This window comes from Gigantopelta aegis, chromosome 13 (assembly GCF_016097555.1).
Source record: "Gigantopelta aegis isolate Gae_Host chromosome 13, Gae_host_genome, whole genome shotgun sequence".
NCBI classification, from domain to species: Eukaryota; Metazoa; Mollusca; class Gastropoda; order Neomphalida; family Peltospiridae; genus Gigantopelta; species Gigantopelta aegis.
This window is the reverse complement of record NC_054711.1, coordinates 11,093,037-11,237,215: the sequence shown is the minus strand read 5'-3', so window position 1 is coordinate 11,237,215 and position 144,179 is coordinate 11,093,037. Positions and strand designations below refer to the sequence as shown.

At 38.4% G+C, this 144,179-nt stretch overlaps 3 protein-coding genes and 2 non-coding genes across 5 annotated transcripts; 4 read left to right on the top strand and 1 right to left on the bottom strand.

Moving 5' to 3' along the window:
* The first annotated feature begins 15,864 nt into the window (after positions 1-15,864).
* Trnai-uau lies at positions 15,865-15,974 on the top strand. Its single transcript has 2 exons — positions 15,865-15,902; positions 15,939-15,974. It is a non-coding gene; the product is annotated as a tRNA-Ile (tRNA).
* A 2,881-nt stretch (positions 15,975-18,855) lies between these two features.
* On the top strand, positions 18,856-18,965 carry Trnai-uau. Its single transcript has 2 exons — positions 18,856-18,893; positions 18,930-18,965. It is a non-coding gene; the product is annotated as a tRNA-Ile (tRNA).
* An 8,237-nt stretch (positions 18,966-27,202) lies between these two features.
* On the top strand, positions 27,203-83,717 carry LOC121387412 (Krueppel-like factor 6). Its single transcript, XM_041518520.1, has 3 exons — positions 27,203-27,463; positions 78,898-79,693; positions 80,708-83,717. The coding sequence occupies exons 1-3, from the start codon at positions 27,302-27,304 to the stop codon at positions 80,893-80,895; spliced, it is 1,146 nt and encodes a 381-aa protein (XP_041374454.1). The 5' UTR covers positions 27,203-27,301; the 3' UTR covers positions 80,896-83,717.
* Positions 83,718-96,535: 12,818 nt separating this feature from the next.
* LOC121387049 (protein zwilch homolog) lies at positions 96,536-112,083 on the top strand. Its single transcript, XM_041518061.1, has 2 exons — positions 96,536-97,463; positions 110,953-112,083. The coding sequence occupies exons 1-2, from the start codon at positions 96,545-96,547 to the stop codon at positions 111,939-111,941; spliced, it is 1,908 nt and encodes a 635-aa protein (XP_041373995.1). The 5' UTR covers positions 96,536-96,544; the 3' UTR covers positions 111,942-112,083.
* A 6,471-nt stretch (positions 112,084-118,554) lies between these two features.
* Positions 118,555-131,277, bottom strand: LOC121387123. The gene is made up of 4 exons (XM_041518148.1): positions 131,099-131,277; positions 128,327-128,476; positions 125,698-125,872; positions 118,555-121,233 (listed from the first exon to the last, which is right to left on the bottom strand). The coding sequence occupies exons 1-4, from the start codon at positions 131,275-131,277 to the stop codon at positions 121,123-121,125; spliced, it is 615 nt and encodes a 204-aa protein (XP_041374082.1). The 3' UTR covers positions 118,555-121,122.
* Positions 131,278-144,179: the final 12,902 nt, after the last annotated feature.

The window sequence follows — 144,179 nt, the reverse complement described above, 5'->3', positions numbered from 1 at the left end:
ATTAAATTTAATATACGTCATGATGTACGATTTGTTACCTGTGTTTATTCCACTGTAAAATATGTGCATGTTTTCTGTACTATAAATTTAATATTTATCAATATGGAACGAGCGTAGAATATTTCAAATTCTTAGTCCCCTTATAACGAGTAAGGCCGTACCTAATCTAAAATAGCCAAGTATGTGTTTGGGGGAGGGGGGAGGGGTGAAAAGAAAAAACACAACACAGTAATACAGGAACCAACTAGACCTCTTTCTACTCCCCTCCCCTCAAAAAATAAATTAAAATAAAATAAAAATAAATTTAAAAAAGTATGAGAGAGCTAAAACCCATCAAACCGGACACCCTTAACATAGAAAGGGCGCTTTTTTTCGGTGGTTGGATAATTGTCTCCCCAGCCACCCCTAACCCCCATCCCCACCTAAACCACACCGCCGGTAGATTCAGGCCTGGGGCCTAATTCACCAAACTCTCGCAACTTTGTGATCTCGCAGTACAGTGCTAAAAGACTTGCAAAGAGGATGCTTTGTTGTCTCACAAAGCCTAAGAGACTTTTGTGAATTAAGCCTGATAAAAGTAATTACTATTCTCTCCGTTTTCTAACAACAGCTCGTATTAAACGACGCTACGGTATAACCACCTTGTGTATTAATATCTAGCTCTGTGTACGAATCAGGTGGACAAAATGAAGAAGAGTTATATACACCTGGTCAGAAATTAATTAAGCGACACCTAATCCTGACCATAAGACTTATAGTGACGTCCAAAAAAACAACAACTGACGTCCAAAGGAAGGACATGTTTTATTTAACGACGCATTCAACGCATTTTATTTACCGTTATATGGCGTCGGACATATGGTTAAGGACGACACAGATATTGAGAGAGAAAACCACTGTATGGGCTATTCTCTTAGCAGCAAGGCATCTTTTATATGCACCATCCCACAGACAGGATAGTACATACCACGGTCTTTGTTACACCAGCTGTGGAGCACTGGCTGGAACGAGAAATAGCCCAATGGACCCACCGACGGGAATCGCGTATCAGGCGAGCGCTGTACCACTGAAAAAAACAAACAAAAACAACTGACGTCCAGGATTGATTTAATTTCCTTTATAACTTGGATAATGGTAATAAAATGGTGGTTAAATATCTTTCTCTTTTTATGGAATAAAGGGCGGGACGTAGCCCAGTGGTAAAGCGCTCGCTTGATGGGCTGACAGTCTGGGATCGATCCCCGTCTGTGGGCCCATTGGGCTATTTCTCGTTCCAGCCAGTGCACTACAACTGGTATATCAAAGGCCGTGGTATGTGCTGTCCTGTCTGTGGGATGGTACATATAAACGATCCCTTGCTACTAATGGACACATGTAGCCGGTTTCCTCCCTAAGACTATATATATATATATATTAGGGCCCTGCGAATCTCAATTTTCCGGTCGAATCGAAAATGTTCGAATCGAATCGAATTTCAATCCCGAATACCTTGGAGAATAATCAAGTGTATCAGATGCAGTTCACGAAGGAATATTCAGCTCAGTGAAGGACATTAGAAAAACAATATAAATACCCACTGCATTGGGTGTACGTACGGTGATTAACAGGATTACACACGGTTGAAGTTTAAATAATAAAGTGCCCCAAATGGAAAACCAGTACTAATGTGTACATAGGTTGAACTGTTGAACTAACACGAGATAATATCTTGGAAGTGATCATTTATTGCCTTTTAAAAAAAAAAAAAGTAAAGTTTGTTTTATTTAACGACGCCACTAGAGCACATTGATTTTTTTTATCTTATCATCGGCTATTGGACGTCAAACATATGGTCATTCTGACACTGTTTTTAGAGGAAACCCGCTGTCGCCACATAGGCTACTCTTTTTACGACAGGCAGCAAGGGATCTTTTATTTGCGCTTCCCACAAACCATGGCCTTTGTTGAACCAGTTATGGATCACTGGTCGGTGCAAGTGGTTTACACCTACCCATTCAGCCTTGCGGAGCACTCACTCAGGGTTTGGAGTCGGTATCTGGATTAAAAATCCCATGCCTCGACTGGGATCCGAACCCAGTACCTACTAGCCTGTAGACCGATGGCCTGCCACGACGCCACCGAGGCTGGTTTATTGCCTTTTAATTAGATCACAAAATAATTCAAGTAAACATGTGAAAATTAACACTCATCACCAATCGGAGATTAAAACTAAATCCAAGTTGATATTCTTCGCACATAGAACAGGCCCGTACGCAGAAATTTATATTAAGGAGTGCGTAATCGACGACCAAAAGGGCCGGAGTTGCTGGGGTGGGGTGGGGCGGGGGGTCTGGGGGCAGGCCCCTCCGAATTTTTTTTAATCTAGAATGCAGGAAGTGGATTTTCCTGCATTCTGGGAAGTAAATTTGAAAGGTTTCTTTGCCTGAAAATATGTCAAATATATATTTTTACACATCCACGGACGGACCTCGGCAGACTATGGATACGGGCCTGTACAAAGACAGAATCCTAAAAAAATTAAAAAAGAAATATACTCGTTAAGTCCAGCAATGTTTATTGACCGACTTCATTATCGATTCAGTGTGTCATGATGCATATAACATTATAATCACATCACCTTCTCTGTTTGAAGTCTGACATGGATAGCATGATATTAGCGTTTTTATATCCCCATGTGTGTGTGTGTGTGTGTGTGTGTGTGTGTGTGTGTGTGTACATACATTTTTATATAAAAAAGGTTCATTTAAATAGTCTGTTAATAACGTATCTTTTTGACCGTCAGTATACTTCGCTGGTCATTGTGACCAGATTGTGTTGGTCATTATGACCAGATTGTGAATACAAAACACAGAAATTAATATTTCTGTATACAGAGGGTATTGAAAAAGATTGCCAGCAAGTAAGACTGTCGTTACATTAACAAAAACCGTAAATATGTATGAAAATATATTCAAGGGCGGACCCAGGAAACATTTTAGGGAGGGGACGAAAGGCAAAACGGCACATGGGAAAAGGGAACTTCAATGAAAATTGTAAACAAATTCAATTTGAAATTGTGAAAAAAGGGGCAGTTTAATTTTTAGGGGGGTGAGGTAAAGGTCCCTCTAGACCCCTCCCTTAGATCGGCCCTTGGGATTAACTAAAATCACACCGATGTGCGTCTCAGAAGTAATTTATTCACGCCATTTTGGTAAATATCCAGTAGGTACCACTGGCGTAGGATGCTGAGGTGGGGGGGGGGGGGGGGGGGTAGGTGATTGGGGTGGCATGTACCCCCCACTTTTTAGCAGTGATGTCTTTTTTAAAATATATATATATGTGTGTGTGTGTGTGTATGTGTGTGTATGTGTGTGTATGTGTGCGTGCGTGTGTGTGCGTGCGTGTGCGTGTGTACGTGCGTGTGTGTGTGCGTGTGTGTGTGTGTGCCAACGTGCGTGTGTGTGTGTGTTTTTTTGCGTGTGTGTGCGTGTGTGCGCGCGCGCGCGCGTGTGTGTGTGTGTGTGTGTGTGTGTGTGTGTGTGTGTGTCTCCCATTTTTGGCACCTTCCTACGCCGGTGCATACATTTGTTTTTCTTCACTTAAAGTGCAGAAGTGCTCATTTGTGTTGCTTTTAACACCACCATTTTTATAATCTGCAGATATGATCTCTGCACACTGGAAGGAAGGAACTGTTTTATTTAACGACGTACTCAACACATCTTCATCACTATCATCATCATCATCATCATCATCATCATCAACAACATCATCGTCGTCATCGTCATCATCATCATCATCTTCAACATCTTCTTCTGCTTCTTATTCTTCTTTTCCTTCTTGTTCTTGTTCTTCTTGTTCTTCTTGTTCTTCTTCTTATTTTCTTCTTCTTCGCCATTTCGTGTGTGTGTATGTGTGAGTGTGTCTGTGTGAGTGTGTGTGTGTACATACATTTTTATATAAAAAAGGTTGATTTAAATAGTCAGTTAATAAAGTAATATTCAGCTCGTACTTAAAAAAAAGAAAAAGAAAACTTCATTCAATTAGCCTTGTAGCAGTGTGGTACTGTAGGCAACGAGTCTACGTCCTTGCAGCAGTGTGGTACTGTAGGCAACGAGTCTACGTCATTCAATTAGCCTTGTAGCAGTGTGGTACTGTAGGCAACGAGTCTACGTCATTCAATTAGCCCTGTAGCAGTGTGGTACTGCATGCAAGGAGTCTACGTCATTCAATTAGCCCTGTAGCAGTGTGGTACTGCATGCAAGTAGTCTACGTCATTCAATTAGCCCTGTAGCAGTGTGGTACTGCATGCAAGTAGTCTACGTCATTCAATTAGCCCTGTAGCAGTGTGGTACTGTAGGCAACGAGTCTACGTCATTCAATTAGCCCTGTAGCAGTGTGGTACTGCATGCAAGTAGTCTACGTCATTCAATTAGCCCTGTAGCAGTGTGGTACTGCATGCAAGTAGTCTACGTCATTCAATTAGCCCTGTAGCAGTGTGGTACTGTAGGCAACGAGTCTACGTCATTCAATTAGCCCTGTAGCAGTGTGGTACTGCATGCAAGTAGTCTACGTCATTCAATTAGCCCTGTAGCAGTGTGGTACTGCATGCAAGGAGTCTACGTCATTCAATTAGCCCTGTAGCAGTGTGGTACTGCATGCAAGTAGTCTACGTCATTCAATTAGCCCTGTAGCAGTGTGGTACTGCATGCAAGGAGTCTACGTCATTCAATTAGCCCTGTAGCAGTGTGGTACTGCATGCAAGTAGTCTACGTCATTCAATTAGCCCTGTAGCAGTGTGGTACTGTAGCAGTGTGGTACTGCATGCAAGGAGTCTACGTCATTCAGTTAGTCCTGTAGCAGTGTGGTACTGCAAGCAAGGAGTCTACGTCATTCAGTTAGCCCTGTAGCAGTGTGGTACTGCATGCAAGGAGTCTACGTCATTCAGTTAGCCCTGTAGCAGTGTGGTACTGCATGCAAGGAGTGTACGTCATTCAATTAGCCCTGTAGCAGTGTGGTACTGCATGCAAGGAGTGTACGTCATTCAATTAGCCCTGTAGCAGTGTGGTACTGCATGCAAGGAGTGTACGTCATTCAATTAGCCCTGTAGCAGTGTGGTACTGCATGCAAGGAGTCTACGTCATTCAATTAGCCCTGTAGCAGTGTGGTACTGCATGCAAGGAGTCTACGTCATTCAATTAGCCCTGTAGCAGTGTGGTACTGCATGCAAGGAGTGTACGTCATTCAATTAGCCCTGTAGCAGTGTGGTACTGCATGCAAGGAGTCTACGTCATTCAATTAGCCCTGTAGCAGTGTGGTACTGCATGCAAGGAGTGTACGTCATTCAATTAGCCCTGTAGCAGTGTGGTACTGCATGCAAGTAGTCTACGTCATTCAATTAGCCCTGTAGCAGTGTGGTACTGCATGCAAGGAGTGTACGTCATTCAATTAGCCCTGTAGCAGTGTGGTACTGCATGCAAGGAGTCTACGTCATTCAATTAGCCCTGTAGCAGTGTGGTACTGCATGCAAGGAGTGTACGTCATTCAATTAGCCCTGTAGCAGTGTGGTACTGCATGCAAGGAGTGTACGTCATTCAATTAGCCCTGTAGCAGTGTGGTACTGCATGCAAGGAGTGTACGTCATTCAATTAGCCCTGTAGCAGTGTAGTACTGCATGCAAGGAGTCTACGTCATTCAATTAGCCCTGTAGCAGTGTAGTACTGCATGCAAGGAGTCTACGTTTTGGGCTAATGGGCAACTAATCGGCAAACTAAAAATACGTATGATAAGAGTGTTATTTGGTTAATAGGTTACTTATACGAATTTCATTTTTTCCTGCTTTGTCTTCCACATTGGTTATTCTTTATTAATGTTAACGGTTGGCCATATAGTTTGTCCCTCTTTTTCCAATTGTCCGTACACTGCAATATTCAAAATTCCGAATACACAAAAATCGAATCGAATCGAATCGAAGCTTCGCGACGATTTCGAATCGAGTTGAATATACGAAGCTTCGCAGGGGCCTAATACTAGTATATATATATATGTTTTAAATATGCAACATATTTTGTTTTTTCTTCAGTAGTCTCTCAGAATATTGGTACAGTTTCTTTTTGACGTCAGTATACTTCGCTGGTCATTGTGACCAGATTGTGCTGGTCATTATGACCAGATTGTGAATACAAAACACTGAAATTAATATTTCTGTATAGGGAGGGTATTGAAAAAGATTGCCAGCAAGTAAGACTGTCGTTACATCAATGTTTACTCGGGAACTAAAAAAAACCGTAAATATGTATGAAAATATATTCAACGGCGGACCCAGGAATAATTTTAGGGAGGGGACCGAAAGGCAAAAGAGCACATGGGAAAAGTGAACTTCAATGAAAATTATAAACAAATTCAATTTGAAATTGTGAAAAAAGGAGCAGTTTAATATTTAGGGAGAGGTAAAGGTCCCTCTAGACCCCTCCCTTAGATCGGCCCTTGGGATTAAGTAAAATCACATCGATGTGCGTCTCAGATGTAATTTATTCACGCCATTTCGGTAAATATCCAGTAGATACCACTGGCGTAGGATGCTCGGGTGGGGGTGGGGGGTGGGGTGGGGTAGGTGATGAGGGTGGCATGTACCCCCCCACACACACACGTTTTACCAGCGATGTATATATATATATATATGTGTGTGTGCGTGTGTGTGTGTGTGTGTGTGCGTGTGTGTGTGTGTGTGTGTGTGTGTGTGCCTCCCATTTTTGGCACCTTCCTACGCCGGTGCATAGATTTGTTTTTCTTCACTTTTAGTGCAGAAGTGCTTATTTTTGTTGCTTTTAACACCACCATTTTTATAATCTGCAGATATGATCTCTGCAGACTGGAATGAAGGAAATGTTTTATTTAACGACGCACTCAACACATTTTGTTTACTGTTATATGGCGTCGTACACATGATTAAGGACCACACAGATATTGAGAGAGGAATCCCGCTGTCGCCACTTTATGGGCTACTCTTTTCGATTAGCAGCAAGGGATCTTTTATATGCACAATCCCACAGACAGGATAGCACATACCACAACCTTTGACATGCCCTTCGTGGTGCACTGGATGGAGCGAGAAATAGTCCGGTGGGCCCACCACAGGGGATCGATCTCAGATCGACCGCGCATCGAGCGAGCGCTTTACCACTGGGCTACGTCCCGCCCCTCTGCACACTGAAGACGATCATTCACTGTGGTCTGGAGTTGTTAGAAATTGTTAAGGTGTTATTGAACCTTAGTTTACTCGACTACACCCTGGGCAAATTCTCGTCTTCAAATTCTTATGTTTTTCGTCGCTGTTCTTTCAGCTTCAGTACCTTCACTAGTGAGGGGGCGAGACGTAGTCCAGTGGTAAAGCGTTCGCTCGATGCGCGGTCGGTCTGGGATCGATCCCCGTCGGTGGACACACTGGGCTATTTCTCGTTACAGCCAGTGCTCCACAACTGGTGTAACAAAGGCCGTGGTATGTACTATCCTGTCTGTGGGATGGTGCATATAAAAGATCCCTTGATGCTAATCGAAAAAAGGTAGCCCATGAATTGGCGACAGCGGGTTTCCTCTCTCAATATCTGTGTGGTCCTTAACCATATGTCTGACGCCATATAATTGTAAATAAAATGTTTTGAGTGCGTCGTTAAATAAAACATTTCCCTCCTTCGCTAGCGAGGCATTGCTCCTGCAACAATTTCGTGCTACAGGGTCGTCTGGACGGGGTGGGGGGGGGGGGGGGGTAGGGGACTAGGGGATGTAGATAGGAGAGCAAGCCCCCATTTAACCCAAGTATTCTGCTGTTCGAGAGCTAGACGGAAATTTGGACGGTTTTCATTCATTTCAACTTATTTTCGTGCTTGTATACAATTACGGTTCAAGCACGCTGTTCTGCGCACACACTTCAGCAATCTGAGCTGTCTGTCCAGGACAGTGAGTTAGTTGTTAGTTGGTTAGTGGTTAGTGAGAGAGTAGAGAGTGTAGTGGTCTTACACCTACCCATTGAGTCGTTAAAACTCGCTCTGGGCGGGAGCCGGTAGGCCTACCGGACTGCGAACCTACCAGCCTTATATCCGATGGCTTTAAGGGACATTCCTGAGTTTGCTGCAATTTTTAAGATGCTATCGACTAACAGAGACTTTTTAACGATTGCAATTACATATCATTTACATATCAATTACAGCCCATTTTTAGAAAACAGTTTTTTAAGTCTGAAAAAAAATTAGTGTCATTTCGGAAATACACCAAAATGCTCATATCCATCAACTGATGATTAATAAATCAATTTGATCTAGTAGTGTCGTTAAACAAAAGCATACTTTTCAACACACACACACACTCTCTCTCTCTCTCTCTCTCTCTCTCTCTCTCTCTCTCTCTCTCTCTCTCTCTCTCTCTCTCTCTCTCTCTCTCTCTCTCTCTCTCTCTCTCTCTCTCTTCTCTTTTCTCCCTGATGGATCGCGATCTCCCTTTCTCTGTCTTTCTGTTTGTCATTTCACCCAGTCTTTTGAATTCGTATAGCCAGCCTTCTGCAGATTCTAGCTAGTCTTTAGCTGCTTCTTCGTCATCTTCTTTACCATCGTCATCATCATCGTCGTCATCATCATCATCATCATCATCATCGTCGTCATCATCATCATCATCTTCACCACTATTATCATCAACATCATCATCTTCATCACTATCATCATCATCATCATCAACAACATCATCGTCGTCGTCATCATCATTATCATCATCTTCACCATCTTCTTCTTCGTCATCATCATCATCATCCTATTCTTCTTCTTATTATTATTCTTCTTTTCCTTCTTGTTCTTGTTCTTCTTGTTCTTCTTCTTGTTCTTCTTCTTATTATTTTCTTCTTCTTCGCAGTTTCGGAGTTGTTGGAAATTGTTACGGTGTTATTGAACCTTAGTTTACTCGACTACACCCTGGGCAAATTCTCGTCATCAAACTCTAATGTTGTTCGCCGCTGTCCTTTCAGCTTGAGTACCTACACTATGGATAGCATGATATCAGCGTTTTTATATCCCCATGGTATAACAAAGACCGTGGTATGTACTATCCTGTCTGTGGGATGGTGCATATAAAAGATATAAATATGCAACATATTTAGTTTTTTCTTCAGTAGTCTCTCAGAATATTGGTACAGTTTCTTTTTGACGTCAGTATACTTCGCTGGTCATTGTGACCAGATTGTGCTGGTCATTATGACCAGATTGTGACTACAAAACACTGAAATTAATATTTCTATATACAAAGGGTATTGAAAAAGATTGCCAGCAAGTAAGACTGTCGTTACTCAATGTTTACTCGGGGACAAACAAAAACCGGGCGGACCCAGGAAACATTTTAGGGAGGGGACCGAAAGGCAAAAGGGCACATGGGAAAAGGGAACTTCAATGAAAATTATAAACAAATTCAATTTGAAATTGTGAAAGAAAGGGGTAGTTTAATTTTTAGGGGGGAGGTAAAGGTCCCTCTAGACCCCTCCCTTAGATCGGCCCTTGGAATTAACTAAAATCACACCGATGTGCGTCTCAGAAGTAATGTGTGTGTGTGTGTGTGTGTGTGTGTATGTGTGTGTGTGTGTATATGTGTGTGTGTGTGTGTGTATATGTGTGTGTGTGCGTGTGTGTGTGTTTGTGTTGTGTGTGCGTGTGTGTGCTGTGTGTGTGTGTGTGTCTGTGTGTCTATGTGTGTGTCTATGTGTGTGTGTATGTGTGTGTGCGTGTGTGTGTGTATGTGGGTGTATGTATGTGTGTATGTGCGCGCGTGTGCGTGTGTGCGTGTGTGTGTGTGCGCATGTGTGTGTGTGCGTGTGTATGTGTGTGTGCGTGCGTGTGCGTGTGCGCGCGTGTATGTGTGTGCGCGTGCGTGTGCGTGTGCGTGCGTGTGTGTGCGCGTGCGTGTGTGCGTGCGTATGTGTGTGTGTGTGTGCCTCCCATTTTTGGCACCTTCCTACGCCGGTGCATACATTTGTTTTTCTTCACTTTTAGTACAGAAGTGCTCATTTGTGTTGCTTTTAACACCATTTTTATAATCTGCAGATATAATCTCTGCCCAATGGAAGGAAGGAAATGTTTTATTTAACGACGCACGCACTCAACACATTTTATGTACTGTTATATGGCGTCGTACACACGATTATGGACCACACAGATATTGAGAAAGGAATCCCGCTGTCGCCACTTTATTATGGGATACTCTTTTCGATTAGCAGCAAGGGATCTTTTATATGCAAAATCCCACAGACAGGATAGCACATACCACAGCCTTTGATATGCCCTCCGTGGTGCACTGGATGGAGCGAGAAATAGTCCAGTGGTCCCACCAACGGGGATCGATCTCAGATCGACTGCGCATTAAGCGAGAGCTTTACCACTGGGCTACGTCCCGCCCCTCTGCACATTGAAGACGATCATTCACCATGGTCTGGAGTTGTTGGAAATTGTTAAGGTGTTATTGAACCATAGTTTACTCGACTACACCCTGGGCCAATTCTCGTCATCAAATTCTTTTGTTGTTCGTCGCTGTCCTTTCAGTTTGAGTACATTCATTAGCGAGGGGGCGAGACGTAGCTTAGTTGTAAAGCGTTCCCTCGATGCGCCGTCGGTCTGGGATTGATCCCCGCCGGTGGACCCATTGGGCTATTTCTCGTTCCAGCCAGTGTTCCACAACTGGTATAACAAAGGCCGTGGTATGTACTATCCTGTCTGTGGGATGATGCATATAAAAGATTCCTTGCTGCTAATCGAAAAAAGGTAGCCCATGAAGTGGCGACAGCGGGTTTCCTCTCTCAATATCTGTGTTGTCCTTAACTATATGCCTGACGCCATATAACCGTATATAAAATGTGATGAGTGCGTCGTTAAATAAAACATGTCCTTCCTTCACTAGCGAGGCATTGCAACCGCAACATTTTCGGGCTACAGAGTCGTCTGGACGGGGTGGGTGGGGGACTGGTGGGTGTATATAGGAGGGCAAGCCCCCCCCCCCCCCCCCCCCCCCCCCACACACACACTTAAACCGAGTACTCTGCTGTTCGAGAGCTAGACGGAAATTTGAACGGTTTTCATTCATTTAAACTTATGTTCGTGCTTGTATACAATTAAGGTTCAAGCACGCTGTTCTGCGCACACACACCTCAGCTATATGGGCTGTCTATCCAGGACAGTGAGTTAGTTGTTGGTTGTTTAGTGAGAGAGAGGAGGGTGTAGTGATCTTACGCTTACCCATTGAGTCGTTAAAACTCGCTCTGTGTGGGAAGTAGAAGGAACTAATTCTCTTTTTTGGTTTACATGTTCTGTATTGCAGTGTGAGCCGTGTTTTCTTTACCAACGAAATGAGAAGCGTTTATAGTCTAGCATTACTGTTCGGGGTAGCAAATGAGCAGGCGCTTGTATGTGTTTTCTTTACCAACGAAATGAGAAGCGTTTATATTCTAGCATTACTGTTCGGGGTAGCAAATGAGCAGGCGCTTGTATGTGTTTTCTTTACCAACGAAATGAGAAGCGTTTATATTCTAGCATTACTGTTCGGGGTAGCAAATGAGCAGGCGCTTGTATGTGTTTTCTTTTCTGTTATTGTTATTTCTTCTTTTTCTCCTCAGTTTTGTTTTATTTTGCTTGTATTGGCCTAATTTTAACCCGTGGAAATTAACACTAAGTTTAGTTAATCTACAAACCTGTAACACATTTGGATAAAGTTGCAACTGAGTGAAACATGAGTCTGTGACTTTGAAATGATGAAATACCCTCTAAAAATAGACCAAAACTCGACTCCATAACTGTTACTTCTCAAAGGCACGTGCGTTTTTAAAAATATGAGAAATGCATTTTGTGACAGCAAGATGACCAAAACCATTTCGAATGTATGGAAATGGATAATCTAAACAATACAATCTAAGTAAAGTATGATTTCAGTTATCAAAAACGGCTCTAATAGTAAAACATATTCCTTAGTGTTTAAAAACTAGTGTATGATCCTTTACTGCCTGGGTAATATTTTTATGTGTGTTTGATTGAGCAGGCGCTTGCGCATTGTAGGGGTTTTTTCCTGTTTAATCCATATAAAGTCTTGCATCGAAATAGGAATTTGAGATTTCCTCCCACCCAGGAATTGGCCACTGGCAAAGTAAGAGACTAAGTCCAGGGTGGGCGTGCCTGAATCCTTGTGGATATGGGCACGTAAATCGACTTCCCGTTTCCGCTTTGAGATTTAAAATAATGGCAGCTGAACAGGTTCGAGTGACATATAATGACACAATACGAGGCGGCAGTTATCTGTATTATAACGAGCATACATTTCGCGTAAAGAAAAATAAATGAGAGAGAACATATTGGAAATGTATTAACTCGCAATGCAGAGCCTACGTCGTGACTGTGGACAACATGTTGCAGACGGCAGAACAGATGCAGAACAACAACCATTCATGCCATTCATTAAGCCGTAGACGCATTCAAGGCAAAACTCATTGACCGGACTAAGACGGAAACTACGCCAATTCCGAAGATTTAAGGCGATGAAATCTCACATCTGAGGACAGACACACTGCGAGAATCAACGGAAAATGTTTTGCGTTCAAAATTAATCATGGAACTGAATAATGAAAACAATGAATGTGTTACTGAAGTTTGGATAAAAATGTTATGCTACTTTAAAATTGGATAGTTTGTTGTATTAGCATATAAAAATTAACAAACAGACATAGATACAGAGAGACAGACACACAGACAGACGACGGACGGACAGACAAATTTACACCAAAGCCGGCAAAACGTAGGTTGGAGCCGATATTATTGTATATCATTTTAAAAATGTATTTTTTTGTAATACCCATAACATAACCAGTGAAACGAATTCTTAGTGCACTGTGATATAGGATTAGTTCGTTGTTACCTTTTGACTGTACACACCGTCAACCAGGTAAAAGGGCAATTAACGAGTACCGGGACGTAGATATATCCTAATTAGTACACATCAACAAGTCCCGCGACGTAGAACTCATTTTAGGACCATTTATACAAGTTTATCTACAATTCCAACCGATTTTTAAAACTACCAACCAGTGCCCAATAAAAGGTAAGTTACACCAAAGGACGTGGTATGTACTGTCCTGTCAGTTTGGCGCCTAGTCATGCCTGCATTAATTACACATGCACACACACGCATGCACGCACACACAAACATTAATTATAATGCAGGTATGACTGCGCGCCCCGGTGGCACAAAGTATATATTAATGGATGAAATCAGTATAAATGAAAGAAAGAAAGAAGTGTTTTATTTAACGACGCACTCAACACATTTTATTTACGGTTATATGGCGTCAGACATATGGTTAAGGACCACACAGATTTTGAGAGGAAACCCGCTGTCGCCACTACATGGGCTACTCTTCCGATTGGCAGCAAGGGATCTTTTATTTGCGCTTCCCACAGGCAGGATAGCACAAACCATGGCCTTTGTTGAACCAGTTATGGATCACTGGTCGGTGCAAGTGGTTTACACCTACCCATTGAGCCTTGCGGAGCACTCACTCAGGGTTTGGAGTCGGTATCTGGATTAAAAATCCCATGCCTCGACTGGGATCCGAACCCAGTACCTACCAGCCTGTAGACCGATGGCCTGCCACGACGCCACCGAGGCCGGTACCAGAATAAATGAGCGCGAGAGGTCAGAGTAGTTCAGTGAATGGTTCTTGTGTGTGCGTGTTTATTGCTTTAATATATTTTTATTTATTGAATGTGCATTGTTGAATTTGTAAAGAAAAAGATTTTTAAAAAGAAGCGCGCCGTACTTATAGACAGTACTTTCCCTGTGTGCAACTCAGGAAAAGATATGCGGAGGTTGTGAGTTCGAGCCTCACCTGGGGCAGCCTATTTTTAGAAAACAGTTTTGTCTATACCTCAGTTGTTCAAAATATTTTTGGAAATTACACAGAAATTATCACAATTCTGATATCCAATAGCCGATGATTAATAAATCAATGTGTTTTAAAAAAAAAAAAACCCACACACACTCACACACACACACACACACAGAGAGAGAGAGAGAGAGAGAGAGAGAGAGAGAGAGAGAGAGAGAGAGAGAGAGAGATTGTCTCTATCTTTCTCTTCTTTTCTCTTCTCTTCCTGGTCGATCGCGATCTCCCTTTCTCTGTCTTTCTGTTTGTTATTTCACCCAGTCTTTTGATCTCATCATTATCATCATCATCTTCTTCTTCTTCTTCATCATCATCATCATCATCATTTTCTTCTTCTTCGTCATCATCATCATCATCATCTTCTTCTTCTTCTTCATTTTCATCATCATCATCATCATCATCATCATCTTATTATTATTATTATTATTCATCATCATCAAGCGTTTTATAATCTGCATATATGTTCCGTGCACACCGAACACGATCATTCACCATGGTCTGGACTTGTTGGAAATTGTGAAGGTGTTATTGAACCTTAGTTTACTCGACTACACCCTGGGCAAATTCTCGTCATCGAATGCTTATATACGTTGCCTGTCCTTTCAGCTTGATATTAGTGTCATGATGACGTTCTCGTTCTCTGCGTATACAGGCCTTAATGAAGCCTGAGTATGAGCGTAGCGCCGCCATCTTTCCAAACAATCAAAATATCCAACATGTTCATAGCCTTGGCGCTGTTACTTTGAATAAATGCCACTTTTCACAAAATCTTTGGGGGTTGCTGGCGAGGGGTAAACCCGACCTAAAATTGCTGTCATTGGTTATTATGTAGTCATGGGACCTCACTGAAGACAGGGATAATCTGTTTAGCCTTTTTCGCTGTTACTTTGAATAAATGCCACTTATCGTCAATTTGAAATTGTCATGGGGGGGGGGGGGGGGGGTGTGTGTGTGTCAAAGCCAATACCCGGGCCGGCAGCAATTGCTTTTTGGGTTGTCCAGAGAAGACTACATCAGTCAGTCAGGTCAAACCTTGTGGCCCTTTTAACATGAATAACTGGTGTGGGCTGCAGGTCTATGAGTACCTTCACTAGCGAGGCATTGCTCCTGCACAAATTTCGGGCTACAGTGTCGTCTGGACTGACGGTGGGGTGGGGGGCTGGTGGGTGTAGATAGGAGGGCAAACCCCCACTTAACCCGAGTACTCGGCTGTTCGAAAGCCACAAGGACATTTTTACGTTTATGATCGCTCTCTCAACCAAAGATAATTTGAGGCTATAGTGTCTTCTGGACGGGGCGTGGAAGGGAAGGGGGGCTGGTGGGTGTGGATATGAGTTTTAGCCCTCACTTAAACCATTTCAGTTTGAAAATATAAGTCGCGTGCCTCAGGCGTTGTGGGTTTTAGAATTGGTCGCACTTAATGCCCAGATTTTTCACCCGTTCCAACCAGAGTAGTGATGTTTCAATGGTCGATTATAATCGAAAATTGATCGGTTGGATCTACCGATGTAATGATCGATTATTATTTTTTTAAATCAATAATCGATTGTATGATAAATTGGTTCTCCAGTTTAGATGATGGAATATTGGTGTACGTAAATATGTTTGGATTGGTGTTTGTTTTCATGTATACATAAAGAAAAAAAATAGTTAATAAAAGAAAAAATAGCTCTTTATATGGACTATTCCAGTGAACATGAGACTGGGTGCATGGTCGTTATAATTCAAATCCATCTTATGTTCATATAATTCTAACCGACTGTGTAACCGAAATATGGTGGGATAGTGCCACCCGATTATAACTGATGATCGATGGTGAAATTACAACCGATTCCCAAACTACCAACCAGTGTCCAGTAAATGGTTGGCTACACCAAAGGACGTCGTATGTATTGTCCTGGCTGTTTGACTAATTAATGAATCAATGACAGTGCGCCCCAGTGGCACAATCGGTTAGCGCGCCGTACTTATAGACAGTACCTTCCCTGTGTCCAACACAGGAAGAGTTATGCGGAGGTTGTGAGTTCGAGCCTCACCTGGGGCAGCCTATATTTTGGAAAACAGTTTTGTCTATACGTCAACTAAAAAAAAGGTGTCTTTCCAGAAATATACCGAAATTACAAAAATTCTCACATCCAAAAAACACATCAATAATACATCTATGTGCACTGGTGGTGTTGTTAAACAATTGTTTTTATTATTAACCCTCCTTCTCTCTGTCTTTCTGTGTCTTCTCCCTTTGTATATTTCTCACCGCCTCTCTTTCTTTGTATCTCTACCCCCCCCCCCCCCACGTCTATCTCTGTCTATCTCTATCTATCTCTGTCTCTGTATGTCTCTCTCTCTCTCTCTCTCTCTCTCTCTCTCTCTCTCTCTCTCTCTCTCTCTCTCTCTCTCTCTCTCTCTCTCTCTCTCTCTCTCTCTCTCTCTCTCTCTCTCTCTCTCTCTCTCTGTCTCTCTCTCTCTCGTTCTTGTTCTTCTTCATCTTCTTATTTTACTTGTACCACTTTATCTTCTTGTTGTTACACTTTTAGTGTAGAAGTGTTCGTTTTTGTTGCTTTTATCACGAACATGTTTATAACCTGCAGCAGGTATGAGGACGATCATTCACCAGGGTATGAGATTGTTTATAACCTGCAGCAGGTATGAGGACGATCATTCACCAGGGTATGGGATTGTTGGAAGTTATGAAGGTGTTATTGAACCCTATTTACTTAAGTGTACAACTACCGCATAAATGTACTTTTAAAGGTGATCTTAGCGCTAAGATCGTTTCGTGGAACGGGGCCCTGAGCAAATACTCGTCATCCAATTCTGATGTTGTTCGCCGTTGTCGTTTTAGCGAGTACCTTCACTAGCGAGGCAATGCTCCTGCGACAATTTCAGGCTACAGTGTGGCCTGGACGGGGCGGGGGTGTGGGTAAGAGAATAAGCCCTCACTTAACCCGAGTACTCAGCCGTTTGAGAGCTAGACGGACATTTTGACGTTTATGATCACTCTCTCAGCAAAAGTTTGTTTTTGTTTAACGACACCACTGGAGCACATTGATTTATTAATCATCGGCTACTGGATGTGAAACATATGGTCATTTTGACATAGTCATAGAGAGGAAACCTGCTACATTTTTCCATTAGTAGCAAGGGGTCTTTTATATGCACCATCCCACAGACAGGATAGTTTGTACCACTGCCTTTGATATACCAGTCGTGGTGCACTGGCTGGAATGAGAAATAGCCCAATGCACCAACCGACGGGGATTGATCCTAAACCGACCGCGCGTCAGGCGTTCGCTTTACCACTGGGCTACGTCTAAGCCAAAGATAATTTCGGGCTACAGTTTCGTCTGGAATGGTGGTGAAGGAGGTGTGTGTGGGGGGGGGGGGGGGGGGGGGCGCTGGTGGATGTGGATAGGAGGGCAAGACCCCACGTAAACCATCTCAGTGTGAAAATATAAGTCGCTTGCCTCAGGTGCAATGGATTTTCAGAATTTATCGCACTTCATGCCCAGGGGTTTTTTTCTTTCTTGTTTCGTCCAGAGTAATGATGTCCCAGTGATCGATTATAATGGAAAATTGATCGGTTTGGCTCCATCGATGTAATGAGAGATTATAATAATCCATAATCGATTGTGTGAAAAAAAGTTAATTGCAATTGTTTCTTCAATTTAGATGATGGAATACTGATGTAAATATGTTGGGCTGTTTGTTTCCATGTGTACAAAAAAGAAGAAGAAGAAGAAAATATTAAAGAGATATTAAAGGTAAAAATAGCCATTTATAGGGTCGAGGTTCCAATGAACACGCATGGTCCTTGTAATTCAAATCATTCTTATATTTATATAATTGTAGCCGATTGTGTAACCGAAAAATGGTCGGATAGTGTCAAGAGATTATAACCGATGATTGATGATGAAATTACAACCGATTCCCAAAACTACCAACCAGAGGGCCCCGTTCCACGAAACGATCTTAGCACTAAGATCACCTTAGTGCATAAGTTAGCTATGCACTTAAGGTGATCTTAGGGTTAAGATCGCTTTGTGGAACGGTGCCCTGTACACAAAATGCCGTATAAAAAGTCCGTTTGCGTAATTTGGCATTAAAAACAAAATTCAGGTTAAATAAAAAAAGTTTCTTTACAAATTATTATCAATTTGCATAGGTTAAATCTTATTTTTTTACACACCTGTTGGTGAGAACATCATGCGTTATTTGTTTTATAATACATAGGTTGTTTACAGACGTACGTGTGTTAAACAAATTTAAGACTGGCTGCTTGCTCCTAGGTGATGACCAGGTCACCAATGCCATGCATCCAATGAAAAACGATGAAAACACGATGAAAATCGATTACATTGTGACGTATAGTTAACCTGACAATCATGGGTCTGTGACGCGTAAGTTAGCTACAAGTGCAACGGCTGTAAGTAACTTTTAGTAGGAAAAGATGTTAACATTTTCTTAAAACCTTGTCTTTGAGGATATTCAAGAAATAGAATAATACATTCGTGTCCGTTAGATACCATTTATCTCACAACTCGTTGTTTAAAAACGTATCAAACTCGCTTTCGCTCGTTAGATACATTTTAGAAATAAATGGTATCTAACGGCCACTCATGTATTATTCTCTATGTATCTTCATTTGTGTATTAAAATGAGATTAATCTACATAATTTGTTGGTAATTTGTTTTTAAAAAACCTTTTTTATTTATATAGACATTTTCAGTAAAAGAAAATGTTTTTTGAGTTGGTATGTCTTCAAAACTCAATAGGCTAATATCTTTTAATACAAATTTCATATTCATTATATAATTACATGCTATTTGAGTTACTATGGGTTTAAAACGTAATATTATGAAACGCACTATAAACATAGAATGTACTGACCTGGCTATTTGACTAATCAATACAGTTGTGACTGTGCGCCCCAGTGGCACAATCGGTTAGCGCGCCGTACTTATAGACAGTACCTTCCCTGTGTTAATCACAGGAAGAGATATGCGGAGGTTGTGAGTTCGAGCCTCACCTGGGGCAGCCTATTTTTGAAAAACATTTGATATATACCTGAAGTAACCTCTATTCTTTTTTTTCTTTTTTTACTACCTTCAACCTTATGATTACTATTATGTATATACTATTCTTAATATAATTATAATACTAATAATACTAATAATAATAATAATAATAACAATAATAACAACAACAACAATAGCAATAATACACTGAATAACAATTAGGTTGCAGGCGCGTGTGCTTGGGGTAGGGGTGGGAGGTCTAGCCATCCCTGCTTTAAGAAACCTTTTTTCTTTTTTTTGCAATGCATTTTTCAGGAGAGTATGGTCCTGTTATTGTTTTCTAGGCTTTAATGAAAACAATTTTATACAGTTCATTAAAATATCGTTTGCTCAAATAGGAGAGATCTAATCCTTAGGACTATGCTTAGGTAAATGCATTTCCATTATGTAAAAAGAAAAAAAATCAGCAGTTCATTTCATTTTAACTGATTTTCGTGCTTATATCCAATTAAGGTTCAAGCACGCTGTCCTGGGCACACACGTCATCTATCTTGTCGGTCTGTCCAGGACAGTTGGTTAGTTGTTAGTTGTTAATGGTTAGTGAAGGGGGTGTAGTGATCTTACACCTACCCATTGAGTCGTTAAAATTCGCTCTGGGTGGGAGCCGGTACCGGGCTGCGAACCCTGTACCTACTAAACATATGTCCTATGGCTTAACCACGACACCATCGAGGCCGGTATCAGCATTTCAAACAGACTTCGTGGTCAGGTCAGGTAAGAGAATTTAACGTGCACATTCAGAGCAAGTTGTTGAAGCGCACGCCTGTCCTGGGCGCAGGTATCGGTCTCAACCGGCTCCTCCGCCCAGGACAGGAAATGGTGGGATGCGTGAAGAAGGGACCGCCTGCACTGGCAGGTGCAAAGGGAGCACCAGCAGTCCGACCGGAATCGGTAACAGGCGGAGGATGAGACTTTGTGGGGAGATCACCGGCCTCGGTGGCGTCGTGGTTAGGCCATCGGTCAACAGGCTGATAGGTACTGGGTTCGGATCCCAGTCGAGGCATGGAATTTTTAATCCAGATACCGACTCCAAACCCTGAGTGAGTGCTCCGCAAGGCTCAATGGGTAGGTGTAAACCACTTGCACCGACCAGTGATCCATAACTGGTTCAACAAAGACCATGGTTTGTGCTATCCTGCCTGTGGGAAGCGCAAATAAAGATCCCTTGCTGCTAATCGGAAAGAGTAGCCCATGAAGTGGCGACAGCGGGTTTCCTCTCAAAATCTGTGTGGTGCTTAACCATATGTCTGACGCCATATAACCATAAATAAAATGTGTTGAGTTCGTCGTTAAATAAAACATTTCTTCTTTTCTTTGTGGGGAGATCAAACCTTTTTAAAGACATCAGATTGGCTGTTACATAATGATGATCCAGATGTCAAAGCTAAACCGTCCACTGAATTAACACTTCCACTGAAATTAACACTAACAAAATCGATTTTTACCTATGATGTTTTAATTTACTATAGTATATAAGCGCAAACTGCCGTTAAAATAAGTTTTTGTTGAAACAATTTTTGTGTCTGTCTGTCTGTCTGTCTGTCTCCCCTCTCTTCCTCGCTCCCTTCCTCTCCATCAGTGCCTGTCAATTTAAAAATAACAAAAACAAAACAAAAACAAAACAAACCAAACAAATAAACAGATCAAAACAAAAAAACACACACACACAAACCACCACCACCTCTCTCTCTCTCTCTCTCTCTCTCTCTCTCTCTCTCTCTCTCTCTCTCTCTCTCTCTCTCTCTCTCTCTCTCTCTCTCTCTCTCTCTCTCTCTCTCTCTCTCTCTCTCTCCGTGTGTCTCATCTCTCCCTGATCGATCGCGATCTCCCTTTCTCTATGTTTCTGTCTGTTTGTCTGTCTGTCTGTCTGTCTTTCTGTTTGTCAATCCACTGTTTTTTGAACCCGCATAGCAAGTCTTCTGCAGATTCTAGCTAGTCCCTATGGAACAATGAAATACTTCTATTCTATATACCGGCCTCGGTGACATCGTGGTTAGGCCATCGGTCTACAGGCTGGTAGGTACTGGGTTCGGATCCCAGTCGAGGCATGCCATTTTTAATCCATATACCGACTCCAAACCCTGGTTCAACAAAGGCCATGTTTTGTGCTATCCTGCCTGTGGGAAGCGCAAATAAAAGATCCCTCGGAAAGAGTAGTGGCGACAGAGGGTTTCCTCTCAAAATCTGTGTGGTCCTTAACCATATATCTGACGCCATATAACCGTAAATAAAATGCGTTGAGTGCGTCGTTAAATATAACATTTCTTTCTATTCTATATCGCGTTTGATACAAATGTCGTGGCAAGTAACTTTTATTCTCTCTATTTTTTGCTCTCCATCATCATCTTCATCTTCTTCTTCATCATCATCATCCTCTCCTGCTTCTTCTTCTTTCTTCTTTTCCTCCTTGTTTCTTCTTTTCCTCCTTCTTCTGCTTCTTTATTTTAGCTGATTTTGCTCTTCTTTTTCTGTTTCTTCTTCTGCTGCTTATTTTTTCCCTCTCTTTTTCTTCTTCTTCTTCTTCTTCTTCTTCATCTTCTTCTTCACCACAACCATCATAAACCAAAAATAAAAAGGCAACAACAACAAAACAACATGGAATTTTTTTAATAACCATTATATCCAAGTGTAATTAAGACTAAAACTATTTTACTATCCATTAAAAAATGAAGACGAACATGTGTTGATGTGCGTATCGATAATCGGTACCTTTATGGCCAACCTTCGCGTTGTCATGGTTTGTTTGTGCTTTCTCCCCTAGCTTTTTAATCCTTCCTCTATTGATTAACGAAAACAAAATGGACCATTTTAATGGCAGCCGTGACATTGATGTAGCTGTAAAAATTGTTGTTATTGAAAAATTCTGAAAGCTTTAAGTAATTAAAAAACAATAATTAAGGAAGTTGTAAAATCATTAATGTGTTTAATTTATGGAGAATTTAAAAAAAGAAAAAATAGTTGTTTTTTGTAAAAAAAGTTAAAAAAAGAAGAAAAGCCGAGAATGAATGTACCTTAGCACTTACTAAAATATGGATCTATAGTATCCCTCTCTATCTGTACTATGTCTGTCCTGTCTGGTCTGTCCGGTCTGTTTCTACTCCTCTAGTCTGTCTAGGATATGTCTATGTCTGGTTGTGTCCTATATAGATCCTCTATATATCTCTTATAATATATATATTGGTGTTATCTATATCTCTCGCTCTCTCCTAATCTCGTCTATTCTCTCCTGGTCTGTCTGTCATATATTTCTCTTTGTTTATTTCTCTCTCTCTCTCTAATATATACTCTACATACTATCTCTCTATGATATTACTCCTCCGAGCATATATCTATCTCGTTGTGTATGTATTGTAAAAATTTTTTATGTCTGTTTGTATATCTATATATATGGGTTTATATATTCTATTCTATACGATATATCTCTCTATATATATTATATAGGGCCTATATCTATCTATATGTCTGTATGTATATGGTATGTTTTGCTCTCCTCTCCTCTCTATCTCTATATATTATCTCTCCTTCTATAATCAGCTATATATAGATTATCTCTCTCGGCCTCTATCTCTCTCGAAATTGTGATTTATATCCTAAATAAAACCTTTGCGTTTTATTCTTCTTGGGTGGTCTCTATCTCTATATACTCTCTCTGTGTTTCATCTCTATGTCTATGTTCTGTCTCTGTCGGCTATGTCTCTATCTCTGTCTATCTCTCTCTTCTTGTCTCTCTACATATGTCTGTCTGCGCTCTCTCTCTCTATCTCTCTCTCTCCTCTCTCTCCTCTCTATCTAATCTCTCTATCTCTCTCTCTCTCTCTCTCTCTACTCTCTTCCTTCTCTCCCCCTCCCTCAATATTTTAATTATATATTTTAAAGTTTATTAATAGCGCTGGCTCCCATTTTTGTAGAGGTGGGCGTTGGGAACACTGATTTTTAACTCAATTTAAAACGGAAATGCCCGAATCTGGATAACAACGTTTGCATTACTGCTTTACCGGGTGTTCCCAAATAATTGGAAACCCAATTATCATAGCCGTAGGTTAAACGATGGGTGCTTTGTCAAACACTCGGTCCCGAAAACTAAAGGAACAGGGTTATTAACATTTACTCCAAAACAAGGTGTGTGTGAGTGTGTGTGTGCGTGTGTGTGTGTGGGCGTGCGTGTGTGTGTGTATTTGTGTGCGTGCGTGTGTGGTATATATTTGTGTTGTGTGTGCGGTGTTGGGGGTGGGGTGGGTGGTACGTGTTTTGGCTCGTATATGAGGAAACAAAAGAAAAGAAGATATATACCAATGTTTGGTGTGGTGTGTGTTTGTGTATATTTGTGTGTGTGGTTGGGATGGGGGTGGTACCGTTTATGGCGTCGTATATGATTGTAAAACAGAAGGAAAAAAATAAGATTATTTATACCAATGTATGTGTGTGTATCTGTGTGTGTGTGTGTGTGGTGGTATGTGTGTGTGTGTGTATTTGTGTGTGATGTGTATGTGTATATGTGGTGTGTGTTGGGGCTTGGGGTGGGGGTGGTACCGTTCTGGCGCGTATATGATGTTAAAAACAAAAAGAAAAGAAGCTATATGCCAAGGTGTGGTGTGTATGTGTGTATCTGTGTGTGGTGTGTGTATGTGTTTGTCCGCTGTGCTGGGTGTGTATGGTGTGTAGCTGTGTGGTTGGGTGTGTGTGTATGTGTGTATAGGTTGTGTGTGTGTGGGTTGTGTGTGCGGGTGTGGTGGTGTGTGTGTGTGTGCATGTGGTTTGGGTGGGGTTGGTACCGTTATGGCGCGTTTAAGATATGATGTAAAAACAAAAAAGAAGCTATAATCCAATGAAACGGTTAGTTTTTGTCAAATTTGTGTTTAGCGATAAAAAAAAAAAAAAAAAAAAAAAAAAAAACACTACACGCACATTGATTTATTTAATCATCGGGCCTATTGGATTGTCTAACAATTTTTGTAATTCTTAGAGAGGAAACCCGCTAAATTTTTGCTGTTAGTAGCAAGGGATCTTTTATATGCACCATTCCAGAAGACGGCACCGTATTTGATCATACCAGTCCTGTGGTGGTCCTGGCTGGAACGAGAAATAAGCCCAATGGGCACACCGACGGGATCGATTCTAAACACCGATCGCGCATCCGGCAAGGTTTTCTCTCTAAAGACTTATGGTTTTATGGCCCGAGCGGACATTTATAGGGGCTTGAGACATTCTCCCGCGGTTGGTGGCGGGGGGGGGTGGTGGATCTCCGAACAACCCACCCCCTGCACACGCGCCTGAAGAGGTGTGGCAGTGGAATAAAAGAATCATGGGACTAGAACAGAAAAGAAGTATTTTTTCTAAAAAAAACAAATTGGGGGGGGGGGGTTGCATTTCCCCCAACCTTCACTCCCACCCGCTACGTAGCCTACGACCCTGAATTGTAGATCAAGGGAGGGCCACTAGCCCATTGGTTAAAGCGTTCGCTTGATGCGCGGTCGGCCTAGGGATCGATCCCCGTCGCTGGACCCATTGGGCTATTTCTCCGTTCGAGCCAGGCTCCCACGGCTGGTACATCAAACGGATGTGAAATATGTTGCATGTCCTGGCAAATGAGATGGTGTCACTAGAACAGGATCTCTTGCTGCTACTCGACAAAAGAGTAGGGCCCATGAAGTTGGTTGACAGCGGGTTTCCTCCCTCCAGGTCAAAAACTTAATGTGTGGTACTTAACCATATGTCCGACGCCATTACAACCGTAAATAAAAATGTGATGAGTGCGTCGTTAAAATAAAAACATTTCCTGTCCTTGTACATCAAAAATACAAAAGGACTACACAATTCTTGTCTTGTTTTCTTTTTGTTCTTTTTCTTTCTTTTTCTTTTGCTTTTTTTTTAAAATGAACCCTTGCGAAGGGTGAAGGCGAGAAATAGGGATTTAGGGGGTTGGAAAAAGTTCTAGAAAGGGGGGGGGGACGCTTGGGAGGGAGGGGAAGGGGGGAGTGGAAAAAAAAAGGGAAAAAAAAGGGAAAGGGAGGAAGGGGAAAAACGGAAAAGACCCTTGGTGTCACGAGAAGAAAGAGAAAACCAACAGTGAGAAGAGGAGAGGGGAGAAGGAGGGGGAGGAGGGGGGGGGAAAAATGAAAAGAAGATTAAGAGTTGGATAGGGGGCGGGGGAGGACTGGAGGAGGAGTTTGGGTGGGGAAGGGAGGAAATGAAAATGAAGAGGAAGAGGTGGAGGAAGAGGATGCGAGGAGGAGTGGAGGAATTGAGGAAAATGTAGAGATGATATATGAGAGAGGGGGTATCGGTAATAAATTGGGGAGCGGGAAGAAGGGGAGGGAAAGGGGGAGAAGAGATAAAGAGGGTAAATGGACGGAGAGAAAGAAAGAAAAGCAAGGAAAGGGAGAGAGAAAAAAGGTAAAAGAGAGAAGAGAAGAAAAAAAAAAACGATGAAGGAGGGGAGAAAGGAGTTGAGGGGCGGGGATGGAAGGAAGGGAATGGGAAGGAAGGAGAGGGGGGGGAAGAGAAGGGAAAGGGGACCAGAGGGGGGGGGACAGATCAGCACAGGGCAAGAGAAAGAGGAGCAAAAAAAATAAAAAAAAAGAAAGGGAGGAAGGGATACGAAGGAGAAGGGGAGGGGAAAGGGGGGGGGGGAGAGGGGGGGGAGGAAGGGAACAAAAGAGAAGAATGAAAGGAAAGGGGACGAAAGCTGAGAAATGAAAAGAGGAGAGGGGGGGAAAAGAGAGAGGGGGGAAAAGGAGAGAAAAAGCGTAACAGAGAAAGAAAGAAAAGACAGAGTAGGGGAGAGAGGGGGAAAGAGAAAGAGAGGGGGAGAAAAAGGGGAAAGGAGGAAGGGAAAGAAAAAAGGGGGGAAGGGGAGGTCCAAACGGGAAAAAAAGAAAAAAGAGAATGAAAAAGGGAGGGAAAAAAAAGGGGGGGGGGGGGGAGAGAAAAGAGAATAAGAGTTTAAGGGAGAAAAATTCAGAGAGCAAGCTGTTATACACGACTGTCCTGAGCACAGGTGGCCGAACCTCGGTGCAAATGTGGGAACACCAGTAGTAGTCCGACCGAGGCTAAACCTAAACAAAATAACCCAACAACAACAAACCTACATTTTAGTCCTCAAGGGATCTTTTATATGCACTATACTAGTCGTGGTGTACTGATTGGAACGAGAAATAGCCCAACGGGTATCGATCCTAGACCGACCGCGCATCAGGCGTGCGCTTTACCACTGGGCTACGTCAGGCACCGTTTTGTTTAACGTTAAAGTTTGTGTTGCATACCAGTCGTGGTGCACTGGCTGCAACGAGAAATAGCTAGCCCAATAGGCCCACCGACGGGGATCGATCCTAAACCGACCGATAATCAGGTGAGCTCTTCACCACTGGGCTACGTCCCGTCCCCTTGTTTTGTTTAACGTTTCGTTTAACGTCACGTCACCACGCACCGATTAATTAACTACAACGCATTGGTTAATTAATTATCCGCTACTGGGTGTCAAACGTCTTGCATTGGTAATTATAACCAATATTCTTAGAAGACAAAAACAAGCCGCCTTTTTTCATTAACAGCAAGGAATCTCATATATATGGCGTAGCCAGCATGAGGCAGACGAGGCGCTTGCCTCATTTGGAATTTCACCAGATTTATTTTATTTTTCCCTTGACATTGATATTCATTTTACAGGTCTGGGTTTTCCTCGACGTTTTTTCTCTCTGGCTACGCCCCAGATATGCACTTGCCCACAGACAGGACAGCACATACCACGATCTTTGATATATACCAATCGTGGGGCACTGGAGACAAATGTAATCGATTAATGGGTCCACCAAGGGGGATCGTTCCTGTCCCCAAAGCACCTCAGGACAGCGCTCTACCAACTGGGCTAGACTAATATATCAATTGCGTCTGAGTCTTAATCTCAGGCAGTGCTAAGACGCGAACCCGTCTCATATCAGTCTGAAAACGCGATAGCGTAATACCGACTTGGCACGGCACTAGTCTACTATCTATTTATTAATAAACATAATGACCCCTGTAGGGAAATATAATAAACATTCAGTCTCCAATCAAAACTTGCGACAACTCATGCCACAAAATGTTTGTAAAATGAACTGCCATTGGCCGACACACATTCCGCACATTCTTTCGCGTCTGTAAGGAAATTTACGATTGGTCGACTGCTCCTGTTCTCACAGTGTAGTACACGGTGTTACAGTGTATCGATGGATGTGTAATGCAATGGTGGAAACGGAAGCTTTCGGCTGATGGAAATGGACGCTTTTTGACCGAAACCGTACGAGTAAGAGCGAGAAAATGTCGTGCGGAAGAGCAGGCGAGATGGGCTCGTGCTCGGGCCACGGACAGACGGCGGCGATGGACGTTCTGCCCAGCGGAAACATCTTTCGAGAATTACAAGTCGTGCATGAAACCGGCTACTTTTCGGCCCAGCCGTCGTTAGAAGATCGCTGGCAACAGGTACGAACTAGCGATCTCTTTTGCTACAACTACTTTTTAAACTCTCTCAGTCTCTGGTTGATATTCTAGTCCCATTTTCTATTATTATTACTATTACTATATTTAAAAATAGAAGCAGTAACTTTAAGCGCCGGTGGGGTTTTCGGTATGAACATCGGCGGTTGACAGGACGTCAGAAACAGAATAGCCGTAGCGCTAACTACTTGTGATCTCTTTCAATACATCTACCCTTTAAACTTCCTCGTTGGTACTCTCAGCAACTCTGACATCTTTTTTAAATTATTAATAATATATTTTAAAATAACAGCAGTAACTTTTAGCGCCGGTGGGGTTTTCGGTACGCCGTCGAAGCCTGACGCAGGGTGACAGGATGTCAGGAAGAGAATGGCCGTAGCGCTAATAGTTCTAGTTAGGCTGAAGGATTTTTCTTTTTTCAGGATGTTAAAACTGTCGTCTGCTGAGTAACGCGGAGCTGTCACTCGCGCGCTGTCAGAACTGTCAAAAGTTGGGAGAATAATTCTGTGACATTAAACAGCAGACTCAGTAGTTGTATGACTATGAGTGTTAAAAAAATATTACTTCTTTAGACTTTACCAAGATCATGTTCTGATGTAGGCCTATTAGGATGTCCCATTGGCGTAGCCAGATAAAGGTGGGGTGAGGGAGGGTAGCGTGAGAATCAAAGCCTCCATCACATCTCTGTCATTAAACAGCAGACCCAGTAATTGTTGTACGAGTGTTTAAAAATATTACTTCTTTAAACTTTACCCAGATCATGTTCTGATGTAGGCCTATTAGGATGTCCCACTGGCATAGCCAGATAAAGGTGGGGTAGGGTGGGGTGAGAACCAAAGCTCCCCTTCACACCTCTGTCATTAAACAGCAGACGACCCAGTAATAGCTGTATGAGTGTTTAAAAATATTACTTCTTTAAACTTTACCCAGATCATGTTCTGATGTAGGCATATTAGGATGTCCCACTGGCGTAGCCAGATGAAGGTGGAGTGGGGTGGGGGTGGGTGTGTGTGTGGGGTGAGAACCAAAGCTCCCCTTCATTCTTCTGTCCTTAAACAGCAGACCCAGTAATAGCTGTATGAGTGTCTAAAAATATTACTTCTTTACACTTTACCCAGATCATGTTCTGGTGTATGCCTATTAGGATGCCCCACTGGTGAGAACCAAAGCTCCCCTTCACACCTCTGTCATTAAATAGCAGACCCAGTAATAGCTGTACGAGTGTCTAAAAATAATGCTTCTTTAAACTTTACTCAGATCATGTTCTGTAGTCCTATTAGATTGTCCTACTGGTGTACCCAGATGAAGGTGTGGGGGGGGGGGGGGGGAGGAGCCAAAACAAGGGTGTGAAAAGTGACTGTCATCAACCTTAGTAACAGTGTGGTTTACCCTACCCTTTTGTGGGTGCCCCCATATAACATTGTTTATACTCAATTTGTGCATGCTTATTTCAGGTACGATGTTTATCACCTTGACTTTGGTGTAATCAAAAAGCCCCATCTATATAAACTTGTATATATCTGAATCTTGACCAAAAATAAATGGATCTTGACCAAAAATAATTGAATGCCTTAAAAAAGTATCCACAATGTGGTTAGATATATATGTATTACTATGGAGTGTTTTGCTGTAAGATCCAGCATTGAAACACAGATGTATGCACACCCACACACACACAGTCAAAACAATCTGCACACTACAATATTTTTTTATTTATGTATTTTTACAACTTTAGCATCCATGTGATGTCTAGATTAGGTGTAGCTTATGTTTGAGACATAACATAACAACCACTGAATATACAGTTTACTGGGGTGTTGTTAAAAAATATTCTTTCCAGATAATGTATTCAGACTCCTGGAAAAATGTAAAAAAAAAGTCCTGGAAAATGAGCCAAAATGGAGCTTAAAAGTCCTGAAAAATTGAAATGTTTAAAGTGTATGAACCCTGCCCAATATAGAATCGTGGCTATGCCAGTGGCTTGACCTGAGTGGGCTGCCATTGGACATGTTTCTGACTAATAGACCCTTTGATTTAATGATGTCACTGGAGCACATTGATTAATTAATTATTAATCATCGGCTGTTGGGTGTCAAACATTTGGTCATGGTCTTCAGAGGACCGGCAACATTTTTCCATTAGCAAGAGATATTTAAAACAACATGCATTATTTCCTGGTGAGCATGGGCAGGACGTAGCCCAGTGGTAAAGCATTCACTTGATGTGTGATCGATCTAGGATCGATTCCCGACGGTGGACCCGTTGGGCTATTTCTCGTTCAAGCCAGTGCTCCACAACTGGTGTAACAAAGGCCGTTGTATGTACTCTCCAGTCTGTGGGATGGTGCATATAAAAGATCCCTTGCTGCTAATTGAAAATAAAACATTTCCTTCCTTCCTCTCAGCGATATCACTAGAGCACATTGATTAATTAATCGTTGGGTGTCAAACATTTGGTCATCCTGGCACTATGTCTTCAGAGGACCAGCAACATTTTTCCATTAGCAAGAGATGTTTAAAACAACATGCATTATTTCCTGGTGAACATGACAATATGTGCATATAGTCCTAATAAGTAGATTCAAATCTTTTCTTAAATTTATGTAATTCTGATTATATAGCTGAACAGGGATGCAGAAATGAAAAATATATAACTAGTCCACCAGACCAGAAACAACTAAATTTTACTAGCCTGCTAGAATTGCTACTAGTCCACCAGTCTATAGAACAATTGTGCTAAATATGAAAGCTGGAAATGCCTCATTTGAAAACCTGAATTTCAAAATTTTCTCCATTTGAACCTACAAATTTCCATTCCCCAGGCCATCACACGGACGGTGCCTTCCACCCCTTTTCAGATTCACTTCATTGGACCTGATATGAGCCAAGATACAGTAATTTGCAGTGGTCAAGAAAAGCTAACATACCCCTTTAGGTGTGTGTACAGAAAATTACACAAGGGAGTTATAGAATCTGGCAACAAAATTTCTAGGCTGGGAGATGCTAGATCATACTCTACCAGAAAATATATTTTTTTAAAAAGAAGAAAATTTGCTTTGAGCAGTGGGGAGGTTCCGATTCTTGAAACCTCCTCTGTACCACACACACACATACACCTGTCCTTGCACCTTTAATAACTGTAATCTGAGTTATTCATTAGCACCGAATTGGAGCTGTGTCCACGGCGAAGGTATATATGTTTGTGTTCATAACACCTGGATATCCATTAGCAGAGTTAATGAATTAAATCACAGGAAATGTCACGACCAACAGGTCTTTATTGTGCATCGCTGTCACAGTGGTATACACACCGAGACTGCACGGGGCTCAAAATTATCAGTGTCCGATGCAGTAATAATGAATCAGGACATTCAACAGGTAGACAGGTCTCAGCCAGGTAGAATGCAATTTTACCTGTGATCTTTCAAGGTAACAGTAATCTTTTGGTTACTGTGGAGTTTGATTTACAGGCATTGGTCCATTCTGACACACGACACTTCCATACAATTTTTCATGTCGCTCTGTGTGTAAGAGGGCAATAGTTTTGTATGCGACGTATTGGTTTGCATTTAGCATGTTGTGATGGGCAGGTGTGTAAAATGATTTTTGTTTACGACCTGTCATAACATCTACTGAGACGCAGATACCTTGAAAAACTGCATATATCAGCTTTCAATTACCGGTAGTAATAGTACTAGTGTTCTTATTACACGAACGATATATCATGTATGTTTTTTGACACCCCAGCACATTGTTTAAATTGAAGATGTGCAAAGGTCTGTGGGTAGAATTTAGTGGTGTGTGAGTGGAGGTGTATACAGGTGTGTAAAATGCTTTTTGTTTATAATCTGTCATAACATCTATTGAGGCACAGATACCTTGAAAAACTGCATATATCTGCTTTCAATTAGCACAGTTTTATCACATGAAAGGTATATATATATATATATATATATATATATATATATATATATATATATATATATAAATATAATATAATATAATATAATATAATATATATATATATAAATATAATATAATATAATATAATATAATATAATATAATATAATATAATATAATATAATATAATATAATATATGTGTGTGTGTGTTATGTTGACAGCCCAGTACATTGACTAATTTTAAGACATTCAAAGGTATGTGGGTAGAATGTACAGGTGCGAGGGTGTGGCATATATAGGTATCTCCATTTCAGTCTTCTGGATTCCACGGAAATGGTTATCTCCAGTCGTGAGTTGGCAAAAAAAGAGTTCCATTGCCCATTAACATCTGCCGTGATTATATACCACCTAGAGTGAGTTTAATGATGCAATACTGACCTCGGTGGTGTCATGGTTGTGCCATCGGATATGAGGTACAGGGTTCGCAGCCCGGTACCGGCCCCCACCCAGAGCAAGTTTTAATGACTCAATGGGTAGGTGTAAGGCCACTACACCCTCTTCTTTCTCACTAACCACTAACAATTAACAACTAATTCACTGTCCTGGACAGACAGCTCAGATAGCTGAGGTGTGTGCCCATGACAGCGTGCTTGAACCTTAATTGGATATAAGCACAAAAATAAGTTGACGTGAAATGAATGAATGAAGCAATGGGTAGGTGTAACAACTAACAACTAACCCACTGTCCTGGACAGACAACCCAGATACATGTACACATAGGTGAGGGGTGTACCCAGGACAGCATGCTTGAACCTTAATTGAATATATATATATATATATAAAAAAGCACAAATATGAATTAAAATGAACAAAGTGAATAAGCTGTTATTTTGAGTCTTGACAAACACATTATTTACGTATCAGAAATGTAAGACGACTCATTGTGACATATATGGAGAAACAAATAGCCACGGGGTGTGGGTTATTACACACATATTTACTACACTGTGTTCGGTGATGCGTGAACGGTGACTGGGATGTATGATCATACCAACTGACCACCGTGTGCTCGGTGGAGCGTGACTGATGTAGTAATAACCAGACTGTGGATCAAATACACATGCTGTCTTCGCCGCGATAGTTGAATTAAGAATAACTGACGGATAGTGACAAACAGTAATACAAGGGTGAAGGGCAGGATGTAGCCCAGTGGTAAAGCACTCGCTTGATGTGCGATCGGTCTAGGATCAATCCCTGTCAGTGGGCCCATTAGGTTATTTCTTGTTCCAGCCAGTGCACCATGACTGGTATATCAAATGCTGTGGTATGTGCCATCCATGAGTACCTTAGTTGTGTCTCACCACTGATCCAATATATGTAGTTGAACCGTATGTGAGTACTCTTCCACTAAACTACGCAAGGCTTAATGGGTAAGTGTAAACCACTTGCACCGACCAGTGATCCATAACTGGTTCAACAAAGGCCATGGTTTGTGCTATCCTGCCTGTGGGAAGCGCAAATAAAAGATCCCTTGCTGCTAATTGGAAAGAGTAGCCCATGTATAGTGGCGACAGTGGGTTTCCTCTCAAAATCTGTGTGGTCCTTAACCACATATCTGATGCCATAAAATGTGTTGAGTGCATCGTTAAATAAAACATTTCTTTCTTTTTCCAATAAACTATATCTCTTGATATACTCGAATGAGTTATACAGAAACTGTTAAATAATTTCATATTTCCTGCTGGTACACAATTATGCCATTACCATAGTTAGGGACCATATATCGCTACTGATCCAATATATTTAGGTGAACCTTACGCAAGTACTCTACCACTAAGCTACACCTCTTGATATACCCCATTGAGTTATGTAGAAAGTGCTACATATCTTCATATTTCCTGCTGGTACACAATTATGCCATTTCCATAGTTAGGGACCATATATCGCCACTGATCCAATATATGTAGGTGAACCTTACGCAAGTACTCTACCACTAAGCTACATCTCTTGATATACCCCATTGAGTTATGGAGAAAGTGGTACATATCTTCATATTTCCTGTTGGTACACAATTATGCCATTAACGTAGTTGGGGACCCTATTCATGGATCTGTGTATCGCCACTGCTGAAGCAATCAATACGGCAATGTCTGGTGTCTGGACTCATTAACTGCAGTTGCTTCTCCACCAAGCTAGGTTATGAATACGCAATGAACAAACTTGATTAAAGTGTTAGGGAGTCCACAACTTTGCTTGTACATTTGTATATATAAACAGCGGGTTTCTCCAGTGGCGTAGCGCCGCGGGTTGCCAGCGCCCGGGGGAAAGGCAAGTATTGCGCCCCCTAACCAGTGGACCGTTAGCATTCCCCCCCCCCCCCCGAGTCCCTACCACCAGTTCAGAATGTTGCGCCTGTGGCAACCACCCCGGTGGCCCCACTCCTGGGTTTCTCATCTGTTGTACTTGTATGTACTTGTTGGGTGGTGGTGGGCTGGACGTAGGCCCTGTGGTAAAGCGCTAGCTTGATGCGAAGTTGGTTTGGGATCAATCCCTACCAGTCGATGAACTGGGCTATTTCTTGTTCCAGCCAGTGCACCACGACTGCTATAACAAAGCCCATAGTATGTGCTATTCTGTCTATGGGATGGAGTATATAAAAGATCCCTTGCTGCATTGGGAAAGATGTAGCGGGTTTCCTCTGATTGACTATGTGTTAGAATTACCAAATGTTTAACATCCAATAGCCGATGTTTTATTGATCAATGTGCTCTATTGGTGTCATTAACCAAACAATCAAACAGTTTCTAAGTTTAAAAATTTGTTTTTACTTGTTACACTGTTTCGTTTTCATTTCTCGCTCTAGCCAGTGCACTACGACTGGTACATCAAAGGCCGTGGTATGTGCTAGCCTGTCTATGGGATGGCACATATAAAAGATCCTTTGCTGCTAATTGAAAAGAATAGCCCATGAAGTGGCGACAGTGGGTTTCATACCTCAATATCTATGTGGCCCGTAACCATATGTCTGATGTCATATAACCGTAAATAAAAATGTGTTGAGTGCATCGTTAAATGAAACATTTCCTTTCTTCCTTCCTTCCTATGGCGTATTTGCATTACCATAGTTTGACACCCAATAGCCTATGTATTTTTTGTGCTGGGGTGTCGTTAAACATTCATTCCTTCCTATGGCGTATTTGCATTACCATAGTTTGACACCCAATAGCCTATGTATTTTTTGTGCTGGGGTGTCGTTAAACATTCATTCCTTCCTATGGCGTATTTGCATTACCATAGTTTGACACCCAATAGCCTATGTATTTTTTGTGCTGGGGTGTCGTTAAACATTCATTCCTTCCTATGGCGTATTTGCATTACCATAGTTTGACACCCAATAGCCTATGTATTTTTCGTGCTGGGGTGTCGTTAAACATTCATTCCTTCCTATGGCGTATTTGCATTACCATAGTTTGACACCCAATAGCCTATGTATTTTTCGTGCTGGGGTGTCGTTAAACATTCATTCCTTCCTATGGCGTATTTGCATTACCATAGTTTGACACCCAATAGCCTATGTATTTTTTGTGCTGGGGTGTCGTTAAACATTCATTCCTTCCTATGGCGTATTTGCATTACCATAGTTTGACACCCAATAGCCTATGTATTTTTTGTGCTGGGGTGTCGTTAAACATTCATTCCTTCCTATGGCGTATTTGCATTACCATAGTTTGACACCCAATAGCCTATGTATTTTTTGTGCTGGGGTGTCGTTAAACATTCATTCCTTCCTATGGCGTATTTGCATTACCATAGTTTGACACCCAATAGCCTATGTATTTTTTGTGCTGGGGTGTCGTTAAACATTCATTCCTTCCTATGGCGTATTTGCATTACCATAGTTTGACACCCAATAGCCTATGTATTTTTTGTGCTGGGGTGTCATTAAACATTCATTCCTTCCTATGGCGTATTTGCATTACCATAGTTTGACACCCAATAGCCTATGTATTTTTCGTGCTGGGGTGTCGTTAAACATTCATTCCTTCCTATGGCGTATTTGCATTACCATAGTTTGACACCCAATAGCCTATGTATTTTTCGTGCTGGGGTGTCGTTAAACATTCATTCCTTCCTATGGCGTATTTGCATTACCATAGTTTGACACCCAATAGCCTATGTATTTTTTGTGCTGGGGTGTCGTTAAACATTCATTCCTTCCTATGGCGTATTTGCATTACCATAGTTTGACACCCAATAGCCTATGTATTTTTTGTGCTGGGGTGTCGTTAAACATTCATTCCTTCCTATGGCGTATTTGCATTACCATAGTTTGACACCCAATAGCCTATGTATTTTTTGTGCTGGGGTGTCGTTAAACATTCATTCCTTCCTATGGCGTATTTGCATTACCATAGTTTGACACCCAATAGCCTATGTATTTTTTGTGCTGGGGTGTCATTAAACATTCATTCCTTCCTATGGCGTATTTGCATTACCATAGTTTGACACCCAATAGCCTATGTATTTTTCGTGCTGGGGTGTCGTTAAACATTCATTCCTTCCTATGGCGTATTTGCATTACCATAGTTTGACACCCAATAGCCTATGTATTTTTCGTGCTGGGGTGTCGTTAAACATTCATTCCTTCCTATGGCGTATTTGCATTACCATAGTTTGACACCCAATAGCCTATGTATTTTTCGTGCTGGGGTGTCGTTAAACATTCATTCCTTCCTATGGCGTATTTGCATTACCATAGTTTGACACCCAATAGCCTATGTATTTTTTGTGCTGGGGTGTCGTTAAACATTCATTCCTTCCTATGGCGTATTTGCATTACCATAGTTTGACACCCAATAGCCTATGTATTTTTTGTGCTGGGGTGTCATTAAACATTCATTCCTTCCTATGGCGTATTTGCATTACCATAGTTTGACACCCAATAGCCTATGTATTTTTTGTGCTGGGGTGTCGTTAAACATTCATTCCTTCCTATGGCGTATTTGCATTACCATAGTTTGACACCCAATAGCCTATGTATTTTTCGTGCTGGGGTGTCGTTAAACATTCATTCCTTCCTATGGCGTATTTGCATTACCATAGTTTGACACCCAATAGCCTATGTATTTTTCGTGCTGGGGTGTCGTTAAACATTCATTCCTTCCTATGGCGTATTTGCATTACCATAGTTTGACACCCAATAGCCTATGTATTTTTCGTGCTGGGGTGTCGTTAAACATTCATTCCTTCCTATGGCGTATTTGCATTACCATAGTTTGACACCCAATAGCCTATGTATTTTTTGTGCTGGGGTGTCATTAAACATTCATTCCTTCCTATGGCGTATTTGCATTACCATAGTTTGACACCCAATAGCCTATGTATTTTTCGTGCTGGGGTGTCGTTAAACATTCATTCCTTCCTATGGCGTATTTGCATTACCATAGTTTGACACCCAATAGCCTATGTATTTTTCGTGCTGGGGTGTCGTTAAACATTCATTCCTTCCTATGGCGTATTTGCATTACCATAGTTTGACACCCAATAGCCTATGTATTTTTCGTGCTGGGGTGTCGTTAAACATTCATTCCTTCCTATGGCGTATTTGCATTACCATAGTTTGACACCCAATAGCCTATGTATTTTTCGTGCTGGGGTGTCGTTAAACATTCATTCCTTCCTATGGCGTATTTGCATTACCATAGTTTGACACCCAATAGCCTATGTATTTTTTGTGCTGGGGTGTCATTAAACATTCATTCCTTCCTATGGCGTATTTGCATTACCATAGTTTGACACCCAATAGCCTATGTATTTTTCGTGCTGGGGTGTCGTTAAACATTCATTCCTTCCTATGGCGTATTTGCATTACCATAGTTTGACACCCAATAGCCTATGTATTTTTCGTGCTGGGGTGTCGTTAAACATTCATTCCTTCCTATGGCGTATTTGCATTACCATAGTTTGACACCCAATAGCCTATGTATTTTTCGTGCTGGGGTGTCGTTAAACATTCATTCCTTCCTATGGCGTATTTGCATTACCATAGTTTGACACCCAATAGCCTATGTATTTTTCGTGCTGGGGTGTCGTTAAACATTCATTCCTTCCTATGGCGTATTTGCATTACCATAGTTTGACACCCAATAGCCTATGTATTTTTCGTGCTGGGGTGTCGTTAAACATTCATTCCTTCCTATGGCGTATTTGCATTACCATAGTTTGACACCCAATAGCCTATGTATTTTTCGTGCTGGGGTGTCGTTAAACATTCATTCCTTCCTATGGCGTATTTGCATTACCATAGTTTGACACCCAATAGCCTATGTATTTTTTGTGCTGGGGTGTCGTTAAACATTCATTCCTTCCTATGGCGTATTTGCATTACCATAGTTTGACACCCAATAGCCTATGTATTTTTTGTGCTGGGGTGTCATTAAACATTCATTCCTTCCTATGGCGTATTTGCATTACCATAGTTTGACACCCAATAGCCTATGTATTTTTCGTGCTGGGGTGTCGTTAAACATTCATTCCTTCCTATGGCGTATTTGCATTACCATAGTTTGACACCCAATAGCCTATGTATTTTTCGTGCTGGGGTGTCGTTAAACATTCATTCCTTCCTATGGCGTATTTGCATTACCATAGTTTGACACCCAATAGCCTATGTATTTTTCGTGCTGGGGTGTCGTTAAACAATCATTCATTCCTATGACGTGTGCTGTAGTGATGTCACAACCTACGATTGTTTTTATGATTTGGTAGCACGCACTAAGGTGACTTCGAAAGTATGGTCCCAGATGGAAATGTTAACACAGATGGCTGTAAGAAACTAATAATCATAGTAATATTTCATACTGATCACCTAATGTGTGGTTACGTACTGCACTAATTAGTATAAACAAATCAAATCTGGTATAGTTGTAAATAATTACGGTTATTGTAACAAAAGATCTTTTCAGGAGACAAGCTTGAGGGAATAGCTGAGTAATTAGTGTATCTGGTTACCACTGTCGCTTGTAATTACGTTTCTATACAAACGACATCACAAAGATCCATTTGTGGACATGTCAGTGTTCCGTTGACTTTGAATACCTCATTATTAAGATTGGAAAGAAAAAACATATTTCGCAAATTGTGATGTTTATTGATTCTTTCCCACATTAATTGGCAATCTGAGATTCACATTTCCTCTTCAAAAACAAATAATAAGCTTTGATGCTGACATTTTAATATATATATGAGCATATTTTGAAGAATATATTCAACTTTAAGGTGTGTGTGTGTGTGTAAGTGTGTGTCTAAGTGTGTGTGTGTGTAAGTGTGTGTGTGTGTAAGTGTGTGTGTGTAAGTGTGTAAATGTGTGTGTAAGTGTGTAAATGTGTGTGTGTAAAAGTGTGTAAATGTGTAAGTGTGTAAATGTGTGTGTGTGTGCGTGTGTAAATGTGTTGGTGTTTGTGTAAGTCTGTGTGTGTGTAAGTGTGTGTGTATTTAAGTGTGTGTGTAAGTGTGTGTGTGTTTAAGTGTGTGTGTAAGTGTTTGTGTGTGTGTGTGTTTGTGTTTGTGTAAGTGTGTGTGTGTTTAAGTGTGTGTGTAAGTGTTTGTGTGTGTGTGTGTTTGTGTTTGTGTAAGTGTGTGTGTGTTTAAGTGTGTGTGTAAGTGTTTGTGTGTGTGTGTTTAAGTGTGTGTGTGTAAGTGTGTGTGTGTTTAAGTGTGTGTGTAAGTGTTTGTGTGTGTGTGTTTAAGTGTGTATGTGTTTAAGTGTGTGTGTAAGTGTTTGTGTGTGTGTAAGTGTGTGTGTTTAAGTATGTGTGTGTAAGTGTTTGTGTGTGTGTAAGTGTGTGTGTGTGTGTAAGTGTGTGTGTGTGTGTTTAAGTATGTGTGTTTAAGTGTTTGTGTGTGTGTAAGTGTGTGTGTGTGTTTAAGTATATGTGTTTAAGTGTTTGTGTGTGTGTAAGTGTGTGTGTGTGTTTAAGTATGTGTGTGTAAGTGTGTGTGTGTGTTTAAGTGTTTGTGTGTATCCCGACCCCACCCCAAATCCCAATGTTAGTGTGTTTAAGCTCTATCTCCCTCTTTAGATGACGTATCTGATTATTACTATTATTTAGTAAAATTGTATAAACTTAAAGTAAAGTAGGGCTAGTGAATTTTTAATCGTGGCTAGTAAATTTAAAAAATCACTGATCCTATGGCTAATAATCAGATATGTTACCTAAAGAGGGAGATAGAGATTAAAAACACAAACATCAGGGATTGGGGTGGGATCAGCATATTTATATTTACAAAAAAGACTTGAATGCAACATTTGACTTTAAAAAATTTCACTAGCCATCGGGCATGGCAATAGAAGTTATTTAATAGCCCAACATTGAATATCACTAGCCATGGGAGTGGGGCTACCATAATCATAAATGGATGACATTATTTTAGTATGTCATTTATGTCTTTAATGTCTCTTAACTTATACACTTTCAACTTAATGTCGAGGCTTTTTGCTTAGTGTTTTCCCATTAAACTATATAATAAAATTTACTTTCTAAGGTGTGTAATAAATTTAATAATATACTCATGCCCACTGGAGATGAAGATGAAGTTGTGCTTTCCAAAAGAATCTAACTCACTTTTGTTTGTTAGATACATTTCGCAAACACTTGTTATAAGATACAAGGCTTCTAGATTATGCTAGCCCCACTCCCATGGCTAGTGATATCAGTGTTGGGCTAGTAAATAACTACTCTTGCCATACCTGATGACTAGTGAAAATAACGTCAAATGTTGCAGTTAAGTCTGTTTGTAAATAAGAATATCCTGCTCCCACCCCACCCCCACCCCACCCCCCAATCTTAGTAGGGCTAATGAATTTTTAATCGTGGCTAGCAACTGTTTTAAATCACTGATCCCATGGCTAGCAACTGTTTTAAATCATTGATCCCATGGCTAGCAACTGTTTTAAATCACTGATCCCATGGCTAGTGGATTTTATGAAAATTCTAGAAGCCCTGAGATAAATTGTCTACAATGGCTACTTTTGTATTATTCTTTCAATATATATTTTTTAAATATTTTTTTCTATGCACATGTACATGTATGTGTGTTACATATTAAATTTATGCGTAATTGTGATTTTCGAAAAAGAAGAATAGACTTAATGCTGAAATGCCGAGTAAGCGCATTTTCAGCACATAGTACACACAACTTTTTGAGTCCCAACTTATCTGACATTAATATATTTTTTCTTAATTATACTTTTCTTTAAATCTGTTTTTTCTAAATATTGCAGTTTTGAAGAAAGGAAAGAAAATAATGAATACATGTACATGTAGGTTTAATTTATTGAAATGTTTAATAAGTATATTTTCAGTGTAGGTGTAGCTTTAATCCCAGTATATGATTGTAGCATTAATGTTTTTTTCTTTCAAATATGTATTTTTAAGATGGGCATTTCAATGTGTTAATCAGAGATGAACGTTTTCAGAATTATTCAGAAGTCTTGATTTAATTTTTTTTTTAGATATAATGAAAAAATGCAGGAAGTTTCTTCTAAGTCTATGAATCAGAATTACCAAATGTTTGACATCCAATAGCCGCCAATGATTAATTACTCAATGTGCTCTGGTGGTGTTCCTGACCAAGCATGTACATATGTAGTAGGTCAAAGTTCAATGCCAGTGCACCACCAGTGGCGGATCCAGAAAATCCATTTAGGGGGAGGGGGGGCCCAGTGACATGAGGTGGAATGCCAAAGGAACTTTGGGGGAGGTTTGGAGGGGGATCGTAAAAAAAAAATGAAAATTAATATATAATAAAATTATAACTAACACAAAATAGACAGGGGGCCCGGGCTCCTGGCTCCCCTAGATCTGCCCCTGACCATAACTTGTGTATCAAAGGCCATGGGATCATACATATAACAGATCCCTTGCTACTATGTTTGACATTCAGTATTTAAACATTAATTAATCAATGTGCTCTAGTGGTGTCTTTAAATAAAACACTTTAAACAGACATTCCTGTTCTTAACCCTGCCTGTTTTAGGCATCTGTGCATGTAGGTCAAAGGTCAATCACATTTATTATGCCACAGTTTCAGCTTATGATCATAAAAACTTAGAGGCTTATCTCCAGCCCTATTATTATTTGCATTTCTTTGAGATAAAGAAACAGCCTCGAGCTATCTTAACAACTGACCATTATTTATCACCATTGAGCAAACTGTTTACTCAAACTGTTTACTCAACCTGTTTACAATTTTCAATATTTCTTTTATGGTCATCAACCATTTTTACGCAAAAGTTTACCTCATGGACAATTTTTGCAGAAAAGTAATCGCATGACTAAATGTTTTTACAGTTTGTGTATTCAGTGGCTGAAATTAATAGATTCTTGTTCTCATATGTTTCTGTACATGTTCAAACCGGGAGAGATTTAGCTGTATTGAATTCAGAAAGGCTGAGAACATGTTTTCCCAAGCCATGATCAGTGGGCTGTTCATTCATGTTATTTTCCTCAGTCGAATGGTCCCGCACAGTAAGCACTTTCTGAACTGGCCGTTAATTGGCCGGTGTAACAAGGAAAATTGTTTAGCAGAATGTAGACCGGTTATCTCATCTTGCTAAACCTCTTAGTGCTCAGTCATCTGTTCAGGCATAATGGCCAACTACCAGTCTATTTTCTGTGTATGTTCTTAAGATGTGCAGATAGCGTGCAAGATTTGATTTTCACAGACCCATGTGGCTCATTTGCATTGATGGAGTAGATCGGCATAGATGGTGTAGTATTTCCCATTCCGGCCAGTGCACCATGACTGGTATATCAAAGGCTGTGGTATGTGTTGTCCTGACTATGGGATGGTGCATATAAAAGATCCCTTGCTACTAATGGAAAAAAGTAGTGGGTTTCCTCTCTAAGATTATTTATCGAAATTACCAAGTGGTTGACATCCAGTAGCCGATGAGTATAAAAGATCCCTTGCTGCTAATCGAAAAGCTCTTGAAGTGGTGACAGCAGGTTTCCTCCCTCAATTTCTGTGTGTGGTCATTAACCATATGTCCGACGCCATATAACCATAAATAAAATGTGTTGAGTGCGTCGTTAAATAAAACACTTCCTTCCTTCCTTGTAATCCCTCACCTCTAGTGTCCATATTGTTGAGTCTATATTTTTCTTACACGTGGGTTATTCTTATTATTTATTACATGTATTATCTTTTTAATTAAACATAAAATACAGTTTGGTGTACAGTGTTTCAGTAATCACAAGATAAAATTATTAATAAAAAAACTTACAGTAATGTATATCGCATTCTTCTCCAAAATGTCGTAACAATTTTCCAGATGTTTTTTTTTTTACATTTGTGTCTAGACTAAACATAAAGATGTCATTAAAACAGACAAACCTTTCTTTTTATTTGTATACAGCTAATATGTAGCAATCTATAGGTCTCCATTTAATGCGCGGTCGGTTTGGGATCGATCCCCGTCAGTGGGCCGTATGTTAGAGACCAAATAGCCATATGGGGGGCAGGATGTAGCCCAGTGGTAAAGCGTTCCCTTAATGTGTGGTTGATCTAGGATCGATCCCCGTCGGTGGACCCATTGGGCTATTTCTCGTTCCAGCCAGTGTTCCACAACTGGTGTAACAAATGCCGTGGTATGTACTATCCTGTCTGTGGGATGGCACATATAAAAGATCCCTTGCTGCTAATCGAAAAAGAGTAGCCCATGAAGTGGCGACAATGGGTTTGCTATTTCAATATCTGTGTGGTCCTTAACCATATGTCCGACGCCATATAATCGTAAATAAAATGTGTTGAGTGTGTCGTTAAATAAAACATTTCCTTCCTTCCAAATAGCCATATGGTTTAAAATGTGCTGAGGTGTAGTTATTATTAAACAAACTCTCGACCAAGTGAACAATATGATTATATTGAGGCAGCACATAGCCCAGTGGTAAAGCTCTCGCCTGAGGCACGGTCGGTCTAGGATCAGTCACCTGCATCCTTGGACCCAATGGGCTATTCCTCGTTCCAGCCAGTGCACCATGACCGGTATATCAAAGGCCGTGGTATGTGCTGTCCTGTCTCTTGCTACTAATGGAAAATTATAGCGGGTTTCTTCTCTAAGACTACATCAAAATGACCAAATGTTTGACACCCAGTAGCCGATGATTAATAAATCAATGTCCTCTAGTGGTGGCGTTAAACAAAACAAACTGTAACTTTCAACCTTGAGTATTGTTGAGTACATCGGCCCTTGGCAGTCATTTTGTTTTGTTTTTTGTTGTTGTTGTTTGTTTTGGTTTTTTAAAGTTTGCTTAAATATACATGTAGGTTATTTTATTGTATTTTTGTTTTTGTTTTTGATTAAACACCAAATACAGTTTGGTGTACCGTGTTTCAGTAATCACTAGAACACATTATTAATAAAAATATTACTGTAGTGTATATTGCATTCTTCTCCAAAATGTGGCAACAATTTTCCAGATGGTTTTTTGAGATTTTTGTCTAGACTCAACATAAAGATGTCTTTAAAACAAACAAACAAACCTTTCTTTTTATTTGTTTACAGCTAATATGTAACAATCTGTAGATCATAATTTAATGTCTTGGGAGAAAAAAAACCTAATGATGTTGAGGGTAAATAAATCTGTGGTTTTTAATCAGGTACATTTTATCTACGAAAGTGTATAACTGTTTAAAACATTGTATGACAGTGTTATATAGACTTACACTGTATTGTATGAGACAACTATTACCTTTATAATATGTTATACATTTTTGTACAGTGTTCAACAGTGTAACTCTGTTTAACAAGAACAGTGTATTATTATTGTTATCATCATGACTACCATGGCAGCCACACCCAAATATTTTCAGCATGAAAACCAATAATGCACTAATGATTTTTATCTTGTCAAAAGAGTTTTTTTTTTTATATATCTCAATATATACTAATGCTTGGCACACACCTACCAATTAACACCAACTCGACTGTTGTGTTGGCAGTAGTCTGAAATGTGTACCTGCACACACACACACACACACACACACACACACACACACACCAACCAACACGACAGACAGTCTAATCTAATCGGGTAAAACTGGAGATTTAAAGTTTGTTTTGTTTAACTACACCACTAGAGCACATTGATTTAATAATCATCGGCTATTGGATGTCAAAAAGCTGGAGATTAGATGTGACTGTCACATCTTTGCCCTACCAATTTATGCCGACGTGACTGTCAAGTCGGTAAGGGTGTAGGAAGGTGCCAAAAGGTCTGTTTGGGTGGGGTGGGGTGGGAAGTGGGGTAACTGCTGTCCTTTAGTTGCAGCCCAGGGGTGGAGTATGCTTTAGGTAAGGGGGGGGGGGTGTGGTTCCAAAACAAAATGTAAATGTGGTTTTTTTAGACGGTGGGGGCATTTCCATGCAACTGGGAAACCCCCCCATAATCCACCCCTGCAGCCATACAGTTCAAAGGGGTAGGGGGTATTGGACATATCGGGTGGGGTAACTGCCACCCTGTAGTTAAGCCATACATTTCAGGTGAGGTAGCAGCATTGTAACATGTCTTTGTTCATTATTTCACATTATTAATTTTTATACATGTAAATATAGAATATCAAGTTACTATGTGCTGATATCGTGGTTATTTGGCGAGGTTTAGATAATGGTGTAACAGGTGAGCTTCACCGTTATCGAACCGAGCCAAATAACCCTGTTACACCGTTATCGAACTGAGCCAAATAACCATGATATCAAAACATAGTAACCTGATTTTTTTTTATTATCATGCAACCATGCCTCTTATTGGCTTGATAACCCCTACCTGATAATTCAGAGAGTTATTATGTCATTAGGAAATGAGCATGACAGGTGTTTGCTAAATTTTCAGGTAGATCGTTTTCTCATTTTTTTAACATCTATTAATTTACAGCAATCATTGTTGAACTGCATAAATAAATATAACATTTACACTTCCTGTATCATAAAATTACCTCTTATTTTTCAATTCTCCATTATTCGCTCCCATTTTCACTTCCATGATAAAACAAATATCAGGTTACTACCTTTTGATATCATGGTTATTTGTCTCGGTTCAGTAACAGGCTTGCTGAAGGTCACATTCTACACCGTTATCTAAACCTCGCCAATAACCATGATATCAAAACGTAGTAACCTGATATTCTATATATCATGCAATCCCTTTCAAGTTATATGTTTGTAATATATTTCAGTCAAAAGCGGTATAGAAACTATTAGTTTTATCGTGTAGAAACTACTTCCGGAAGTCGGACAATAGCAGGTGCCCAAAAGCATCTTGGGAATGACATAGCCAGCCTAAAAGTTATGTGTTTCCAAATTTTAAATAAAATACTTTGATTATATTTCAGAGTCTGTTGTGTCACATCACAATTTTTGTACCTTTTTCTGTGAAAATAAACTCAAGTTTATGTGTGACCTGAAGAAGATCTACATCACTGGCTGCTAGTTACTGTGACGTTAGATGCTGTTCCAATATAAACATTCTTTGCAGGAAGCTACTTGCGTTTATGTTTCAAAATGTTTAATTAAAAACCCTGGCTAGTTCCAAAAGGGAATGAATAATGGAAAATTGATGAGGTAATTTGATGTTACAGGAAGTGTAAATGTTATATTTATTTATGCAGTTCACCATTATTGCTGTAAATAGATGTTTGAAAAATAAGAAAACGATCTACCTAAATTTTTTAGCAAACATTCGTCATGCGCACAACTCATTTCCTAGTGACATGATAACTCTTCAAATTATCAGGTAGGGATTATCAGGTACCCGGTAAATAGAAAGCATGGTTGCATGATAAATGCCATTATACTTTTATGTGCAAATGACTTTTGCTTGAATAAACATTATTTAGAAGTTTAAATGTCATGCAAGTCTCCATTTTCATGGAGCAATATTAAATTGCAATATGCCAACCTCTATTCATACATTCAGATTCAATAGGTTGAAAAGCTGTTTATGTCAGTTTTATTAGAAAATGTTAATTATATAAGCTGATTTAGTGTACGACAAAGCTGCCAGTGAGTGGAGGCCATGTTTTTAAATTATTAAATATTCAGTATGGAAGCCTTTTAAAAAACAAAAACAAAAAAACCAACAGCTTGAATAATTGATCCTGCTGTAAAAAAGAAATAATTATATGGATATAAATTATGTATCAAAACATTTTCATTGCCGTTAAGTTTATTTAATGACGTACTCAACACATTTCATTTATGGCTATATACATGTAGCATCGGGTATGTGGTTAAGGACCACACAGATATTTTTTTTTTTTTTTTTTTTTTTTTTAGGATTCCACCAGAATCATAAACAAGATTTAATATACTGTAAATATTTTGGGAAGGAAGGAAATGTTTTATTTAATGACGTACTCAACACATTTTATTTACAGTTATATAGCATTGGATATATGGTTAAGGACTACACAAATATTGAGGGAGGAAATTCGCTGTTGCCACTTCATGGGCTACGCTTTTCAATTAACAGCAAGGGATCTTTTATATGCACTATCCCATAGACACGATAGTACATACTACAGCCTATGATGTACCAGTCGTGGTGCACTAGCTGGAGCGAGAAATAGCCCAATGGACCCACTGACAGGGATCGATCCCAAACCGACCGCGCTACAGTGGAAAGTGTTGTCTTTGTCACATAAAATAGAAGTAGCTATATACATGGCTAATACGGACTGGCTAATAAATGGTGGTCATCACCGGCCTTGGTGGTTAAGTCATTGGACATGAGGCTGGTAGGTACTGGGTTCACAGCCCGGTACCGGCTCCTACCCAGAGCGAGTTTTAACCACTCAGTGGGTAGGTGTAAGACCACGACACCCTCTTCTCTCTCACTCACCACTAACAACTAACCCACTGTGCTGGACAGACAGCCCAGATAGCTGAGGTGTGTACCCAGGACAGTGTGCTTGAACCTTAATTAGATATGAACACCAAAGGTGGGAATTCTACTCGGATCCACCGTTTTCCTCTCATGGAACATTGCGTTTCCTCGCATTTTAATCATCCTTTCCTCCAAAATGTGTCAGATGGCACAGATTTTAACCTAGGATTTCAAGAATTTCTGGGACCACTCTAGATTTCCTTTTTCTTACAGTTCACCAATTTGCACCCGCGAAGCACAAAAATAAGTTGAAATGAAAATACAGGGTGATCATGTGGGTTTTTTTCGGGGGTGGGGGGGTGGGGTAGGGGTGTGTGAAAAACCATTGTCAGGTCATCACACCCCACCTAAACTTTCCATTATACTTAGTATGGGTTACATTTAATTTTTATATAACATAACATGCCAAGCTACAGCTTTACCTGAATTCACACACACACACACACACACACACACACACACACACACACACTCCCCTCTGCCATCTTAGGACCTTTTCACTGCAATATGTGTAATTTCTGGAGGTTGTTTTTTCAATTATGAACAGAAACCTTTGATTTAAATTATAATATTACCAACACAAAGACGCGGATTATGGCGAGTTTGACATATCACATTTAATCAATATACTTTTGTGTACATTTGATTTCGGGTCGTTATTAGTTTATCAGTCTGTACATGGTTTTAAAGGTCAAGGGAAGAAAAATCTCCATTAGTGCTTGTTATTTAGACCTGATGGTATTTATTTATGTTAAAGAAACAAACAGGGATGAAAAGCATTAAATTTGTAATATGTTACCTTCACATTCTGTGTCATTTGCTACTTAGGTTGACGACAGACAATTTCCACATCATTGTTTTGGCTTTGAACAAAATAAATTTACCATATATCTTATTTTTGATAAATGGTACAATGTTTTTAAAACATAAGATGGGCCTATATTTTTTTTTATAGACACAGTTAAATGCATTAGTATGGTGATCTTTAAAAAAACAAACTTGTATATCTCCCCATGTCTTCCTCTTCCTCTCTCTCTATTCTGTTCCTTTCCTATTACTAGCTATTGGGTGCAGCTATTAATGTAATATTTTCGGTGGTTTTAAGCAGGTGAATTAGAAAAATTCACCAGCTTGGGTCTAAAATAATTAACTTTTTTTTTCTTTTTTTCTAAGGCCGCTATTTTGATCCCTGTAATTGTGCCAGTGGGGGATAATATGATAACAAGTACCAGCTGACCAGCTGTAGTCAATAGCGGTGACCTTGTAGTGACCAAACTTAATACTTTTCTCACGATCACCCAGGCATGAAGTCAGCCAACCGAGGATCATTCAAATGTGGACCATTATGATTTGCGTCAATTTGGCAGTAACATAAATCGGCCATGCAGTTATTTATGTGTCCAAAGTAAGGGGTGTTTATCCAAGTCGGTGGCCAATTTGCAGACCACCGATACAGTGTAATTAATGTGTATTTAATGAATGGAAGTATTTTTAGTATAGGTAGGGCAGAGAACGTTTTGTTCAGGGTATCGCATCACGATTCGCTACACAATTCTAAAATGTTAAGTAGCAAAAACGTTAAAGTTTATTTTGTTTAACAACATCACTAGAGCACATTACTGTCAGACATGTTGAGGAAACCTGCTACATTTTTTGTCATTAGTAGCAAGGGATCTTTTATATGCACCATCCCACAGACAGGATAGCACATACCATGGCCTTTGATATACCAATCATGGTGCACTAGCTGGTATGTAAAATAGTCCAGTGGGCCCACCGACCGCGCATCAAGCGAGCGCTTTACCACTAGGCTACATCCCGCTCCTGCATGCCCTACAACAGCTTGTTCTGAATGTACACATTAAACCCTATGACCTGACCTGACCTGACCTGACCTGACCTCATGTTTGAGAACATCACCAGCCCTCACAGAAGCTTTGACTAGTCCCCTGTGTATTGTAGTTGGTAATTTCCACTAAGCCAAGATAACAAAATTCACAATTCGAAATCAAAGGCTGGTTGATTGATCAAAGCCCGCTTAACGATATGTCCGATGCCGTCTATAACCGTGGTTAAAATGTGTCAAGTGTGTCGTTAAATGAAACGTTCCTTCCTTCCTTATGGGAAATGATGACGACAAATCAAAACTGAAATACATAAAAACAGTACCAATAATCTCAGTTTATTTTACTTAGTTTTATGAGTGTGTACGTATTCAGAGGCGATTATGGAGTGGTAAAAAATATGCCTACCATCTCTCATATGTTATGGGACCACCCTAGATTATGAAAAGAAATGAAATGGTTTATTTAATGATGCACTCAACACATTTTATTTACGATTATATGGCGTCGGACATATGGTAAAGGACCACAAACATATTGAGGGAGGAAACCCGCTGTCGCCACTTCATGGGCTACTCTTTTCGATTAGCAGCAAGGGATCTTTTATATGCAACATCCCATAGACAGGATAGCACATACCATGACCTTTGGTGTACTGGTGCACTGGTTGGAGCGAGAAATAGCCCAATGGGCCCACTGATGGGGATCGATCCTAAACCAACTGTGCATCAAATGAGCACTTTACCACTTGGTTACATCTCGCTCCCCACCCTAGATTAGGATTATAAAAATAAATAAATCAGTTAATCTATCTTGACCCCAGTAGATTAAATCATGTAGGTTTTTGTACTTTATGGGTGTCAACATAGTGATAAAAAATATGCCTCCCATTCCTCATATGTTATGGAACCACCCTTAATAAGGATTATTAAAAGAAAAAAAAAGAAAAAATCTGAATCTATCTAGATCCAGTGGATTAGATCATGTCAGTTTTTGTGGTCTTTGAAGTGACGTTTCCTCTTGTGGTGTGTAACACGTTAATCCCAGTGTTAACAGGTGACGTTGCATAAACAATGTGATAGGGGCACACTGATATTGCAATATGACAGCCAGAATAACCATGTCAGTATATACCGCTGGAGCTATAAGCCAAGCAGCAATACTGTAAGTATGGAAAAGTTTAACGACACCACTAGAGCACCTTGATTTTTTTAATCATCGGCTATTGGATGTCAAACATTTGGTAATTCTGACATAGTGTTCGAGAGGGAACCAGCTACATTTTTCCATTAGGGGCAAGGGATCTTTTAAGACAGGATAGCTCATACCACAGCCTTTCAGATATACCTTTCAGTTTGTTTTTCTTTCACAGTGGATCAGGTATAATATAATTACTATATATCAGACACCTACACAATGTGCTGGAGTGTCAGTAAGCAAACATTCCTTTCCTTTCCTAATATCCACTGATTAAACAATGTGCTGGGGTGTCATTAAACAAACATTCCTTTCCTAATAGCCACTGATTAAACAATGTGCTGAGATGTCATTATACAAACATTCCTTTCCTTTCTTAATATTGACCGATTAAACAATGTGCTGAGGTATCAGTAAGCAAACATTGCTCTCCTTTCCTAATATCCACTGATTAAACAATGTGCTGGGGTGTCAATAAGCAAACTTTCCTTTCCTAATATCCACCAATTAAACAATGATCTGAGGTGTCAGCAAGCAAACATTCCTTTCCTTTCCTAATATCCACTGATTAAACAATGTGCTGGGGTGTCGGTAAGCAAACATTCATTTCCTTTCCTAATATCCACTGATTAAACAATGTGCTGGGGTGTTATTAAACTAACATTCCTTTCCTTTCTTGATATCCACTGATTAAACAATATGCTGGGGTGTCAGTAAGCAAACATTCATTTCCATTGCTAATATCCACTGATTAAACAGTGTGCTGGAGTGTTAGTAAGCAAACATTCCTTTCCTAATATCCACCGATTAAACAATGTGCTGGGGTGTCGGTAAGCAAACATTCAAGTCTTCTTCAATCACCCTGGGTGTGGTCTGTGTACACTCATCAAGTTGTAGTGAAAACTGATTGGTCATAACAGGTTTTTTATTATTTACTCCCCACGCCTAGTGTATTACGCCATATTATTAAACACAGGGTATATGTGACCTGTATATCCCTGGGCAAGATATCAATCAATAGTAGACCACACGGAAAGTCTGTGTGGTGTGATATACAGCTTGTATGTTATGTTAACCAGTGAATTAAATGACATTTACTTGTTTGTAAAGGAAAGGAATGTTTAACAGCACCCCAGCACATTGTTTAAAAGTTAACTTTATGGTAAAGTAAAATTGAAATATGACAGACAAAAAATTGTTTTTTTTTTTTTTATGAAATATTAGAAGATGGCATTACATACATGTATGTTTTTATTTTCAAAAAGGCGATTTCAGTTTTATAAAAACTCCCAGTTGCAAAGCCAAAGAAGGGGCAGGGAGGGTCTTACAAGTCTCAAGACCTATAAGCCCCTTCCCATCTGTGCTAAAAATTATAAATAAAGAAAATGTGAATATAATTGAATTATTCAACTTTAATTCCATTTTCTTTTGTCTATAAAAAGAATTGATTAGTATTATGTGAAAATTTTAGTCACAATTTTATTTGACAGTTGGTTTACTGAATTTGTTTGATCAACAAACTAAAAAAGAATTTTTTTTTTTACATTTCCCTTTGTTCAATGTATTGTGGAAGACTTAAAAGAGCATAGAAAAGAAGAAAGAAAATGTTTTATTTATCGACGCATTCAACACATTTTATTTATGGTTATATGGAGTCGGACATATGGTTAAGGATCACACACAGATATTGAGAGAGGAAATCTGCTGTTGCCACTTCATGGATTATTCTTTTTCAATTAGCAGCAGCAAGGGATCTTTTATATGCACTTTCCTACAGACAGGATAGCACATACCACAGCCTTTGTTACTCCAGTTGTGGAGCACTGGCAGGAATGAGAAATAGCCCAATGGGGCCCACTGGTGGGAATCGATTGTAGATCAAGTGCATAAAATTTATTGACAATTAAAGGTAGGAAAATAACTGATCATAGTTGTTAACATTGTGGTTCAGATTTAGTACATACATGGTCAGAAGTCTAAACCCTATACATTGTACTATAATAACTGGCATCATTCTACAAAGAGAGAGTTTGCAATGTTGTATTGTGTTTGTCTCTCAGATACTCATTTACTTTCGCTCAGGTGAAAAGCGTGATGATAATTGGTTCTGATCAATACTGGGATGAAAGGAATATAGTGTCTGCCATCGAGCTTATTGGCAATATCTGCCGAGACTTCATAAAGCACCACTAAATGAGCTACTCTTGTTACTTAATTTCATAATGCTGCCGCTAAAGGTGTTAATTGTGCTAACTGATTGGCCACGATGATGGAATGGTTAAAGTTTGTTTTGTCTAAGTTCTTGCACTGATAGACCACATACATGTATTAATCAGTGCATTAATTTGTAAATCTGGTTGGAGGAAATAAAACCCACAGTCAACGGAAGGCATTTGATCTTGTGACCCTCTGCTCTTCAGGCGTGTGGTCAACCAGATTTAAAAGAAGGAAGGAAATGTTTTATTTAAAGATGCGATGCACCCAACACATTTTATTTACAGTTATATTGTGCCAGACATATGGTTAAGGACCACACAGATATTAAGAGAGGAAACACATTGTCAGCACTTCATGGGCTATTCTTTTTCGATTAGCATCAAGGGATCTTTTATATGCACCATCCCACAGACAGGATAACACATACCACGGCCTTTGATATACCAGTCACGGTGCACTGGCTGGAACGAGAAATAGCCCAGTGGGTCAACCGACGGGGATTGATCCCAAACTGACTGTGCTGTGCATCAGGCAAATGCTTTACCACTGGGCTAGGTCCCGCCTACCAGATTTAGAAATGCACTGGTTAAGTAATACATTTTGATATCGTTAAACAAATGGGGTTGAGATGTAGCTACATACCACCTGATAGAATGAGCACTAGCCAGGTTGTGGGTAGAATGGGATATATAAAAAAGGAAAGGAATGTTTGTTTAATGACACATGCTTCGCCACATTTTAAAATGATTATTTATTATTTGTCCAACAATGTTATTTCAACACTTTGTCTAGATTTTGAGAGAAAGGAAAGAAATGTTTGTTTAATGACACCTCAGCACATTTTAAATTATGAGAGAGAGAGAGAAACAGACAGAGAGAGAGAGAGAGAGAAAGAGAGAGAGAGAGAGAGAGAGAGAGAGAGAGAGAGAGAGAGAGAGAGAGAGAGAGAGAAACAGACAGATACTGACTGCTGCCAGCACATAGACAGGGCAGCACATATCAGTTGTGGGGCACTGGTTAGACTGGGGGTGGGGGTGGAAACTGAGTCCATCAAAGGCAATTGGTCATATGACCCATCAAACACAAGCACTTTAACACTTGAGCTATATAGATCCACCAATATGCTGTATATAAGTGCAAGGTTATATCTCACCTCTACTATACCTCTATATCTATTCAGTGATAACCGGTCTGTATGTGTGGGAACTGTTTTATAAGTAAACACCTCTTGGCCACATAGGTATGGGAAAATGTAAACACCAAACACTGGCCTGCACTTTTTTTTTTCCATTCAAAATACTGTGGAGCTGGGACAGACACTGGCAATGAAATTCCTTTTCCTCACAGTCAAGCCATTGTACTGGTGTGTTTTATGGGAGAGGTTTACAGCTCTGGGCACATTGACAAGTGAATTGGAAACCTTTCTGATTTATCTGTCGCCCTGCCTTCTTTTTATCAGTACATAGTATTTTTACTGGTGAATTATTTACCATAGCTCAAATTCTTAAGATGTGTTAATTCACGATAGTATACAGTGGGAAGATAGTGTACAGTGGACTCCAGTCCAAACCATATGGGATGTACATAGCCCAGTGGTAAAGCGTTCGTTTGATGTGTGATTGGTTTGGGATCGATCACCACCGGTGGGCCCATTGGGCTATATCTCGTTCCAGCCAATGCTCCACAACTGGTGTATTAAAGGCCGCAGTATGTACTATCCTGTCTGTGGGATGGTGCATATGAAAGATCCTTTGCTGTTAATCAAAAAGAGTAGCCCATGAAGTGGCGACAGTGGGTTTTCTCTCTCAATATGTGTTTGGTCCTTAACCATATGTCCGACACCATATAACTGTAAATAAAATGTGTTGAGTGCGTCGTTAAATAAAACATTTCCTTCCTGTCCAAACCATGTAGGATGTAGCCCAGTAGTAAAGCACTCGCTTGATGTGTGGCTGGTCTAGGATCGATCCCCATTGATGGGCACATTGGACTATTTTTCATTATATCCAGTGCAAGATGACTGCTATATCAAAGGCCATAGTTTGTGTTTTACTGTCAGAAGTAAAATATGTTTGACATCCAATAGCCAATGATTAGTAAATCAACAAGCTGTACTGTACAGTTTGCAGCCCAGAGCTCAATAGGTAGGTGTGAGACCACTACACCCTCTTTCTCACTAACCACTAATAACTAACCATCTGTTCTGGACAGGCAGCCCAGATAGCTGAGGTGTGTGCCCAGGACAGCATGCTTGAACCGTAATTGGATTATAAGCACAAAAATAAGTTGAAATGTCTAATCCAGCAGGGACAGGATGTAGCCCAGTGTTAAAGCGCTCGCTTGATCCTCGTCAGTGGGCCCATTGGGTTAGTTCTCACTCCAAACTGTACACCACGACTGGTATATCAAAAGCTGTGGTATGTGCTATCCTGGTTGTGGGATGGTGCAAATAAAAGATTGCTTGCTACTAATGAAAACAAACATAGCAGGTTTCCTCTCTAAGACTATAAGTAAAAATTACCAAGTGTTTGACATCCAAAAGCCGATGATTAATAATATATCAATGTGCTCTAGTGGTGTCGTTAAACAAAACAAAATGTATATGCTTAGTATATCAATGTGCTCGAGTGGTGTTGTTAAACAAAACAAACTTCTCTTTTGTATTATTATTTGTTTTTATGTTATATACCTGGTAGTAGTATTCACCTGTGTAAGAACCTATTTATCGCTTCCTGTAGACATTTTAATCCAGATACAGACTCCAAACCCTGAGTGAGTGCTCCGCAAGCCTCAATGGGTAGGGGTAAACCACTTGCACTGACCAGTGATCCATAACTGGTTCAACAAAAGCCATGGTGTGTGCTATCCTGCCTGTGGGAAGCGAAAATAAAAGATCCCCTGCTGCCTGTTGTAAAAGAGTAGCCTATGTGGCGACAGCGGGTTTCCTCTAAAAACCAGTGTCAGAATGACCATATGTTTGACGTCCAATAGCGGATGAGAAGATTAAAAATCAATGTGCTCTAGTGGCATCGTTAAATAAAACAAACTTTACTTTAACTTTTATCGCGTCCTGTCGACATTGACACATCATTAATAGTGTATGCCATAGTCCGAACAGCACTCAGACGTCAAACTCCTGTAACTGATGAGACTAATAAATGTCAGGTTTCACTTTGCATTGGAAAAATGATAAACTGATTGACTGGGAGAGATGAAGAAAGGATGAAAAAAACAAGAAAAAGAGATGTGAAAGAAATGTTTTATTTTATGATGCACTCAACACATTTTATTTATGGTTGTATGATTTTAGGTGAGTTACAACCACAGATTAAACAATGTGCTGGGGTGTAGTTTTCAACAGACAAGGAAGGAAATGTTTTATTTAACGACACACTCAACACATTTTATTTACGGTTATATGGCGTCAGACATATGGTTAAGGACCACACAGATATAGAGAGAGGAAACCCGCTGTCGCCACTTCATGGGCTACTCTTTTTGATTATTAGCAAGGGATCTTTTATATGCACTATCCCACTGACAAGGCAGTACATACCACGGCCTTTGATGTACCAGTCGTAGTGCACTGGCTGGAACAAAAAATAGCCCAATGAGTCGCATCGAGCGAACGCTTTACCACTGGGCTACGTTCCGCCCTTCAAAGAAAGGATGAAGTTGGGTACGTTTGTCTGTTGTATCGGGTTTCCTCTCTAAGACTATATGTCAGAAGAAAGGATGAAGTTGGGTACGTTTGTCTGTTGTAGCGGGTTTCCTCTCTAAGACTATATGTCAGAAGAAAGGATGAAGTTGGGTACGTTTGTCTGTTGTAGCGGGTTTCCTCTCTAAGACTATATGTCAGAAGAAAGGATGAAGTTGGGTACGTTTGTCTGTTGTAGCGGGTTTCCTCTCTAAGACTATATGTCAGAAGAAAGGATGAAGTTGGGTACGTTTGTGTGTTGTAGCGGGTTTCCTCTCTAAGACTATATGTCAGAAGAAAGGATGAAGTTGGGTACGTTTGTCTGTTGTAGCGGGTTTCCTCTCTAAGACTATATGTCAGAAGAAAGGATGAAGTTGGGTACGTTTGTCTGTTGTATCGGGTTTCCTCTCTAAGACTATATGTCAGAAGAAAGGATGAAGTTGGGTACGTTTGTCTGTTGTAGCGGGTTTCCTCTCTAAGACTATATGTCAGAAGAAAGGATGAAGTTGGGTACGTTTGTCTGTTGTAGCAGGTTTCCTCTCTAAGACTATATGTCAGAAGAAAGGATGAAGTTGGGTACGTTTGTCTGTTGTAGTGGGTTTCCTCTCTAAGACTATATGTCAGAAGAAAGGATGAAGTTGGGTACGTTTGTCTGTTGTAGTGGGTTTCCTCTCTAAGACTATATGTCAGAAGAAAGGATGAAGTTGGGTACGTTTGTCTGTTGTAGCGGGTTTCCTCTCTAAGACTATATGTCAGAAGAAAGGATGAAGTTGGGTACGTTTGTCTGTTGTAGCGGGTTTCCTCTCTAAGACTATATGTTAAAAGAACCAAATGTTTGGATCCGATGATTAATAAATCAATGTGCTTTATTATGGATGTTCATCACAACGCACAGAAAGCGTTTGTTGATGGATGGATGGGTTGGTGGGTGATTGGTTGGAGGGGTGGGTGATTGGTTGGTGGGGTGGGTGATTGGTTGGTGGGGTGGGTGATTGGGTTTGATGGGTGAATTGATGGATGGATTAATGGATAGATGAATGGATGCATGGATGGATGGATGAATGGGATTTGGGTGGATGGATAGATGGATGGATTTACACAATAAGCATGAATCAGTGGTTAGGTGAGTCGATCAGTCAGAGTATATATTCAACCCAATACTAAATCGAACTGTAACCTAAATATAACTCGTCTTTACTTTCTCTCAATTATGTAAATAAATGTGAAATAAATATTTTCACTTATCCAATAATTGATATCTTCACCATGAAATGTGATTAGCCTTGCTCTGGTGTGGTCCCACGATCAAAGTACCTGTTTGTAATCAATACATATACAGGTGTGAAAGGCAATACCAATTATCTCAGGTGTTCTGCGTTTGATACGGGTGGTCAAACAAACATTGTTGAGTGGCTAACACTGTATTACATGACCACTGTAAAGTGTGTATTGACTCCCAAGAGGTTTACTATGTAAGAATTAGATCCAGGTCGAAAATCAGGCTATCAGCACAGTGGTTAGAATGGAATGGAAAGGAAAGGAAAGGAATGTTTGTTTAACGACACCTCAGCACATTTTAAACTATGGCTATTTGGTGTCTAACATAGGGTTATTTCATTGAGAGTGAGGGAGGAAATAAAAGGATTAGATGTTTAACGACACCCCAGCACCAAAAAATACATCGGCTATTGGGTATCAAACTATGGTATTTAGTAGCAATGATTAATAAATCGATGTAATCTAGCGATGTTGTTAAACAAAATAAACTTTTAACTTTAAATATTAAAAAGTATACAGAGAGGTTCTATGCTGACAGCCTGTATAATACAGTACCTGTATGTACAGGTAACACACCCTGAATAATACAATACCACGGCTTCTAGATTATGGTAGCCCCACTCCCATGGCTAGTGATATTCAGTGTTGGGCTAGTAAATAATTACTGTTGCCATGCCAGACAGGGCTTCTAGATTATGGTAGCCCCACTCCCATGGCTAGTGATATTCAGTGTTGGGCTAGTAAATAACTACTGTTGCCATGCCAGACAGGGCTTCTAGATTATGGTAGCCCCACTCCCATGGCTAGTGATATTCAGTGTTGGGCTAGTAAATAACTACTGTTGCCATGCCAGACAGGGCTTCTAGATTATGGTAGCCCCACTCCCATGGCTAGTGATATTCAATGTTGGGCTAGTAAATAACTACTGTTGCCATGCCAGACAGGGCTTCTAGATTATGGTAGCCCCACTCCCATGGCTAGTGATATTCAATGTTGGGTTAGTAAATAACTACTATCACCATGCCAGACAGAGCTTCTAGATTATGGTAGCCCCACTCCCATGGCTAGTGATATTCAATGTTGGGCTAGTAAATAACTACTGTTGCCATGCCTGATGGCTAGTGGGGAAAAAAAAGAAAAAAAAGAGTCAAATGTTGCAGTTAAGTCTATTTTGTAAATATGAATATCCTGCCCCCACCCTCTTTAGGTGACATATCTGATTATTACTATTATTTAGTAAAATTGTATTAACAAAGTAAAGTAGGGCTAGTGAATATTTAATTGTGGCTAGTAAATTTAATAATCACTTATTCCATGGCTAGTTGATTTTATAAAACTAGAAACTCTGCAGCGTGTACAGGTATCACACCCTGAATAATACAATATGTACAGGTATCACACCTTGAATAATACAATATGTACAGGTATCACACCCTGAATAATACAATATGTACAGGTATCACACCCTGAATAATACAATATGTACAGGTATCACACCCTGAATAATACAATATGTACAGGTATCACACCCTGAATAATACAATATGTACAGGTATCACACCCTGAATAATACAATATGTACAGGTATCACACCTTGAATAATACAATATGTACAGGTATCACACCCTGAATAATACAATATGTACATGTACATGTATCGCATGGATAGCTATATGACCTCTACGTAAGGTATACCAAAGCCAGCAAGTATGTGTGCACCATGGTGTACTGGCTGTTCTTAATACCCGTCCATGATGTATATTGTGTAAGACTACGTTTACTCAGACGTAAACGTCATGAAAGGCTGTGCTGATGGGGTTTCCATATCTGTCCAGAAGATAAAAGCATACACGGGTGTATATAAACACATATTATTTTATATGTCTTTGTAGTAATAGACCTGTTGAGTACATGTGTATATACGGATCTAGAAGTCTTTTGAAATGGGAACACGACTTTCTTTGTAATGTTCTGTTTTTATCATATGACACAAAGGTATGCGGAACATACCTTTTAAGTTGAAGCATGACTCATTTAGTGTATACGGGGGCTGTTCACTGGTTATGCAATACTCTAGAAGGGGTGTGTGTGTGGGGGGGGGGATGGGAATGGGGGGTGTTAGATGTGTCACAAAATGTTTCTGGGAACAAGAGATGGTGTTTGTCTAGAGTTGCTTGATGCGCTGTCAGTTTAGGATCGATCCCCATCTGTGGCCCCATTGGGCTGTTTCTCGTTCCAGCCAGTGCACCATACCTGGTGTAACAACGGCTGTGGTATGTACTATCCTGTCTGTGGGATGGCATATGTAAAAGAATCCCTTGCTGCTAATTGAAAAGAGTGGGTTTCCTCTCAATATCTCTGTTATCTGTAACAATATGTCCGACGCCATATAACCGTAAATAAAATGTGTTCAGTGCATCATTAAATAAAACATTTTCTTCCTTCCTTCCTTTCTTTTTTTTCTGATTTAAATGAGCAGCTTAACTCCCGATTTGTTTTCTGCTTTACGTCAAGGTTAAGAGTTGGGAGTATTTACCTGTATACATGATGTAGCTTTGTTTTCTGCTTTACGTCAAGGTTAAGAGTTGGGAGTATTTACCTGTATACATGATGTAGATTTGTTTTCTGCTTTACGTCAAGGTTAAGAGTTGGGAGTATTTACGTGTATACATGATGTAGATTTGTTTTCTGCTTTACGTCAAGGTTAAGAGTTGGGAGTATTTACGTGTATCTATGATGTAGATTTGTTTTCTGCTTTACGTCAAGGTTAAGAGTTGGGAGTATTTACGTGTATCTATGATGTAGATTTGTTTTCTGCTTTACGTCAAGGTTAAGAGTTGGGAGTATTTACGTGTATACATGATGTAGATTTGTTTTCTGCTTTACGTCAAGGTTAAGAGTTGGGAGTATTTACGTGTATCTATGATGTAGATTTGTTTTCTGCTTTACGTCAAGGTTAAGAGTTGGGAGTATTTACGTGTATCTATGATGTAGATTTGTTTTCTGCTTTACGTCAAGGTTAAGAGTTGGGAGTATTTACGTGTATCTATGATGTAGATTTGTTTTCTGCTTTACGTCAAGGTTAAGAGTTGGGAGTATTTACGTGTATCTATGGTGTAGATTTGTTTTCTGCTTTACGTCAAGGTTAAGAGTTGGGAGTATTTACGTGTATCTATGATGTAGATTTTGATTGAAACGCTGCTGTCATTTTTCTGATTTGTTTTGCTCATATACACCCTGTACTAATGGTTTTATCACTTCTCAGAAACTTTACATGTAGATGTCAAGTATATATATGGGCAGAAATACCATGTAATACCTTGTTAGATGACACAAAATTCCTATCTTTATTCGTAAGGATGTCAAATCTGGTAGGTGTCAAGTATATATATATATATATATGGGCAGAAATACCATGTAATGTTTTTAGATGACAACAAATTCCTCACTTTATTTGTAAGGATGTCAAGACTTGATATTAAAAAATCTGTCTCCACTTGGTACAGGTACATGTACGTCACCTGTCTTAGTCCACATGAGGACATTCATCATAATTAAGGATGGCCACACCCACCTTTGTGTATATCGGCACCACCCTGATGTCTCACCACAGGGTGTGGAAGGATTCCAAATTAAAATTCAGGTGCAGAGCCATCATTTTTAGCAGGGGTGGGTGTCTGCATGTTGCTAGGTAAATGGAAGTTGTATATATTGGCGATGAATGCATTTAAAAATAATTGGAGTAAAATTGCAATGTATTTTCGTGGTAAGCAGGGGGTCGAGACCCACTTAACCCCATCCCCCAGATTTGTGCCTGCAATTTCTATACTTACACACACATGCGCACACACACACAAACACATACACACACACACACAGACACACACACACAAACACACACATAGATATATATATCAGGGTTGAAAATAGGAAGTAAAATATGGCCTGCTTTTTTCTTCTTTTTTAAATGGACAACAGAAGAAACCTTGCATATATAGAACACTCCAATACAAATACAAGTACATGTGTATATCTAACATTACTTAGGGTAATGTGTAGTTAAAAATATAAAAATAGTCTGGGCCAAAACCGGTTTATTACGCAGATGAATTCAAGTCACGTCTGTGCATGTGTTGATGTTGAACATGTAACGCATGGATAACAAAATTGTTTGTCCTTTTTTAAATGTGTATATGACTGATGTCATGTTTATTTAGTATACACATACAGGTATAGTCCACACACATAAACCTGCTGTTGCCACTACATGGGCTACTCTTTTCGATTAGCAGCAAAGAATCTTTTATATACACCATCCCACAGACAGGATAGTACATACCACGTCCTTTGTTACACCAGTTGTGGAGCACTGGTTGGAATGAGAAATAGCCCAATGGCCCCAACGACAGGGATCGAGTGCTGTACCACTCACCTACGGGATTTAGCTCAGTCGGTTGAGTGCTGGCTTGAGGTGCTTGTGTCGCAGGATCAAACGACCTTGGTGGATCCATTTAACTGATTAGGTTTTTTCTCATTCCAACCAGTGCACCACAACTGGACAAAAGGCCATGGTATTTGTTTTTCTGTCTGTGGGGAAGTGCCTATAAAAGATCCCTTGCTGTATTAGGAAAAATGTAGCGAGTTTCCTCTGATGACTATGAGTCTGATTGACCAAATGTAGCGAGTTTCCTCTGATGACTATGAGTCTGAATGACCAAATGTAGCGGGTTTCCTCTGATGACTATGAGTCTGAATGACCAAATGTAGCGGGTTTCCTCTGATGACTATGAGTCTGAATGACCAAATGTAGCGAGTTTCCTCTGATGACTATGAGTCTGATTGACCAAATGTAGCGGGTTTCCTCTGATGACTATGAGTCTGAATGACCAAATGTAGCGAGTTTCCTCTGATGACTATGAGTCTGAATGACCAAATGTAGCGAGTTTCCTCTGATGACTATGAGTCTGAATGACCTATGAATGTAGCGAGTTTCCTCTGATGAGTCTATGTAGCGAGTTTCCTCTGAATGACTATGAGTCTGAATGACCAAATGTAGCGAGTTTCCTCTGATGACTATGAGTCTGAATGACCAAATGTAGCGAGTTTCCTCTGATGACTATGAGTCTGAATGACCAAATGTAGCGAGTTTCCTCTGATGACTATGAGTCTGAATGACCAAATGTAGCGAGTTTCCTCTGATGACTATGAGTCTGAATGACCAAATGTAGCGAGTTTCCTCTGATGACTATGAGTCTGAATGACCAAATGTAGCGAGTTTCCTCTGATGACTATGAGTCTGTGACCAAATGTAGCGAGTTTCCTCTGATGAATGACTGAATGACCAAATGTAGCGAGTTTCCTCTGATGACTATGAGTCTGAATGACCAAATGTAGCGAGTTTCCTCTGATGACTATGAGTCTGAATGACCAAATGTAGCGAGTTTCCTCTGATGACTATGAGTCTGAATGACCAAATGTTTGACATACAATAGCCGATGATTAATTAACCAATGTGCTCCAGTGTTAAATAAAACCAACTTTGACTTAGAGCAAGAACAGATATCAAGTGCATTAAAAAATATATATTATCTTGATCAAGCATATAAATTGCTTAATTGTTTTAGGTGAGTATACATACACAAACTTGTAAAACAAATACCCAAGGGTATATACATGTATATCTCTTCATGGCAAGTATGGTAGATGTTCAGTACAGATTGACAGACAGGTGCTATGTCAAAGTTGAAATAATGGCGGTTTCCACCAATAATATTTATTAATTTTTTACTTTAAAACATAAAGTTTATACCTTCTGATATATATATATAATTATATATGAAGAGTTTAGGCGCAAAATGCGATATATTCATTTTTCATTTTTAGTAAAAGTGATTTTTTTTAATTGGCGTATATCGCGTTTTGCGCCTGAACTCTTCATATATATATATGGCTATAAAAATTACAACTAAATAATTCCATTTACTAGTAAAAATGTTTTCTATTTTAATGGGGAATCTTGAGAATGTGTCACACTCATTAACTAGTGACATTACTGTTTTATGCATACACATTCGACACAACAATTTTATACCCAGAATTCTTTGTGATTAACTGACAAAAGAAACAAAGATGGAAAGAAAAAAGAAAGAAATGTTTTATTTAACAACACACTCAGCACTTTGTATTTACGGTTATATGGCGTGAGACATATGGTTAAGGACCCCACATATACTGAGAGAAGAAATCCACTGTCACCACTTCATGGGTTACTCTTTTCGATTAGCAGCAAGGGATCTTTTATATGCACCATCCCACAGACAGGATAGCACAAACCACAGCCTTTGATATACCAGTCATGGTGCACTGGCTGGAACAAGAAATAGCCCAATGGGTCCACCGACAGGGATTGATCCCAGACTGACCGTGCATCGAGCAAGCGCTTTACCACTGGGCTCTTGAGAATGTGTCACACGCATTAAAGGGACATTCCTGAGTTTGCTGCAATTTTTAACATGTCATCGACTAACATAGACTTTTTAACGATTGTAATTACATATCAAATGTATTTTTCTGCATATAATATTAGTGGGTGTATATTAAATGTGTTTTTGATCGTTCTAATTTTTGTACTAGGTTAAATTTAATTTTATTTCCTAAAACAGATTTTTTCGTACGTACGAAATTATTTGAATACAAAATCCAGTTTGGGCTTCTTACAAATATTAAGACGACCAGAAACACACTGAATATACAGACACTGATATTCTAAACAAGAAAATATATTTATTATGTAAGTATAATCGTAGAAATATTTTATGAGTCGGAAACATCTCACAATGCAGCAAACTTGGGAATGTCCCTTTAACTAGTGACATTACTGTTTTATGCATACACATTCGACACAACAATACCCAGAATTCTTTGTGGTCAACTGACAAAAGAAACAAAGATGGTGGCCATTTGTAAAACCCCTCATGTCGTCCAGCGCAATACTTTAAAAAATATATTATTCTAGAGTTAATTATGGAAAGATAATGTGTGTGATTGATAAATTTGTAGTTATTTATTACAAATAAATGTGAAAAAAACTACCCAAAATATTCTAGTTTCAACTTTGAATTTGTCAAAGTGTTTTGGAAGAAACAAAAAAACCCTACTATTTTTGTGTGCAATTTAGAAAACAATCGGCACAAAAATAAAAAATAGTAAATTACATAGTATGAAAAATGAATGAACGAATGTTTAACGACACCCCAGCACGAAAAATACATCGGCTATTGGGTATCAAACTATGGTAATGCAAACAAATAAAGTGATGATCAACATCAATATAAAAATTCAAGATTTAAATAAAAAACAGTGTAAAGAACTGTGCAAAAATACAAATATCACAGATAGATACTGACTTTTACTCAAAATTTCAATTGTATCTCGAAGAAAACAAGGGGATTTGTGCTGTATTGGCCATTCTCAAAGAGAATGTTACACCCTTGCACCACGGTGAGGTTACAACACGTGCAGGGGAAGTATGAAAAAAGGAAGGCGTTCCCTGTGGGAAAATACTATGGGTTTCCTTTAAAGATTATATGTCAGAAATATGTTTATATAAACCCATTAACCACAATAATATTATGCATCCCCCCCAACACACACCCCCCCCCCTCCATCACCTACGTGATAAATTTTCGCACAGCATCTGGTGTATTTTTCATTTATTTTACATGCGTGTAATATATAGCTTATTGATTGGTAAGTCATATTAAATTGGTTAAACTTTATTTGGTTCAGGTGGTAAGCAAGACTTAACAAAGGTAACATCATTATTCCCTGAATATACAGATTTCTAGAAAACCTGTTGCCAATAGCAACGGTCATTTACATTCTTTCCCTGCCACCTGTCCACCATGTCACATGTTGATCTGCCCAGTGAGGTTTTTCACTACACTGGACGACAAAAGAAATACAAATCTTAATTAAGATCTTTAATTTTATTTAAGATTATTCCATTTGAAACCCGTGAGTTTTTGTGTCTGTTAAAGGTCTCACTACACAGATGTCATCTGCCATTGAAACCCATGTTAAACTGCCCAACTTCAAATGAAGATTGCCAATAGAACGAGTTCTTGTTGGCACTAACAACATACACCATTGCGAACATACATTATACATACATGTATAAGCATTTATTTTTACTTCAATATTGAGAACATTTCCGTCTAATATTTTTGCTATATGACCACATCTGGCTGTAATACCGGTCCAAACAGGTGGTTCATTAACCAATTCACTCAGTCTGTCTCTTATGCTATACACTCATGTCCCAAAAGGTCAATGCACAATATTACAAAATAGCATGGGCAAAATACAGCCACAAGGCTTACCATTACACATACATATTGTTTTAATTCTTCACCATTTCCTGGAAGTGAACCATAACTTGTGTCGCAATTAGGAACTATAGTGGACCATGATCAATGACCTCTCACCTGGAAGTGATCTGTGTAGTGAGACCAAAGTTAAAGTTTGTTCTGTTTAATGACACCATTAGAGCACATTGATTTATTAATCATTTGCTATTGGATGTCAAACATTTGGTTATTTTGATGTACAGTCTTAAAGAGGAAACCTACCACATTTTTGCTATTAGCAGCAAGGGATCTTTTATATGCACCATCCCACAGACAGGATAGCATATACCTTGGCAGTTGGTATACCAGTTGTGGTGCACTGGCTGTGACGATGGGGATGGTGGAGAAATAATGAAATAAATACCTTAAGCTATAGATACATGTACATGAAATTTTATTTTATCTCATTTCTTACGAAGAATTAACATGAGTTATTGAAGTTAAAGTTTGTTCTGTTTAACGACACCACTAGAGCACATTGATTTATTGATCATTAGCTATTGGATGTCAAACATTTGGTTATTTTGACATGTAGTCTTAAAGAGGAAATCTGCCACACTTTTCTATTAGTAGCAAGGGATCTTTTATATGCACTGTCCCACAGACAGGATAACACATACCATGGCCTTTGATAGACCAGTTGTGATGTACTGGCTGGAGCAAGAAATAGATCAATGGGCCGACCAATGGAGATTGATCTCAGACTGACCACACATTAGGCAAGTTCTTTGCCCCCACAAGACATTTAAAATGAAACCACAAAAAGTGCATGTCTGAAATGAGAAATAGCCCATTGGGTCCATTAGGTGAATTCTTCACCACTGGGCTACGTCTCGTCCACAGAGAACTACTGATCCTATATATATAGTTGCACCATAGACGAATGCTCTACCACTAAGCCACATCGCTCAATATACCCCATTGAGTGACATAGAAAACTGGTACATAATTTCATATTTCCTGTTGGTACACAATTATGCCATTACCGTAGTTGGGGACCCTATTCATGGATCTGTGTATCGATGCTGATCCTATATATGTAGTTGAACCTTAAGCGAATGCTCTACCACTAAGCTACATCACTCGCTATACCCCATGGCGTTATATAGAAACTGGTACATATCTTCAAATTTCCTGCTGGTACACAATTATGCTATTACCATAGTTGGGGATCCTATATTGCCACTGACCCATTGAAGTTGAACCTTACACGAATACTCTACCACTAAGCTACATCTCTTGATATACCCCATTGAGTTACATAGAAAACTGGTACATATCTTCATATTTCCTACTGGTACACATTTATGCCATTACCATAGTTAGGGACCCTATTCATGGATCTGTGTATCGACGCTGATCCTGTATATGTAGTTGAACTGTAAGCGAATGCTCTACCACTAAGCTACATCGCTGGCTATACCCCATGGCGTTATATAGAAACTGGTACATACATGTGTGTATCTTCATACTTCCTTTGATACACATGTACTAGTCATCATGCATTGGCTAGACAAACAAATATGGAAATACTGGGTTAACCCATACTGTTCATTAAGCAAATATAAAGGGCTAAATTTACAAAGCCAGGTGTTGCCTGTACAATTTATCTCCTGAATTTTTACATTGATATTGATCACTAATTCATTTGTGTACTAACCTTTGTTTGACACCCAGTGGGTATGTATTTTTCATGCTGGAGTGTCCTTAAACATGCTAGGACTAATTTGAGAGCAACAGGTTTTTTGTTAATTTTGAGCACATCCACGTTTTTTGTTTTTTTGTTGTTTTTTGGAGGGGTTTTTTTTGGGGGGAGGGGGTTGTGGGGTTTTTTTTTACTGTAGTAATGTTATTAATAGCTGCTGACAAGCTGTGGATGTTCAGAAATTGCATTTCAAGTTATTTTAATCTAATTAAAGTTTAATATTTCACAGATTTTGAGGAGAAATGTTTTGAGGTCAACATGTTTGTACTTAATTTGGGCGTAATTATCTTGAGCATATATGCATTTTGCGCACAGTGTTTATCGCCTTGACTTTGGTACAATCTAAAGCCAAACATTCATTCATTCATGCGTTCATTCATTCATTCAGTTCTTCATTCATTTGGTCGTTCATTCATTCATTCTTTCTTTTTTTTTTCATTCATTCATTCTTTCTTTCTTTCTTTTTTCATTCAATTATTCCTTTTTCATTCATTCATTCAATTATTCATTCTCTCCATGTATTTATTCATTCATTCATTCATTCAATTATTCATTCTATTTTCATTCATTCATTTATTAATTAATTAATTCATTCATTTATTCATTCTCTCCCTTTATTTATTCATTTATTTATTCATTTATTCATTCATTCGTTGGAAAGCCAGTTTATGTCTTACATATGACAAACTACATGTATTTACAATGCTTAAATACTTGCCTTTAAAACAAAAGACTTCATAAATTTGGACCGAAAAACTTTCAGATTTTTTTTACAGAATTCCAAATTTTAATTCTACCCAAAAAGTGTTCCTGTTCTGCCTGTATATCTATGATAAAAAAATAAAAATAATTATACAAGCTATCTAGTCCTCAAGATCTAGCGTAAAAACATTTGGTTTAAAAGCTTGGGGATACAATATAATGAAGACTTAGATGCCATAAGGAAGTACATGTGAAAACGTAAAAAATGTCAGGTGTCACTGAATAAACGTTAATGATGTTCATTAATGAGCTGGCACTTTTTAGTAAAATTACACTCTTTAATTAATCCGTGGAAAATAATTATTCTAATTACTTTTTCTTCACCTGAAGTACAAATTAATTGCACATGTCTGTGTAATTTGTATGTGAGTTTGTGATGTTAATTTTCTCCAGTGATTGTAATCATTAGTCTGGTAGACTGGGGTTATACTTATCCCAGTGGTAAAGTGTTTGCTTTGGTGCATGATCAGTTTGGGATCGATCCTCATTGGTGGGCCCATTAGACAATTTCTCGTTCCAGCCAGTGCACCACGACTGGTATATCAAAAACCGTGGTATGTGCTATCCTGTCTGTGGGATGGTGCATATAAACGATTCCTTGCTACTAATGAAAAAAAAAGTAGCCTGTTTTCTCTCTAAGACTATATGTCAAAATTAACAAATGTTTGACATTCAATAGCCGATGATTAATAAATAAATGTGCTCTAGTGGTGTCGTTAAGCAAAATAAACTTTTTAGTCTGGTAGACAGATGTCAGATGGACAGACACCCAGATGCATCACTACAAACATGGGATAAGGGGATGGATGGATGGATGGAAGAAAGAAAAAATGGATAGATGGTTGGGTGTGTGTGTGGATGGAGAGAAGGATGGATGGATGAATAGATTAATGGGTGGGTGAATGAATGAATGGATGGATGGTTGGATAGAATTGGATGGATGGATGAGTACATGAATGGATGGATTGAAGGATGGGTAGGTTTGGATGGATGGATGAATGAACAAAAGGATGGATGGATAAATGAATACATGATTGGATGGATAAACAAACAGATGGATAAATGGACGGTTGGGGTTTGGATGAATGAGTGGATGGGTGGTGTTTGGATGGATGGGTGGTGTTTGGATGGATGAATGGATGGGTGGTGTTTGGATGGATGAATGGACGGGTGGGGTTTGGATGGATGGGTAGAACAATGGATGATGGATGGAAGGATGGATTGATGGATGGAAGGATGGATGGATGGATGGAAGGATGGACCTGGTAGGTAACATGTTTTACTTTAGAAGTACTCTCAGAATTCTCGTTTTAAATTATATGTGCAGAAGTCAAATATTGCACCATTGAAGATGAGAGGCAGGATGTAGCCCAGTGGTAAAGCGTTCGCCTGATGTGTGGTCGGTCTGGGATCGATCCCCGTCAGTGGGCCCATTGGGCTATTTCTCGTTCCAGCAAGTGAACCATGTCTGGTATATCAAAGGCCATGGTATGTATTATCCTGTCTGTGGAATGGTGCATATAAAAGATCCCTTGCTGCTAAATCGAAAGGAGTAGCCCATGAAGTGGCGACAGCAGGTTTCCTCTCTCAATATCTGTATAGACCTTAACCACATGTCTGATGCCATATAACCATAAATAAAATGTGTTGAGTGCGTCGTTAAATAAAACATTTCCTTCATTTCCATTGAAGACAAGTTACCCAAATGGATGGCTGAATTGTCGCCAAGTTTCTACTGCAGTAAACTTGTGTGTGCTTTCTCCTGCATATTTCACACTGGTGCGTGGCCTACGTCAGTTTACTGACAGAATCACATGCATACCAGAATATATTTAACACCCCCATTGCTGAAAAAATGAAAAAACAAATGTATGTTATTAGGCCATCTCAACTGTCTGCTGCTGTTAGTTTAAGTAGCATATCTACAACATGGTGTCAAGGTTTTTGTTTTGTTTTTAAGTTTATTCCATGAAAAATAATTGCCACATCAACATTTGCTTTATACTCCATCACGTAGTTTGAGTATAAATGATAACATTGTTAATACAGATTATTTTCTACAAATGTTTATGCAGTTACAATGTAGCAACTAAAAATCATAGAGGATACACACTTTTGTCAGAAGTAAGTAGTCAGTTATAACAAAAAAGGAAGGGTTTTTAGGGTCCAAGTTAAAGTTGGTGGATGGAGAAGGGGGGGGGGGGGAGGTTACCTGTCGGACATCCATCATATCTGTGAAATCAACTTTAATTTTCAACAAGGGAAGCCCAGTGCTGCTTACAGGCACACACACACACACACACACAGACACACAGACACACACGCACACATAGGCAGACACACAGACACACAGACACACACAGACACACACACACACACACACAGACACACATAGGCAGACACACACACACACACACGGACACACACATACACACACAGACACACACACACACACACAGACACAGACACACATGCACACACACACAGACACACACGCACAGACACACACACACACACACACACAGACACACACACACACACACACACACACACACACACACACACACACACACACACACACACACACACACACACACACACGCACAGACACACACACACACGCACAGACACACACACACACACAGACACACACACAGACACACATGCACAGGCACACACACACATACACACGCACACACACAGACACATACACACACACACACGCACACACACATACACACACGCACAGACACACACACACACACAGACACACACGCACACACACACACATGCACACACACAGACACACACGCACACATAGGCAGACACAGACAGACAGACGGCGGACAGAGACAGAAGGGGGAAGAGAAAGGGGGATAGGAGGAGGGAGAGATAAAGGAGGGATGAGGGTGAATACTGAGAAGAAAGAGAGGGAGAGAGAAGAAAGGGGGGGGGAGAGAATGGGAAGAGAGAGATGGAGGAGGTGGAGAGAGACAGACAGGAACAGACAGACAGACCAACAGACAGATTACAACAAAAATGTAGCAAGGGATCTTTGTTATATACATTTCCCCATAGACAGAACAGTACATTCCACTACCTTTGATGTACCAGTGATGGACCATTGGTTAGGGTAGGATGATCCCCCCACACCCCACCCCTCCCCCCAATTCTGCTACTGATGATCTATCTTATGACTCATCGAACCTCAAATTCCACCCCTCGGTTATGTTCAAGGGATCTCATCGCATTTCTATTTTTGACAGTTATTCCTCACTTCGTGAACATTAATAAAGAACTCGGGGACTTCACGCTGAGAGGGATATGAGGAAGGTTTGCAGCTTTTGGCGGCTCCCTGCTGCGATAAATACATTTTGTGTTCGCCGCTGCGGTAATAAATAATTGAATGTGTGCATGATGAATTGTGTGGCGATCGTCCGATACAACATGAATAATTCACCTTGATGAGATAATATACAGCTAGATTTTTTACTGCCCTCCTCCCCCCCCTCCCCATTCAAACAAAAAAAGATTGTTGTAACTGAAAATAATATCCCACAATGCACAGCTATCAACATTTTTATGCATGTACAAACTGTACCCTTTTTTTTCTTTTTTTTTTCTTTTTTTTTAACCTCCCTCCCCCTTTTTAAGAGCATGCAGGTAGTACTAAACCCAATATCTTCCGGCTGGGTCAAAGTTGGAGGTGCACCCAACTTTTGATAAAGAAGTGAACACCACAAGTCCTGTGATTGGTGATAAATGTGAGTGTGTTGGTTGTAAAAAAAAAATTGTTTCTTCTGGGCAAAAAATGTATGCAATTTTATTTCATCTAGTACCACTGTGTCAAGTAGCCTTGTGTTTGAAACATGTGTCAGGTACCTGTAAAAAAAAAAAAAAAAGTACTCGAATTTTGTGCGGAACTAGAGTAGTCATAGACGCTACGCGTTATCTCAGAAATGAGCAGCTTGACCCCCAATTTCTTCTGATTCACTTTAAGGGTGAGGGGTGGTAATATTTATACCCGTGGCATTTATGTCGATTGATACGCTGCAGGTAGGAGTTTTAGCCACATGTTACTATTGTCGTCTATGGGATATGATTTGGTGGTATATGTTAAAAATTAAAATATTCTACTTTTGTCTTGACAACATACATGTAACTAGAGCCCATTGATTTATTAATCATCGGCTATTGGATGTCAACTATATGGTAATTTTGACATATAGTCTTAAAGAGGAAACTTACCACATTTTTCCTTTAGAAACAAGGGATCTTTTATATTCAGACAGGATAGCACATACCACAGCCTTTGATATACCAGTCATAGTGCACTGGCTGGCATGAGAAATTGCCCAATGGGTCCACCGACGGGGATTGATCCGATACTGACCGTGCATCAAGCGAGCGTTTTACCACTGGGCTACATCATGCTTCGTGGACCTTATAATAAAGTCACATCAAAGGCTGTGGTATGTACTATCCTGTCTGTGGGATGGTGCATAAAAAGATCCCTTGCTGCTAATCGAAAAGAGTAGCCATTTAAGTGGTGACAGCGGGTTTCCTCTGTCAATATCTGTGTTGTCCTTAACCATATGTCTGACACCATATAACCATAAATAAAATGTGTTGAGTACGTCGTTAAATAAAAGATTTCCTGCTCCTTGGACCAAAATAAAGTCAATATGAAAACACACCCATTTAATCATTTATTTCATTGTAGAAAATTAGGCATTTTGTCAAAGAAATCCCAATCCAACCAAAATACAAATACACTTCAAGGTCTTAAAATTTTAAAGACAGTTTGTGCATGTGGTTTAATGTCTGTTGATGCCATAAAAGTGATCTATAAAAATAGAAATGAAAAACAGATTGTATGTAAAGTTGGCTGCATTCGTATTATAGTCGCACTAAATTAAAGAGTGGGGTGGTTGTGGGGGTGGTGGGTGCGAGACATAGCCTTGTTCCAACCAGTGCACCACAACTGGTATATGCTATGCTGTTTGTGGGATGGTGCATATAAAAGATCTCTTGCTACTAATGGAACAATGTCACAGGTTTTTCTCTCTAAGACTGCATGTCAAACTTACCAGTAGCTGATGATTAATGAATCGATATGCTCTGTGGTGTTTTTAAACATAACACTCTTTTTAAAATTAAAGAAATATGTTATTAAACACTCTAGTGGTGTCCTTAAATAACACAAATTTAATATCTTTTATTACCTCAGTGGGCACTTAAAAACAGGAAAATAAAAATAACAATTTTTCATTGAGAAATTTATCATGCATTGGTATGTACAACATACAATATTATTGGACGATGTGGTATTTACAAACCATTAACCTTGTTGGTACTACTCGCTTAATGCGCGGTCAGTCTGGGATCGATCCCTGTCGGTGGGCCCATTGGGCTATTTCTCGTTCCAGCCAGTGCACCACAACTGGTATATCAAAGGCCGTGGTATGTACTACCCTGTCTGTGGGATGGTGCATATAAAAGATCCCTTGCTGCTAATCGAAAAGAGTAGCCCATGAAGTGGCGACAGCAGGTTTCTTCTCTCAATATCTGTGTGCATGGTCCTTTACCATATGTCTGATGCCTTATAACCGTAAATAAAATATGTTGAGTGTGTCGTTAAATAAAACATTTCTTTCGTTGTTGGTACTAAGTATGACATCATCATGATCTGGCAAATGCACAAAATGATGGCTTTTCCATATAGTTTAAAGACTTTGCATTTATGACCCCCTGTTTTCATTGTAATATTTTGTAATAAAAAAATTAAATGTTATTTTAATACAATTCTATTATTCATTATAGATTTTTTTTAAATATAAAAAAAGCCATTTGGTTTAAAAAATTGTTTATCTGTGAACGTGAATAAAGTACAAAGTTACAGCAATACTCAAACCGTATGTAAAGTGGTTTTCATCATTTCTGTATACACCTGAACATGTATGGATATCAAAAATAAAAGGCTTTTAACTTTAAGAGAAAATATATTTGTAGTAAACAGAATAACAAACTCGGTACCAGTTATTATCAAATTTATCTCCCATGTGCAACAGTTTTCATTATTTTACCCTGGATATAAATTTGTTTATTATTCTCTACATATAATTCATATTCTTCACCGATATATATATATATATATACTGGGCTTAATGTACACACATGTACACATCCAATAACAAAAGCTTTTTTCGCGTCATATGTCACCAATATCATATTCGGAATTTTCTCATCCTTTCTGTTTTTTCCCTTCTGGCTTGCATACAAAAATTCTTTTTATCCGTGTGAAAGAGGTAAAGAAAAGGCGAAGTGAATAGGAGATAGGAGAGTGTGATCGCAACAAAAGCCGGTTTGTTGGCGAGGGCAGGGAGGGCACATACAAGTACTCTTAAATTGAATGAGTGACTGAACACAACTTGTGATTCACACTCTTAAAGGGGAAGTCTTGAGTTTGCGGCATTGTTAAAAAGAGTCCTGTTTGTGGGAAATTTGCATATAAAAGATCCCTTGCTACATTAGGAAAAATGTAGCAGGTTTCCTCTGATGACTACTACAGGCACTCTTAAATTGAATGACTTTTGACTGAACACAATTTGTGATTCACACTCTTAAAGGGGTGGTTTTGAGTTTGTGGCATTGTTAAAAAGAGTCCTGTTTGTGGGAAAGTGCATATAAAAGATCGCTTTCTGCATTTGAAAACTGTAGCAGGTTTCCTCTGGTGACTACATCATAGTACATATACATATATGTGTCAGAATTACCAAATGTTTGACATCCAATAGCCGATAATTAATTTGTAATATTCAATGTGCATTAGTGGTGTTGTTAAACAAAACAAACTTTAACTTTTTTTTTATTGTTAAAACTTGTTTTATAGTTGCACCTGTAGATGTTCATCACAATGCATGTGAATAATTAAAAAAAAAAAATTGAATTGAATTTTTAAAATTTATTATTTTCATTATTTTCATTATTTTTGTTTAAATGTATTGAGATGAACTACTATGGGTGAAAGCAACGTTTTTGATAGGCAAGACTGTGGGCTTGAACCTCATTTGGGTTATAAGCACAAAAATAAATATATAAAATCAGGGCTTCTACAATTTTAATAAAAATCCACTAGCCATGGGATCATGATTTTAAAAATTTACTAGCCATGATTAAAATTTCACTAGCCCTACTTTATTTTACTACTACTAATAATTGAATATGTCACCTAAAGAGGGAGATGGAGCTTAAAATGCCTTAGATTGGGAATGAGGAGAGTGGGGACAGGATATTAAATTACAAAATAACATTTGACAAGGTTTTGTTTTCATTAGCCATCGGGCTAGTTATAGTAGTTATTTACTAGCCCAACATTGACTATCACTAGCCGTAGGAGTAGTGCTACCATAATCTAGAAGCCCTGTCTGGCATGGCAATAGTAGTTATTTACTAGCCCAACATTGAATATCACTAGCCGTGGGAGTGGGGCTACCATAATCTAGAAGCCCTGTGTGGCATGGCAATAGTAGTTATTTACTAGCCCAACATTGAATATCACTAGCCGTGGGAGTGGTGCTACCATAATCTAGAAGCCCTGTGTGGCATGGCAATAGTAGTTATTTACTAGCCCAACATTGAATATCACTTGCCGTGGGAGTGGGGCTACCATAATCTAGAAGCCCTGTGTGGCATGGCAATAGTAGTTATTTACTAGCCCAACATTGAATATCACTTGCCGTGGGAGTGGGGCTACCATAATCTAGAAGCCCTGTGTGGCATGGCAATAGTAGTTATTTACTAGCCCAACATTGAATATCACTTGCCGTGGGAGTGGGGCTACCATAATCTAGAAGCCCTGTCTGGCATGGTGATAGTAGTTATTTACTAGCCCAACAGTGAATATCACTAGCCGTGGGAGTGGTGCTACCATAATCTAGAATCCCTGAAAATATACACAGTATATAAATGACTATATATTTGTTTCTGTTGGCCTAAAAGATGACAGTTCTATTCTTACAAGATTCTTTTTGTTGAGGGACGGGGTGTAGCCCAGTGGTACAGCGTTCGCTCGATGCGTATTCGGTGTGAGATCGATCCCTGTCAGTGTGTCCATTGGGCTATTTCTCGTTCCAGCCAGTGCACCACAACTGGTATATCAAAGGCCGTGGTATGTATTATCCTGTCTGTGGGATGGTGCATATAAAAGATCCCTTGCTGCTAATTGGAAAGAGTAGCCCATGAAGTGGCAGCAGCGGGTTTCCTCTCTCAATATCTGTGTGGTCCTTAACCATATGTCTGACGCCATATAACCGTAAATAAAATGTGTTGAGTGTGTCCTTAAATAAAACATGTCTTTCTTTCTTTGTATATATTTTTTTACTGTTGGCCTAAAAGATGAGTTCTATTCTTACAAGATTCTGTTTGTTGAGGGAACGAAGGTCACCACGATCACGACCCTGTACAAATAATATTGAACTGACTCATACTCCAGCAATTTCATTAACATTTCTCTCGCTTCTGTCACACATGAACGACCCCAAGTTTTCTTTTAGTGTTTTCTACATAGCTACAATTAAAAGATGTATGTGAGGTGGTCTCTTCATACAGACCTATATTCCAGGGTTTGGGGTGGAGGTGGGCGTGATAAATGCGGATAAATAATATTGGACTGACTCATACTCTAGTGATTTCAGTAACATTTCTCTCGCTTTTATCATGCATGAATGACCCCAAGTTTTCTTTTAAGGTTTTCTTTAAAGCTATAGTTAAAACGTACACATGTACTGATGTAGTTGAACTTGTATAAAAATCTAAAAAACATTGTACCTTTTGCAATTACTTTAACATCAAATTAAATTAAATCAAACTTGGTTTGTTACAACATTTATATATTTATTAAATTATAATCATGATAGTCTTATTGAACTTACTGTGCTAGCACTAGGTAAGTATGAATAATAATAATGAAAATTAGAAGAAAAAAAATCTAATAGTCTTTTTCAACTAATTGTGCTAGTACAACAATTTAATTTGTTTAATTAGGTTTTTTTTAAATTTATTTGTTTTTACCCTTTATGCAGCATAAAACTGAGTGTACCGTCTGTTTAATTACTCTGTGGATGTGTTGGTATGCTGAGTGTTGCTGTTACATGTAGTTTGAAGGAGGGAAATGTTTTATTTAACGACACACTCAACACATTTTATTTATGCTTATATGGTGTCAGACATATGGTTAAGGACCACACAGATATTGAGAGAGGAAACCCGCTGTCGCCACTTCATGAGCTACTCTTTTAGATTAGCAGCAAGGGATTTTTTATATGCAGCATCCCACAGACAAGGTAGTACATACCACAGCCTTTGATATACCAGTCATGGTGCACTGGCTGGAATGAGAAATAGTCCAGTGGGCCCACCGACGGGGATCGATCCCAGACCAACTGCGCATTGAGCGGGCGCTTTACCCATGTGCTACATCCCGTCCCTGATATTAGTTTGAGGTCACGATTGTGTTTTCAAAATCTTAATTAGCGATATTTTTAGTCCACTGAAAATTAATTAGCAACTACTGTTTAATGACACTGATGACCTTATTACATTTATTTTTTTTAAATTTAATTTTAAGTTTTTAAAGGGTTTTTTATTTAACTTTTTAATTTGTAATTATTATTTAAGATGCATTGAGATGAACATCTATGGGAAGGAAATGTTTTATTTAATGATGTACTCGACACATTTTATATACGGTTATATGGCGTCAGACATATGGTTAATGACCACACAGATATTGAGAGAGGAAACCCACTGTCGCCACTTCATGGACTACTCTTTTCGATTAGCAGCAAGGGATCTTTTATATGCACAATCTCACAGACAGGGTAGTACATACCACAGCCTTTGATATGCCAGTTGTGGTGCACTGGCTGGAGCGAGAAATTTGTTGGTAAGAGATGTTAGTGTTATGGGCTTACATCTCCCCATTGAAGGCATATTGTCCCAGACCACTGACCTATTAAATAGCCTAACAAAGTATTACCTAAAAATAGATAAATTTGATTTGTCCCTAAATGTACTTTATTCAACCATCTACACAGACACCATACTCCTCTTATTAATGATATTTTGTCAAATCAATTGAATTATGGCAATGGTCTATAATTCAAAAAACTAATATTGTCAACAGGGTTGACATGAATTTCACTCCATCGTGGTTGAGTTAAGGTGATGCGATAGCTAGATTTGGTTTCCAAATATTAATGTAATGTTAATTTATTATCCATTTTTAGAGAAATAAGGTTCTTAAATCTGTGACAGTATGCCTTTGAGCCGTTAAACCGTGCTCACGGGCGAAGCTGGATGCATACGTTTTGATACACAAAACATTTAATTCTTCAAAATTATCATTTCAGATAATTTTATTTCTTCTTTTTTAATTCTGACTATTTATCATTACCTTTCAGAACTGTTTGGAAATGGAGCGATACTTGAAAAGTGAACCTAAACTGACATCTTTCAAACGCATCAAGGAGCACTCCTGTGATATCTCTGGTGGTGGTGGTGGAGGCAACGTTGGTGGCGATGGTGGAGTTGGCGACGATGTCACCACATCATGCCCCTGCAAGCGCGGCTCTGACTGCTGCGAAGCCGTCGAGGCTGACAGCGATGCCAACATCGACTTCCCCGACCTCGCAGACATTCCAGAAGACGATGATGATGACTGCGTGAGCGACGATGACGAAGATGATGATGAAATAGAATGCGTCAGCCGACTCAACGAGTTCATCCACCTGAACATCAGCGACCACAACAGCAGCACCGTGGATCGCGTCAGCCTCAGCAGCTTCAGTTCATCGTCCAGTGGCGTGTCGTGGGACAGCAACATCAGCGACCCGCCGTTGTCGCCCACACAACCCAAGTGCAGTGATCTGTTCGCTCTTAAATTAGTTGCTCAAAGAGGGAGGACTGAAACGGTGGCCATTCGGCCGATGTCTGCCGACTTAATACATCATCAGCATCAGCGGCATCAGAGACTGATTCTGGCGGCCGGTTCGTCATCTTCGTCCCTGTCTCCGCTGCTGCGCCCGGTTTCCGCGGTAACGGGACAGCGGCCCGTGTTGCCGCACGCCGGGTGTAACGGCAGCCGGGTGGATCTCAGTGCAGACTGCAGGAGGCGGATTCATCACTGTCCATACAGCGGGTGTAAGAAGGTCTACACAAAGAGTTCACACTTAAAGGCTCACCTTCGAACACACACAGGTAAAGCAAGGGTGTTGTGGACAAAAAGAATTCAGGGGCTGTGAAACAGAAAAGAGGGGAGGGGGTGTCTGTGTTGCAAAATTTTCTTACATTCATCACTGTCAGTACAACAGGTGTAAGAAGGTCTACACAAAGAGTTCGCACTTAAAGGTAGTAGTAAACCAAATAACTTCTGCCTGGCTCAAAGTTCGAGATGCACCCAACTTTTGATAGAGAAGTGAACACCACAAGTCCTGTGATTGGTGATAAATGAGTGTGTTGGTTGTAAAAAAAAATAGTTTCATCTGGGCAAATAATGTATGCAGTTTTATTTCATCTAGTACCACTGTGTCAAGTAGCCTTATGCTTAAAACATGTATGGGGTACCTGTAAAAAAAAAAAAAGTACTAGAATTTTGTGTGGAATTAGGTTAGTCATAGATGCTACCCGTTATCTCAGAAATGAGCAGCTTGACCCCCAATCTTTTCCAATTCACTTTAAGTGTGAGGGGTGGTAGTATTTATATCCATGGAATAATATGAATGAATAGCAATACTCAGAAAGAAAGAAAGAAATGTTTTATTTAATAACGCACTCAACACATTTTATTTACGGTCATATGGCATCAGACATATGGTTATGGACCACACAGATTTTGAGAGGAAACCCGCTGTCGCCACTACATGAGCTACTCTTTCCGATTAGCGGCAAGGGATCTTTTATTTGCGCTTCCCACAGGCAGGATAGCACAAACCATGGCCTTTGTTGAACCAGTTATGGATCACTGGTTGGTGCAAGTGGTTTACACCTACCCATTGAGCCTTGCGGAGGACTCACTCAGGGTTTGGAGTCAGTATCTGGATTAAAAATCCCATGCCTCAACTGGGATCCGAACCCATTACCTACCAGCCTGTAGACCGATGGCCTAACCATGATGCCACTGAGGCCGGTCTAGCAATACTCAGAATGCTTTTAACTGATTTTCTAAGTTAAGATTAATCCTGACAACTAATCTCCCATTGTTTTACATTTCAGGTGAAAAGCCGTATAAATGTACCTGGGAAGGCTGTGAGTGGAGATTCGCGAGGTCAGATGAACTTACACGACATTACCGCAAACACACGGGAGCAAAACCATTTCAGTGCCGATATTGCGAACGGTGTTTTTCCCGATCCGACCACTTAGCGTTACACATGAAACGGCACTCCACGATGGATCTATGATGGCGGCAGATGTTAATTAATAGGATTATATATATATATATATATATATATATATATATATATATATATATATATATATATATATATACACGAGACTTCATCCGTGTGGTTATATATAGAAGTCATGTGATGTTGATCGGTGCATGAATACGCCTCCCGCCCAAAAACCATTTACGTTGTTTCTGTTAGAGTGTAAATTACTACTATGCCAGTATGTGTGTATATGCATGTATGTGCGTGTATGTGTGTGTGTGTGTGTATTTGTGATGCAGAAGTACTCACATATGTCTTATAGTCCTTAACCTCATCATCCGTGTTTTGAAAACACGAGACTATTTGTGATGCAAAATATCATAGCAGTTATCACGGTTTATGTGGTTTTAAAAACAAATATCCTGCAAAATTACTATGCCGATGTTCTGTTTGAAAACAGATGAAAAATCTCACAAACTATTATGTCAATGTTCTATTGTAAAAAAACACACCAAAATCTCATGAAAATATTATACTAATGTTCTGTTGTAAACACAGAAAAAAAATCTCACAAACTGTTATGCTAGTGTTCTATTGTGAAAACCCTCAAAATGTCATAAAACTATCATACCTATGTTCTGTTGAAAACACAGAAAAAAAATCTCACAAACTGTTATGCCAATGTGTATATGTAATATTACGTGCTGTAGAAATTTCTCATGGATGTGGTATTAGTGTAGTTGTTGGGAAGGAAACACTGTCGTATTTATGGAATCTGGACTCGTATTCACAAAGACTGTACCAGACACTATATTAACTAGTGCTGTTCACTGATCCTAAAATGGGCCTCTCTGTTTGGAAATTACACCAATTTGTGTTGTCCTAATGCAGGCCTCTCCATTGAAAGTAGAAATATCCATATTCTGGCTTCTGACAATTGAAAGAGTGATCATTTTTGTTCCATTCACGTGCAAGGAGGTTGGTTTCAGGGGTCAAATCTATCCTGCTCAAAATTATGCTTCTTTTAATGTATTTTTGGATGGTGAGTACATGATCTGAATCCCCCCCCCCCCCCCCCCCCCCCCCCAGAAATGAGCTCATCACTGTGTAGACCCTTCTGTACACACGTCTATGTTCATATGTCACTCTTGCAAATATAATTTTGCATAACCTATTTTTCGTTTTCGCATTACATTTAGAACATCATACATCGACATAATGGGTTATGCAAAAGAAAAGAAAAAAGGAAATGGGTTACCCAGTACCCGAATAATTGTTTTTCATAATCTGCATATTTTCAATTCTCAAAAGCCTCATTACTCTTCTGATAATAGTTCAAGATGAGAAATTAATTTTTTTTTAAATAAAACTGAGCAGTTAAAAAATCCATTTGCAGCAAAACCAAGAAAGGCAAAGAGTTAAAACACTCACCGCTTTTTGCTATTACCAGGTGAGTAGGAGGTGAGCATGACTCACTGCTCATCTGTCTTGGAGAGGCCTGTTATGCATTTCTGTTTGATGTTGTCCAAGATAATGTGTTTTTATTGTCACAGATGGGCAACGCAAATGAGGCAGCAAAACTAAAAACTAAAAAAGCCAATGTGAAATGTTAAAACATTTGTTCATCCATTAAAATGTGAAACCGAAAGCAGATCTATGCCAAGCTCATGTGATGAACAATTTAAATTGTGTGACCTATTCATAAAGGAATCTATGCCAAATTCATCTGACTGGAAAATGAAGAGCAGGTGTCACATCTCAAGGAGTTCCATACCAAACACAAATCGTCATATAGCAAACTCAAAGAAGATGACAAATTGAAAGTGATTGACGTACAAAAATAAAGATTATGTGAAACTAAAAACTAAAAAGAAAATATGAAATTGTAAACAACTTTTCATCCACAACAACTTTTCATCCATTAATATGTGAAACTCGAAGCAGATCTATGGGAAAATTAAAGATGGAACCACTCTTCAAGACATCTGTACCAAGATCAAAACAGATAGAAAACTAAAAAGATGACACATTCAAAGCAGATGGATAACTAAAAAATGATGACAAACTAAAATGGCTGACACACTCAAAAGCAAATGGCAAATTAAAAATCAGTGTTAAACTCAAAGCATAAGGCAACTTGAATCAGATGCCACACTTTCAACAGATGGCAAACTCAAAGCAGATGCCACACTTTCAACAGATGGCAAACTCAAAGCAGATGCCACACTTTCAATAGATGGCAAACTCAAAGAAGATAAAGCAAACTCAAAAAAGATTGCAGACTCGAAGCTGATAGCAAACTCAAAGAAAATGGCAATTAAAGAAGATGGCAGTTCAAAGTAGATGCCACACTTTCAACAGATGGCAAACCTAAAACAGATGGCAAACCTAAAACAGATGGCAAACCTAAAACAGATGGCAAACCTAAAACAGATGGCAAACTTAAAACAGATGGCAAACCTAAAACAGATGGTAAACTTAAAACAGATCGCCGACTCAAAGAAGATGACAGATTCAAAGCGGATGACAACTCAAAGCTGATACTGAACTCAAAGTAGGTGTCAAACTCATGGGAACCATTGTGATTTTGTAACAGTTAAAAACTATTATCCTTAGGATAAAGATAGAACTAGAAACCACTAGACTAGTATTGATGGTGTTTATGATGATGATGAAATGTTTGACCCTACAGAACTCTGTTGATGCATAAAGTGCAGGTCACATAATATGCATGTACCAATTTAATATAATATTTATAGGATATTAAACGAGCTTCCATTTCGTGTCATGTTTATGTCCGGAGTGAAATAATGTTCAATTGTCACAAGCTTTAGTGAGTGACAAATGAAAATGATTTCACAAAGGACATAAACATGATACGATATTGATAGCGAGTTTAATATGCTATTTATTACCCATAATCGACCTTAGTTGACATTCCTGTAAGGTTGTAGTGCGCCAATCGATGACGTCATTGAGTGACGTCGAAATGTTACGTCCCACTTGGCGTTCTAGTTGGACACATAACGCTCGGATATGTACCAAGATATTTTTAACCATATGGGTAATAAATGCCGATTATATGCCAGTAGAATGATTAGTCTGTGATTATTATTAACATTAATATTGCTTGAAAGAGGGTCCTACTTATGACTGTAATACATTGCATACTTAATTTTAATTATAGTACATTGTAACACTGATATTGATGGAGGTGATGATTGGAAAGGTTGATTTGAGGACTGCAAATGATTAACATGATATTGTTCAATGGTTGATATTAGAGCTGCAATGAATACACCAAGTGGCGAATACGATACATATCATGACTATGGGGTCTCGAATACGAATAAATATTCACGAATACCAATAATTACAGTGAATCTACCAATACTGTACTATTGACTTTCTGAATGAAGCAATCCACCAGTGAACAAAAGTCAGAAATAGCAATTAAATAGTAGGATGTGTTTAACATTAAACTTTGGAATGTCAGACGGTGAAAATTTTAAAATTAAATGCCAGTTATAAAAACAAAATTATAATAAAAAGAAAATTAACAAGACGAAAAAACAAAACAGACTGCTTAAAATACTTCTGTGTGTACACACAGCATGATATTTGGAAGGGTTGACTTAATGATTGGAAAGGTCGACATTGACTATTCACAAGTAAACACTTAACAAAATAAGAAAGTATTTAAAACTTGTATAATAACTAAACAGAATTGAGGCCAAATTCACTAAGCTTTCTTGAGCTCTCTTAAACAATGTGACATCGTCTTTGCAAGCTGAGAGAGTTAAGTGAATTACTCCTCTATTCTTGTTCAGTACTATTTCGTAATGCAAGTAAATGGCTATCAAATAAATGGCATGCAATGGCTTTTACATAAATTACAATAATTATGATCCAAGCAATGGCAATCACATTAATTATAATAAGGGTCCAAGCAATATTCATCAAACAAATAACAATGATCATGATCCAAGTAATGGCTGTAACATAAATTGCAATGATGCAAGAAGCGATATCACAAATTATCCTTAATATATGTTGTTAACAGTTGTATTTTAAATGTGGTGAATGACAGTTGAAAACGATATTGAATTGTCCTGTTAAAGTAGGATTGTTGTTTTAAATTGACACCTTCTTGCTAAAATTGCCAAAATCTAAGTTAGTATTGCTTTCTATTGCATATGTATATCAATTTATTACTGGAGAGATCACTGTCCACTCCCTATTTGTTACTGGAGAGGTCACTGTCCACTCCCTATTTGTTTAATGACACCTCAGCACATTATACCTACAACTAAAGGTACATCTTGCAAACATTGACATATAAAACCCAGAGGGAAGGGATGTAATCCAGTGGCAAAGTGCTCACCTGATGCGTGGTCAGTCTGGGATCAATCCCTGTCAGGGGAGCATTGGGCTATTTCTCACTCCATCCAGTGCAACACAACTGATATATCAAAGGCCACAGTTTGTGCTATTCTGTGCTATTCTGTCCGTGGGATGGTCCATATAAATATTCCCTTTCTACAAAAAAAGAAATGTAGCAGGTTTCCTCTCTAAGACTATTGTCAAAATTACCAAACAATAGTCATGCAATAGGTGATTATTATTAATAAATTAGTGTGCTGTAATGGTGTCATTAAACAAAACAAACTTCTTGACTTTTACAAAACCCAAGAAGGTCGTGGTAAAGAAATCTCGCCAGTTTCCACAGCAACCAATAGCTTGGCTTCCATGGTTACAATTGTTTAGCTATATAACATGACATGACGGTGATGAATCTGTGAAAGTATTCGCCCTGTGTGCCGCATTATCAACTTGTTTTACCTTGTTTTCTTGTTATCACTGATATTATTGTTGCATCGTAAAATGCCTGTGATATATCATCTGTATGACATGCCTACAGATAGGATCATGCTTTTTGTTCCATTTTCATACATTACGACTTTATATGACATAATTTGCCATGGCATTTTTTTTCTTATTTTTTTTTCTTTGTTGTTGTATCGCTTTTATGAAGTAAAAAGGTGATATGTTGGTATTGGCTTTTCTGATGACAGCACTAGTGATGGCACCAATTTTCCCATTTAGCTCAAAGATAAAAGTTTTGTGTTTGGTTCCGTTAACCGTTTGGTTACAAACTGTAAGTCCTACATCAATGAAACTTGGTTTATAGTTTTTCCTATGTATATTCAACACAATGCACATGAATTTTAATTTTTGTTTAATAAACATGCCTCAAGATGAAAATATTAAGAATACAGATGTCAGCGACATCAAATAAATTTATGCTACGGGTATTTGTCTTAGGTGAGTCCCAACAAATACGAGTTAACTTGGTTGATATTTTTAATATTAAAACACACTCATGATAAATCCCAAATGCTAAACTGTTTTTGTCTTAGTACACATTCAGTTATTTTCTGCACTCACAAAAGTGAGTTTTAAAACATAAAATTATTTTTCGTAAAAACTTCATCAATGCCTTTATTCACACGGTTTCATACATTGTCACAACAGGAAGCCAGGTGTGGTCATTCCTGGCTAGACTGTATTCCAGTCTGGGGTTGTTTTTTTACATCAGTAATATACATGTATATATTTTCAAACCAATATGTTGGTTTGTTTCATTGGAAGAAAATGATCTGAAAGCTTACTTGCATCTTTAACATTCACTTTTTAATTTATTTAAACATCACCAGTCAATAAACAGTATTTTAATTGAGATTTACTTTGATACTTTGGGGGGGTATTTTGTTAAATTCCATAGCTCAATTTTTCTTTCTTTAAATTGCATCAATCTCTCTCTCTCTCTCTCTCTCTCTCTCTCTCTCTCTCTCTCTCTCTCTCTCTCTCTCTCTCTCTCTCTCTCTCTCTCTCTCTCTCTCCCCCCCCCAATTGTAACGGCTCATTGTATCTGAATCGGCCTTTAAAAGTAATTTGCAGCAATCATGACCCAGTCTGTTAACTATATTTCTACGAGCATGACTCAGTCTGTTAAAAATTTCTGCACAGTTAATCTGTCGTAAATGCAAATGATGTTCAAATTGTTAAAGATGTTTAAATTACATTTGTATATTTAGAACTAGTCACTGCTGGATTCTTTTTGTATTCTCTTGTAAGGGGGAGGTAGGGGGATCAATGCACCCTGGTTTTGTTAAGAAAACTTACTTTTATGCCATAATGCTCAAGAGTACACCATTTCGCGTACATGTTCTAGCTCAATCAGAAAAACAAATGTCTTGTTTTCCCCTCCCCTCCTTGCTTATGGGTATTTTTAAATACTTTTAATTTTTTTTATAATATTTTTTTTCTAGTCAGTTTTATGTTTCACTTTTTGTTTCTTTTAATTCCACTGAAATGCTTTCAATAATTTATTTCATTTTTATTTAACATTTGTCATTTTACGGTACATGAAACAACAATAAAGTCAACCAACCACCCATAGATGGTTTCTGAAGTTGGTAATCACTGTAAGCCAGACTAAACACACCAATCTAGCTGTAGTGACCTAGAACCCTCAATATTTGGTCTCTAAAATGCACCTACTCGGGACTCATACTGGAATGAATTTTAGTTTAGCCAATTTTTCAGATATGTAAAGTATTTCCTTGAAAACTATTAAAATGTGGTTAAGTTGAGGACTATATAGCCAAAGAATAAATGTTGTAGCCACTATGTATAAAAATTAGTAATTGGCTAAGTTGGCAAAGGACAGGGTGAAATTATGAAATGTTTGACATCCAATAGTCGATGATTAATTAATCAATGTGCTCTAATGGTGTTGTTAAACAAAACAATTTGTTGGGGGGTGGGGGGAGGGGAGGACAGGGTGAGCCCTGCTACTAAATACAAACTGGGTAGGTCTTCATAACCATCATATAATTTTTCTAGGTTAAAAAAGAATTCTTAAAACTAACATTAAACAACTGATCATATGAATGTTTAACGACACCCCAACACAAAAACACACACCGGCTATTGAGTGTCAGAAAAGGTTATATTAAACTAACATTAAACAACTGAACATATGAATGTTTAACGACACCCCAACACAAAAACACACACCGGCTATTGAGTGTCAGAAAAGGTTATATTAATGGGACAGACCCTAGTTTCAACCCGTGAAAATTAACACTAATTTTTGTTAATCTACAAACCTGTAACACATTTGGATAAACTTACAATTGAGTGAAACATGAGTCTGTGACTTTGAAATGATGAAATACCCTCTAAAAATAAACTAAAACTAAACTCCATAACTGTTACTTCTCAGACGCATGTGCATTTTTAAAAAGTACGAGAAATGCATTTTGTGATATGAGAAATTGATTTTGTGATATTAAAAACACCAGCATGACCAAAAACACTTCGAATGTACGGAAATTGATAATCTAAACCATAAAATCTAAGTCAAGTATGATTTCATTTATCAAAAATGGCTATAATAGTTTAAAAAAAATGCATTAGTGTTTAAAAACTAAGGTATATGGTATGTCTCTTTAAACAATGGCAGGACTAGGCGACATTTGATCATCATCTATAGAAATGCCATCTGTGCTTGGTTGACTTTACTGGTGGTTTGTGACCTGTATACTCCATATAATTACATAGAGTATCGATGGAAAAGATGTTGCATTGTAACTTAACATTTTATCCACCCTTCCTTTCACCCACTCATCTATCTCCACGTTTATTGTTTGGATGTCTGTATCATGCGGGTATCCATAATTTATATACTCTGAGAAAGAAATAAGGGAATGCTTGGTATTGTAAACAAAATTTGATATATGGTGAAACCTCTCAAAACTAGACCCTCTGTAAACCGGACCCTCTGTAAACCGGAATTCTCTCAAAACCTGACATTTTACAGTCCCTTTTTAAAAACCAAGACATAACTTAACCTCTCTAAACTGGATCCCTCTTAAAACCAGACATTTGTCTTGGTCCCAAGGGTGTCCGATTTAGAGAGGTTTCACTGTACTAGATGTGTCGTAATTATTATATAAAATACATTGAATGTGCGATTGACTACCATTAAACAGTTAACTTTCTGACACTATTCAGGCTGCTAATTTAGCATGATTCCGTGCTTAAACGAATCCCAGATTTTGGGTCAGAAGAGTAAAATTATGAAATGGAATCCCATCAGTGGGCCCATTGGGCTATTTCTCGCTCCAGCCAGTGCACCATGACTGGTACATCAAAGACTGTGGTATATGCTATTCTGTCTGTGGGATGGTGCATATAAAAGATTCCTTACTGCTAATCGGAAGTGGCGACAGCAGGTTTCCTCCCTTAATATCTGTGTTGTCCGTAACAATATGTCTGATGTCATATAACCGTAAATAAAATGTGTTGAGTGTTCCTTCCCAAAATATTTACAGTATATTAACTATTGTTTATGATACTGGTGGAATCCTAAAAATAAATAAATAAATAAAATTAATGCCTACTTATGGATGAGGATTATGGTTGCAGTCTCACTTTATGCTGTTGGTGTGATCCCTTATTTCTTTTTCCGTCAATATATAATAGTGTGTTGAACGCCAAGCCAGACAATATTCCCTGTATAAAATAGACATGTTTGTATTGCTAGTTTAATGATTATTACAGATTATGTTTAAGTTTCCTCAGGACAATATCATGTACACATGTCTTTTTTTCTTTCTTTTTTTTAATTGTCCCCAGAAACATAAGCAAGGTCAAGGATACATAGTTATGTCTTTAATACAGTTAAACTGAGGTAACAGACAGTTATGTAGACAGTTATGAAATCGGTAATGATTTTGTAATTTTGAGTTAAAAACTTTTTGTGGTATTTATATCATGATGTTGTAAACTGTTATATTTATTAAATAAATACTTTGTTGTCAATGGGAACAATGTTCTATCCTGTCCTAAAACTCTCTTGGAATTTTTTGTTTCTGATGAGAATATATTATCAAGACAATTACTGCAAAGTAAGTGTAATTGCCCTAGGTAGGTAAGTGAAAAAAATAGCAATAACTTATATTTTTGTTTTCAGAAATTCACTGATAATTTATTTTTATTGCAACAACATAGTTGTACTTTTTATTTTATTTTATAGTCTTCAGTACTATTGGGGGAAAAGACATGCACCTTACTTAATTATTCTTACAATGTGTTAGGCTCAGCATAATGTCAAGTTCAAGGTCAGTTGTTAAATGCTACTGGTAATCAGAGCAAGGTCATCACAAGGTCGCCTGTCATGAAAGGCATAATGATATGTTGGTAAATATAGTTAATATATATTTTATTTATGTTGACTTGGATACTTTAATGTGCATGCATGTAACATGATTTTAATGTTAGGTTTTGTTCTGTTGTAGTTTGGTAAAAGTTGTTTTAAAGGTGTACGGATAAAACTGTCTTAATTTTGTTATGTGGTAAATGATAAATATGTTTATGTTGCTGAGTTTATACAGTTTTTTTTCCATGTACAGTATACAACTCAACTATAAAGTCAACTAGCCAACCATGGACTGGAAACCATCTAGCTGACCACCCATGTCTAGTTGACTTTATTGTTGGTTTGTATACTGCATACCTAGTTCAAATTTGTTGGGCACAAGTATGTTTTCTTTTACATAGACTAAATTTTTAAAACTGATTTGTTGGTTAAACTGAATGGTGTTTAACTCACCTTGATGAAATAAGAAAGCAAGCTCTGGGTGTTAATTTTCAGGTAATGACAGTTTGCATTTAGTTCTTCATTACTGATAACATTCTTATTTTTGAAGGTCTGGATTCCTATGACACTCCAAATAGGGTTGGCATCTCTGTGTTAGTGTTTACCATCATTTCTCACGTTAATTATAATACATGGAACAGTAAATTTTGGGTCATAATTGTAGCCAAGAATGTCCATCAAAATGAAGGCTACAAAAAATTATAAATTAATTAAATTAAATGTTTTGTAGGTTTTACAAAATCTTTTTATTTCTTATTTTAATTTTTAAAATAATGAATTTTATATAATGATTTTTTTTTTGTGTGTCAAACATCCTGCTTGTATAGTGTGGAGAAAAAAAAAAATTAATTAAAAATTGAATTCTTGATATAAAATTTATTACTTGTGTAGTTCTATTAAACATAAGAATTAAAAAACGAAAAAAAAGAAGTTAAAATTTAATATAATAATTTATAGAAACCCAAGACATTTAATTCCATAGCATTCTTAATTTATATAAAGCATTCTAACATGACATAGCGAAGACACTGAAATAGATGACTCATACTTTAAACTATTTTCCATATAGCTATTCATCATTTGCATTTGTGAACTGTTTTATATCCTAAAACTTATTCTGCTAGTTTTAATGTTTCCTTTAAAACCTGAAAACCTGTACCTTATAGACCGCCCACTATCATAGTGCCTTGTTTTTTAAAGTATGCAAGTTTGACTGTAGTAGGCACCAGGGTTGGTGCGGTGACTCTGTGTAAAGTGCAATCAGTGGTTTGTTTGCTTTGGTGTGATATTTTTAAAAACTATATTGAATCTGTTCATGTAATGTGAAACAAACTGATATTAATTAATACCTGCTTTTACCGGTATTTGTACGGTAATAGAAATGTAATCGTTGATGGACTTAATTTTCTATGTTAATGTATACTTGTGTGTACAATACATGAATGTACGTGCATATGTTTGATTAATTTCATATCTACAATGCTGTTTAAAATATGGTATACGGTTAATAGTAGAAATTTTTAAACAGAATTAGAAATGTACATTTAGTTAGATGTAGTTTCTGCTGGCAATATATACACATTTTTTTGCATAATTTAAAAATGTCAGTGCTATAAATTTTACATTGCATATTCTGTACTAATATTTATGCTCAAAAGTGGGAAAAAGCTTAAAAAGAAGAAATTTCTTAAACTGTTTTCTTTTTGGATAATTTTAATGAACATTCTTTTTGTACATTGTATGATTTTCAGCACAAATGAGGGTTGCTAATAAAAACATTAATTAAATCTTTTAAATGCCAACAATCATTAAATCTTTTAAATACCAACATTGTCTTGCAGGTAGATTAAATGAGATTTTGTTTTGGGCCATTGTGCTTACTAAAAATCAGTCGCAGATGACTGGTTTATCAATACATACAGTGATACTACACTATGCGACAGTCGAGTTGTGTCGCATCGTATTAATGTGATCTAGGCTTTATGCATATGGACCGTGTCATTTTGTTTATCGGTGTATTCAAAATAAGGATTTTCAGTTAATCAATTCTTTATTGTATGGACTTACATACAAAAAGGAATTGATTGATTGATTAAGGATTGTAAATAAATTGGTCTTAAAAGTAACACAATTGTGAATAAAATATTTTTAATTCAGATTCTTTTGGCTCATTTTGTTTCTGATAGATTATATTTATATTTTTATCTGATATTTTTTTGTGCGAGGTGTATGGATTTGTTTGCTTCAAAAGAAATATGCTGTATATTTATACGTTTTGATTTTGTAAACATTGGCAGATTGTTTGTTTGTTTGTTTGTTTGTTGCTGAATGTTATCGACTTAAGGTGCAAATTTGATATCTCATCATTTTCCTTTTTTCTATCATTGATATTTTTGGTAAATATTATTATTGTTATGTTTACAACAAAGTGGATTTTGTACAGTTATCGTAGATATATATATATATATATTATATTATTATGATTATATTATAAGATTTATATATTGTACCTTGTCACAAGTTTGTACATAAGTGGTGTACAATAATCTCAGACAACAATAAATATATATCAAACTGAGTGGATATGTTTCTTATTATTGTAGGGGCGAGACGTAGCCCAGTGGTAAAGCACTCGCCTGATGCGTGGTCGGTCTAGGATCGATCCCCATCGGTGGGCCCATTGGGCTATTTCTCATACCAGCCAGTGCACCACAACTGGTATATCAAAGGCTGTGGTATGTGTTATCCTGTCTGTGGGATGGTGCATATAAAAGATCGAAAAAGAGTAGCCCATGAAGTGGCAACAGCAGGTTTCCTCTCTCAATATCTGTGTGGTCCTTGACCATATGTCTGATGGCAGACAACTGTAAATAAAATGTGTTGAGTGCGTCGTTAAATAAAACATGTCCTTCCTTCCTTACTTATTATTGTAACTGAAGAAGACGTTTATTTTGTTTAATGAGACTAGAGTATATTGATTTATTAATCATCGGCTATTGGATGTCAGCCATCTGATAATTGTAATATACAAGTCTCAGAAGAAATCCACAACATTGTGTCATTAGCAGCAAGGGATTTTTATATGCACCATCCCATAGAGGGGACAGCACATACCATGGCCTTTGATATACCAGTCATGGTGCACTGGATGAAAAATAGCCTGATGGGCCCACTGATGGGGATCGATCCCAGACCGACTGTGCATCAGGCATGTGCTTACCACTGGGTTACGTCCCGCCCTGTAGTTGAAGAATGCTCAACAACACATCACAGCACATTTTAAACTTCCCAGTATGACTGTTTGGTGTCGGTTTAGTTTTTTTAATTTGATGAAGATGGAGAAGAAACCAGCTGCTACCACATAGGCTCAGGGGCAGATCTAGGATTTTGGACAGGGTGGGTTAGCATCTATGCATGCTTGCATATTCACTTATCTCATTGAGTGGAGTGTATGTGGGGGGAGGGGGGTTTCCAGTGAAAAGAAAGCAAAATATTAAAGGTAGAATTTGTTTTTACTTCGCAGCTAAAAGAGACGGACGTAGCCCAGTGGTAAAGCGCTCGCTTGATGTGCGGTCAGTTTAGGATCGATCCTTGCCTGTGGTCCCATTGTTATATTTCTCGTTCCAGCCAGTGCTCCACAACTGGTATAACAAAGGTTGTGGTATGTACTGTCCTGTGTGGGATGGTGCATATAAAAGATCCCGTGCTGCTAATAAAAAATAGTTGCCCATGAAGTGGCGACAGAGGGATTCCTCTCTCTATATCTGTGTGGTCCTTAACCATATGTCTGACGCCATATAACCATAAATAAAATGTGTTGAGTGCGTCGTTAAATAAAACATTTTCCTTCCTTAAAGGTAGGGTCAACTCAAACAAGAGCCTTATGTGTTGGGAAGATGCATACCCGGACCACCAACACAAACTGACACTTTAAAGGGAGGGTCAACTCCAACAAGAGCCTTATGTGTTGGAAAGATGCATACCCGGACCACCAACACACACTGACACTTTAAAGGGACGGTCAACTCCAACAAGAGCCTTATGTGTTGGAAAGATGCATACCCGGACCACCAACACACACTGACACTTTAACAAATGAAAAACGCGTAATTTTAGAGTTAATAAAAAAACATGATTATTCCTGCTAACTGGGGGCAGCCATTTTGTTTCGTTTTTGTGAAGACCCGTAGTATAGCTTGGGGCGAAGTGACGTCAGCACCGTCCATCTCCAGTGTCCAGCAGAGTGTAAACAAACACTCTAATTTACGACAAGGCGCTTCGCTATCAACAAACTGACTTGTAAAACAACATAAATGACTTGATAGTATAATAAACTATTTAACTAAATATATTTTAATTTGCATCAATAAAACAAAATGGAGTTACAGTATTTTTCTTCTTTTTTTTAAATCCAAAGAAAAAATACATATTATTAGGCCTATTGGTAGGGTACGTTGAGCAAAAACGACCACTCACAATACCCAAGTGATACTTTTCTTTTCTTTGGGACGACGTAATTGGTTAGTTTTGTGATTTTAGATGGGAAAGTCTACTTGATCAAGGGTTTCACAGAATTACTTACAGTAACGCAGGGCGGCTGATAATGCCCATTACGACTGAAGGGGTATCCGTACGGTTACCACACAATACCCTGTGATCTTAATAAAAGAGGCACATCTTTTTAGGGTGTCTAGACATAGTGTCTGGGGACTGTCTAAATATACACCTGCCAATCAGGAACCACAGGTACAGGCTACGGAAAGAAAATACCAATTAACCAAGAAAACACTCCAATTATTATTTCAGTACATGGATTAATTTATGTACCAAACATAATACAGTTATTTCAACACTTTGACAATGGTGGTTTATTTTGTATTGAAACATAATATATAATTAAATTGTTGCTGGCTTATTGGGATGGCTATTATTACAGAAAATTGCGATGCATTCGCAAAAATCAGGTATGTTTTGTTTCTTCAGTTCGAAGACTAATTCCTGACATGACATGTCAGGTATTACGTAACCACCAGCTCGCCAGAGGGCGTATTCACTGGGATGGTACAAAATGGCTGCGCCCGTTATATATAATAGCCGTCACATTTAACCGTTTTATTAATTAACTATACGATTATACTTGTTGATATTAAGCAATAATGTGCGTTATATATCGTTGAATATGCATACCAGGCCAAATGCCTTAATTGTCCCCTCCTTTAAAGTAGTCAGGGAATGGCAGACCTCTGAGTAGTGCAGAAAGGGATTGGCTGTCCTATATTCCTACACTAGATACAGATTTATGAAATCAACCACTATTTTGTCAAATGCCCATTGGACTGCATTGTGCAGAGGTATGGTTTGGCCGTGGATAACGGTTATACTTCAGCATAGATAAAACAAACAAACCAATGCTGGCTACTTAAAACCGAAAACTGGCAGAAACCACTTATGAGTTATGCAAAGAACAAATTTAGGTAACCAAGTGGACCTTTTTCTATTTTGTTTTTGCACCACCAGAAACTCCATATGTATAAACCTGTATGTTTTGGTTCTGAAAGCGGACCATTTGCTTCAGCGTGCGTGTGTGTGTGTGTGTGGGTGGGTGGGTGGGTGGGTGGGGGTTCGTCCGAACCCTCGAACCCTCTAGCCTACGCCCCTGATTTCCCTGCACCCACCTAGCATCCTTGTCCTCTGCCACTAATAGAGCTGGTCTGACCCACGACACTAACTAACGACTGCCAGTAGTAGGAGTGCAGGGCCGTACCCTCGGGGGGGGGAGGCAGTTTCCCCCTGAGAGAGAGAGAGAGAGAGAGAGAGAGAGAGAGAGAGAGAGAGAGAGAGAGAGAGAGAGAGAGAGAGAGAGAGAGAGAGAGAGAGAGAGAGAGAGAGTGGGGAGAATATGCAGCAATATATATATTTTATATGCATTTTTCAGCTATGGGGTACTGATTGCGATTTGGGGGGGGGGTGACCATGGCTGGTGATTAATTAACGGAAACATGCTTGTGGACTTATTTCTTTTTAGAAAATTGATTTCATTTTTGCATGATTCTATTTTTACTATAACTTGTTCGCCCCTCAACCCCACCCATCTAAAAAAAAATCAATACCACCCCCAAAAACCCACTACATATTTGACATCCAATAGCCGATGATACAAAACAAACTTTAACTTTACATAATAGGGAGGAAAATACAAACAAATATAACATGAAAAGCCTACGATTTTACGCTATGATATTTTATTTCATTTAATTTTACAAATTGTATTTGTCAATCAGCAAGAAACTCTGTCAGGGAGCTGAAGCCTGAAGTACTTCTTCCATAAGTGACCATTAATCCGCAAAGTTTATAGGCAACTGTGTGCATGTATGTTATGGAGGAAAACAGATAACAGGTTTACTTCCGTTTATTAGGCGGCAAGTTCAAGTGTTTACCGCCGAGACCATGGATCCGCAGAATGTGATCAAAATGGTCAACATGTTAAAGCATATCAACGAAAAGCAGAGCTCACAGGTATATACTAATGAAGTATGGTTCGAATTCGTCGATGTAAACCGAAATAATGTTTCGAGTGAAATGACAAGTGCGCTAAAGCATTTCGAGGAAGTCTCGAACATCGATATCGCTAAAAATTATCGTCCGGCTTTGGTCGTGTCAAAACGCCGAACCTCCACGTCAAATGACGTCTCGGTGAATTTAGATGCGTCGAACATTTCTTTTCGTAAAAGAGACAAATACAGTTCAAGTGGTGGCAGTTCGGGAGAACCCAGTTTCGCAGGTTCCCCACTCAAAGTTGAAGCATTCGCCGATTTGTCAGCCTTTCCGTCGCCTTTGAACATTTCACCTGTTAGTCATAGGCTTACAGATGCATCTTCAAAAAAACACTTTGTTGGCCTTGACCTACAAGAAGCAAGATGTTTGCTTACCTTATATACAATTTCGTGCAAGGATATTATGGCTAGTGCTGATGACACTTGCGTCAAAAGGATTCCATCCATCTGGATTTTATGTAATCCTCTTAACCGTCTTCCATCGCGGTCTTCGAAATCTCTGCCAGTAGTGATGTTGGGAGCAGAACCAGTTCCGAAAACATCAGATGTACACCACCCTCGTCTAAGACTAACAAAGATTATGTCATCGGTGAAGTCGACCGACAATATTGATCGGTTCTCGTTTCCATTTTCGAAAAATACTTCCGATATTGTTTGCCAGGCTAAGTACGACTTGATGGAAAACCAGAACAGTTTTGATGATGGATACACAGGTGTTTTGAAAGTTTTGCTGGAATGGAAGGGTGCGAACAGATTGCTGGAGAATTTCCCGTCTGAAGCGAATGCCACAGTTTTCGCAAGCATTACATCAGGTGTGTGTACATGTACATGGTCAGGGCTAGCTCTGGGTGAGCAGAAAATTTCGCCAAATTATTTATTTAACTTTAAAAATTGTAAAAACACAGTTATTTCGTAACAAAATCTAAGCATTAATTACATGAAATTATTTCGCCAAATTGAAATAAAATGTGCCAATTATTTTTAAAATTGGCGAATTTGGTTAGTGCCAGAGCTAGCTCTGATGGTGAATTGTCAGCCTCATATCTAGTTATGGTATTGTAACGGAAACTTTCGCCTACATCTCAGTTACTGTTACGGGATATGGATGTAATATCTTCGTAGCAGTGCCCAGGGCTCTAACTTAACGGCGGAAATTGCCGTCGGTGACATATAAACTGCCGCCGGTTGGGGGCGTCACCGATGGCACTTTTGTGCCGTCGGATAAAAATTACGTCCGTCTATAAAGCTCCTGACCGACGGCAAAATGTATAAAAATGTATGAACGTTATCTGTCAATATTTAACAGATGTTTGGATCCTGGTTGGAATTAATGGGCGTTTAGTTAGTACCACGCGATGGAACTATATTTAGTCATGCGCGTACCATGTGTTGTTGTATAATATACGTTCTCACTGCAGTTTGCCTGCTCGCTTTCGTGATATGCCGCCCCATTTGTTGTTTCTGCGCCCCTCTTTATTTTTCGGTATCCTGTTATAATTTACAGCACCCAGCTCTGATGCACATTTTTTTTAACACAGAAAAACATCGATCACTCTGCACACAGGACATCAAAGGAAACGAGCGTTACCATAACGTAATTTAACACTATTTTTAACAGCCTCTGTTGTGTCCCATACCAGTATCCATTTGTATGTTTGATACACAAATAAAAGTTATATTTTATTTTAGCAATGACATTTTTCGTTTTGTTTTTGTTTCGGCAATCTCCGACTGAAAACTTATTTGGCGCCAACTTTGTCACGTGATCAGAACGGTCATTCTGTCTTTTATGTCCACTAACATTCTGTCTTTTATGTCCACTAACTCGTGTCTGATGTTTTAACCTCAGTTGCAGATTTAATTGGTTGTAAGTGATGATTTTTACTTACTGTCATTTGTTTATTCAGCAATTCCTTATAACATAGAAACGTTTATTATTATTATTATATATTTGGGGGGGGGGGGGGGGGGGATATCACCGCTTATAAAAATGGAAATGGTAGTGTTCGTTATTAAAATCATTTCTTTTGGGTGCCAAATAATATATACACTGCCTTTACAAAAACAAAACGTTTTATCAGCTGGCAATATCAATGTGATCGATTCACTCGATGAAGATGGAAATGAAAAACCCCAGAAAAATGTTATCCCAAGGTAGGGGATTGCTTAAAAATATCTCTTTATTATTTTTCAGATATCTTAAAATCTTTATTAAAATAATAATATTAAAACTTTGATCGGTTTAGCAAAATGAATACTCGTGAATGTCAAACCGACACTCCGTTTTAACTGAACTACGTTTTAACTAACAGTGCACAAAAGATAAGGCAGCTTGTACATCGTACCAACTTTTCAGTACCAGATATCAAGGGGCAAAATAAGGGATAGGTATTTCCTCAAAGGTAACCAACACACAACGATATACGGTAATGAAAGGTTCTTTTTTTTCTTTCTTTTTTTTAGCTTTTCAGTTATTTTTTTCTTTTTTTTTAATGGTGGATGGGGTGGGAGCTGCTTTAATTTTCACCAAGCTAGAACAGTGTACACTATGTACATGTAGGTACAATTTAATGTCATCCATAGAACAATTTTCATGTCATATTCACCGAAAACTTGAGCAACTTTGTCTCAGAAACACCAGGTTCCGTTAAATGTTAGCTTATGCTAGTAGTCCATGATTCCATTTATAATAAATTCTTGTTTAATGAAGTATAATGACATACATTGAAGAAATATGACCAAAGTACATACAGAAAAATAACCTTTCAGATAAGTTTATTTGCTGCAAAACTCAGTTTAAAAAAAATTGCCATCGACATACTCAAAATTGCCGTCGGTCGGCCCTTTCACCGACAGCAATTTGGTTTTTTTAATTGCTGTGGGTGCTAAATTCTTAAGTTCGAGCCCTGAGCGCCACCACAGATAACAGCGGCATGTTTCCCCGCCAATATCGCACGTTTCGTTCAAATTAAGTTGTAGTTGTATACATATTTAAGTTTCTTCACGACTGACACGCATCAGGTGCCATAAAGATGTCTTGTGTATTGGTAAGCCCTTAAAATTCGCAATGTACAATATCGTCTGGCTATTCCTATCCCTTGACTACCATGTTGGTTGTAAGTAGTTTCCTCCGCTATCTTCTTCGGAGCACCGCAGAAACTGCGTCGAGTAATATTTTTTTAATAAAGCTATTTATTAACTGTAGGTATTTTAAAACCATATACTGTCCGAGACGAGCTCATGAGGAATATTTGGTGAGCACTAATAGTAATACAGTGTTAATAATAACAATAAATTGATTAATTAAATCCTAAGACTACACTATTAGCACAAAGTTAACATTATTTACAGTTCTTCATCTCAGATATGAGGTAAGCCACTACAATAATGCACAAAATACTCATTAATATTAAAATGAAATTCTACCACTACACTATTAGCACACGGTTAGCACTGTAAGTACTTTAAAAACCACTACGGTCGACGATGGTCACTTTTCCGCACCCTTATTTTGGCTTCGTACACAATAAATATCCTACAGTAATTTCACTTGAAATCCATATTTCGTAAATAGTACAATTTTTTAATCACAAGATTTTCTTCAGAGTGAAGTGCATCAGTAATATTCAAAAAATAAAATAAAAATTACATAACAATTTTGCATTAAAATGTTTCCAGCGTTCTTAAAACGGAAATGTCATGCACCCAGTTTATTGTTCATGTAAATTTAAGAGATGTAAAGTGACGTCATTCAAATAAAAAAAATAGCTATATTAATTATCACAATGCTTCACCACATTAAAATAAAAACTGGTCTACTTACCTTGACCTCTGTCAAAAAAGTTCCGAGAGCAGACAATGCAGTTTAAATTTTAGACAAACTATTAAGTTTTAAGTTTTAAAAGATAAAAGAAATAAAAAAAATACATTTCGTCAAATATATCATAAAACAAAAATTACTGTAGTAGATTCTATATTTTCATGTATGGATATTTCACATTCTTACGAGATTGTTGTATTATCTGTCATGGCTGCCGAAGAACACTTTTAGTCTTGATATTTCTTAATTTGCATTGTATTAATTATATTTGCAACAACAATTAATTTAATATATATATCAACGATATCGAGTAAGTGTTTCCAACAAAGTGTGATTTTTTTTTTTTTTTACACAGAACACTGAAGTTTGTTTTTGCTACACATGGGGTATATACCTCATCTCGTAGTGCTGAACAGAAGACCGTGTCGATGTCAGCGCTACGTTATCGTATCTACCTCATATCCAGACCTCAGGATTCTGAAAATTGCGAGAACGATCTTTTTGTTTGCGCGTCATTCATGCAAATCTAATTTAGTATTTAACATATTTTCCGTTTGCGCATTAAATTTAGGAAGTTATTTACATGGATGGGTTACAAAAAAAAAAAATGGCTTACCTGAATTTATTTTTAAGTAACCGATAAATGGTTTACGCAGATATTAAATTTTTAGAGGCCTGGACCTCACTATGAAAAAAATTCTGGGGAGTTATTAATTGCTCCCCAAGTTGGCAACAGATTACTGGGAGCCATTTAAGATATTAGTACCATATTGATATCACAACAAATTCACATGTATGCCAAGGCGAGATAAAAATTACTTCCCTTGAGCTACATGCAGGGATGTCATTAATAGCCAATAACTTCCAATAACAATGCTTGTCGAATTTTTGTTGATTAATGGCCGCCTATAATTTGATTTTTGTTAAGTGTTAGTCTCAACTAACAAGATGACGAGATTATCATGAGCACATTATCAAGATCGCCATCTTTAATACAACAAAAACCTCTGACGTCACAGTCCTGATGTAAAACACAAACGGTTCATATGATACAAAAACAACACGTAACATCTTCCCCCTTTTGGAATAAAGAATAATTATACTAATCACTTTAAATTCTGTAAAATAATAAACCTAAACTTTTGTTAACGTAATACTTGTGTGTGATAATAAAAAAAATAAAGTTAAAATTAATTTGTTCTCTTCTCTTTCCCTTTACAGTGAAAAGTTTTCAACACTTAAAAACAAAACTGAAGTTTTTAACACTTAAAGAAAATTAATGCAATTGTTTCCAGAAATTTAAACACATTATAGGTCCAATATGTCTCTTGGCTTGATCACTCTGCCAGATCTTGTTGTGTATAGTTCTAGGACCACCTCTTGTTTTTCAGTCACAGTTGATTCGTCCATCACTTTGGGGTTTAGGTCTGGTGTTACATGGGGATCCTGTATCCTGGTGTTACAGTCATCTGGTTGGCAAGAGGAAAATGAATCACTGACGGGTTGGTTGAGATTCGGTCCCATACTAGATCGACGTAAGTGAGTTGGAGTATGTGGCATTGATCGCAGGAATACCCGGTTCCGTTGGTATGTTCTGCCTTTACTGGTTTTCACCTCATACGTTCTACTTTTCAGTCTCTGTGTTACTGTTGCCTCTCTCCATTCATGGTTGTTGTTATCAGTGGGCTGCATTCGTACGACATCTCCGACATGAAGCCCCATTTGCTTGGCTGTGTCCAGGACTGCTCGGTTCATGTGAAAACCCCCATTTCTTTGCAAACAATTTGAAATGTTCCGATGAATATTGGGGTCCTTTGTCACTCACAACTATGTCTGGAATTCCATGTCGAGCAAAGTGGTGTTTTAGCTTATGAACCACTGTTTCTGATGTGGTGTCTGAGAGGTAGTCAACTTTGAAAAATTGACTGAAATAGTCGACTGTTATTAGATAGTTTCTTCCTCTAATTGTGAAAATGTCAGTTCCTACTTTTTCCCATGGTCGATGTAAGGGTTCAGTGGACTCTTTTCTGCTGTGAGAAGCACAGATATCGCAATATTCGATATAATGTCTTATCTCTGAAGACATTCTTGGCCAGAAAATGAGTTCTCTGGCTCTGCGAAGACAGGAGTTGATGCCAAAATGTCCTGCATGAACTTTGTCTTTCAAGTCTTTCCGCATGGAAACGGGTATTATTACTCGTTCTCCTCTTAGAACTATACCATCTTGCACTGTAAGCTCATCTCGGTAGTCAAAATAGGGAGTGATACTGGGGGGAACACCACTTCTTTTATCTGGCCATCCTTTCACTATGGTATCCATGATTTCAGTTAGTGAGTTGTCTGAAGCAGTTGCTTGCTTGATCTCTGCTAGTCGTTGATGGTTGAAAGGTGAGAAAGTGAGAGAATTTACATTCTCAAATTCTGAGTCTGGTGGTTTTTGTATTGGTGCGCGAGATAGAGCATCAGCTACTGGAATCTGAGTACCTGGCTTGTACTGTGGAGTATAGATGTACGTCTGTGCCCTAAGAAGCATCGATTGGAGGCCTTTTGGGGCCTTTGACAGGGGTTTCACAATAATGGAAACCAGAGGTTTATGGTCTGTAATCTCATGGACCCGACGTCCGAATGTGTAATGGTGGAACTTTTCCAAACCATACACAATAGCCAACATCTCTTTTTAGATTTGGGCATAGTTTTTCTCTGTTTTGGATAGTGTACGACTTGCAAAGGCCACTGGTCTGCCTTCCTGTGTTAACACACAGCCCAGTCCATAGTCGCTGGCATCATTAACTAGGATCAGCTCTTTGTTTGGATCATAGAATGCCAGGACAGGACTTTCAATTATCTTCTTTTTCACTTCTAAGAATGCTTGTTCTTGACAATTTGACCAAATCCATGGAACACCCTTCTTCAACAAGTTATGCAATGGATGAATAACTTGTGTGATGTGTGATAGAAATCGTGACAAGTAGTTAACCATACCAAGAAAACGCTGCAGTTCTTCAAGATTCTTGGGCGAAGGATAGTCTTTAATGGCTTCTATCTTTTGTGGATCTGTTCTTAGTCCCTTGTTTCGTGATTTGGTGTCCCATGAATGTTATGTTGTCAGATCTTAGAACCAGTTTTTCTTTGTTTAGTTTTAATGTTCTTCTCTCGGCATCGTCCCTGAAACGAGTCAAGGTGTTTGTTATGATCTTCCATTGTCTTTTCATGTATTATCACATCATCAGCAACACTCACTACTCCTTTAAGACCATCAAATGCTTCGAGCAGTTTCTTCGGAAAGATCTCTGATGAGACTGAAACGCCAAATGGAAGTCGTAGCCATTTGTAACGACCAAAGCATGTCTGAAATGTAGTTAGGGTAGATGACTCTTCATCTAGTTGAACATGCCAAAAACCTGATGATAGATCTGCCTTCGAAAAAACAGTGGACTGTCCAAGTTCATGAAGGACATCTTCTAGTATTGGAAGCGTGTAATGTTCACGTTTAAGGGCTTTGTTTAGCTCTGGTGGGTCAATACAGACTCATAATCTGCCATTCGTTTTCTTTGCAACAACAATTTGACTCACCCATGGGGTAGGCTCATTTACAGTTAAGACATTTTTGACAAGTCTATCTAATTCTGCTTTCAATTCTTGGCAGACAGAAATGGGAATCTGTCTATCTGGCATGATAACAGGTTTGATATTGGGGTCAACTTCTAGGTGTTGAAGACCAGGTAGAGTTCCAAGCGAGTCATCAAACACATCAGCATAGTTGTCTTCTACATTTCTGCTAGGCTGAGCTGGGAAACACAATCAAAATTCTCAGTTTGAATGTTTATCAGTTCCATTTGTTCAGATGTTTTCATTCCGAGTAGAGGAGTGAAATTTGCGTTGAACACTACAAACTCTGTATTGTACTTTTTTTTTCCATTTTTAGGATTGCGCAATATTTCTGTGGACTTTCCACATGGCGAGAGTTGGGTGTGGTTCCACATTTTCAATATTTTGTTAGTTGGTTCAATGTTCTTAGCAAGTTTTTCAGGAAGCATATTCACAGTTGAGCCAGTATCTATCTGGAAGGTGACCTCGTTGTCGTTCACAATCATACAGCACTTCAGGTCGTTTCCCATGGAACAAATAGTATTGACCCAGTCTTCTACATCATTTTGCACTTTGTAATCCCAGTTGTCTTTGACCCAGTCTTCTATGTCATTTTGCGATTGTTGATCAGTCAAACAATGCACAGGTTTGCTGTCCTTGTCTGATTTTGGTACAGTGGTATTATGATTGAAAGTACATCGGCTTTGGAAGTGGTTTCACCCATTACAACGTAGGCATGTCTTGCCATAAGCTGGGCATTCTTCTTTTCGAAATATATGTCTCGTTCCACAGAACTTACATTCTTTGAACATGCGCTGTTGTTCAGTTCCTGGGTGTGTACCCAACTTGTACATGGTGTCACTCTCATTATGAATTGCTTTGTTTTGAGATGTTGCATTTTCTGCCGATCGGCACACGTCAACACATTTGTTAAGACTGAGATCTCTAATTTTCAGCAATTCAGTTTGTGTTTTGGGGTCTCTTATGCCTAGTACAATTCTATCTCTTAACATGGAATCAGAGCACTGTATGCAAAATGAGCAAGTTTTACTCAGACTTCTTATAGCAGGATAGAATTTTTCAAATGTTTCATCTTCTCCTTGGTTCCTTTGGCAAAATACGTAACGTTCATAAGTTTCATTCAATTGCCCAACAGCAAAAGCTTCAAATTGTTCCAATATTTGCTTTATTGTTCGACTATTCTCTTCCCCCTCGGACTGAAAACCATTGTACACTTTCAACGCTTCATCAGACAAACAGTAAAGAAGCAGTGCGACATGGTACTGGTTGGGTCGTTTATTGAGTTCTGATAGAACTGTGTACGTCTCCCACCGTTGTTTGAAAAATTTCCAATTTTCAGATGCATTCGATCCAAATGTCAAAAGACTGGGAGGTTTTATACCGGGAACTGGGGGCATATTCATTTCAGTTTCAGAATCGGAAGAGTTGTAGCCCATATCTCAAATCATGGTCAGCGATACTTTTTCATGGTCAAAGCTGGACTGAACAAGATTGTCAAACGTTTTTAACAAAGAGCATTTTTCTTAGTAGATAGCAGACTGAAAACAAACATCAACAATACCACTAGTTTCATGTTATATACAGTCAACCACCGCTGCCACCATGTTAAGTGTTAGTCTCAACTAACAAGACGACGAGATTATCATGAGCACATTATCAAGATCGCCATCTTTAATACAACAAAAACCTCTGATGTCACAGTCCTGACGTAAAACACTAAAGGTTCAGATGATACAAAAACAACACGTAACAATTTTCACATGCTATTTTTATTTTCAATGACATCACTGACATGTATGTATAGTTTGGGGGGGGGGGGGGGCATAGTGAGAGTGATGCAGTGTAGCTCTCCTTAAAGGAGAGGACAATTAAGGCATTTGGCCTGGTATGCATATTCAACGATATATAATGCACATTATTGCTTAATATCAACACGTATAATCGTATAGTTAATTAATAAAACGGTTAAATGTGACGGCTATTATGTATAACGGGCGCAGCCATTTTGTACCATCTCAGCGAGTACGCCCTCTGGCGAGCTGGTGGTTATGTAATACTTAACGCGTAACGTCAGGAATTAGCCTTAGAACTAGAGAAACACAATCTACCTGGTTTTTGCAGGATGATAAATAGTCATACATTGCAATGTTCTGTAATAATACACATCCCAGTAAGCCAGCAATAAGTATATCCAGCACTATATATATTATTTTTCAATATAAAATAAAATACCATTGTCAAAGTGGCTACACAACAAGTCGAAACAATTAACAATGTTTTGCCCATGCATTAACCTACGTACTGAAATGATACACGGAGTGTTTTCTTAGTTAATTGGTCTATGCTGTTAGTTGCTTCTCCTGTGATTCCTAATTGGCAGGTGTGTATTTGATTGGTAACCAGACGAGCCAATTAATTGACGCTGTCTAGACACAGAAATACATACCGGTATTGTGAAATATTACCCGTTTCCCCTAAAATTGTAATGGACATGGTTTATTACTGTAAATAGCTCTGTAAAACTATTGATTTCAGTAGACTTTTCCATCTAAAACCACAGAACTGACCAATTACGTAGTCCCAAAGAAAAGAAAATTATCACTTGGGTATCGTGGGTTGTCGTTTTTGCTCCAACGTAGCATATCAATATGCCTAATAGTGTACATTTTTCCTTTGGATTATTTAACAGAGAAAAAATACTATAACCTCATTTTTTTCCGTTAATGCAACTTGAAATATATTTAGTTAAATACTAGTAGTTTATTATATTATTACGTCATTTATGTTGTTTTACAAGTCAGGTTGATGAAAGAGAAGCGCCTTGTCGAAAATTACTGCTTTTGTTTACCCTGTACATACAAGAGATGGTCAGGAGCTGATGTCACTTCGCCCCAAGCTATCCCACCGGACATCACAAAAACGAAACAAAATGGCTGCCCCCAGTTAGCAGGAATAGTCCTGTTTTTTTATTAACTATAAAATTACGCGTTTTTCATTTGCTAAAGTGTCAGTATTTGTTGGTGGTGCGGGTATGCATTTTTCCAACACGTAAGGCTTTTGTTTGAGTTGACCCTACCTTTAAAAGGCGAGGTCTGTATATAATACTATATTGAGGACTGATGACTAGAGCTGGGCGGTATTGAAATTTCAGGTTCGGTATTGGTATTTTTAGGGTAATTTAGCTTTGTATCGATACGGTATTCAGTTTTGATACAAGCAGTATTTTCGGTACACACTAGTGTTTTCCCTAGCTTGTTTTAGCATGGTGCAGCACCATGCCTCAATAGTCTAGCACCATCTTGCCTTAATCAGCACCATGCTGCCCTGAGATTAAACACACCTTTTTCATTAATTAATTCTAAAATATGCATTTTATATCTGTTGCCATTCATTTATTAAAGCAAGCACATAAATTACATAAATGTTTATTTCAAGTGCCCCAAAAATTGTGAAAATGCTCCAAAAGTGTTTGGTCTACCATGCCTTGCCTAATTTCTGGGGAAATCACTACATACTCAACTTTAAATGCATATATGTACCCGAGGTAAATCTCACCCGCTAATTTCATCTAGATAAAATTAAATTCACAATGCCCTCATTTCTCTCTTCTTTTCAGCTATTTTGCATTCATGAGATATACTGTTAGTGCTTTACTAAATGGCTGATAACATTTTACAATACCGAAATTTCTGTATCTTAAAATTTGCTTGGTATGGTAAATTGATATTGACATGATACCGTTACCAAACGGTATATACAGTGTACCGCCCAGCTATACTGACGACCCAAATTGGTTATAATTGTCCTCTTGTGAAAAGTTCTGAGACTATAATTCCACCATTATCAATTGACATATATATGCCGTTTTTTTTTTTTTTTTTTAGTGTAGTGTTTTTCTAACGAGACACATTTTAAGAGGTGGTGAAAAGCTATTAAAATTTAATTGATTTAATTTCCTTGTTTTCAGAATTTTTAATTGCTTAAAAGTTGTTTTTCTGAAAGAAAAACTGACAGTCCTTATCGTTTGTTACAAGCAATTGCTCTCATTTGTGCACATACTGCAGGCATCGAAATAAGCATTGTGTCAGGTAACCCATATACAGGTTACCACAAAATATAGCCAGGTAACCTACAGGTTACCACAACTATTTGAAAGTTAGAATTGAATTCCTGTTACTACTACTTTTAACGCTGACGTTCTGAAATTGTATCGTTGCATGCGAACATCGGTACGAGAAACGAAATCCGGAAGTAAATTTATGTAGTGGGCGCTGCTTAAATGTGGATTGCCAAAATTGCTTGCAATTGCACAAGTGCGCATGAACATCGGTGCAGTTTCGTACGAGAAAATGAAACGCAGAAGTAAATTCATCTAGTGAAGTCTGATTAAATGTAGAATGACTATAATTGCTTGCAACTGCACATGTGTGTGCGAACATCGGTGCAATTTCGTACGAGAAAATGAAATGCGGAAGTAAATTTATCTAGTGGATGCTGTTTAAACGTGGAATGACTATAATTGCTTGCAATTGCACAAGTGCGTGCGAACATCGATGCAATTCCTTATGAGAAAATGAAACGTGGAAGTCCGGAATGCATTGCCTGGTTTACGTTTGGTAACGAAACTACTGTTCGTTGAAATCTTTGTCGAGAGTGACACCGTTTTTGACTTTTCTACATGTGGTGACCTCCTGGTAACCTGAACGACCGTTCTCGACGTATTTCGATGCCTGATACTTGTGCAAAACTATTTTCAAGTACAGTAAAAAAAAATGCTCACCTAGTTGCATGCCAATATTACGGTACTATTTGATTTACCAGTACTCAGAATTAAGTGAATTGCTCTGGGCCCATATTTTCGAAGCCATCTTAGTGCCACGGAATCGTAAAACCGTCGTAGGTTGTGATGTCACTACAGCATGCCATAGTGATGTCATAGCTTAAGATGGTTTTACGATTTCGTAGGCTAAGATTGCTTTGAAAATATGGGCTCTGGGCCCCACTCCACAAAGCGATCTTAGTGCTAAGATCACCTTAAGTGCATATGTCAGCTGTGCAGTTACAGTGATCTTAGGGTTAAGATCGCTTCGTGGAACGTGGCCCTGGTACATAATTACAGGAGAGCATTTATTGCTCACCATTGATTTTTAAAATGGGGCAATTCCTTGGTCAGGCAAACTAACAGGTCATTTTTAGAAACTTATCATTTAAAATGAGACAATTTTGGTATCATTTGTTAAAAACTTTATTATCTCTAGTGTCAAATATTACATTATTTAATCCTTTTTTAGTAGATTTTGTCACTTATAGTGCAACTAATTCATCAACCTTGAATGCAGTAATATTTTACGAAAAAGTTCATTAACACATTTTTCAACATATTTGTTTTATATTTATATATATGTGAGTAGAATTTTTTTTTTTTTTTTTCGATATGTACTTTGACAATTGACATAATATATAAAAGAAATATTTTTTTTTCGCAGTAATTTTTATTGTTTTTTACTTAAGGCCGGTGTACGTCCAACACCAAAATATTTAAAAAATTTAAATCTCGTCTTCTGCTGTTACTAACTGGGATGGAATGTTAATTTTATATGGTAGATTATAAAATGTAAAAACAATTACATTGTACTGTCTGAATATATAGCATTTACCGTGCTATACTGTGGTGCTGTTACATCTGACACCATAAAGCATGTTTAATCATTCCATTTATAAAGCATAGTAGGCCGATACTTCACGTTGTGACATCAACTTGCTGAAAAACTCTCACAGGAAAAATTGCTCATCAGTCAACTTTTTTTTAGCCTACTGGATGCCCTCACATGGAATTCAGGGCTCAAACTTAAGAATTTGTCTCTGACGGCAATTTTTAAAAGAATTGCCATGGGTGAAACAGTCCACCAGTGGCAGTTTTGAGCCTGCCTATGGCAATTGCAGCAAATAAACCTGACAGAAAGTTTATCTTGTTTTATGTAGACATCTTTTAAATTATGTGCAAATGTTAAATATTGGCAGATAATGTACACCAGGTGTATACATTTTGCCATTGTTGAGGAGCTTTATTGACAGCACAAAAGTGCCATTGGTGATGGTCTCTACCTACGGCGATTTATATTTCAACAACAACAATTGCCGTTAAGTTCGAGCCCTGGGAATTGTGTATACCCATGTATCAAGACTACTACTATATGTGCATCAGGGCTCGAAACAGCCCGTGGCCAGGTCGCCAAATGCGACCGTATGTCCCGTTTGGGTGACTTAAATAAAAAGAAAATAATGGTGTTACTGTTAGTTGTCCAAAAAATATTTGGTCAATCTTCTTTAGAGCTAAAACAATGTTATTAACATATGAGCCACTAGTTATATTTGTATTGCATATATTTATTCCACATTAAAATGTTGCTCATAGTTCGTTTTTCTCTTACTGTAATTTACCAACATCCATTATTATTTTTTGGGCCACCATATTTTTTGGCGAGTTTCAAGCCCTGGTATATATATGCAGACCCTTCGTTTTTGCTTAATCATGTTCATGGGTGCAATTCCTCTCGATCTCTTGCCTCTAATTCTGATTATTTTTAGGGGTGCAATTTTTCCCTCTTGTGCAGTTTGTGGAGTGTGATTTCCAACCCCATCATAAGCATTTTGAGGAGTGCGATTTTTACTAAATATTTTAGCACTCCTGGGTTTTTCAAAAACGAAGGTCTGTATATGCACTGTATTGATGAACTCACACACGAAATGGCATTAATTATAAGCAGGCCTAATTAGTCTTGTTACAATTCTTACAAGTAAAGCATGTAGAATGTACCACAATGCATTAACTTAATTATTAATACCATGTTAAAATAATATTTTTTTTGTAGGATACGCACAAAGTTCAGCACACAGCCTCCATGTTGAACTGACAGTGTTGAAAAATGTTTTCAATGCCGTGAGCTCTGGTGACATTGTCTGGCTTGGCAGTGATCAAAAAGAACCGCTGATTGAATCAGTCCGCAATTTAGTCAGGCACATAAATGAAACTGATGTACTAGACGCAGATGATGATACTGATGCTGATGGCGCTGACAAGCCAAGTACGACAAACATCAGTCTGGACAGCCGACTTGACACAGACTTCACCGATGAACTCTGGAAGGTCCTCATCAGATGCAGTTCCATGTCCGACTTGGTACAAAGTCTGCAGTACGTCTTCACCTGTCTGAAAAACGGCGAAATCCAGCCCGGCCTTCACGAACGGAACCAGACCACGATGGCCAATCTGGTGCGAGACTCCTACCGCAACAAGATGATCGTTCCGACCCTCAAAGGTGTCACACCGTTGACCATCATGGCGGAGATGGGGATCGAGAAGCTGCTGTGGGACTATGCAACCTTCTTCGTCTCATCCGGTCTCGTCCCGCTCAGCAGTCTGACGTCTTACATGAAGCAGAGTCTGGACCAAGAGTCGAAGATTGAGATCCTCGAGAAGCTCCACAACGTCCTGGAGATGGTGATGATGTTCAAGGTCTTCCTGCCTCTCCCCCTGCACGTGATGAGTCTGATCATGAAGAGGATGATGCATCACTTTGAGGATAGTCCAGTCCTCGAGGACCACACCTTCGAGTTCCCTGTGCCGGCCGTGGCTGTCCAGTCGATTCTGGGCAGCAATAAGCCGTGTGTCTGGAAGGCGGAGCTTGTGAACGCTGCGTCAACAGAGTCCAAGAGGTGTTTCTTGTCCACCTCTAGACCCTTCCATCACCTGCAGGGAGTAGCTGATGAAGAGGAGGAGGTTGAGGATAGTGTGGATGGTGAGAATGAAACGAAGAGGCCGTCGTACTTCATGGTTATCAAGCAGGAGAGTATTGTGTGAGAGACTGGCCTCGTCATGGTGTCCGGCCTCGGTGGCGTCGTGGCAGGCCATCGGTCTAAAGGCTGGTAGGTACTGGGTTCGGATCCCAGTCGAGGCATGGGATTTTTAATTCAGATACCGACTCCAAACCCTGAGTGAGTGCTCCGCAAGGCTCAATGGGTAGGTGTAAACCACTTGCACCGACCAGTGATCCATAACTGGTTCAACAAAGGCCATGGTTTGTGCTATCCTGCCTGTGGGAAGCGCAAATAAAAGATCCCTTGCTGCCTGTCGTAAAAGAGTAGCCTATGTGGCGACAGCGGGTTTCCTCTCCAAATCTGTGTGGTCCTTAACCATATGTCTGACGCCATATAACCGTAAATAAAATGTGTTGAGTGCGTCGTTAAATAAAACATTTCTTTCTTTCTTTCGTCATGGTGTAGTGGTCAAGCCACTGGACTTAAGATTGGTAGATGTTCAAGCATGGCTAACTCTGGAACTCGCCAGTTGCAAATTTTAAAAACAATTGGAGAATTTTATATTAATTTGGCGAAATAATTTATGTATTAATTGATATTTTGTTTTAAAAATAATTGGGTTTGTGCCATTTTTGAAAGTGTAAAAAGATAATTTGCTGGACTTTTCGTCTTACCCAGAGCTAGCCCTGTCCACAGGTATCCCCACCAAGCAATAACACCAAATATGTTATAGTTATGTATATATTTATTTATTACATACCCATTAAATCTTACTATATAAATACAGTCCTGAATACAAAAATAAAATACACTTTTCCGTATTCAACTCAACTGCTGGAACTATGCTGTATTCAACGCTACTATTTATAGCACATGGTTACCGGGAATGCCCTTAGCGATATGCAAACAAAGTTGGTGCTTGGTTTGAATTGCCTAGTAAAGCAGTTAACTGTTATGCATGTTTAAAATGCTATTTTGTGGAACATTTGAAATGAAAACAGACAAAAACCGTGACGAATATTTACAATTTCATGAGCACGATACCAAAATTAAAGACGGGAACACTACTCACCAACGACCTTTTAATGCACGATTAAGGTCGACAACAGTCACTTTTTGGACCCTTGTTTTGGCTTCGTACACAATAAATAAAACATCCAACGGTAATTTTGTAATATGATATATTTGACAAAAGGTACTTTTTATTTATTTCATCTTTTAAAACTTAAAATTAATATTTTGTCCAAAATACAAAAAATACCGACTTGCAAACAGCGTGGTCTGCTTGTAAAAGAAATTTGACAGGGGTCACGGTTAGTAGACTAGTTTTTATTTTAATGTGGGCGAAGCATTGTAATAATATAGCTAATTTTGAATTTAAATGACGTCAGTATTCCAATGATGTCACTTTGCATCTCCTTAAACTGAGTACATGACGTTTCCTATTTAAGAATATTGGAAAAATTGCAATGGAAAATTGCTATTGAATTTTTTTGTTAACATTACTAATGCACCTGAATGTGTTTGAAAAAATGGACCTTTTACGAAATATGGATTTCAAGTGAAATTACGGTAAGATATACTATATTTATTGTGTATGAAGCCAAAACAAGGGTGCTAAAAGTGACTGTCGTCGACTTTAGCAAAAATGACGTCGCATGCACCGTCTCCTCACGTAGAAAACTTGGATGAACTGACAACCGGATTATTTAGTGCAGCGATGATTTATGGAGGCACATTTAATATAAACTTGAACTTTTCAGCAACGAGTAATTCAATGAACATCAATAAAAGAAAACATGACGATGACGACACGGACATTGAGTGTACAGTTCTTGACATTTTTCTTCGTTGATTAAACTGGCACGCTGAAGTTTTTGTGACGTATTATGAGCAAATTAAATATTACATTGTTCGTGAATTACATTGTCTTTAAAAGGCATTTCAAACAATATCATTAATATTATAGGTAACCCTTCACTCATTCTTTCTTATTTCTGTTTATTGTTTAAATAGAACTATATTCCTATGTGTAATAATTAGTGGTTCATCGGTCCGCGTAGTAACACAGCTGACCTAGTTGTGTAAATTGAGAAATACAATTTTTTTTAACTATTATTTAGAAAGAAAATTCCAATTTAGGGTATGTAATAAATACAAAACTACATATATGTGGTTTTCTGATTTCTATATTCCACTCGTATATTTCCTGCAGGAAATACACTCGTGGAATATAGAAATCAAAAACCCACATATATGTAGTTTTGTCTATATATATAACCATAGTATTCGTACTAGGGGTTTCTATTTGGGCGTACCTGTCAGGGTTTCTGCCAGAGGGTAAAATGGGTATGGTGCCATACCCAAATTTGTTTGCAGATTTTAGTTTTTTAAGTTAACCTTTTGGCAAAATTAATGACTCTTTACCATTACTGTATGCCTTCCTGAACCCTAACCTAAATCTAACCCATTTTCTTTCTGGGGGAGGACCGTCAACTGTGGTTGCAATCAGCAAATATTCAATTCCATAGCACCATATCCAAAAATTTCATTCTGGCAAAAACCCTGCCTGTCACCCAGAATGAAAATCGGTTAGGGTTAAGAAAAATCATATGGTAATCAGGGGTGGGAATTCTCCTCAGATCAGCTGTTTTCCTCTCATGGAACATGGCATTTCTTCGCATTTTAATAGTCCTTTACTCCAAAATGTGTCAGATTGCACACATTTTAACCTAGGCTTTCAAGAATTTCCAGAATCCCTCTAGATTTCTTCTTTTTACAGTTCACCAATTCCCACTCCTGAGTAATGATGAGTCATTCATGTTGTCAAAAGGTCAACTTGAAAATAAGTAAATCTGCAAACAAATTTAGGTATGGTGCCATACCCATTTTACCCTTTGGCAGAAACACTGATTACGGGGGGCTATTTTAAATGACTCCCCATAATCTGTTAGGCAAACAATTAATCACTCCCATCAGTGTTTTTTCATAGCGAAGTCCAATTTATGGTTACCTGGATTTCTGCAAGAGGGTAAAACGGGTATGGCGCCACACCCAGATGTTTTGGCAGAATATTTTTTTAAAGTTAACCTTTTGACAAAATTAATTACTCTTATCATTACTGTATGATTATCTTAACCCTAACCCAACACGTAACCCATTTTCTTTCTGGAGGAGGCCCCCCATACCCCTTGTTAAATGTGGTTGCATTCAATTCCATTGCGCCATACCCAAAAATTGCTTTCTGGCAGAAACACTGGTTACCAAAAATAAATTCAGGAAAATTATTTATTATCGAAAATTGATTGGTTTGGCTCTGCTGTTGTGATAATAGATTATAAAAATCGATTGTGTTGGAAATTTGTTTACTAAAGTTTGTTCCTCCAATTTAAATGAAGGAATTAATGTAAATACTAAGTACATGTATCAGGGCTCACCCTGGATCAAAAATACCTGTAGCCAAAATATTAGCCATGTATGTTGGGATTGGTGTTTGTTTTAATGTGTACATAGAAAAAGAAAAAATATACATATATTAATTAAGTAGTTATTAAAGGTAATTAGAACAGTAAATTTTAGTATGGCAACAATTTATTAATAAATTGGACAAATGTGTATGTACACAGGGCTCAAAACGGCCTAGTGTGGCCAGGTTGCCAAATGCGACCAATATTCTGTTTGGACGACTTAAATATGAAAACAATAATGGTGTTAGTCGCCCCAATAATATTATCTTCTTTAGCGCTACAGTGAAACCTCTCAAGACCGGACCCTCTGTAAACTGGAATTCCCTCAAAACTGGACGTTTTACAGAGTCCCTTTTTAAAATAAGTACATAACGTAACCTTTCGAAACCAAATCCCTCTTATTACCGGACAATTGTCTTGGTCCCAAGGGTGTCCGGTTTAGAGGGTTTTCACTGTATAACATAAGAGCCACTATTAATATTTGTATTCCACATTAAAACCTTGCTTGTGGTTCGCTTACCATAATTTGCCAACATGCATTATTATTTTTTGGCAAGTTTCAAACCCCGTGTACATACAGGTACATGTATATAGTAACTATGGTTACAATGTACAATGTATTTTCACAATTTATTCTGAGGTATAATTGTATTCTCATATTCACTTTGTACATATAAATTAAATGAATGACAACATATATGTGTATATTCGGTCCTTTTTTTGTTTAACGACACCACTAGAGTACATTGATTTATTAATCATCAGCTATTGGATGTCAAACATGTGGTCATTTTGACAGTCAGAGAGATGAAACCTACATTTTCCCATTAGCAAGAGATTTTTTATATGTACCATCCCACAGACAGGATAGCACATACCACAGCTGTTGATATACCAGTTGTGCTGCACTGGCTGGAACGAGAAATAGCCCAATGGGCCCACCAACGGGGTCATTCCTATTGTTATTAATTTGAAATGTTCATTGTAATTAAAAAAGTATTTACAGGCCTAGCTGTGACACTTGCCAAATTCACCAACTGCGAATTTCAAAAACAATTGGCAACTTTTATTTTAATTAGGCGAAATAATTTTATGTAATAATTGATATTTTGATACAAAATAACTGGGTTTTTTGCAATTTTTGAAAGTTAAATACATAATTTAGCAAAATGTTCTGTTGACCCCAAGATAGTCCTGATTTACATTGACTTTTGACATCTTGTCCAGGTCAGGTTTTATTTTTGAAAAAGGCACAATATTTGACGTTAACCATATTCTGTTGGTTACTTAACTTTATATCTATGCGAACCATTCTGATTCAGTCAAAATAAAAGATGCACACTTCAGCATCACTGAATCTGTATTCATTTATTCCAAAAACTGACTCGACATTTGAAGCACATACATCGGTTCTCGATGTGATGAAATAGTAAAAATACTTCATCCAATCGGGTAGTCACTGTCCATTAATCATTTGGAAATACAGTCTTTATAATGTACTGTGCTGCCACTTTATACTTTTAAAAAGTATTATACTGTTTTCTTGGAAATACACCTTTTTATACTTTTTAAATACATTTTACACATGAAAATACTTTTTAAAAATTTGACCATTGTAAGATTTGTGCTTTGCTAGTCTGTTTTTAGGAGTGGTTTGTTCTTTGTTGAGTGGAGTGTTTGTAGAGCTCTCTGATCCTGCTGCTCTCAGTGACCAAGTGACAGGGAACTGAAATATGCAGAACAGTGTGTTCAACAATCACAAATCCTCACAACATGGTACACACCATTCCTTGAGGTTGGTCATAAGCAGCGAACATTAGTAGAACAAAGGTAGCAAATGTCATATGGTTACCTATTGGGTTGATGAAAAATTATACTTTTTTAAGACTATTTTGATACGGAAGGATTCCATATTTTTTGTTTTGAAAATGCAGATTAGCAGCACTGAATGTACTGGTAAGACGAGTGCATGTTTGGGGTAACTGAATCAAACATCTATCTACCTAAATACTAGTAAACATCACATGAACAGACTTTTTTGGTTATCTGAAATTTTGAAATATAGTCACCTGATTAAATATTGTATACCCGTACATTTTAATTCTATATTTTTTTAAAATGTATCTTCTCGAGTAGTAAATATTGGTATTGAAATCATACATGGGAGAGAAAAATGGACTTTAAAAAAAGATCAGTTTACAATAGCACTTGACGGCCTTGATGACAACATTTAAGGCACTGCATGGGTCCGTGCTTATTAAACGTTCAGAGTCCAGACTCGATCTCTAATGATGTGACAAACATGCAGTTTGTATGGTGTTGTCTTGGCTATAGTGTCTCGGACTCTATTAAGTGTCTTGGAAGGCTGGTTTAACTGTAGCTCAGTGGTACAGCGCTTGCCTGATGCATGATCGATCTAGCATTGATTCCCGTCGGGCTCATTGGGCTATTTCTCGTTCCAGCCAGTACTCCACAATTGATGCAACAAAGACCATGGTATGTACTATCCTGTCTGTGGGATGGTGCATATAAAAGATCCCTTGCTGCTAATCGAGAAGAGTAGCCTATGAAGTGCTGACAGCGGGTTTCCTCTCAATATCTGAGTGGTTCTTAACCATATGTCCAACACCATATAACTGTAAACAAAATGTCTTGAGTGTGTCGTTAAATAAAAAAATGTCCTTCCTTCTATTAGAGTCTTGAGTTTAGACTCTAAAAAGGTTTATAAGCACCAAGCCTGGTCTTAAACCTCAAAGGTAATGGGTTTACATAAATATCCTTTCAGTTTTCAATGCAACAACAACAAAAAACAACCACCCCAAAAACATTTATGGTATGATGACATAAATGAAGATTGATAAGAATAAAACAATTATAAATTATAGGTTTCAATAGGAGTTTTCTCACCTCAGTTTTCTTATACTATAACTCAACATGAGTCATGTAGAACACAGATCCAACACAGTTTCAGGTGATAAAAATAAGTAGAAAATGTTCACTGGTTCCACTAGACAAATACAAATACATCTAGAAATTTACTTGCAGGGCCGTAGCTAGGATTCTTTGTTTGGGGGGGGCAACTGAGTAGTTAATAGTCTAAAACTCCTTAAACGGTTATGAAGATAATTTTCTTTAAGTTTCTATAATGCTTTCCGAAAAAAAAATTGGGGGTGGGGGGCAATTTCCACCTTGCCCCCATGCTAGCTACGGCCCTGACATGTCCACCAATATTTTCACTTGTCAAAATACAATATATATATTTTGTTTTATTCAAGTACAAGTATGTTTTTGATCGCTCAAAACAAAACGACATTGAAAATTTTTACTTGTCCACTTAACAATCATTGAGGTATATTTTGCTTGTCTGAGAAGATTTTCACTTGTCAGGACAGACGGACAAGTGATTATTTCGAATGCTGAATTTCAAGTTTATTCTGCATCATTTTTAGTTCATGTCACCATTTTTCTTTTTGTAACCCATGGAAGGTTACTCTGGTACTGTTCTTGAATCCTAATTAATTCAACTCTGACATACTGCAGTTATGTAGTTTTGTTGGAACCCGTAGTCTTTTGAGATAAACTCTGGTTGCTGATACATCCTGCACATACTGTAACCATTGTTTTGTTGGGACTTCAATGTCATTATTGGTTAACATTACATCCAAAACATAATGAAACCATTCTCCATGGGATATTATGTTGAAATCCTGACTTAATATTACATGTATGTAACCACTGCTTCTGTTGTAAGCAACAGTATTGTCGGTTACATATAATAAGTCTTTTCTGTCATGTCTCTATTACTAATGTATTACTGTCATGCACAGTGTAACCAACATAAATCCATCTCAGGGCTCGAACTTAACAACGGCACCAACAACAATTGCCGTTGTTGAGATATAAATTGCTGTAGGTCGGGAACATCACCAACGGCACAATAGTACCATCAGTAATGTTCCTCAGTGATGGCAAAATGTTTACACCTGGTGTACATTAGATGCCAGTATATAACATTAGTACATTTAAAATATGTCTTCATACAGCAAAATAACCTTTCAGTCTTATTTATTTGCTACAAAAGTTTTTTCTTTTTTCAATTGCCATGGGCAGGCTTTGAACTGCCACTGGTGGGCCCTTTCACCCATGGCAATTTTGTTTTTAAACTGCCGTGGGAGACAAATTTTTAAGTTCAAGCCCTGAAATGAATTTATGTTGGTTACACTATACATGGCAGTAATACATTTTGGTTATCAGTGCATAACTGACAAGTAAAGTGTAACCAGTATTAACATGACACATGACATAAAAAATGTAACCAGTATAAAAATGACAATTTTGCTTACTAATACATCGCTGTCATGTGTAATATAACCAGTATTAAAAATAAGATAGCTTGGTTATTAATGCATTACTGTTGTGTATGATGTAACCAGTATTTAAAAAAAAAAAAGATGACATCATCTTTGGTTACTAATGCATCACTGTTGTATACAGTGTATATACCAGCATTAAAAGAATATGACATCATCTTTGGTTACTAATGCATCACAGGGGAGATTCGGGTAATTGTGGACACTGGCTTCCGCTGTATTTGCCACATGGAAACAGAACACTACACGATAACGCCTATCTAAAATTTAAATGAACTTGATTGGCTGTTTTTCCTGTCACTATATATCACAATCGGCCATTGGGTAGATTTTATTTTGTTACCATGAATTATAATAAAGTACGAATGGTAAGAGGAGGCAAAATGCGGACATATACGTCGGCAAAATGCGGACATGGTCAATGGATACAATTTTCTTTTAATCCACAGCATTTTAGACATTTATTTTGTTACAAAATATAAATAATTAAACTAGTAAATCTGTAAAATTATCTTTTGTCATCTTCTGAAGAAACAAACTGAGTAAAACAGTAATTATATGCAATTAGGTTAAAGTTATTTTCTGAACCCACGTTTTTGTTTCTTGTGCCATTCAAACCGCATTGATCCAAATGTTGCTATTTTAAACACAATTGAAATGAAATAAAAATGAGTTTATTATTATATAAAACAAATATTTATTTAGAATAGATGATTCCTGCAGTGTGCTTATTATGTTGTCCGCAATTAAACTACTGCGGTTTATGTAGTCGTTCAACTGCGGACGAGTTTATTCTGTTAATTTTATCAATTATTGTTAATACGATTGTTTTTGGGTTTTTAAAATTGCTATGTATCTTATTATAAAAGATTCTTAAAATACACAGATGTATTCTCTCATTCTGAAATGTTTTACTTGAAATTTGGTAGACCTATCCAGTGAAAACGTTTGAAGAAATAAATGATATCACGTGACCGATGTGACGTAAAATACTATTTTTGTGAATGTTTGTTTTTGTTTGTAAAGTGACACTGGGATAAAAATAGAAATATGGATTTTCAAGAACTATCTGTAGTCTCATTACAATTTGCAGACAATAAAATGAGTTGTTTAATGTACAAAAATGGAATGTAGCGGCAGTATGGTCGAGACTGTCCGCATTTTGCCGATGTCCGCAATTACCCGAATTATCTCCCCTAGTCATGTACAGTGTAACCAGCATTAAAAATGATGAGACCAACGTTGGTTACTGATACATCATAGTCTCTTAGTTACAAATGCATTAGTCATGTAAAGTATACCGAGACAACATAATGGTTACTAATAGTAATAGTAATGCATCATTGTCATATACAGTGTAACCAGTAATAACACAAAATCTTGGTTACTAATGCATCATGGATCTAGATCGGCCCAGCTTGAGTCGGAGCCAGTTGTGTGGGGCGAAACACGTCACGGTGAACTCTCTGGAGAATGGCCCCTGTGCTCGGCTTCGACCCTGAAACAAGAAAAAAAACCCAGAAGAATTTAATATAATATTTTTAATAAAGTAACCTTAAAACCAGACAAAAAATGTTTTGCTTAGTTGTAGTGAAATATCAAATGTATACTCAGCAGTGTTGGGTATGGCGCTATGGAATTGAATGCAACTACAGTGAACAGGGGGTATGGGGGTCCTCTCCCACAAAGAAAATGGGTTACATTTAGGGTTAGGGTTAAGAAAATCATGCAATAATGATAAACATCTTTAATTTTGTCAAAATGTTAACTTAAAAACTCAGCAGTGTACGTTTTTAAGGAGAGTCCGTGAGCCTGAGGCTTGCAAAAATCATGTAACGCTCTCTAGCTTGGCTGGCATACAAGCCCTCGTGGCTTGTAAATATTATTTGTACAAATTACATTGATTAATTTTTAATTTTGTTTGTGTCTAAAAACATCAAGAGGATCACAACTTAACTCCCTTGAACATAATTTGTGCAGTTTTTTTCTGTCTGCAGCTATGTAGTGTATGTATGAATAACGTCATCTTTTAAAAAATAATAAAGTCTGAAACATTTTAACATAATTATTTTGTAAGATGTCTTACGACACTAGTAATTTAACAGTTTTTACTCATTATCTGGAGACTGGCCTCAATGGCATCGTGGTTAGGCCATCAGTCTACAGGCTGGTAGGTACTGGGTTCGGATCCCAATCGAGGCATGGTGTTTTTAATCGAGATACTGACTCCAAACTTTGAGTGAGTGCTCCGCAAGGCTCCATGGGTAGGTGTAAACCACTTGCACCGACCAGTGATCCATAACTGGTTCAACAAAGGCCATGGTTTGTGCTATCCTGCCTGTGGGAAGCTCAAATAAAAGATCCTTTGCTGCTAATCGGAAAGAGTAGCCCATGTAGTGGCGACAGCGGGTTTCCTTTCAAAATCGGTGTGGTTCATAACCATATGTCTGACGCCATATAACAGTAAATAAAATGTTTTGAGTGCGTCGTTAAAACATTTCTTTCTTTCATTATTTGGAATATGAAGTATGCATGTATACTGTGAAATAAATATATAGGCTACCATACAGCTCATAGTTAACTATAAAGTGGTGAATATGCCAGTGTTTGACAATTGCAAGAACTATTTAAAAAGTTTACTGAATGTTAACAGCAAAATAAATTTAAAATCCATGTAAATCATTCTAAATAGTATTAATTACAGCAAAAACATTATTATTGTAAATGGTTGTTACTTTAAATTCACTAAAATTGAGTAATTTATTATTTAACCGGTGGCTAGCATATTATGGCAAAATGACGTGAAAATATAATTAAATGAGTGCTCCCCTTTCAGGGGTTCAAATTTTTCCACAAAAATTACTTGCCACAGGGCAAGTGCCAATCCGATATTCACTTGCCCATACTTCTTACGGTAACCAATTATGTTACAGTGCTTAATAGTGCAATAATCTTGAAAGTAATTGGTTTAATTGCACTAATAAAGAATTTTGCCAATACACTTAGGCCTACCTAGGAAGTACTAAATGTATATGTCTGTCCAGTAGTATCAACTGTCTTCTCTATTTGTTGATTTAAACTTTATTTTTTAAATAGTGTCCATTTGTTGACTTAAACTTTGTTATTTGTTTGGTAGTGTCCACTTGTTCATCTAAATATAATTATTGTGTCAATGTATGCCTTAGTGACCACTTGTATGGCCGTGGATGTTGTGAGATCCCATTCTTTTATGGCTGGCATTGGTTCAAAAATGTTTAGGGATTTTGGCCCATGTGTCATTATTGTGTGTATATTATTTAACATTTTGTGCCCCAAAACACTTCTCTGGAGTGTTATGATCCAGTTAATAGTTGAGAAAAGTCTCTCGCAAACAGTCGTGGCTGGGCTCAAAGTAAACATGAGCTCCGTTACTTTGCAATCTAATTAAAATTAGCTCCACTATTACATGTGGATCTAACACCAGCCAGTTGGAGCTCATGTCCACCAATCAAAACCTTACTTGCAGAATCCTGCCAGTGATTTAAAAATAATTTGAAAACATTCTGAATTATCCTGAGGGTATACGACATGTTTCGTGTGAATTACGAATGCCATAAAACATGTTTTATTTTATAAAATAAATAATTTGTAATGTAAAACTGAAGACTGATTTAGTTTTTTTTTTTTATAAATAAATAAATAATTTTTAATGTAAAATTGAAGACTGATAACCCACCCCGTACGTATTGGTATGGTTCGCTGTACTACGGCCACTAAAATAGACTCGCCCGATATTTTTTGAATTTGTATGCTCCCAAATAACGTTATAAAAGGCGAAGTGTGATTGGTCAATATTTAAATTATTATTTACAGACGAAATGTTACCTGGACATTGGGGACTACGTGGTGTTGTTAGTTTTAAATCACTGGCAGGATTCTGCAAGTAAGGTTTTGATTGGTGGACATGAGCTCCAACTGGCTGGTGTTAGATCCACATGTAATAGTGGAGCTAATTTTAATTAGATTGGTTACTTTGCAAATGTTTTTAAGTAGTGCAGGCTTGGTAAACAACAGACGGGGAAGGGGTGTACATCGATTGCAGCCTTGTATTTTTAACTTATTGATCATAATTTTTTTGTTAAAAACTATTAATAAAGAAGAAAAAAATGAATATAGTCATGTATGCTTAGAGGGCATCACGATTATGATGTAGGGGTAATGAAATCTAACTTCACCGTACCAGGTAATTTTACACGAACATAGATAAATTTACATTTGTAAAGTACTGAAAAAAATTACCCGTAAGTATGTTCTGCTACAAGGTTTATTATATCTAAACTAAAATATCTTGCAACTTTTATAAGAATACAGTTCATAATATTTATGCTCTGTTCAAGTGAACTAGGAAATTATAAACTTGCTTTACGCAACCACGTTAACGTCTAATTTAATTTGAATATGACAATTTTAAACTGTATCCCACCTCATTTACCATGTTTGCAAGGATTAAACATTTTGACTGCACACACAAGGCATGTATACTTTATTTTTATATAAGCTGTAAAGCGTATTGGATGTTATTTCTAAGTTTGAAGATCATCGAACCGATTACTTGTATGAATTCAGTCGAATGTTCAGTGGTGGAAATTACTGATCTTAGTCGATAGTAAAAGGTGAATAACTCTAAAGTTGTTAGCGAACTTTTCAACACATTGTTTTTCGTTTTGGTGTGTCAACAAGAGAGAGTTCCGATCGTTCCAGCATTTAGGATTAGGGTTAGTTCTCCTTAGAGTTATGTAATTGCTCACATGACTGGAACTCTTTCCAAAGGTTTTACCGAGATTTGTAACAAAATTTGAGAAAGGTTTTAGGTGTTACATTAGTCACTTGTCATCGGGCATATGCAGTTAACATAATTACTTGCCCGACATGAACATTGTACTTGGCACGGGTGTCGGGCATTTTTAAACCTCTGCCGTTGCCCGAGTACTGAAGTACTTGTTGACACCCTAATGGTATGGCAACTCCATTATGATTTTGGATCTAAAGTACTGTCGGAAATAGAATAAAAATGATTTTTGTCGATTATTTCTTACATATTAAACTGACAAGTAAATATTTTGTAAGTATCTATTTAATGATAGTCTACCTAATTTAGCATTTACTTGTTTGGGCGCTCACTGATGTTCAAGGTGGTGTTTACTCTTAAAATTAAAAGAAAAATGTCGGTAAACAGGTGATTTGTACACTTTATTGGAACAGACTGTAACACATTTTGGTCAACATGTGTCAATTTCATTGCTGTTACAATATGTGAGGGACTGTTTCTGATGATGGTTTGCCCCTATCCCTTGAGCAAAACTGTCAAAAACCATTATGAGTGATCCATTATACCGGTATTAAGGGTGCTATCTCAATGTTGCACAATGACAGCTATTGCAAATCATTTTTTTAGAATAAAATTTTGATTTAACATTTAAAGAAGACGCCCATAAATGATTAAAGTAAATAATTTTTATCTACTGGTAGAAAATACATTTTTATTGGAGAATCTGTATCACAGCTCGGATTATATAGCACATTTAAATTGTTGCAAGATTGTGTAAATTTCTAATGTACTTATATTGAATTTATATTCATCAATATGCTGGTCATAATTAATAATTTATGTTGCAATTCAAAATAATCAGTTAACTTGCAGTTTTAAATTAAAAGTTTGTTTAAGGGTAAATGAAACTGTCACATATCTATCAAACTTTGTTATAGTCTGTTCCAATAAAGGTCACAAATCACCTGTTACTGACATCTTTATTTCAATTCCAAGAGTAAACACCACCTTGTACATCAATAATCATTGAATGGGTATTTACAAAATATTTACTTGTCAGTTTAATATGAAAGAAATAATTGACGAAAATCATTTTTATTCTATTTCCGACAGTACTATAGTTCCTTCCGCTCTTCACTACATTTTTAAGTTTACCTTTCTGTCAAAGAGAGGTGAGTTGGTTATGACGTGGTCGCCAAGTGTCCAGTGGATACTTCTGGCCGACTTGGTGGGGGACGACACTCGACTGTACACCGGGGTCGGACTCGGGTCGCCGCGACATGTAGTTGTCTCCCTTGCCGTGTGGGCTTTATCGGCTTTCTGAAGCAGACTGGAATGAAATTGTAACAAATCTCTTTTCAAATTACAGAAAAATACATTAAGTCAGAGAAAAATACATCAATAATATTGATTATATATCAGTATATTAAACATATTATGTAACCCCAGAGTTCTGTTTCTCAAATTTGACTCGACGCCCATGGCTTTGATTTTGAGAATTCGTTGAATGACAGAAAATTACCCAGCTACATGGGTTACACTTTCTAGTTATACATGTATATATTGGTTTCGGTTATTTTTCCCAGCTACACGGGTTACACTTTCTAGTTGTACATGTATATATTGGTTTCGGTTATTTTTCCCAGCTACACGGGTTACACTTTCTAGTTATACATGTATATATTGGTTTCGGTTATTTTTCCCAGCTACACGGGTTACACTTTCTAGTTATACATGTATATATTGGTTTCGGTTATTTTTCCCAGCTACATGGGTTACACTTTCTAGTTATACATGTATATATTGGTTTCGGTTATTTTTCCCAGCTACATGGGTTACACTTTCTAGTTATACATGTATATATTGGTTTCGGTTATTTTTCCCAGCTACATGGGTTACACTTTCTAGTTATACATGTATATATTGGTTTCGGTTATTTTCCCCAGCTACATGGGTTACACTTTCTAGTTATACATGTATATATTGGTTTCGGTTATTTTTCCCAGCTACATGGGTTACACTTTCTAGTTATACATGTATATATTGGTTTCGGTTATTTTCCCCAGCTACACGGGTTACACTTTCTAGTTATACATGTATATATTGGTTTCGGTTATTTTTCCCAGCTACACGGGTTACACTTTCTAGTTATACATGTATATATTGGTTTCGGTTATTTTTCCCAGCTACACGGGTTACACTTTCTAGTTGTACATGTATATATTGGTTTCGGTTATTTTCCCCAGCTACACGGGTTACACTTTCTAGTTATACATGTATATATTGGTTTCGGTTATTTTCCCCAGCTACATGGGTTACACTTTCTAGTTATACATGTATATATTGGTTTCGGTTATTTTTCCCAGCTACATGGGTTACACTTCCTAGTTATACATGTATATATTGGTTTCGGTTATTTTTCCGCGTTTTCTTCTTGGCGTGAGGACAGGATGTAGCCCAATGGTAAAGTGCTTGATTAATGCACAGTCGGTCTAGCATCCCCATCAGTGGGCTCATTGAGCTATTTTTCATTCGTGCCAGTGCACCACAACTGATATATCAAAGGCTGTGGTATGTACTATCTTGTCTGTGGAATGATGCATGGTACTAATGGAAAAATGTAGCAGGTTTCTTCTAAGACTATATATCAAAATTACCAAATGTTTGACATCCAAATAGCAAATGATTAATAAATCAATGTGCTCTAGTGGTATTGTTAAACAAAACAAACTTTTCTTCTTGGCGTGGGGCTAAGTTGGTAGAGTGTTTGCCTGAGGTGCTAAGTTCAAAGGATCAAGTCAGTTCAGTGGATTCATGACTGGTATAAGTGCATATATAAAAATACTTTTTACCCATTCCAACCAGTTCCCCATGACTGGTATAACAGGCTGTGAGGAAGTGCATATAAAAATGGTTTTTCCCCATTCCAGCCAGTGCCCTACAACTGGTATAACTGTACACTAACCTGATCATGTCAGACTAGGTATAAATACTGTACACTAACCTGATCATGTCAGACTAGGTATGAATACTGTACACTAACCTGATCATGTCAGACTAGGTATAAATACTGTACACTAACCTCCTGATCATGTCAGACTAGGTATAAATACTGTACACTAACCTGATCATGATAGACTAGGTATAAATACTGTACACTAACCTGATCATGATAGACTAGGTATAAATACTGTACACTAACCTGATCATGTCAGACTAGGTATAAATACTGTACACTAATATCCTGATCATGTCAGACTAGGTATAAACACTGTACAGTAACATCCTGATCATGTCGGACTAGGTATAAGCACTGTACACTAACCTCCTGATCATGTGAGACTAGGTATAAATACTGTACACTAACCTGATCATGTGAGACTAGGTATAAATACTGTACACTAACCTGATCATGTCAGACTAGGTATAAATACTGTACACTAACCTGATCATGTGAGACTAGGTATAAATACTGTATACTAACCTAATCATGTCAGACTAGGACATGTGAGACTAGGTATAAATACTGTACACTAACCTGATCATGTGAGCCTAGTTATAAATACTGTACACTAACTTCTTGATCATGTGAGACTAGGTATAAATACTGTACACTAACTTCCTGATCATGTGAGACTAGGTATAAATACTGTACACTAACCTCCTAATCATGTGAGACTAGGTATAAATACTGTACACTAACTTCCTGATCATGTGAGACTAGGTATAAATACTGTACACTAACATGATCATGTCAGACCAGGTATAGATACTGTACACTAACCTCCTGATCATGTCATCTTCCATTCTATGCCGCTGTCGATATTTGAGCGGCATGATGCCGGCGTTCTGAAATCTCGGCACGGCCAGGCTCGTGCTCGGGTTCGGTGTATTCACCATCATCTTGTTCACTGACGGCAGCAACGTGGGGATTCTAAACAACAGCGAGGACAACATCAATATCACATTAAGAAGACAAATATATATATATATATATATAGGCAAAATATTCCTGGAATTATCTCTTTAATACAAAGTGACATAATATCGTTATTTATGATCGTATCAGTCAAATTTGACATGAGTATGTGACAATGTTCTTGCTGACGGCAGTGGTCACCAGCAGCAGCAATCAGTGCGCGACATTTCCATGGCATAGACTGAATTAGTCTCTGAATCCGGGCACATGGAATCCTAGTCCATTTTTCCTGTAGTGCATATGACAGTTGCCTAGTATAAATATTGTACACTAACCTCCTGATTAATGATAGATGTTCAATCGTGATGGCCATCGCAGCACATTAATGTTTTCATTATGTAGAAAATACATTATCTCGCCTTCATGTAAAATTCTTTAATCTCATTGGTTGTTTGCCGTTGGACAAATCCCTTATACCCCTGTGGGCGGAGCCAAATTCTCTTATACCCCGTCTGTAATTTCCAACAGTTTCCAGCCACCCCAGTTAATGCTAAAGCAATAATTAGATTATAAATAACATTGATAATCAATCAAGTATACATAATTAATTTATTTTTACTATAAAATACACTTTCAATACTTTTAAAAGCTGCAATGTTGAACACGGCCACCTAATTACGGTCGTGGTGTTATTGTATTAATGCGCGATTAGCAACAGTTGGTTTTTTTGGTTGTTTTATTTAATATTTTAATTTTTTTTACTAAATATATATATTTTTTTATTAATATCTGTTTCAGACAATTTCGTATTATAAACATTTGAAATTAAAAACTCGTTTATCGATGGAACTATTTTTCGTCACTGGCAAGCGGTTTCGTTCGCGTCCGCTTGGTACGGCTCCGTTAATAAATTGTTAACAATTATTGTCTGGCGTTATTTTGATTATTTGGCTATATGGTTTAACATGTCGGCAAGATAAATTCGTTGTAGAAGCATCTCTCGGGGTATATGGCTTTTTATGTACCCTCTGTGTACACACAGAGGGTAAAAGCCATATACCGCTCGTGATGCTTCTACAACTTATATTGTTACACGTGTCGTATGCGGCCTGGTAGGCCCCCTATTGTCCTGCTGAAAGAGGTCGATCCAAAATGGGAAGCATGTGATGGCGAAGAATTTCATCCCGGTAGCGTATAGCTGTCAGGTTGCTTTGTACGAACACAAGTTCACCTCTGCCGGTGTATGAGATGGTTCCCCACATCATGACACTCCCTCCACCGAATCTGTCAACTTGGGCGTCGCAGTTGTTGGCAAAACGTTCATTGCAGCGTCTGTAATCACGTCGCTGTAGAAGGAAATTTGACTCGTCGCTGAACCATACTCGCCGCCAGTTTCCCAAGTTCCACCCTTGTACATTCGTGCACCAGCGAACACGTAAATGTGGATGTTGACGTCGCAGGACGGGGCCAACATTCGGTCCCCTAGCCTGTAAACCAGCTTCTTGAAGTCAGTTCCGAATGGTTTCTGCAGACACCCTTCTCAAACCAGGTATGCGTCCAGCAGTGTTCGTTGCTGTTCGGTGACTCAAGTGCAGAACCCGGATGTGGCGATCTTGTGGTGCAGTTGTTATGCGAGGTCTTCCACTTCTGGGCCGGTCTTCAGCTGATTGAAACTGCTGGTACCAGTACCAGAGACGTGATACGCTGCTCTGATGGACGTTCATGTGGCGTGCGACTACTGACTGCGATTCACCTAACTAGAGGCGGCCTATTGCAATGTTTCGATTCGGCAGGCTTAGTCTTGGCATCTTGTAACACGTCTACGTCGAAATGGAAATGAGGCATCATTGCGAGCATTGCAGCTTTAAATACCCATCACTACCCCAATCTTTTCCCTGAGTTTCACGTACATTCGCCAAAATCCTCTGTGTAAAATTGGCAACAACATCACATTAAATACAGAACTTTTTTTTTTTTTTTTAAATTATTAAATTACTTGTGTCTAGTCATTTGTGCAGAGAGGGTTTTGGTTAAACAACTATTATCCAGTGATCAAGCAATGTGTTGAGGTGTTATTAATCAAACATTTCTTTCCTTTCCTAATAGCCACTAATTAAACACTGTGCTGGGGTGTCATTAAACAAACATTCCTTTCCTAATAGCCACTGATTAAACAATGTGCTGGAGTGTCATTAAACCAGGTTCACGTGCAAAATATTTAGCCGGGGTGGAGAGTGTCTAGATTATGTTGAACAAAGTTTTAAAGGGTGGGTGGATTGAGTTACGCTCCCCCGGAAAATATATATAAATGTTTTTTAAAATGCTTGGGCGGGGTGGGGTGAGGTGGGGTGGTGGTGTCGACCTCCAAACCCTTCTGCACTAGCCCGAGTACTCTGACTGTAAGAAAGCTAGACGGACATTTGGACATAAATACGCTGTAATGAGAGCGTATTTATGTCCAAATGTCCGTCTAGCTCTCTTACAGTCAGAGTACTCGGGGTGCCATCTGCACATGCACCTTTTAAACAAACATTTCTTTTCTTTTCTAATAGCTACTAAAATGTATATAATTAAACAATGTGCTGAGGTGTAGTAATTCTACAGACATTCCTTACCTTTCTAAAACCCACTGCGTACCTTATTGCTGCTTCGTACCCAAAGCGTCCCCACATCGTTTCCGAACGTCTGGGGCGATTCTCCTCCACAACAGCATCAACTGGTGAAATACTTCGTGGGGGAATTCTGGGTAATCTGTATGGCACCGTTAGCTTCTGTCGACCCGTGGGGTCAAGGTTAAGCTCAAGGTCGTGTTTCATGGTTTGTTTCGATTTACGAACAGCGTCCAGATTTCGTGGCCTGGCATGACTAAATAATAAATAAATAAATACTATATACATATATATAGAGACTACATTTTCTGTACTGGTATTTTAAAAGGTTCTGTGAAAACAGTTTTGAGGGGCTTTACAGTAAAGTACTCTTATAATGAACCGCAAGAGTCCGTGTTAGTTCGTTATAGCAGTATTTCGTTGTACACGTTTGCATACGTTAGTTATTAACGTATAGGGAGATAAAACGGGACTTTACGATTTGTTCGTTATAAACATGTTCGTTATAAGTGTACTCTACTCTACTGTATGTAAAACCCCTCAACACTTTTCACAGTCCCTTTTAAAATGCCAGTACAGAAAATGTGGTCACTTAACACAGGTGGTTGCTTAATACACAGGCGCGTGCGCAGGGGGGGGGGGGGGGGGGGTTTGGGGTCAAACCCCCACCCCTGCTGAAGGCGAATTTCTTTTTCATATCCCGATTTTTTACATTCCTGTGAATGTGGTCAGAAAGCAGCTCGGCTAGCCAGCAGAAAACACCTCAGAATAGCCCTAGAAGGGTTCAATTAAAAAAAAAATGGGGGGGGGGGGGGATGGCGCCCCAGACCCCCCGCCACAGGCTTCGCCAGACACCTCGACCCCCCTGCAAAATTTCCTGCGCACGCCCCTGATACAGGTGGTTGCTTGAGAATGTTAGACTGTATACATGTGCATGTAACTAGCAGCAGCAAGTGACCTTATTACACTTCCCCTCAGACACATTACAATTCACTTTGAGTTGGCATCGATATTCAGGGCGTAGCGTGAGCTGGACCTGGTTGGGGGGGGGGGGGGGGGGGGGTGTGTGTTCGAATATGAACCAAGTGGACCTTTTCTATTTTGTTTTTGCACCACCAGAAACTCCATATGTATAAACCTGTATGTTTTAGTTCTGAAAGCGGACCATTTACTTCAGCGGAGGGGGGATGGGTGTGTGTGTGTGTGTGTGTGTGTGTGTGTGTGTGTGTGTGTTCGTCCACCCCCGGCCTACGCCCCTGATATTGGGATAAAAGACTTGAAGCCAGAGCCGGTTTAAGGATCCGGGGGCCCCATCCCGGGATATAGATTTTGCAATCCCTCTGGGACAGGGGAGAAATGGCGTGGGGACCGTTGCACGTACTACTAGGATAAACCGGCTCTACTTGAAGCAGTTGACTGTTATACAAAAGTTAAATTAACACTTGTAGCATGACTCGAACTTAACAATGGCACCGACAGCAATTGCCGTCGTTGAGATATAAATAGACGTGGACAGAGAAATTTACGGTACTTTTGTGCCATCAGCACTTTTGTGTCACCGTTAAAGTTCCTCAACAATGGCAAAATGTATACACCCTGGTGTACATTGTCAGCCAACATTTAACATTTGCACGTTTGAAATATGCCTACAATGTACTAAGTACATACAGCAAAATAACCTTTCAGTCATGTTTATTTGCTGCAAATGTTATTTTAAACAATTGCAATCGTTAGAGGCAGTCTCAGAATTGGGCAGTTTCACACATGGCAATTATTTAACAAATTGCCGTGAGAGACAAATTCTTAATTAAGTTGGAGCTCTGTTGTAGTATAACCTTTTTAACAGTAATGAAACAAATGTTTTATTTAACGACGCACTCAACACATTTTATTTACTGTTATATGGCGTCAGACATATGGTTATGGACCACACCGATTTTGAGAGGAAACCCGCTGTCGCCACTTCATGGGTTACTCTTTCCGATTAGCAGCGAGGGATCTTTTATTTGCGCTTCCCACAGGCAGGATAGCACAAACCATGGCCTTTGTTGAACCAGTTATGGATCACTGGTCGGTGCAAGTGGTTTACACCTACCCATTGAGCCTTGCGGAGCACTCACTCAAGGTTTGGAGTCGGTATCTGGATTGAAAATCCCATGCCTCGACTGGGATCCGAACCCAGTACCTACCAGCCTGTTGACCGATGGCCTAACCACGACGCCACCGAGGCCGGTTTTTAACAGTAATGTGTAACACTTCAAACGCAAATACAATTTGTGACTGACTTTATTGCTCTTAAAAATGAAGAATTCTTTATATATCTGGGGCGGGATTTAGCTCAGTCGGTTGATTGCTCGCTTGAGGTGCTTGCGTCGCAGGATCGAACCACCTCGGTGGATCCATTCAGCTGATTGTGTTTTTCTCGTTCCAGCCAGTGCACCACAACTGGATATAGGCTGTGGTATGTGCTTTCCTGTCTGTGGAAAAGTGCATATAAAAGATCCCTTGCTGCATTAGGAAAAATGTAGCGGGTTTCCTCTGATGACTAAGAGTTAGAATTACCAAATGTTTGACATCCAATAGCCGATGATTAATTAATCAATGTGTTCCAGTGGTGTCATTAAACAAAACACTTTTTTCTTTATATATCTGGAATAGTGTCAAAAATAAGACGGAAAGCAAAAGCTGCTTGTTATTGTGAAGTTGATTATAAGAGAGCATATTTTGTAAACTGAGTGGCATGTGCTGCCTGTTATCTTTAAATTTGGAGCCTTGGGATTCAGACACAGATCTTACCAATATTAAAGCCAGTGTATTGTCCACTATACACTTCCGGCATTGGTGCTGTAGTGGTTAAGACATTGGACATCAGGCTGGTAAGTACTGGGTTCGCCTCCCGGTACCGGCACCCACCCAGAGAGAGAGTTTAACTAGTCAATGGGTACAGAGCCGGTTTATCCTAGTAGCACATATAGCACGTGCTACAGGCCCCGCGCTTCAGGGGGCCCCGCGGTGATGTGTACAAAATATCTATCCTGGGAAGGTGGCCCCGGTGTTATTTGTGCTACAGGCCTCGCGGATCCTTAAACCGGCTCTGAGTGGGTAGGTATTAGTTCACTACATTGATTTATTTCTCATTAACCACCAAAAGTAACTAACCACTAACCTACATGTACTGTTCTGGACAGACAGCCCAGATAGCTGACGTGTGTGTGTGTGTGTGTGTGTGTGTGTGTGTGTGTGTGTGTGTGTGTGTGTGTGTGTGTGCATGTTTGAACCTTAATTGGATATAAGCACAGAAATAAGTATGCATGAATTATATACCAAGGAGGCCGGTCACAATTCTGTTTCTCATTACAGACTAACGTAATTATTATATTGATTGTTAACTGCTTTGCATTGACATGAATAATTCTGAGAATCTAACACACACACACACACACACACCCCACACACACACACCCATCCCCCACCCCCCCCCCCACCCCCCACCCCCCCCCCCCACACACACACAGACATACACAGGCATGAGATATGCAGTGTGGGTATAACCATTACATAGTCACCAAAGCACATGCGTCTTCTTGTCACAAGCAAACATGCCTAGGAATGATTTTTGGAGGGGGGGGGGGTGGGGGGGGGGTGGAGGGGGAGCACGTGGAAGGGGAGAAACATGCATATACATTGTACATCTTTTCATATGCAGTTATACAAATACAGTGGTAAAGCGTTCGCTTGATGCGCGGTCGGTCTAGGATCGATCCCCGTCGGTGGACACATTGGGCTATTTCTCGTTCCAGCCAGTGCTCCACAACTGGTGTAACAAATGCCGTGGTATGTACTATCCTGCCTGTGGGATGGTGCATATAAAAGATCCCTTGCTGCTAATCGAAAAGAGTAGCCCATGAAGTGGCGACAGCGGGTTTCCTCTTTCAATATCTGTGTGGTCCTTAACCATATGTCCGACGCCATAAACCGTAAATAAAATGTGTTGAGTGCGTCGTTAAATAAAACATTTCCTTCCTTCTATGCAAATACAGGTCAATTGTAAATGGAGGAGGTGGGTGGGTGGAGGGGGAGAAACACAGCCCTCCCCATTCAAGGACGAAAATGTATTTGTTTTTGTCCCACTGATAAAAATCTGGCTTGTGCTCCCTGTGCCCCTCCACCGTACCCCGTACTAGAGATTATACCCCCCCCCTCCAGATATCGTTTCTACGGGCCCAATGTGTAATAAAAACACCATGTAAAAAAAAAATAAAAAAAATAACTACCGGTTGTATTAAATTACAAACACTACACAGTGTATGCAATGTTTACCGAAGCATAAAAGTGCCTGTATATTATTACGATCATTAGGCCATAAGTAAAACACATTTGATTTCTGTTTACCAGTGTTTAATATATTTTCTTCGTGTATGTATGCATGTAAGGTTCAAACACATTGTTCTGAGCACAGACCTTGGTGGTGTCGTGGTCAAGCCATCGGACATAAGGCTGGTAGGTACAGGGTTCGTAGCCCGGTACCACCTCCCACCCAGAGCGAGTTTAACAACTCAGTAGGTAGGTGTAAGACCACTACACTGACATCTCTCTCACTAATAACTGACCCACTGTCCTGGAAAGACAGCCCAGATAGCTGAGGTGTGTGCCCAGGACAGTGTGCTTGAACCTTAATTGGATAAAAGCATAAAAATAAGTTGACATCCAACAGTCGATGATTAACAAACCAATGTGCTCTAGTGGTGTCCTTAAACAAAACAATCTTGTTAATCTACGTAATAAATTATTGTACTTTAATGGTGTCATTAACCAAAGAAAACATGTATTTTATCTGTATGTTTTTTTATGATTGGCCTTTATACGTTGAAACTGGCAAGGGAACACTGGTTTCTAAAACCTGTATTGTTTAGTGTTACATGCACAAGGACTAATACGTGAACCGATTCATGTTTAATGCCACCTCACCAGAGCACTCAACGGTTACAGATCTCGCATATGGTTAAGTTAATATCAATAAAGCAACGCGGTAAAATACCTTGGATAGGGCTTTGATGCTTGTTTACTTGTGTATCAATTTTTAAATGACAACTTATTTATAGGTCACTGCTGGATACGAGAGAGAGAGAGAGAGAGAGAGAGAGAGAGAGAGAGAGAGAGAGAGAGAGAGAGAGAGAGAGAGAGAGAGAGAGAGAGAGAGAGAGAGAGAGAGAACGTTTGTTTTGTTTAACGACACCACTAGAGCACATTGATTTATTAATCATCGGCTATTGGATGTCAAACATATAATTTGTGGCAGTCATAGAGAGGAAACCCGCTACATTTTTCCATTAGTAGCAAGGGATCTTTTATATGCATCATCCCACAGCTAGGGCAGCACATACCACGGCCTTTGATATAGTCGTGGTGCACTGGCTGTGACTAGAAATAGCCTAATGGGCCCACCGACGGGGATCGATCCCAAACCTACCGCGCATCAAGCGAACGCTTTATCACTGGGCTACGTCCCGCCCCATTTAATACCAAGATCATCTACTTAAAGGAGGGGACAATTAAGGCATTTGGCCTGGGATGCATATTCAACGATATATAATGCACATTATTGCTTAATATCAACAAGTATAATCGAATAGTTAATTAATAAAACGGTTAAATGTGACGGCTATTATATATAACGGGCGCAGCCATTTTGTGCCATCCCAGTGAATATGCCTTCTGGCGAGCTGGTAGTTACATAATACCTAACGTGTCACAAAACATACCTGATTTTTGCGAATGCATCGCAGTGTTCTGTAATAATAGCCATCCCAGTAAGCCAGCAATAATTCTATATTATTTTTCAATACAAAATAAACCACCACTGTCAAAGTGTTGAAATAACTGTATTAAGTTTTGTATATAAATTAATCCATGTACTGAAATAATAATCGTAGTGTTTTCTTGGTTAATTGGTCTTTTCTTTCCGTGGCCTGTACCACTGGTTCCTGATTGGCAGGTGTATATTTAGACGGTCCCCAGACACTGTGTCAAGACACACTAAAAAGACGTGCCTCTTTTATTAATATCACAGGGTATTGTGTGATAACCACGTGGACACCCCTCAAATCGTAATAGACATTATCAGCCGTCCTGCTTTATTACTGTAAGTAATTCTGTAAAACCCTTGATTAAGTAGACTTTCCCATCTAAAATCACAAAACTGACCAATTACGTCGTCCCAAAGAAAAGAAAAATATCACCTGGCTGTCGTGAGTGGTTGTTTTTGCTCGAACGTACCTTACCAATAGGCCTAATAATATGCATTTTTTCTTTTGATTTAAAAAAAAAGAGAAAAATACTATAACTCCATTTCGTTCTATTGATACAAATTGAAATATATTTAGTTAAATAGTTTATTATACTATCAAGTCATTTGTGTTGTTTTACAAGTCAGGTTGATGAAAGCGAAGCGTCTTGTCGTAAATTAGAGCGTTTGTTTACACTGTGCATAGAGGAGATGGACAGAGCTGACGTCACTTCACCCGAAGCTATACTACCGGTCATCACAAAAACGAAACAAAATGGCTGCCCCCAGTTAGCAGGAATAATCATGTTTTTTTAATTAACTATAAAATTATGCGTTTTTCATTTGTTAAAGTGTTAGTATGTGTTGGTGGTCCGGGTATGCATCTTTCCAACGCATAAGGCTCTTGTTTGAGTTAACTCTACCTTTAAGATTTAAAGGCCAATAAGCTTGTAATATAAGACCATATCCTTAAGCTTGAACAGGTTGTAAAACACTATATGCAATATATCAACCAAACTATGACCCATAAATATCAGTACTACTACCCCTACCTCAAAGTATTAACTGAAGAAAATGGTACCTTTCATGGCTCATTTTCGGTATAACCAGATGTTTTTACAACAACCTTAGTTTCACACAAAAGTTTATTACTTTTTTTTTACAGGTACCCCATACATAGCACAAGGCTACTTTACACAGTGGTACTAGATGAAATAAAATTGCATACATTTTTAGCCCAGATAAAACTTTTTTCTTTTTTTTACAACACATTTATAACCAATCACAGGACTTGTGGTATTAAATTATCTATCAAACGTTCCGTGCACCTCCAACTTTGACCCAGCCGGAAATTATTTGGTTTAGTACTATCAACACCATGCTTAAGTGCATATGCCTATTCCTATTAAGCAACCACTTGTCTTGTGTATAAGAAGTGAGACAAACTGGTCTGTATTTAGCAGCCACTTGTCTTAACAGACCACCTTAAATTTCTCTCAGATATCTAATATGGTACAATCTGACCTATCGCCTACAAAGTAACGCATCAAACTGTCTAAAGATACCATCTTACTATCATCTTAAATATGTTTGTTTTTTTATATTCTTAAACTAATACAGTACAAAGTAACGCATCAAACTGTCTTAAGATACCATCTTACTATCATCTTAAATATGTGGTTTTTTATATTCTTAAACTAATACAGTACAAAGTAACGCATCAAACTGTCTTAAGATACCATCCACCTTAAATATGTGGTTTTTTATATTCTTAAACTAATACAGTACAAAGTAACGCATCAAACGGTCTTAAGATACCATCCACCTTAAATATGTGGTTTTTTATATTCTTAAACTAATACAGTACAAATTAACGCATCAAACGGTCTTAAGATATCATCTTACTATCATCTTAAATATGTGTTTTTTTATATTCTTAAACTAATACAGTACAAATTAACGCATCAAACGGTCTTAAGATACCATCTTACTATCATCTTAAATATGTGGGGGTTTTATATTCTTAAACTAATACAGTACAAAGTAACGCATCAAACGGTCTTAAGATACCATCTTACTATCATCTTAAATATGTGGTTTTTTATATTCTTAAACTAATATAGTACAAAGTAACGCATCAAACGGTCTTAAGATACCATCCACCTTAAATATGTGGGTTTTTATATTCTTAAACTAATACAGTACAAATTAACGCATCAAACGGTCTTAAGATATCATCTTACTATCATCTTAAATATGTGTTTTTTTATATTCTTAAACTAATACAGTACAAATTAACGCATCAAACGGTCTTAAGATACCATCTTACTATCATCTTAAATATGTGGGGTTTTTATATTCTTAAACTAATACAGTACAAAGTAACGCATCAAACGGTCTTAAGATACCATCCACCTTAAATATGTGGTTTTTTATATTCTTAAACTAATACAGTACAAATTAATCTGTAAAAAGCAACCACTTGTCTACAGAGACCACCTTACTATTTGTCTTATTAAATTAATAATTATCTGTGGGAATGTGAGGAAAAATAAAGAGTTCAGTGGCGGATCCAAGGGGATGGATAGGGTTTTTCTGCCCCATCCCGTCTAGTTATGCCAAGAGAAAAAAAAAATGAACCTTTAATTTTGTTGCGTTTTTTTTTCACTAGAAACTCCCACCTTTGCACCCCCACCACACACCTATAAAAATCCTAGATCCGCCCCTGAGTCATTTCAAACAGAACAACTTACATTCTCTTCAGATATCGTCCTCGGTAGACTGGTTCCGAACCGATGACTGGTTCTCTCAAATAAAGCGGAGCAGACTGGAAACTCAAAGAAACCATTTTCTCCAGGTACCAAAATCTACCAGCGTTCAGCGACAGTGAGCTACGCTAACGATCGCGAACTATTTGACTGGTCCCCGATGTGCTCATTTGGGTTTACTGTGAAGCGCGTAAACGCAGTATAGCAGACGTTTTTCTGGTTTGTCTGGATGGACTCGGTCTTGTTTACATTTCCACAATCAGCTAAGAAATCGTCAACATCTGAACTTGAAGTAATGTTACCTCGGCTGGTGGAAGTTTCATATTCTGTACAAATTACAGCAGTGACGATAACGGTGCAGTTAAAAAGCAAATTCGTTGTAATCTAATATCTTCAGTACGGCCGTTTTAGATTCCTGTAAAAAAAAGGTGAATAAATGTATACAAATTACACTTCATTAAAGATAACAATGCAGTTAAAAAGCAAATTTGTTGTAATCTGATATCTTCAGAACTGCCTTTGTTGATTCCTGGTGGAAAAATGCATTAATTTATAACAAATCCTGGACAAAAAAGTGAAAGTAAACAAATGAAAAGAAGTATTTAATAATACCTCAAAATAATATGTTTTTTTTCAACTGTGGCTATATGCATTGTGTCTAACATTTGATCTAGAGAGTAAAAAACCCAACAACAACAAAAAAAAAACCTCACACACAAAAACCCCCACCAAAAAACCCACACAACACAAACGAAACTAAAACAACAACAAACAAAGCACAAACATCAAAACAAAAACAAAACAAAAACAAAACATGACCAATAGCCGATGGTTAATAAATCAATGTGCTCTAGTGGTGTCGTTAAACAAAACAAACTTTAACTTTTTCACTACCAACCCATTCTTTAATCTAATCGCTTCTACTTTCTAGGGGCGGGACGTAGCCCAGTGATGCGCGGTCGGCCTGGGATCGATCCCCGTCGGTGGGCCCATTGGGCTATTTCTCGCTCCAGCCAGTGCACCACGACTGGTGTATCAAAGGCCGTGGTATGTGCTATCCTGTCTGTGGTTTGGTGCATATAAAAGATCCCTTGCTGCTAATCGAAAGGAGTAGCCCATGAAGTGGCTACAGCGGATTTCCCCTCTCTGTATTTATGTGGTCCTTAACCATATGTCCGACGCCATATAACCGTAAATAAAATGTGTTGTGTGCGTCGTTAAATAAAACATTTCCTTCTACTTTATGATTCTGCAGTATACTTGGAATATAAATTAAAATCACCATCTTGGAACGTTATGTTATGTGGTTTGATCTAGTTCAGTCATAATCAATAGAGCGCAGGCCAGAGTATACCAAAGGATCGTGCTATCCTGTCTGTGGAAAAGTGCTTATAAAAGATCCTAATGGAAACATGTAGCAGGTTCCGCTGAAGACTACGTATGTGTCAGAAATTACCAAATGTTTGACATCCAGTATCCAATGATTAAATTAACTAATATGCTCTCATGGTGTCGTTAAACAAAACAATGCAACCTGATGTAAAGATTAAGGGAAAGTCTCTTGAATACATATGTCAACTAATCTGATTATTCCATAGCAAATAATTCATATTACACAGTGCTATAATACGATTTAGTACATACTCTCTATTCGTATCGGTTAAAAAGCGAACACATGACCTTCTGGAGACAATGGTAGACCTGAGATTGTGCAGTGATCAATAATAAGTGGTTAACCATTGAGATTTAACGTAAACTGACTGATATCCTTAAACACCGGCCTCGGTGGTGTCGTGGTTAAGCCATAGGGCATGTCCGATATTTATATGTCGAAACATTTCCCATCCATAAAAATACAAACTGAGCATGTTAAACGAAGGCAATTAGACCAGGATCTACAAACATGGCATATCAACATCGAGTCTACACCCAAAGGCAAAACATATTTTATTTTTAAACAAACTTTAAATTTGGAAAAAAATACTTTATTAAATTACCCGAAAAATTGTGGACCATCATTCTGAAATTCAGAACATGTAATCACTCTCTACCCATAGAAACCGGATGCTGGAATAGCATCTCAGTCGAAAATAGATTATGTACATTGTGCGAAGAAAATTATATCGAAGATGAATATCTCTGTTTATTTAAGTGTAATTATTTTATGAATACACGCAACATGCTTATAAAGCCATAATATTATAATAAAAAAAACCTAGAACACTTAAATTCAAAGAACTGCTTAACTGTAATAGCATAAGCACCTTCCATGAAATGTCAAAATTCATCTCTGAAATTACAAGTAAATTCAGTAAACCATAGATAAACATCTTCAATATCTGCTATATTTGAATGTCCTGTCGCCATGTGTCTTCATTTTTAAAATGTGTGTACAGCTATTTTGAATTATGTCAGTATATATTCTACGAAGAACTCCTGTCACTGTAAATAACTATTGTACAATAATTCCTCATACGCTGTCGTTTAACGGCCTGAGTGTATAGAAATAAAGTTCCAAGTTTCAAGGCATAATGCTGGTAGGTACAGGGTTCACTGCCCAGCACCAGCTCTCACCCATAGCAAGTTTTAATGACTCAATGGGTAAGTGTAAGACCACTACACCCTCTTCTCTCTCACTAACCACTAACAACTATGTCACTGTCCTGGACAGACAGCCCAGATAGCTGAGGTGTATACCCAGGACAGCATGCTTGAATCTTAATTGGATATAAGCACGAAAATAAGCTGATATAAAATAAATAAAATCCTCCGATTACGCAGTGATCACAAATAAGTGGTTGAACGCTGAGATTTAACTTAAACTGACATCCATAACCACCGGCTTCGGTCATCGAACATAAGGCTGGTAGGTAATGGGTTCGCAGCCCGGTACCGGATCCCACACAGAGTGCATTTTAACGACTCAATGGGTAGTTGTAAGACCACTACACCGACCTCTCTCTCTCATTAATCACGTACAACTAACAACTAATCCACTGTCCGAGATAACTGAAGTGTGTTCCCAGGACAGCGTGCTTGAACCTTAATTGGATATAAGCACGAGCATAAGTTGACATGAAAGGATTTAACAAAAATGGACTTACATCCATAAGTGTACGAATGCTAGAGCCAATCCGCAATTTCGGGCATATATTTGGGCAAACTGATCTGACCTGAAACCTGTTCACCATATATTTCCATCATTCCATCCACAATCCAGATAGCTATATGCATAGTGATTCGTTTCCAACCATATATATATATATATATATATATATATATATATATATATATATATATATATATATATATATATATATATAGCTGCTTGGCTGTAATGCCAATATGAATAAATAATGTTGACCAGATTCGGGCATATTCGTATAATTCCTACTCCCACCCTCCCTTGGATAAACGGGAGCCCGTACGTCTATGTAACGTCCAATCAAGGTATGTATTATACAACACTACATTGATCCAACGCGCAGCTACTAATCTATCACAAATATTACCTATCTGTTTAACTGTTGAATTTGTATATTGATGTTGTATGTGATATTTGTATTTTTGCACAGTTCTTTACACTGTGTTTTAATTTAACTGTTGAATTTGTATATTGATGGTGTATGTGATATTTGTATTTTTGCACAGTTCTTTACACTGTGTTTTAATTTAACTGTTGCATTTGTATATTGATGGTGTATGTGATATTTGTATTTTTGCACAGTTCTTTACACTGTGTTTTAATTTAACTGTTGCATTTGTATATTGATGGTGTATGTGATATTTGTATTTTTGCACAGTTCTTTACACTGTGTTTTAATTTAACTGTTGAATTTGTATATCGATGTTGTATGTGATATTTGTATTTTTGCACAGTTCTTTACACTGTGTTTTAATTTAACTGTTGAATTTGTATATTGATGTTGTATGTGATATTTGTATTTTTGCACAGTTCTTTACACTGTGCTTTAATTTAACTGTTGAATTTGTATATTGATGTTGTATGTGATATTTGTATTTTTGCACAGTTCTTTACACTGTGTTTTAATTTAACTGTTGAATTTGTATATTGATGGTGTATGTGATATTTGTATTTTTGCACAGTTCTTTACACTGTGTTTTAATTTAACTGTTGAATTTGTATATTGATGGTGTATGTGATATTTGTATTTTTGCACAGTTCTTTACACTGTGTTTTAATTTAACTGTTGAATTTGTATATCGATGTTGTATGTGATATTTGTATTTTTGCACCGTTCTTTACACTGTGTTTTAATTTAACTGTTGAATTTGTATATTGATGTTGTATGTGATATTTGTATTTTTGCACAGTTCTTTACACTGTGTTTTAATTTAACTGTTGAATTTGTATATTGATGTTGTATGTGATATTTGTATTTTTGCACCGTTCTTTACACTGTGTTTTAATTTAACTGTTGAATTTGTATATTGATGTTGTATGTGATATTTGTATTTTTGCACCGTTCTTTACACTGTGCTTTAATTTAACTGTTGAATTTGTATATCGATGTTGTATGTGATATTTGTATTTT

Excerpts from the sequence above, each read along its gene's own strand:
- LOC121387123 (XM_041518148.1), bottom strand. The coding sequence starts at position 131,277 with ATGAAACACGACCTTGAGCTTAACCTTGACCCCACGGGTCGACAGAAG. Across the intron at positions 128,477-131,098 it reads GGGTACGAAGCAGCAATAAG|AATCCCCACGTTGCTGCCGT; the intron begins GTACGCAGTGGG and ends GCTGTTGTTTAG. Across the intron at positions 125,873-128,326 it reads GAAGATGACATGATCAGGAG|TCTGCTTCAGAAAGCCGATA; the intron begins GTTAGTGTACAG and ends ATTTCATTCCAG.
- LOC121387412 (XM_041518520.1), top strand. The coding sequence starts at position 27,302 with ATGTCGTGCGGAAGAGCAGGCGAGATGGGCTCGTGCTCGGGCCACGGA. Across the intron at positions 27,464-78,897 it reads TAGAAGATCGCTGGCAACAG|AACTGTTTGGAAATGGAGCG; the intron begins GTACGAACTAGC and ends ATTACCTTTCAG. Across the intron at positions 79,694-80,707 it reads TCACCTTCGAACACACACAG|GTGAAAAGCCGTATAAATGT; the intron begins GTAAAGCAAGGG and ends TTTACATTTCAG.
- LOC121387049 (XM_041518061.1), top strand. The coding sequence starts at position 96,545 with ATGGATCCGCAGAATGTGATCAAAATGGTCAACATGTTAAAGCATATC. Across the intron at positions 97,464-110,952 it reads TTTCGCAAGCATTACATCAG|GATACGCACAAAGTTCAGCA; the intron begins GTGTGTGTACAT and ends TTTTTTTTGTAG.